The sequence below is a fragment of the Amblyomma maculatum genome, chromosome 2 (assembly GCF_055883805.1).
Source record: "Amblyomma maculatum isolate TAMU_Amacu chromosome 2, ASM5588380v1, whole genome shotgun sequence".
NCBI classification, from domain to species: Eukaryota; Metazoa; Arthropoda; class Arachnida; order Ixodida; family Ixodidae; genus Amblyomma; species Amblyomma maculatum.
In genome coordinates, this window is record NC_139345.1 from 166,525,957 (window position 1) to 166,670,135 (window position 144,179).

Below are 144,179 nucleotides of genomic sequence, written 5' to 3' on the forward strand. Positions count from 1 at the left end.
GAAGAAGCCTAATTTCGGTTCTCCGGGAGGCCAGTTCTGGTTGTGCACCACCTACGTTTGCAAGTCACCGCTGAGTTGCCGATACTCGAATTACGTTAGAGACCAATTTTAGTGATATTTGGCTGAAGACAAATTTGGAGGGTGCAGGGGTGTTATATGTTTGGAAGGCCGGAACAAATCCGCAAGTTTCAACTGAGTTCGGTTAATATGACGAGATTAATACCTCTTTTGGGGACATTGGTACGAAATCAAATTGAGGCCTAGAGAAGCCACATTTCGGTGGTGGCCCAACTAACAATGGAGGTGACCACTGAAATGACCATACTCGAATTATGATAGATATCAATTATTTTTCAATTCTGTCGAAGTCTTCAACATTTGGGGCTCTTGGGGGCCACATTTTAGGTGTGGCCCATCCACACTTCAAGAACAACACTAAATTGTCCATGCTTAAATTAGCTAACACATTGATTTTGTGCGAATTCTGACCAGATATACGTTTGGGGATCCAAAGAGCCGAACTTCGGTGGTGATGTTCACATTTTGAGGCCACCATGCAGTAGGCAATTCCGTAGTTTAATCGGATAGCAAATTTATTATTACTATATGCGTAGAATTTTGTCTACTGAAGCTTGACTGCATGACAAGAGTGCAAGATTAGAAGCCACAAAAATTTATATTGTTCAGATGTGATGCCAGCCACCCACTATAGAGCCCAACGAGGGGACGGGACAGGAATTGGCAAGTAAGCCCCGCCCACGCCGGGCCTACACCGTAACTATAGCCCAATATGGCGCAACTCCGGTTAGTTCGCCAGACAAGATTGATTCTCGCCGCCTGGAAGTAGGAAGAATTGAGGAACGTAGGAGAAGAAAGAGTAGTTGTAAGAAAGGAGATAGGAAACCCAAATATTTAGGGGAGGGCAGAAAAAGGAGACGGCCGATTTCCCCGTGTGGGTCAGCCCGGAGATGCCGTCTATGATAAGCCTAGGCCAAAGTGGTGACTTGCCTCCACCGAGAGGCCTTAAAAGTCGAAACATTTCTCGTCGGCTAAACGACGAGGATCTCTTTTTCCGAGACACGCCGATACCACGCACAGCTAAGCGTGGGTGCTCGGGGTCTGTTATTGCGCACAGTAAATGCAAACATCTGCTTTAACAGCTGGCCCTGCGGTGCTTGAAAAAGGAAGAAAAAGAAAGCCTGGAAGCCCAAACACACTTAAAGACTTACATGGATAAGTAGGCACATTTTTATGATGGTAGCAAAGCAAGAACTGCCAGACTAATTGAGCCATAAATAATGGAAAGTGTGCAATCGAATTCATGGCAGCTATAAAAATGTCACAAATACCAATATCATCGGTTTTGACAGTGTTCAACAAAAACAGAAAATATCATGACATAAATTGATATTGAGAAGATGTTAAAAACACGAAATCTAGAACCTTATATTCAGTAACTCAGAATTAAAGCGATAAGTAAGAAAGATGGGCGTATGAAAAATTCTGCTCATCATGAAAGATCATTGCTGGCAGCCAAGTTTTAAAGGAAAGACAGATCTTTTAACGATTGGCCTCATTAATACCAGGAGAAAAACTAAATTACATGTGACACAGGATTCATGTCGTAATGTGCCCGGAATACAGTAACATGGGGCAGAAAAGCTATCAATGAAGGGCCATGTAGGCGGACATGTCCTGAAAGCGACAATGTAGGCGGTAATCGTATTTGTGCTCTCTGATTGTGCATTCTCAATTGAAGAGTTTCTTTTTGTCCATTACAATTCGCTAAGAGCATTCTGCATTCAAGGAAGATGACTACTCTGCCCATGTCACAGTTGGAACGTTCTCAGACTCTGTACGGCACAAAAGAACAATGAAAACGGTTCGGAGCAGAGTGTCATTTTTTCCGCCCGCCTGTTGCATTTAGCATACAGCCACTTTTTTGACGCTTACCGGTATGACGTACTTTAAGGATGGTATATATAGGACCTGCGTACGTTTTGCAAGATTCTGTCCGTTGTCAAAAAGTCAAGACAGTCCTGGTGGCCCCGTTTTAGCCCTTCGCGTCTTGCCTCCGAAATTCAGTTATTACCCGGGGTCACGATTTTTTTCCCGCTTTTTGCTCAACGTTTGGGGCTCGTTAGATGCGCCGAGTAATATACAGAGCACAAATCTCTGACCACAACAAACGCTCACAGGAACAACTCTGTTGGTTTAGTTAAGTAAAATGTACGGTCTGCTTCCTAGCGAAATAAGTGCACCAAAACAAGTGCAATTTCCTGGCGTTCTTGAATTTCAACGGGCTAGTTATTCAGGACGACAAGCAGCGAGAAGGTAGACGCCGGTTTTGCAACACCAGATGCCTGTGACTATGTTTGCTCTGGCAAGGCTTTTAGGGTTTAATTAAAGACCTGAATAGAGCACTGCTTAGTTTCAAGAGATTTTTGTTATATGTATGGCCGCAGGGGCCGCAATCACTGCTTCGCAGAATGGAGTTTCGTTCACGGCGTACTGGCCGAAGAGGACGCCATTTACGTAAGTGTAATTGAGCACGTGGGCTGAGCGACGTAAACGCTTGTATACGCTAGTCCCTGCAGGAGCTTGAAACGAGGAATCGAATTTCACCAGTTATAAAACTGCGCACCTACACTGCAGAACCCAGGCCAGCGTGGGAAGTCTGCCGGAAAAGATGCAATCGTGGGTGTAGTGAGAGCCTTTGATACCTGATTCCCTATTATCAGGCTAATGCGAGCAGATTGTGTGTCGGCCAATTGCAGTCGTATCGCGCGGCTCCGGGAAAAGCGCCGAGAAGCGGTTCGTATTTCTATAGAGCTGCGTTTTGGCAGCTGATTCGCCTTGATTGAAAATAGGTTTCATTGAAACATGAAACGATGCTGAATGGCTGGTTCTTAAGGCCGACATAGATCAACAAACATGAACGATAAAATAAGACCGAAATGTACGATTGAATAAAACTGCTCAGTACGTCAGCCTGAAAAGCTTATTCAGAGCAACAGAACAAAGAATACAAAATTTCTCTTATTTCTTTACGTTAGAAGCCGATACAAACCTATGAATTTGCGGTTTTTGCACTCACACTAGGTGTCGCCGGCCGTATGATGCTTGTGAATTCTGCCTACGCTTGCAGTCTCCAAAAATATGCCTTCGCAGAGCGGTCCTTCCTACACTGCTATAGCTGCACGTTTTGTAGCATAGTATCTGTTGGAAGTACGATATTATTTAAAGCATCATCAAAAGCCACACTGGCACAAATATATTTTAGAATGCCGATAAGCACCGCTTCGGATTTCACCACGCACGGAAACGGACATCATCATGAATAACGAACCACGCGCGCTGCCGCCCTGTCTCGTACCATCCATGTTTGCCGAGAGTCATATTCGACATTCTCCTTCACACGCAGTGAACGCCATGAGAATGTTGCTAAATGCATTAAGAAAAAAACACATATTTCTAATGTTAATTAAATATTATTGCTAAAATATTATATGGCTCAACGGGAACGAAGTCTGTTGCCCATAAAAAGCAGTGTCGCAAACCCCACGCGGCCCCGAGCCTGCCACGTGACTTCGCACGACAATTTCAGGGTAGGGACGGTGAAGCGTTGGACAAAGGGGTGAAAACATGATATGCAATGCTAATGTAAAGGCTTCTCGCGTATCAAAAGCTTTCAGTTTAATAAATAGATTGATTTTGTTTTCGACTACGAATTTCTTTTCATAGCCGAGGTTCAATTCAGCATACTTGGCTGCAATCTAAAGAAGCTACAGGCTACGCCATGCGAAGCACACACTTGTGGGGCTGCTTGGTAAGAAGCGGTGCTCACATGTATGTGGTGTTGTCCGTGAACCAGCAGCCCAACACACAATGACAGTGTTTTCTTTCCGCATTCGCTCCGCATGACTAGTTGTAATAGCTCTCCGTATCGTGTTTTCTAAACATTCAGCACATTCTTCTGTTTGATTTTCTGTCAGGCATTGCAACGTGACTCTTGCTCGAAGCTCATGTTTAATTGCGGCAGAGTGCATGAAGCTTAAAATTATGTGCAAATATAAGTACAGATCGGAGTCCAAACAAAACGTATAAGACTGGTAGACATGATCAACAGCATAAGCAATGAAAACAGGGCGTTGCATCGCTTATCGTACTCATGCACTTCAAAAGGGCAGGCATAAATTTTAAACTGGGTGCTTTCTTTACCAGCACTAAAAAGGAGTGAAAATGGAACACTAATGTGAGACTCAAAGGCAAGGTTACGTTCATACTCTAATTGCGATTCCGACTGCTCATTAGGATTTTTATTTTATTTTCTTTTTCTCTCTGAGTTGGAAGAAGTTCGCGTTTCACATAGCGATTGGAATCGTAATGGCGTGTTTCAGTTGTCATTTCGCAGCACTCCGCTGGTGGCTGAGCGCGGCTTCTAATGCACCAATGAGAGCTTGATTTCTTTTGATTTCAGTTGCGTAAGGCCGTCATTAAGGCTGTAGTCATACGAAACCTGGATATTTCGGGAGACATCGGCATGGAGTCCTAGGCGGCTTTAGGTCTCGTTTTGCCTGGCGTTATCCTCCGTTGCCGAACTATGTATTCGGTACCTGAACTGGAGATAGGCGTTGTGTTTTTCTGATAAGATATGATAAATATTAGAATTACAGTCATATTCGTTGTGAAGGATATAATGGTAATGGATTATATTAAAATGAAAAGTCTGGCTTCTTAACACAATGTACAAGGGCGAGGAAAGCATGGTGTTGTATCCGTACACGCCGTGCCGCGTTTGTTCGTGGTGCTTTAAACCTAAGTTCGTCGTTTTAGTGTTATTTCTTCTTTTTTTTTGCGGGTTGCCGGCACGCTCGTTAAAAGAATTATAACTGTCGAGATAGCTTTGTCCACTAGAGCTACAGGTTGGAAATTTAAAGCGGCTAATGCTGTGAGAGTGAGGGTCGCCAAACCAAGGCAGGTGTCCCGAATGCATGCAGGTATTGCCAGAAAGGCCAGAGAGGAGAGATTGTATTTGTTGGTAAAAGCTACAGGAAACTATGATTATATTGCTTGCAGTGCCCTGTAGCTGGGTATCACTATAGTACCTCACACCACCATTAGATATCTCCGCCTCGTTCCCGTCCAGGAGGTTCACTGTGCCGATCAGACGTTACACTTTTTAGCATGGTTCGGCTGCAGGATGAAGCGGCCCCTTGCACGATCAGAGTTGTAGTGTTGAGCTCGTCACATAGCTTGTGTACCCTATCGGGCCAATATCTGTATGCAATTTGAGCAATTCCTCAGAGGTGTCCCCGGTGTTCCCCTCGGAGGAAGGGACGTAAGACCTACTGGATGTCCCCTTTTCATTGATTATGCTGAAACAGAGCGTCGCTTTGTTTTTGATGATACCATACAAGCAGCATGTGCGAAATCTGCACTTTACATGACTCGAACATGGAACATTGTTTTAGCGCTGATGCATTTCATGCCAGGCATATTAGAGGTGTACTGTTCTCCGTTATTTACAACTTCCGAATCGACAGAGTTAACTGCATGAATTTCTTTCAGCTTTTCAAGAAACAGTCTCTTGCCCCCTTTCCTCGCTTCGTTTTATCCTTTGGGTGAAGCATCTTGTATGCATTGAGTATTTTACGCCTAATTCTGCAAAACTTCCATCGTTTCTTAATTATCTCCACACTCACAACATAATTGTAGAAAATGTTAGTATGCCAACGTTGAAGACTTTTTTTGGATCATAAGAGAGATGGTACCTTGGTTAAGATTTGCATAATGATGACGATTTCTTTTTTCTTTTTTTTTGTCCACACTGTGTATATGTATTGTGCTCATTACACTGACTGAGCAATTTTTAACATGCAAATGAAGCTTTTTATTTTATTATGTTTGCTTCAGTTCATGCAATGTCTTTGCACATTTATTTTTTTTTCTGTAAAAGGTTGTCCTGCAGACTATGCACTGCTTATCTAAACATTTGCGACCGCTGTATGCTGTATTGTACGACTGCTGTATGCCTTGTACGCAGGGGCTTGAACCTCGTCAAGTGAAGTGTTTTTCACTTTTGTTCGAGCCCTTGCCGCTTTGACGGAAATAAACTGAATTGAAAAAAAAAATGTACATCACGTGTTTTTTTTAATTATTCCCGATCATAGCATTTCGCGCAGCTCGGAATTATTTCTTGCTATTAGTTTACCCTCTTATGTGGCTTCCGTTTACATCTCGTTTTGCATCAATTTGAAGATTTATGGTAGCCTCTATAACAGAGTAACAGATGAAGATAGTTTCCGTCCAACTTGACTACTAAGAAAGTCTTTTTTCAAGTTTTCATACAGCACGTTTTTATTATCTGTACGTGGGTGCACCAAAATGAACAAAGAAAGAAGAGAGTAAAGTAAGACCCGATGAGTTTCACTGCCATTAACTGGCACGCTGCATGACAAAATTTTGTCCCATCTTACCTGATCGTGTTTGCCGCGGTGATGCAAATTTATTGCACGCGTAAGGAAAACAGAAGAGTATACATTGGTATGAAGTGCGAAAATACACTGCTCGTTCAAGCGTGTGATCGAGCGATATATTACGTCACGATATTCTTATGGAATTGGGGAAGTCTACGCGGTTCAGCGAAAATTCCACATGAGGCAAATACCGATGGATTTTCGCCTGTCTTTTAGTTTAGTAACGGTCGTATACTTTCATTACCGAATTGCTATTATGTAGATTAGGCTTATGCATGGCTGAGCTAACCATAGCTGTGGTAGTGTTAGCTGAGACTCCGGCATTACGTTCACACCTAAAAAACGTTTAAAGTGAGAAACGCAGTAAACACAGATGAGTGCATAGCAGTACGCCTCAGTCTTGAAATATGCATAGTTAGAGTCATAGCAGCCTGCAACTGTCTAGTCTTCAGCCCTACCTCGATGCGAAGGGCCCACAATAGTGACAAGCATCGCCGTATTTGGAGGTTCTCACCTGCCCATCAACCTGGGGCTTTGAGGATAATCTTATTTTAAATTTTTATGCGATTTAAGCTCTCATGCACCAAGTGTTATATGTATATGTAGTGCGAGGCATCACCGTAAATTTCGGTCACTTCGGACATTCGCTCCCTAGAGGGAGCGAATATAAGAGAGATGTGTTTGAAATGCGACATTTTGAATTGTATATTGAAATTACTAAAGAAATTCAAATGTGATGGAATGTTCATATCATCGGCGTAAGTATAAGGTACTTAACCTTTCTGCCTTTGCAAACCGATTTCTCACATGAACGCAGAAGAAACGCGGAGGAACGGTTTCTCCACAGAGCGGTGTGAGTATACAACTGATAATTACAATGTAGGATAGGGGTTTATTCAGAAGTACTCCCCGCAAGGGGCATCTGTTAAAGCCGATGTTTGCGTGTACTGTGCGACACCACGGACCCCGAGCACCCACGCTTAGCCGTGCGTGGCATCGCCGTGTCTGGGGAAAAGGGGATCCTGGTGGTTGAGCCGATGCCGAGTGTTTGGACCTTTAAGGCCCCTCGGCGGAGGCAACACACCACTTTGGCCCACGCTTCCCACAGACGGCACCTCCGGGCTGACCCACCCGTGGGAAATCGGCAGTCGCCTTTTCCTGTCCTCCCCTCCATCTTTCACTTTCCTATCCCCTCTCTTACAACTTTCCTGTCTTCTCTTACCTTCTTCGTTTCTTCCTACTTCCAGGCGGCGAGGGTTAACCTTGTGTGGCTAACCACCCTGCGTTATGCCATATTTGGTTATAGTCGGGGTGTACGGCTGGCGTGGGCAGGACTGCTTTGCGAGTTTCTGTCCCGTCCCCTCGTTGGGCTCCATGGTGGGTGGCCGCCACCCCGGCTGAACAAAAACTTACTGTATGGCTTCTTGTTTGCTCTCCAATGATCGTTCCCGAAAAAGGGGACGGACCGATGAAACTGCAAACTTCTTTCTAAAGAATGCAAACAGATTCCCACGCTTCCACGTGGTGCACAGTGAAGACCCTGAAAAAACAGCTATGCAAATATCTCCTTTTGTCGTGACCAAGACATTGACTGAAGCAATAGGCCAAGGATACAATGTCAAAAAACTTCCAAATGGCGACCTTCTCTTGGAAATTATGTACCATCATCAGAATGAAAAACTCCCAACAGTAACCAGCTTTGGGGAATGCCCAGTTAATGTCACCAAACACCGCTCTCTAAACATGGTGAGGGGAGTCATTTCAGATGACGACCTAAAGTACCTAAGTGAAGAAGAACTCCTTGAAGGACTAAGAGAACAAAATGTCATCAATGTGTTCAGAATTAAAATCAGACGGGATAACAAAGAGATACCGACCAGGCACTTAGTCCTTACCTTCGAATCGAGCACACTGCCCGAGGCTGTGGAGGTAGGGTACACGAAGATAAAACTGAAACCATACATACCTAACCCGCGCCGCTGTTTCAAATGCCAAAGGTATGGCCACGGCTCACAGACTTGCCGAGGCCAACTTACATGTGCGAAGTGTGCCTCCCACGAGCATCCCGCTGAGAACTGTGAATCCGAAACGCATCTTTGCATCAACTGTGAGGGCAGCCACGCTGCTTACTCACGAACCTGTCCAACATGGAAACAAGAGAAGGATATCACACTAAAAGTCAAAGAAAACTTCACTTACAGGGAAGCACGTAAGAAACTCACGTCCACTCACACCCCAACTTATTCTGTTGTGACGCAAAAGGGGGCGGCGTCACAGCAGTCCTTGTAACCTGCATAGGTGACACACGGTGCACCTAAGGCAGGGGAGCTCTACGTCCCCGGTGGAAGTAGCTGGGGCTGCTCCACCACCCCCAAAGCAGGCTGCGCGGGTCTCTAGGTCAGCTGGCCCCAAGGTCTCTCCAGTAACGGCAAAATCTACCACAAATGTGTCTGTGCAGTCTGCACAATCGTCCAGCACGTCCGAGGACGCAATGGACACAACAAACGACGACCGTCCGGGGCCGTCAACATCTGACAGGCGACGGAGCTCCTTGGAGCGAACTAGAAAAGAAAAGGCCCGAATCACCAGGCCAGAAAAAACTTAGTCTCTCTACCTTCCTCATATAAAATGGCGTTCTTCGTCCATTGGAACTGCAGAGGACTTTTAAGAAACTACAATGACGTAACAGACCTTTTAAATTCACTGTCCCCTGTGGTCCTATGCCTACAAGAGACCAATCTGGGACCTCAACAAAAAAAAATTAAAAAAAAAAAGCACAAAGTGTTTCGATGTGACAGAGAACAAGCAGGTCGCCTCTCCGGAGGCGTTGCTATTGTTTTGCAGAGCAGCATTGCAACGCGAGAAGTCCATCTCAAAACTAATTTCGAAGCTGTTGCAGTTACTGTTGTTCATTATAAAACAATCACAATATGTTCTGTCTACCTTTAACCTCATGTCATTGTTACCCTTCACGATTTAGAGGAACTTTTACAACAGTTACCTGAACCATATATTTTAGTTGGAGATTTTAATGCACACTCCTCCTTTTGGGGGAGTGAGCCAACAGACAGTAGAGGACGTATTTTAGAAGATTTTTCGCTGTGCAACAACGTCTGCCTCCTGAATACAGGTAAACAAACATATTGCTCCCCAAGCTGAGGAAAAATGAGCTGCTTAGATCTATCATTTTGTTCACCATCAATTTTCACCGATTTTAAATGGGACGTTCTCGACAACCCATATGGAGTGATCATTTACATGTCATAATAAGTCTAACATCCTCACCATCTATCACTCTAACCAAACCACGGCAATGGAAACTTCACTTGGCAGATTGGACACTTTTCCAGTCCAAAGCTGACCTCATAAAAGTATTTTCAGAAAATCTCAGCATAGATGAGCTAAATGAAGAGATTACAGCTTGTATTATTGCTGCAGCACACCTAGCTATTCCACAGTCCTCGGGAACTGTACAACAAAACCATAAAGTGTGGTATACACAAGAGTGCAAAGAGGCAAAAAGAAAACAAAGTAAAGCTTGGGGAATATTCCGGAGATATCCCACACATGAGCACCTTATAACTTTTAAAAAGGCCAGGGCTAAAGCACGGTGCATTCGCCGCGAAGCTGAAAAAGCCTCATGGCAAAATTATGTGCCATCAATAAATAGCTGAACCACATCTAAAAAAATGTGGGAGCAGGTTAATAAACATAGAAGGCAAATACTATCCTTTCACGATTCCACTTTTAACAACTCCTGGTACACAAACGAGTGTAGAAGAACAAGCAAACATATTGGGGAAACATTTCGCTACAATCTCTAGTTCGGCACACTATACACATTCCTTTATAAAGTATAAAACAGCAGCTGAAAAATAAGGACTCCCAATAGCTGGAGGCACAAATGAACCGTTTAACTGTTTAATTACACTTGAAGAAATAACTAGAGTATTAAATGCCGGCAAACAAACTGCACCAGGACCAGATGAAATACATTATGAAATGCTTGCTCATTTGACTCCATTGTCAGTAGATGCATTATTGAAATTTTTTAATAAAATATGGATATCTGGAACAATACCAGAAGCCTGGAAGACAGCCATTATAGTACCTCTCTTAAAGCCTGGGAAGCCCCCGGACTCCCCAGGCAGTTATAGGCCAATATCCCTGACGAGCTACCTTGCAAAAGCTTTTGAAAGCATTGTAAATACAAGGCTCATGTTTGTTCTTGAATCCCGGAAACTTCTTGATACCCATCAGTGCGGCTACAAAAAAACATGTTCAACTATTGATCACCTTGTCCGACTGGAAAATACTATCCGAGAAGCCTTTATCCATAAACAGCATTGCCTTGCCGTATTTTTTGACCTCGAAAAAGCCTATGACACCACGTGGAGGTTTGGGATCCTGCGTGATTTGGGAGAGCTTGGCATTCGCGGCAGGATGCTAAAATGTATAAGCGACTTTCTCTCTCAACGCTCATTTAAAGTACGTCTCGGTTCTACCCTTTCTAAAACCTTCATACAAGAAAATGGTGTGCCTCAAGGATGTATTTTAAGTACTACTCTGTTTATAGTAAAAATTAACAGTATAGCAAAAATAATCCCAAAATCCGCTATGTACCCTGTCTACGTAGACGACCTTGAGATTTCATGTACAGTACTCACGGATTGAAATAGGACACTCGGAGCGCGTGGCCGTCGCTGCATGCAGCGCTGCCCGTGGATGCTCATGGAACCAAGGTGCTGCATTGTGGTATTGCGCGAGGGGGAGAACATCTAAAAAGCAGAACTGCTCCTTCCGGTTGCCAATAAGCTGGCCTGTTGTTTACCACATTGCCTGCGTGGCGCTGCAAGGCTTGCGCGCCTTCATGTGCCGAGCGAAATGGTTCGGCGGTGCGCACTGCCCGTTTTGCGGCGTCGTCTGCTTGCGCATCAGCGCGAGCAGACGACGCTCTCGTTACACGCCTTTTGGCGATGCGGCACGCATGCTGTGCAATTAAGACACACGATTCAGCCACGAGATAGCACCTTATGTGCGTTCGTAGATATGATAAACATCTGCACAAAAGTCTAGCATATTTCGTGCGAACACCTGTGGAGTAGCCGACGAGAAACCGCCTTCTTTGTTTCAGCCTCGAAATGATAACTCCCGGCATTGTTGGTCGTACTGAAGTCAGCAGAAACCGAACCACAGGTAGCTATATATGGCGAACACAAGACGCACCTCCGTTTCAGACACGAGCAGCAATGCCAGGCATACCCATCTCGGAACGGATGCAGATTGTGACTCTGTCTGCAGCAGGTTTACCGCAGCAAAAAATCGCCGATTTGACTGGACGCCCCCGCTCGTCGGTGAGCAGGATTGTGCGGGCTTTCCGGACGGATGCTCGCTTGGAAAATCTGCCCAGAGGACACCGACCGAAGGTGACGACTGACTCTGACGACGAGCGTATAGTTGGAGCAGCGAGACGGAACCCGAAGGTGACGGCGAAAGAAATACGAAACGACCTGGGGCTCGCAGCGAGCACACAAGTAGTACGCGAGCGCCTTCACATGGGTGGCCTTCGTTGTCGTGTGGCGGCGATTAAGCCCTTCATCTCTTCAGAAAACAGGATCAAAAGGCTGCTGTTTGCACAGGAGCATCGGTCCTGGACAGTGGGAGAGTGGCAGAATGTCATTTTTACGGACGAGAGCACGTTTACATCAAAATGGGACCAGCGGCAGCGAGCGTGGAGGACACGAAACACGAGGTAGGTGGACTCCTTCACAAATTCGGGGGTTACACAGCTTGTGCAAAAAAATCTGCCAACGTTTGCATTTCTTTACATTCCCGTAGCGCATGACAGATGGGATAGATGGTATGTGGGGGCTAGGTATGCGTTTTCATCAATAACTGCGTTTTATATTCCGTGCACTCCGCTACAGCGAGGAGAGAGCGCATGGCCCAAAACGTTTCACCAGCGCCTTGTTTCGTGCTTTGAACGCAAGCAGTTCGTACAAATGGTCACTAAAGGCAGTGCATTCTGCCAACATTCAAGAGCAAAACCCCCTATCTTCGCGATTATCAATCGAAACGAAGTAAAATGTTGCATTCTTTCCGCTTTCTTCACCCAGGTTCGACGCGCCCAATCTGCATCGTGTTGCAAGCAGCGGTCGATGTAGCGTCAACGTGTGGGGGTGTATTTCAAAAGACGGCTTGGGTCCGCTTGTACGCCTGGACGGCCGCTTCAATGCCGCAGCATACTTAGACCTCCTCGACACCGTCCTCATGCCGTACGCCCTGGATGGCCCATTCAAGGACGGCTTGTTTTACTTACAGCACGACCGGAGCCCAGTTCACACCGCAGTACCCGTGACTCGCCTGCTGGAAGACAGGTGTGTGATGGGGTTGAACTGGCCTCCGCAAGGTGCGGACATGAATATTATTGAGAATGTATGGGCTGAAATAAAGAAGGCCCTGTCTCGTCGGCCGCTCCACAGGTGTTCTTCGGACAACCTGTGGGCGGCTGTTCAAGAAGAATGGGAGAAGCTAGCGCGTTCTTCCCTGGCCGATAGCCTCTACGAAAGCTTGCCACGCAGAATGGCCGCCGTACTCGCTGCTAGGGGCGAAGCAACAAAATACTGAGACTTCTTTTAAATGTTGCACGAGTACAGACCTGTGACTGCTTCTTTTCTTTTTTTCTCGTTACAAAACGGACGAAATAAAGTTTTTCTTTTGTGCATGTCTACGAAGGCACGTAAGGCGCTATCTCGTGGCTGAATCGTGTGTCTTAATTGCACAGCATGCGTGCCGCATCGCCAAAAGGTGTGTAACGAGAGCGTCGTCTGCTCGCGCTGATGCGCAAGCAGACGACGCCGCAAAACGGGCAGTGCCCACCGCCGAACCATTTCGCTCGGCACACGAAGGCGCGCAAGCCTTGCAGCGCCACGCAGGCAGTGTGGTAAACAACAGGCCGGCTTATTGGCGACCGGAAGGAGTAGTTCTGCTTTTTAGACGTTCTCCCCCTCGCGCTATACCACAATGCAGCACCTTGGTTCCATGAGCATCCACGGGCGGCGCTGCATGCAGCGACGGCCACGCGCTACGAGTGTCCTATTTCAATCCGTGAGTACTGTACATCCTCCAATGTGTCAACATGTGAGAGGCAAATACAGCTCACAGTAAATAGACTGGCAACGTGGGCAAATAGGAATGGCTTCAGGTTTTCTACTCAAAAGTCGGTAGTTGTTTTCTTCTCTCTCAGAAGAGGACTGCACATTGATCCCACCATCCACCTTAATGATGTTAAGCTACCTGTAAAGCACGAACATAAATTTCTAGGGCTAACTTTTGACAGAAAGCTTTCATTCCTTCCCCACATAAACAACCTCAAAAAGAAAGCTTCGAAATCTCTCAATATATTGAAAGTCCTTTCACATAAACACTGGGGATCTGACAGAACATGTCTTTTAAAAATTTTCCGCTCTGTGGTTCGCTCATGTTTAGATTATGGCTGCATAATATATGGATCTGCAAGGCCGTCATATTTAAAACGACTGCACTCCGTACACAATTCAGGCTTGCGTATTTCAACTGGTGCATACAGGACATCCCCCATAAACAACTTATATGTAGAAACCAATGAACCATCTCTTACAAGCCGAAGAAACATGCTCACATGCTCATACATTTTAAAGATCCGTTCACTGCCAAACCATATCTGTTACCCAATAGTTACAAAGTGCCAGTCTCGAACACTATTCATAAACAAACCTCAAAAAATAAAACCACTTCTGCTCCGCTTTGAAGAGAAATGTCAAGTTTTAGACTTAATAGACTCATTACCTAATATTACCCGAAAACCTGATCCACTTCCACCATGGTACTGCCTGCCATCTGTATGTGACTTCACATTAAACCAATTCCAGAAAAACCAAACACCACATGAACACATATTGCAGGAATTTTTAGCCCTAAGTGAAAAGTACAGAGAATATGTGGCATTCTATACAGATGGTTCAAAATCTACACAATACGTCGGAAGCGCAGTGGTCCAAAACAATTGGAATAGAACTGTACGGCTACCACAGTGTGCATCCATTTTCACTGCCGAGTGTTATGAAGTCCTCATGGCCCTAGAAAAAATTAAAATTGAAAACATAGAGAATAGTGTCATTTACACCGATTCTTTGAGCATACTAACAGCATACAATCATAAAAATGCAGGCAAATCGCTTATTGGTAACATCATACACAGCATAAAAACAGCCACAACCCAGGGACATACTGTAAAGCTTTGTTGGGTTCCGAGTCACATAGGAATTGATGGAAATGAAAGCGCTGATATATGCGCTGCACAAGCTCGACATATAGAAATGAAGAAAGTGCACGTTCCCTACAAAGAAGCAGTCAAATTAATGCAGTCTAAGCTAAGAGATAGATGGCAGCCTAATGGAATAATGAAGAAAATAATAAGCTACACCTAGTAAAACCTGTCATATCTGAATGGAAGTCATGCACACACCAAGAACGATTCACTGAAGTCATTTTATGTCGCCTCCGTATTGGACATACACACCTTACACATGGTTATATTCTTAGAAAAGAGGCAATACCAACATGCGATCTTTGCGGAGAAACTATCACAATTAATCACATTTTATATTCCTGTACAAAGCTAGAAGAACTAAGAAAGAAGCATTTTCCAATATTTTATTCAGAATATATTCCTCTTCACCCTAGCTTACTCATAGGAGAAAATGCTCTTGTTAATATATCATGCGTTTTTATGTTCTTAAAAGATGCCAACCTTCTTAACAAATTATGAGTATTAATTACCATATTACCATCTGCTGCATGGACAGCAGATCTCATCATGTGTTTTGGCGCATGATAGCCTTAGATGCTTATGCGCCATAAAACACAACACACAACACACAACAACATCAAAAGTACTGGGATCCAAAGAGCAGCGGCAAACACAGCTCGTAGTAGTCAAGTCGAACACACGCTGCGATAGCAATGCAACTGAAGGGAATGCTCCATGTGTAATTCTCTTCACAATTGTCCACGGTGAGAAAGGCAGCCGTCATAGCAACGTACAGCATGCACAAGATGGCAGGGTCATAACAGGGCCTTAGGGCGCTAGACGTGAACACTATCGCGTCCACACCGGCGGAGACCAAGAGACAGCGTAAGAGGTTCGACAACTAAAATATTAAAAGATGTGCGCTTCAGAGCACGGTGCGGGCCAGATTTGGCAAGAAATGTCGAGGACAGTCCAGGAGCATTTGAGCATATTCAAAGCCACACAGAAGGGCCAGATGAGAAGTCTGGTCTCATGTGATAATTGCCTTGGTGAAACATGTGACGGTGTAGGGTGTTAGTGGTGAGTGCGCGGCCGATTTTTCGACAGTCACCCGCATGCTGGGCGGCTTGAGAAAAAGGAATGTATTCAGGCATGTCAGGTTTGTACTGGAGTATGGTGTCGATTGTAGCAGAAGGATGATGACTGTAAAAGAGAAGAAAGAGGAGAGAAGGCAGTAGTAAATATCGTGGCAGTATTGTAAGCGTAAGTGACATATAGAAGGACGAGAACCCAGTTTTAGTTGTTAGAGGCAACGTGCATACAGATCACGTCACCAAGGGCACTCGGTGAGGCCATTAGTCTAGGGATGGGAGGCGGTGGTAGTTCGATGAATAAGGTTGCACTCCGTGAGCAGTGCTTTCACAACATCACACAACAAAACGCGTACTCCGTCACTGAGAAGCTCGTGAGGTGCGTCGTGGCGAAGCGTGAATCGCTGCAAAATGAAAGAGGCTACTTCTGACGCTGTGGCAGATTGAAGGGCAGCGGTTGGTACATACCTTGTTAGATGACCCACCGCTATGATGACTCAGCGTTTGCCAGTTGCAGTGTAGGGAAGTGGTCTGTAAAAATCTATGCCGACACGGTCTGAAGGGCGTGGTGGGCAGGGTAAATACTGCAAATTTCTAGCCGAACGTTGAGGAGATGATTTGCAATGTTGATGGGCGAGTCATGAGCGAACGTAATAGAGGACGAAGGTGTGTATACCCCGCCAGCAGTAACGCAGTCGAATACGAGTGCATGTCTTGAAGTCGCCTACGTCGCAGGTTAGCATAGAAATAATAACCCATTCGCGGGCGTGGGTGTCGGTGAACAATGAGCATCCACGAACTGCCATCTTCATTGATGTGTCGGTGGTAAGGGGGAGGTTATCACGAATGGCGAAGAACGAAGCATTGAAGTGGAGAGCACGCATTGGAGAAGCAGCCGTATGCGTGATAAGGAAGCTGAGAGAAAAAAGTGGCCCAGGGATATTTCCGCTGCGCTGACGGTATGTCGTTGATGGGAAGCGATGGCGGGGGATCGTCGGAAGATGATCTTCACTCAGCACCTCGACCGGAAGAGGGCAGCGGGAAAGAGCATCAATGGCTTCATGCTTGCGGCCGGAGTGGCAGACAACGCGGAACTCATATTCCTGAGGAAGAATTATTGATATAATCAGTCTACTGGACGGTTATTTCAGTGCGGGAAGCCAGCAAAGCGTGTAGTGGTGCATCACTACTTCGAAAGTGCGGCCATAGAGGTAACTGAGGAATTTGATGCGAGCTCAAATAATGGCTGAGCACTCTTTTTCAGAGAGAGCAATTTGATTCAGCCTTCGTGAGCGTATCACTAGCATAGGCGATCACGTATTCAGCCTAGCGTTTTGTGCTGGGTGAATACGGCTCCGAGACCAACATCACTGGCACCGTGTGGACCTCGATAGATTCTGTTGGGTGGCAGGACAGGCGGTGCCGTGAGGATACGGGGAAAAATAATGAAGGAATCGTCTTATGTCAATGACCACAGTCTGTCGTGAAAACATATTCGTCGTGTAAGAAAAGCAACCCGATGAACAAACAACGCACGTTACTGCTGAGAAAAAGAGCGCTTAGAAACACATTCACTTCCCACAAGGTTCGTTTTGCGACTGGGTCCCTTCGCCTTCGTCATTGGCCTCCCGCTCCCCCCGTTCAGGCTCGCAGACCACTTCCTTCTCGCCAAAGCTCCGGTGTCGAGCGAGGATTTCCAGTAACCTGGAGCGGCTGGCGTGGCCCAAAGGGCGTCCTTCTGGAAAGGGCCAAAAGGTCATGAACTAGACCGAGTGTCCGAAAAAAGAGGGACGATGGTCCAAGCATTTCACTCGCGGGAAATCATTCTTTGCCGAACTACACGTTCACCACACATCCAAGCCTGAACTTTTGCTGGCCATTGATAAACACAATCACTTCATTTGCAGATATAATGCCTTGCTCATGAGTAATTCAGTGTTCCTCTGCCCTCTTCAGCTTCTCCGATGTCAGTGGGGGGGATTCGCGTTTCTGGCTTCTTACATTGGCGACAATTCGCAGCATCCAGGCGTTCATTCAAGTGAAGCGTGGAAAGGAACGGAAACATATTTATTTCAGGACGTCAGTAGTCGGTGTAGCTGCGGCTGCGCGTTGTGTCCTCGCCTCTGTTCTTTGCTCCAGTTCTACCTCGGTAAATGTGGGCGCGAAGTGCATTGAGCCCAGTGGCATTCATCTACGCAGATCAATTGTAGACTCGTTCACCAAAGCCCATTCTTCGATACCTTCTGTGTAAGCAAATCGTAAGGTGATATGCCCGAATTTCGTTCCCGGGACAATGCCTTCACATAAAGCATCCAGTTAGTTTTATTGCGATAGCAATACTGCACCAGGTTTCGAGCCGTCGCGTGATCTCGGCGGAGGCCACGCTTGACCTCGAACAGCCGAGGAGGAAGAGGAGGAGGAGCAGAAGAAGAAGACTGGTAAATTAAGCTCTTGCGTCATACTCTTAAAGGATGCGATTAAGTGTCCTCAATAATGTAGCACCTTACACTGATAGGAAGTGATGAGGAATAATGTAGCAGGCAAAAGAAGCTTCCGCCGTTGCTACCGCAATTCAACTAGGGTCAACCAGAGTTAAGCTCGAACTAATTTTTTGAATATCGACAACGTGGTTTCGTACAAGCTGCTGCCAGTGGTCAGCGTTCCCACGGATCCAGTGTAACGCGATGTTTGAATTCATCCGTTCACAAGGAGACATTTTGAGGAGAGTCATCTAACTAGTCGCGAATGTAACGGTCCAGTCGTGCAACTAACAGCCATGCCATTAGATTCAGTCTGGCTAGAGTAAACTGCTCGATTAGAGCGACTCTCGGTTTGCTTAATTATACCATCACGCTATCATCGTCGCGAGTGTCCAGAGGTAGACAATCTCTCCATTAGCTATCATCATCATCATCATCATCATCATCATCATCAACAGCCTGATTATACACACTGCAGGGCGAAGGCCTCTCCCATATTTCTCCACTTAACCCGGTTCTGTGCTAGCTGCATCCACTTGACCACTGCGAACTTCTTGATCTCATCCGCCCACCTAACTTTCTGCCTCCCCCTGCTACGCTTTCCTTCCCTTGGAATCCAGTTTGTTACCCTAAGCGACCATCGGTTATCCTCTCTTCGCACTACATGTCCTGCCCATGTCCATTTCTTCTTCTTAATTTCCACTAGAATGTCGGTAACTTGAGTTATTTCTCTGACCCACTCTGCACGCTATCTCTTAATGTTACCCCTACCATTTTTCGTTCCATAGCCCTCTGGGTTGTACTCAACTTAAGTAGAACTCTCTTGGTTAGCCTCCACGTTTCAGCCCCATAGGTGCGTACAGGCAAGATGCAACTGCTGTATACTTTCCTCTTGAGCGATACCGGTAAGCTGCTAGTCATAATCTGCGAGTGCTTGCCAAATGCGCTCCATCCCAATCTTATTCTTCTTGATATTTCCTTTTCATGGTCCGGATCTGCGGTTACTATCTGTCCTAAGTAGACATATTCGCCTACTATTTCCAGTATTTCGCTACCTAATGTAAACTGCTGTTCCTTCCCGAGGCTGTTGAACATTACCTTAGTCTTCTGCATATTGATTTTCAAGCCTACCTTTCTACTTTTTCTGTCTAGGTCATCAATCTTTATTTGCAGTTCATCCCCCGAGTTGCTTAGCAAGGCAATGTCATCAGCAAATCGCAGATTACTGAGGTATTCTCCATCTACCCTTATCCCTAACTGCTCCCATTCCAAGTCTCTGAATACTTCCTCTAAGCAAGCTGTGAATAGTACTGGGGAGATTGTGTCTCCTTGCCTAACACCTTTCTTTATGGGAATTTTGTTACTTTCTTTATGCAGAACTATGGTTGCTGTGCAGCCCCTATATATATCTTCCAGCACTTTCACGTACGGCTCGTCTACCCCCCGATTTCGCAATGCCTGCATCACCGCCGAGGTTTCAACTGAGTCAAATGCTTTTTCGTAATCAATGAATGCTATGTATGAGGGCTGGTTATATTCCGAGCATTTTTCTATCACCTGATAGATGGTATGGATATGATCGATAGTAGAGTACCGTTTTCAAAACCCTGCTTGATCCTTTGCTTGATTGCAGTCTAAGGTTGTCCTGATTCTATTAGCGATTACCTTAGTAAATACCTTATACGTAACAGACAGTAAGCTGATTGGTCTGCAATTTTTCAGGTCCTTAGAGTCCCCTTTCTTGTGAATGAGGATAATGTTTGCATTCTTCCATGCTTCCGGTACCGTCGATGACACCAGGCACTGCGTATACAGGGTGGCCAGTTTTTCTAGCACGATATCCCCCCCCGTCCTTCAGCAAATCTGTAGTTATCTGATCCTCTACAGCTGATTTCCCCCTTTTCGTAGTTTCTAGTGCTTTCTTGACCTCGTCCTTCGTTACTGGTGGAACGTCTGGCTGTTTTTCCCTACCGCCAATCTCATTACGGTCCTGACTACTTTGGCTACTGTAGAGATCTGTATAGAACTCCTCGGCTACTTTGACTATCTTGTCCATATTAGTGATGACGTTGCCCGCCTTGTCCCTTATCGCATACAACTGGTTTTTGCCTATGCCCAATTGCTTCTTTACCGCTTTAAGGCTTCTCCCGTTCTTTACAGCATGCTCAATTTTCTCCATGTTATACTTCCTTATATCGGCCACCTTGCGCTTATTGATTAGCTTTGATATCTCGGCCAATTCGATCTGGCCTGTTGGATTGGAAGCTTTCATACTCTGCCGTTTCTTAATCAAATCTTTCGTCTCCTTAGACAGATTACCGGTATCCTCTCTAACTATCCTACCGCCTACTTGTACCGCGCACTCAGTAATGATATCTCTGAAATTATTGTTCATTGCCTCTAGGGTAATGTCGCTATCCTCAGTTAGAGCTGAATACCTATTCTTTAGCGAGATCCTGAACTCTTCTGTCCTCCCCCTCACCGCTAATTCGTTGATGGGTTTCTTTCTTACTAATCTATTGCGTTCCTTCTTCAGATTTAGGCTAATTCGGGACCTCACCATCCTGTGGTCACTACATCGAACTTTCCCGATTACCTCTACATCCTGCAGAATGGCGGGGGTTGAACACATTATGAAGTCGATTTCATTTTTAGTCTCTCCGTTAGGACTTTTCCATGTCCATTTCCGGTTCTTCCGTTTGCTGAAGAAGTTATTCATGATTCGTAAGTTATTGCGCTCTGCAAACTCAACTAGTAACTCCCCCCTGCTATTCCTAGAACCAATGCCATAGTCACCTACTGCCTTGTTTGCTGCCTGTTTTTTCCCTACCTTGGCATTGAAGTCGCCCATTAGTACAGTATACTGCGTCTTTACTTTTCGCATTGCCGATTCTACATCTTCATAGAATCTTTCAACTGCCTGGTCATCATAACTACATGTAGGTGCATAGGCCTGTACAACCTTCAGTTTATACCGCTTATTAAGCCTAATTACGATGCCTGCAACCCTCTCATTAATACTATAGAATTCATCTATATTACCCGCTATATACTTATTGACAAGGAAACCTACTCCTAGTTGTCGCCTCTCTGGTAAGCCTCGATAACACAGTACATGCCCATTCTTCAGTACAGTATATGCCTCATTCGGCCTCCTAGCCTCACTAAGCCCTATGACATCCCATTTCATGCCCTCTAGTTCCTCTAACAACACTGCTAAGCTAGCTTCACTAGCTAGGGTTCTAGCATTAAACGTTGCCAGGGTCAGTTTCCAATGGCGGCCTGTCCAGCGGAGCCAGGCTTTCTTAGCACCCCCTGCTGCGTCACAGGTCTGACCGCCGCCGTGGTCAGTTGTTCCGCAGCCGCTGGTGACTGAGGGCCGGGGTTTTATGGAGCTTATTATAGGAGGTTGTGGCCAATTACTGCACCAGGGTGGCCAACTCCTGTTCTGGTGAGGGAGTGCGTTGCCGGAGGTGTTTACCGGCCTCAGGTCGCACCCCAAACCTGTATATGCAATTCTATCGACACGCGGATTTTTTTTTTTTTTTCATCCGGTGGAGAATTGCGCGGCACCGGGATTTGAACCCCGGTCCTCTTGCATGCGAGGCGGATGTTCTAGCGCTACGCCACCGCTGCACTGCCATTAGCTATAACTGGACTTTAATCAGCAAAAGTGTGCAGACTAACTGCTGCGTCCCTACTTGCTTTTTCTCAGTAGAATTGCAGTACCTTGTGCTTGGGGCAGTAAAACAGTTCTTTAATCCAATTTTATCGCTTCGTTGCGATTACCTGGGACATGGCATTATCCCATTCGATGTTCAGATGCGAAAGTTGCTAGAATAGCACCTTTGCTCACACGATGAAAGGGGATAGACGCCCTAAATAATCGTATATTCCTGCAGTAAACTGCAGGTCTGACCATTTCGGGGGTGGTTCTGTCAGGGTGATTCTTTCGGTTAAAAAGCAGAAAGCTAGCATGTCTGGACTTAGTTTCCAAGGGAGACATAACATGCTCAACGCGACTGATAGGTAACCAAGGTGCTTAGCTCCCTTCGCGTCTTACTCAAATATCTCACACAGCTGTTCACTGTTAGATGCCCACTTGTTAATCTGCGTTGATACCTATCGAAAATTGTGTTGGACATGTTTTACAGGTTCAATACAGCCTGTTTCTTCTCCGCACCGATCGGTATGTCGTCGCCGTAAAGTCTACAGAATGGCTTGTGGGCGAGTAGGTTCAAAACTATTTGAAAACAACGCCAGATCACGCGCAGATAGAAAAAGACAAACGCACATTGCGCTGAACTGACAACTGAATTTGACGCAAGACGCATGTCTTTTTATACACAGCGACTTATAAAAGTCGACAAACGGTCCCTTCAGATGTCCTTATACGCCACCCTCTCCCTTCCAAAAAAGCCATTTCCTTCGCTTGAAGTGTTAGGGAAGTGCTGCCAATGCATGTTTCTTTTCCATCAGCTATGCTTAGCGCCTCAATAATTTCTCTTGCTATTGAGTCTGGATTTCGTCTTATTACTTCCGTCCTTTTGAAGCACAGTTCACACTAAAAGCTTTGTTACATTCGATTTTGAGTGATGGGGAACTGCTCCTCTGCGTTTTTTAGGCGATATTAGAGAGTAACAGAGAGCAAGAACGAGCTGGTGGGTCATTCCAGATGGGAATGTTTTTGCACATCATGTCGCAATTGGCGGAAGTAGGCTACATGGCTCAGGCCTCTTTTAATACTACAAGGAACGCATGATGTCTCCTTTTCCGTCTTCACAGCAATGTGCAGAAACGCCTGCTAGATCTCTGCTACTCAAGATACTTTCTGCCTGTGGAAGTTTAACAACGTGCGCAGAAAATCCACCGCTAAATTTTGTCTACTTTCTAGGGTCATGTTTAGAGATTCCTTACCTACATGGAGCTTCAGAGCGTCGCAGATTAGAGCCCGATACGACATGTGGTATATAGAATTTGCGCCATATTCATTCATTCCGATCAGCTCAGATTAGTATCCCTTCTTTCGATGACCAATGTCCACAGAGCGACAGTTTCACGTAATATGCCTCTTCGTTTATGCCTGAACTCGTTCTTCAATGGTCGAACTCACCGCCGTTTAAACTGCTTTAAATGTCTCGTCGACGTTTGTGGTTTTGCTGATAGTTACCTTTAAAATGTGATCACATCCTATGGGAAGCGCTATATATCTATGCCTCCATCACTGCTGTAATCGGCAGGCTCATAACCGAGCGCTCTCAGCCTGCCCATCAATGACATGGGATTTGGGGATCTCCTTTACTTCTTCGCAGTTGCGATGAAAGCCAGCACTGAGGTTAATACATACGGTTCGTTTTTCTAAATTTTTTCATGTCGCTTTCTTCCCTGAAGCGTTTCGACACTAGCTTTTGTCTTTGTCGTAAATATGTTGGTCGTGGAAGAAAAGTAACCCAATAAACAAAAACAACGAAATTTGCTGCTAAGAAAACCTGCTTAGAAATACATTCACTTCGCACAAGGTTCGTTTTCCGACTGGGTTCCTTCGCCTTCATCGTTGTCTCCCGCTTCCTCCGTTCATGTCGTAGACAACTTTCTTCCCACCACTTGAGGTTCCAGAGTCGAGCGGGGATTGCCAGAAACCTGAAGCCGCTTGCACGGACCACGGGGTTGAGTGGTGTCTCTTTGAAGGGGCCAGAAGGTCCTAAATTAGACCTAATGTCGGACAAGCGGGGTGATGGTTAAAGCAGTCCCCACGCAGAAAACCGTTCTCTTGCGAACTATTTGTTCGCAACAACCACAGCGAAAACTTGCAACTGCCGGAACGAGGTTCTGTCAAGGGAGAAGCAATGGAAGCAAAATTTTCAATAAAGCGACGAAAGAAACAACACAAAGACGAAACTTCATACATCTTGGTGAAAGTAATTTGGAAAAAGGCCGCTAAGCACGAAATTAGGCGGGGTCTGTAGATGCAGCTTTTGGGGAGAAAACGTGGCCTAGAATGGTCCCCGGCTATCCTCAGTGCGACCGATGAGAAAACTGGCCCGCCTCCTGCGAAGGGCTGAACCTCTTCGACAAGTGTGACGACAACACAAAGCTCAACAACTTCATATTTTACCTTACCGGCGTTTCTAACCTGTGGTATCGGGAGCACAAGGGGGATATCCAAACTTCAACTGCCATCAAGACTAATTCCTCAGTGTGTTTGGCTGCATGTAAGTTAAGAATCTCCGTGCTGAACACAGCTTATGTGAATGGTTGCAGAAAATGGGCGAAAGCTTTACAGGCTACATAGAAAAAGTAGTCGACTTATACAAATGGGTAAAGTCCAATATGTCGGAATCTCCCAAGATAAAGCACATCTTGAAATGTATAGACAAAGATGCCTTTCAAATACTGTTAGCCTGTGACTTTCACATTGTTGCCGAAGTCTTTACGCTCTACCAGCGCTTCGAGGAGCTGCGCGAACAAAGGGCTGTGGCTCGCCAGCACTCAGCTGAAGTTGAAACGCTTGCCGGCTTGACTCCTGTGACCGACAGCCCCTCTTTGCTGCAGGCGACAAACTGTTTCGTTCGTGAAAATGTTGGCGCGTCAGCTTTCCCTTCTGCCTAGCCCTCATGATAAGCCGCTATATTTAGTCCCTACCCTCCGCCAAGCAAGACCAGGTTGTTGAGGCAGTCGCGTCTCCAGATCCTCTATCCCCAGTCGCCGCTCCTCTTACTTAAGCCGACGACGCACCATGACTTATCGCCGGTCCACCAATGTACAAAGCAGTCTTCGCAAAACCTGGATCGCCTCAGTACTCTGTGACTTCAGTGCATGTACAAGCGCCAGAATCATCGTATCTTCGACCGGCTCCACAAGCAAGCAACCCCCGGCGTACAAATAACCGTCCTATTTTATATATAGATATGTACACACTCGCCGATTGCCAGACCATATTGTCCGCTATTGCTGTCCTTGTTGCATAATACCACACCATCTCGCCAAGCTTCCAGGCACTGTCCACCATCGCGTGAGCATCCCGTACCTCCACCAAATGTGGGAAGGGGTTTCGTCAAAGATATTGGTACCCGCAGAGCAGCGGCGAACGAAGCCTGCAAACAGTAGGGTCGAGCACGCGGACCGATAACAACTGCACTGACCGGAATGTTCGAAATGAACTTCTTTCTCTTCGCACTATTCATACATGCGACAACGACCAAGAATAAAGCAATTTCTGGTGCAGTCAAAAAATGCAATCAACCTTACTAATATTGTCACGTGGTCGTGACCAGGGTCGATGGCACAAAGGAAGACTCGGTGATTGCACTGAAGAAACTCTTTATTGGGCTGACTTGCGCCCGCAAAAGAACTAAGCAACTCGGCGGCGGCGATAGCAACAAACGTGCTCGTCGATCGTCGAACAAAGAATGCTCGTCAAACTCGTCAACGCTCAATTTAAAGGCTGCACAGAACAATCTAGATAACGTCGCAAACAGCTACCAGCATGGGCTGGAACATTGTGGAAAGACACCCAAGTGGTCGGAACCTTCGAGACAGATCTCGGTGCATCTTTCGCTACAACAAAACTGATAAAGGGGTGACTCGCGACATAGAGCATTAACAAACAAAGATTACGGAACTGATACGCGGTCCAGAATCAGAGTGATAAGCCTGTATGCCGGCGGCTGTTAAAAAACAACAAATACTGTTTTGAAGGTGTCGCGGCAATATACAGACAATAAAAGCTATGCTGGCTTTCACAATGTTTGGTGCATCGGGGTGAAATCTCTATGCTTCCAGCGCATACATTAAGGAAGTGGCCATTGTAATATATTGTGTTGTATCATATTCTAATAAGAAACAGAACTTACCGCTGTAATCTGTAGTGGTTGAGTAAATAGCGCCATTGTGTATAAAACGTGTATCTGTGTCCTTAAGGCGATTCTTGTGTTCGTATTCATTGATGAGAGATATTGTACCGGCTTTCTGTTATAGTGCCGAAGGCTGATTCGTTTTTCAAGCGAACAGAGACTCCATCAGGCAATTATGACTTTTGTATCTGCCACCTAATGAAGGCGCGATTTCCTACAAAGACACGACCGACCGATCGACCGACAATATGACCGGCGTTTCCAATAGCGTGGTAGAGATAACGTAGGTAGGTTAATTTCTGCGAGATTTGCACTGTTGTGCGAGAGAAGGCAGGACGCTATTTATGTACAATATTGCTTATTTCCGGCCCTATTAAGCGTGTTCGCCTAAGCGACGTTGCCTCGGCACTCACTCAGAAGGCAAACGGTAACACTCGAACATAATGGAAAGAAATACTGCATTAAACGGTTTCATGGCTTCCTTTTATTGGATACGAAAACAACTGAGTGCACAAACCGCGGTTGCTTTGTCCATTAAATTAGTTCGGGGCTAGGCAGCAGGCCGTTATGGTGACTTTCTACCTTTACACAACACAAAATTATTTTCTCGTGCAAAGGACCACATGAACAAGAATAAACATTAAAGTGCACAAGTTTGGAAATTAAATGTTAGCGACGCTGAGAGTGCAACGTTTTTAATTACACATTTTCTAAGCGAGCAGCGAGGAAATGGGTCCCTCTTGCTTACCTGTAGGACTGAACGCACTAAATTCGGAAGATGGATATTGTGCCCTTCCACCGCACGTGAGTGTGCGAAGTCGATGTTACTACTTTTCAGTATGTTTTGCTCAATCGCGCCTAAACCTTCATAGACGTGCTGTATACCTTTTACGCGTGATACAGTAAAATATTGGCAAGTGATTTGTTTCCTTGGCTCTAGTTTATTCTTCTCAACACTCGAGAAAAAGGAGACCGGTCTGTAAGAGGTGGTAGACTCCATCATCAGCCATTATGCAAATGTTATTCATAAAATTTAAAGGGTATGCATAGATTCTGCTCACGCCGACAATAGAAGCTTTCTCTGCCGCCAGACTGACTTCACTGAGAAGCTTCTTCCATATGTAGTAATAATTGCCAGCTGGAAGTAAACGATAGCCTGGAAATTTTAGACACGTTATTGTTTTGAAAATTTTGTACAATAAACCCCATGCTCGTCACAACTGGGAAGGCGATATACACAATATTAACTGTGAGCACTCGAAAGGTGCAGGTTGCTCAAATGCCGGAATCGTAATCGTAGACGGTAAAACTCGTTGAAAAAAAGGCTACATACGGAAGGACACTGTGGAACCTGCACATCCTAGTCGGAAAAAACTACAGGAAAGTTTCTGATGCTACGACAGAATTTCTGTGCGGTTTTTGACGGGAAACCTGTTGTGACAACAGAACATTCTGTAGTAACATCAGAAATTTCTGTAGTTACAACAGAAAAGCGCTACAGAACTACAGACAACAGAAATATACTGCAGAAAAACTAGAGAACTGCAGAAAAGTACTACAGAACTACAGAAAGATCTGATAGTTACGACAGAACTACAGGACATCTTGCCGTATTTTTGACACAGTTCTGTAGTTTTTTTCAACTGGGATATGTCTCCGTTTTGTAGTAAGTATAAAATTTATGAGGCTAATTTGCGCCTCGCCAAGGGCTTCAAGCCGAAAGCTGAATGAAGGATAAGGGTTTGTATCAAAGAGCCAGGCATTCCTGATGCACTACCCTGAAGCCGACAATGCTCTCTCCAGCGAGGAAGCCTAGGACTTGTTTGAAACCTCCGTTCTCGAGAAGCCACACTGAAGTGGGGTTTCAAATTATTTTTTTAAGTCGCGAGAGATGCCTGCATCTCCAGCTCCTTATTCTGGCTTAGAGCAATCCCCACCTTGCGCGACTTGTGCAACGGCAAGAACTTTCCAGCAGCTCTCGGAAGGGAATGAAAACCAAAGGGGAATCACCATACGCTGTGCTGACGAGGATTCTCCGACAGCTAACGTGTTCTTTTTAAATACTTTGGAGCCGGTAACGCGCATTTCGAACGTTTTATGTTCTCAGAGTGTACAAATTAGTGCGAAGCCAATCTTTTGACACCTAGTGTTAATGATGCGACATAATGCGAAATAAAGTAGACTCGGGCTACAAAGTGCTTTCGCTTGTGATATGGGTTTGAGCAAGTAAAACGCTGGCTAATATTTTGAAATAAGGAGACACCGTTGTGAAGACAAAGGCTACCAAGCTGTAAATATTAGTTTAGCTGCAAACGGTATACCTTCTAAGCGTTTATGCGGATATAAATTACTAAACGCGAGAGTAATTCATCGCCGCTCTGCGATACAATTTAGACCATTTTTCGTTGGTATTCGCTTCCTAAGTGTCAGTCTTGTCCCTATTCCCTCAAATTCGTATTTACAGCTGCCCAGTTTTATCAAAAGTCCCTCCATGTACACAAACCTGAGCATGGCAGCGTAAACTACAGCTGTTGATGCTAATGGCTGGACTTTTTTTCTTTTTTTTTGTACGCAAACTTGCCATAAGGCATATATTAGTGGCTGGACTTACTTAGTCTTAGTCGGAAGTGCCACTATAGTCATGATTATATGGAAACTCAAACACGTAGTAAATATCGCTTCAAATGGTGCTGGTGGTTGACGACTTAGCCTGTAAGGGAAACATAAGCCGTGTTAATACGCATCCTTTTTGGATTACGTTTTTGGCAATCACAAGAGCTGCCAACGTTTACAAGGAAGCTCAAATTGCCGCTAAGAACTACAGAGAAAGAAATCGTATTTGGGAAAGCCTACATAACGGGTCAGGCGGGAAGCAGCAACAAATTTATCAAATTGTAGCGTAATTAAATCAAATGCAAAGATCGCTCGACTTTCTCGTAGGGAGCCAGCTGCGGTCATGCTTTTTCAGCGCTGTGACAATGACGGCTATCGTGAAATCGCTTGCCTCCCTGCGGCTTCTTACGGCGCTGCGGACAAGTGATTCACGTAGCCCAGAGATCCCTTTAGAAAGAGTCGCACGTGGAGAAGAAAGCATGGCATATGACACACTGGCAAGGTTCTCATCCCTTCTTAATAACAAAAATGCAACGTAAGGCAAACGGCTCATCTGACCAAAAATATTCCTTGCAAGACACCACGACTGTTCACAACTTGCACAATAGTTTTCAGGACTTCAATAGGAAATATTGCATACCCAACGAATTCCAACCATGACGATAAAACATTCAGTAAGAAAGCCCGCGAAATAACTCAAACTTCTGTGAACTGCAAGACGTTGCGGAAGAAATACCTTTCATGAGGGCTTTGGTACGAGTCATTTAGTTTCAAACAGCGCTTTTAAAAGTCAAATCTCGCTTCAAGCTGCATCCCATTCCCCATTTCTCAACCTATGCCTTGTGGGAAATTTTCGAAAAAAAAACACAAAAATGGCATCTTCGAAGGCTTCATTCGTCCTGAGAGCGTGGCTCGCGCAGCGCGGTTTACGTGTTTCTTTCATGTTCATTCCTCTCTAATTCTGGAAAGTAGGGCGCACGCAAAATGTTCGGTCGCGACAGCGAGAGACGGGTGTATAGCCTTCTCTCAACCAAGTGCCGCAATGTATTTAAAGACCCCCTCCCACGTCCCCCCATTCAAAGAGAGAGAAAGGCGTCTGGTGCGCAATAACAGTGTATTTTGAAGCTATTGAATCTAGGCGCGCCCTGCCTTTTATGGCTGGCGTTCTCGACTTACACGTACGCGCATAGATTCGCGAGGTTACAGGCAAAGTAAATTTTCTTTTTCTTAGGCTAATGAGGGCGGCGAAAGTTTGGGCCATGTGTGCCACTATTTGAAACTACTCGCCGGGCAGGTCTTACAGGGAATGTCACAAACAAATTGCGCAATGCTGCGTCTTTATTTATTAATGAATAAAAGACATTGGCCATAGAAGAAAGGGACTAACATCATTGACTTGTAACCTCGGTAGAATTTGATTTGAGGCGATTGCAGCCTTTGGAGTTTTGTTATTATTTAGCATGCTTTTAGGATTCAAAATAGTGTCTGTCAAGCCATCCAAACAGTTTTTATGCAAAATGGACAAGTTTTGAAGGCTTTTAAAGCGTGTGAAAAGCTCAAAATTATTTTCGGTCAAAAAATTGACGGCACAGTATTAGGCAAGCAAGATAGGAGTATGTGATTTATTTCTTGTTTGTTTATATTTCGCCGTCTTTATTACCAAAAATAGCAATCAGTATCGACCACACTAGCGCCCTAACGTATACTACTACATGCTGAAGTGCGGATTAATCATCGCCTGTACAGAGAAAGCTTTTGCGTTTCGGAGATGTTTATTTCGATACCTTCCAATGATACTTTGTTTTGGTCCACTGATACTATCAAGTAGACTAAGCGGCATAGCGGATTTTCTGCCCTTGGAAGAGCAAATTGATAAGTGGTATAAAAATATAGCCAACTAGTCAGCTCATTTTCTACTTTAGAATTCCGGATGCAATAAGAAATTAAAAAAAAATGAAAAGGGTCAAAATTTTAATTCAATTGCGGTTTCAAATTTTTCTTCCGCAAAGTGATATGGTACATCGCTAACTGAAAATGTAAAAATAGAAGCCCATTGACTAAGCTCTGTCCCATTGCATATTGATCATATGCACCGCTACGCCTGTTATTGTCGTCATGCTTGATAGCAAGATCTTGCACGCCGTCACAAACACTGTCTATATTTGGTGCAAAATAAAAAAGTATGCAAAGCTATTTCACTTATCAAATGTCCGAAAGCCAGCTCAGCGAGCTTTAAAACGTTAATGTTTGACATTTCGTATTTCGAGCCGCATTCTCGGTTCAGAAATTATGAAAACTTAGGCAACCTTCGATGTCGACGCCTTCAATTTCGCAGCACCATATTCTCCCTTAAAGAATAAAACAATAGGCGGTAGATTTTTTATCCTATTGCATTTATTCGAGAGACTATTTATTACGAAGAAGATGCCAGCCTCGATGTACAACGCTCGTTTACACACCACACACACGTGCAGGTTTCAAAACACGAACCTATAAACATTAGGCACATTCCATGTACCATGCTTTAAGGCGAAATACTTTCTAGGTTCATGGTGAACTTCTCGCGTCTGCACAATTTTTCCGCGAGATATGTTCGCGACATTCCTCGAGATGTATCAGTGAGGCGTCGCAATAGGTTCTGACAACGAAGACAAACGAAAGAAAGGTATGAAATTATAACGAGTACATAAACACGCAATATACAGGAAGAAGAGAAGAGGTAGGCAGAAGAGAACGAGGAGGAAAGGCTTTCGCCGTATAAGCTCTTAAGCGAAGCTAAGTGCAATGCTGTAATTTTATTCCGGATCCAATTCCAAGAGAAGCATTTTTTTGCGTTCGAAAGATCTAGTTGAAAAATAGTTCGTGGGTGGCGTGGGAGGAGTAGTAGACGTCAAACTTTTGAAACTTCGCAACCTTGCAAAAGCATAAGCATGCCTTTGGCTGGAGGAAAACACCCTAGCTCCTCCCCCCCCCCCTTTCCCCCACCTTCACTTCCACGTCCTCCCCTCCATTCGAAGCAACACAGCCTCAAAATGTGTCGATGTTTTTAACGCGGGAAAACTTAGCATAACGTGAAAAAATACTCTTCTAGCGTAGTATATAGTAATCCTAACGCACAACTAGCCCCACTACGCGACAATCCGTTCGATGTTAAGGTTAGTTAGCGTTCCCAACAGCCCATATTATTGTAAAATGGCGCTGAGTGAGTATGACGTAGAAAAATAGTTCAATAAAAAATTAAACAGCACTGCAGAATGTACATTGGAGTAATGCGAAAGAACGAATGCTGCTGTCGGTTGCTTCTGGTTGCTTCTAGTTGCTTAATTCACTTCTTGTTTACCGATTTCACATTTTGGGGCTTACAAATTGCGTGCCAATACCTTCCTATGCCCTTTGTCGTCTCTACTTCCGATTGCGTGACGTCGCATCTTCTACGTCACATTATTTCACTTCTTGTTTACCTATTTCAGTCTTTGGCACTTTAATTGCGCGGCAATCTTTTGTTATGCCCTTTGTTGGCTCTACTTTCTGTTGTGTAACGTCACGTTAATTGACTGATTTAATTAACTAATTTAGCATTTGATACATTCAAATGTAGCGGCAAGCCTTTGGCTGATGAGACCATTTCGCCTCTACTTTTGCATTTTTGCCTGTAATTATTTACCTAAATTACCTTTTTGGTCTAATTATTTATTGGACACAACATTATGTCACCCTCTGTCGATTGACACCATTCATAAACCTCTACCACTTCTCAATTACACACAACTGCTGCGGACAACCTTTACCTTTTTTTTCCTGTAATTAATTATGTAATTAACTTATTGGCCTGGACTCGGCCTATGGACACTGCCTGCGGACAGAAATCTGTGAACATAGCGAAGTAATGCTTTCGCATTACTAAATTATTCTACACTGTGGTTTCAACACAGGCTCTCAAGCTAACATGCAGCCTGTAGTCCAGGAAGGGCATTTTAGTCAAGCGTGTTACAGGGGCACTGATTGAATGTGTTGTGATACATGTAACATACTAAGGTGTGCTTGGTAGGGTGTAATTTTTGCAGCAATAACTTTCAATGGGCAACCGAGGAGTACGGGGGCTGCCACTAGGAAGTGATTGTTAACGCCAGGTGTGGACACACTAACGAATTTGGCGGAATACGCACATATAAATCACTCGTGCACCTCGACTACGTCTTGCTTTCAGGCTCAACAAACTCAGGAATTCTGAACATAGACGGTATGGCACACAGTAGGCATGCACATAAACACCTTATAAGAAGATTATTGAAGCTAAAAACATTTGCAGCCACATTTCTGCTACGCAATGAATAATGCTTTCGCATTCTCACAAGTAAGCAGTATTAGGTGTCTATCATTATATAGTCACTTTGCCAAATGTTCACGCGAATTCATCATTATAATTATCATCATCAGCCGAACTATACCCACTGCAGAGCGAAGGCCTCATTATTCCTCCAATTAATCCGGTCTTGTGCCAGCTGCATTCACTTGATCCCTGCGAACTTCTTAACCTCATCCGCCCATCTAACTAACTTTCTGCTGCCCCCCCCCCCCCCCCCCCCCCCCCCCTACGCTTTCTTCCCTTGGAATCCAGTTTGTTACCCTAAGCGACCATCACGAGTAAGACTACGGCTTATTTCAGCCTTGACAACTCCTGCGAACGACCAGGCTCCCACCCAATTCAGAACTGAGGGAAGTCGCCCAAATCATCGTGGGAGTGTATTTGGTTATACTACGTGGCTCATACGTCACTGCTCCCATCATACATACGTTTAATGGGAGTAAACACCGATTTCAGTAATGTTAAGAAAGTGACGCCACAAAATGCGGCGATCAATTATTGTCCGCTCATATTACCTGCCAACAAGGCTATATGATAATCCCCCTGTGCTCGAAATCGTCGCCCAGAAGAAATGCTGACGCCCATTGAACATCTCATGGCGTCTGCTATTCAAAGGAAAACTGCCACCGCACAATAAATGATTGAGACACGAGCTAATGTATCTATTGGTTGGTATCCATTAGTTGTTTACAAAGGGACATACTTGGTTGTGTATTGTGCTATAGACAAGTATTGCTTTCTCGTAGAGGGCGTAATAATCTCGTTTACAATTGTAGAAGTTTTCATGGCAGCGTTTAAAATAGAAAAGAAAATTTGCAGGTGGTATTTGAAAATGTCCGCAAGGAAGTTAAACTATTAAGCCTGCCATTCTGGAGCGCCATATACAGTGGAGGCCATAAGCATAATTACGCCAAATCTTTCTGTAGGTATGCCTAAATATCGAATGCCGTGCCAGTGTAGTGAAAATTTCTTCTTTATAGAATTCTTTACATCCCAAAGATATACCCCTTCTCAACAATGTAAGAAGACATGATGTATTGATTCCGGCTGCTTACAGATTAAACTATGTGCTCCCCATGGTGACAAAAAGCCCCTTTCCTTCAAAAACTTCTTTACTAGTACTGTTGCGGCATGTAATTAAAAAAAAATCTTAGCTCCTGGCGGAACTTGCATTTTCGTTACTCGCTTTAATGGTTTGGTTTGGTTTGTGGAGTTTAACGTCCCAAAGCCACTCAGGCTATGAGAGACGCCGTAGTGGAGAACTCCGGAAATTTCGACCACCTCGGTTTTTTTAACGTGCACTGACAACGCACAACACACGGGCGCCTTGCTTTTCGCCTTCACCGAAAAGCGGCAACCGAGGCCGGGATTCGATCCCGCGTCCTAGGGAACAGTAGTCGAGCGCCGTAACCACTGCGCCACCTCGGCTTTTTTTTTTCTTTGTTGCATGAATTGTAACAAATACATGAGTAAAAGATTGTGGTTGCCATGCCCCTTGGCTGACAACCGTGTCTAATGGACTTTACCACAAGTTCGCCCATCAGACCCGAGACCTCCTCCGCAGCGTCTTGCTGCTTCAAAATTTCTTTTAGTTTATACACTTGTTCAACAAAATAATCACATACAGATCGTGCGTCGACATTACAGTGTCTATAAGCCATCATACTCCTCCAAATACTTTGAAGGCCCAATAGCATGATGAGGTCATACTGAAAATAATCATTAACAGTTGTCAAGTACCGAATTCCACGTGGCGTCAATGGAAAGTCTTTTTAAGTGTCCTTTGTAACACATCCCAGTAAAACACCGCATCCCAACAATCCAGGAACACGTGCTCAACTGTTTGAGGTTTCCTACATAGTAGACAGTTTGAGCCCCAAGGTACAAAAAGGCCCTTTTCTTCCATCCATGTTTTGACTGGGAGGGTTCCTGTATGCAATTTAAAAAGGAATGTTTCTACGCCCGGTGCAACAGTCATGTTTTTAACTCGCTTGAGCGCGTCTTTCCCTGGGCCTTCACAGTATAAGGTTCTGTACAATGGAGCTGGGAACAATTGTGAAATAAGATCCTTGTACAGCCGCTTAGGTGGTACCATCGCTAAATACTCTACAGAGTACCGCACGCGCAAAAACCTGAACGACCACACCACTTCTCGCAGGAAGCGTGACGCAGTGTATCCCCGAGCAGAGCATGAAGAGACTATAAATTCTGGAATTGCACTGGATAGCATGATTTGCATAAAGGTTCTCAGGAATGCATCTTTTTGGTCACGTAGGAAACAAAACCTTAAAACCATCTGCCGCACATATAGATGCATTAGAGACAACCCTCCGTCTTTAACTCGCCGAAAGAGATTATCTCTGCTAATTCGTTTCCAGTTGGACGACCAAATGAAGACCGCAAATACACGATGGAACCTTTGTATATTGATTCGAGCACAATACAATACTTGAAGTAAATACATTATTCTTGCCACCAAAAAGGTATTGCATACAGTCGCACGGGCGAAAATAGAGAGGTTACGTCCCGTCCATCCTTTCGTCCTTTCCCGTATTTCTTCCGCTTTTTTATTCCAGTAATTCGTATTTTCCCCGTATTTGCCCAATGGGACTCCCAAATAAACTCCGGGCTCCGTAGCCCATCTTACTCCACAGAAAATTTCCGGTTCCTCTTCCCATTCCCCGTGCCAGACTCCGAGACTTTTTTTAAATTAACAGCACTACCAGTCTGCCTGCAATACCTTTGTGTTACTTTCAAAGCTTCTGAAACGCTTTCGCGGTCTTCACAAAAAAGCGCCACATCATCAGCGTATGCCAATATTTTCACTTCACATACCCCCAGCTTTATACCACGGATGTATTCGTTAGCAGTTACGATTCTACACAATGGTTCCAAATATATAGGAAAGAGGAGAGGAAACAGTGGACATCCCTGCCGCACAGATGCTGTTACATCAATTCTTTCAGATACCACTTGGTTAATCATAAGGCGTGTAGAACAACATGCATAAGCCATTTTAACTCCTTTCAATACAACGGCACCAACACCAATATGTTCCAGCAAACAGTACAATATTTTATGAGACACACGATCAAATTCTTTTTCAAAATCAACTTGAACCATGGCCACTTTCCTGTTTAGAGCATCGCAGCACTCGAACACACTACGCGCTATATGAATATTATTAAATATACTGCTGGTCTTTATTCCACATGTTTGATGAGGTCCAACAATATCTTTTATAATGTATTGCAATCTCTTAGCTAAGACCTTCATCAGAATTTTATAATCAACATTTGTTAACCTGATCGGTCTATAGCTTGTAACTTTTAAAAGCATGCCTGGCTCATCAGTTTTGGGAACCAAGACCGTATGTGCGTTGCTAAACGACGGTGGCAGATAAGCCACATCAAAGCACTCCTTGAAAAGCCTATAGAGCATGATAGATAACTCACTTTTAAGGCTCTTGTAAAAGGCCACCTCGGTGGGGTTATCCGTGCCAGCGTCACCACTGTTTAGAGCCCTGTACAAGAATTCTGAGAAGACAATATTACACTGACCGCGGTACAACTTTTTTCTCTTTACACCAAACACATATTCCTCTGAGAAACGCGCTGAATAAAATCTAACACTCTCGATGGCCTCCCTGTAATATCCATAAATGCTACATGCTAGTTCTTCGGTAGAGACAATTACAAACCTAGGTAGCAAGCGCCGCAGCCTAACTTGGAAGACGATGCGCAAGAATGGGTCGAAACGTTGAGAAAAAAAATCAAAAATCGATCGATCACCTGACGTAAAAATTGATGTCCGAGCCATAAACCCCCATCTTCACCCCGTCGGAACCGATTCGTCTAGCTGCAGCGTTCCCAATCCGAAGCCCAAATTAAAACAGCAAAAATCTTGCGAAGTTTTTGTAAGTTTACCCGTGAAGAATGCAACACTGCAACGCATACCATAGCTTGCTGATGAAAAGAAGTTTACATACTGTAGCTCGGACGAAAATGGATATGTTGGCGCCTTTCCACTTCTCCGCTTTCGCCCGTAGTTCTTGCGTCTTCCCTTTCCAATATTTATTGCTTTGGCGGTACCTATCCAGGTCGATGCCTAAGTACTTGGTAGAGGTCTTTGCCCCCGTCACATTGGTAAAGTAGTCAGGCTTCGATGGCCACTGTCCATGCCACAGCCCAAGACACTTGGCCCAGTTCACGCCACTACCGGGAACATGGGAAACCTCGACACATTTGACATCTCGTGTGTGCTTTCTTGGTCAACCGTACAACAGCAACATCGTCCGCGTACGCAAAGAACTTCACCTCGGCTGCTTGTAACTGAAACACAACAATGATATCGTTTACCCGTCTTCTTCGTTACCTAGAAAAACGTCACCTACTTCCCGACACGATGTTTGGTTTTCGACCACACCTTGCGGGCCCAGACATCATGCTCTTGCTCAAGCATTAGGTGCTGACACACAGCACTTTGGACACCAAAGTCATAGTTGGTCTAGATGTCGCGAAGGCCTTTGACAATGTCCGGCACGAAGCCATTCTGCGGAACCTCCACACCCTAAGGGTGGGACAACGAGCGTATGCATAGATACGCGACTTTCTCACGAACCGCACAGTGAAACTTGACACCGGCTCAGAAGATCCTTCCATCATCTCACCTGGAAGCCGGGGTACACCCCAAGGCTCAGTGCTCTCCTCGCTCCTGTTCAATATTGCGCTGCTTGGCCTGCCCAATCTTTTGGCAGATATCCCCCACTTGCACCACAACCTATACGCCAACGACCGCACTTTGCGGATTACACACGGCAGCGACGGCCAGATCGAGGAGACTCTGCAGACAGCTATCGATCGCGTTGGTGCCTAGCTGGCCACAGTCGGCCTATCCTGCTCGGCCACCAAGTCTGAATACATTATTGTCCCAACCCAGGGTAGATGCCCCAGATCACCTCCGGCATCCTTCAATCTGCAAGTACAGAGCATCTCCATACCCCGTCCCGACCGAATGCGTATCCTAGGCTTTCATCTACAAGATAATGGAGGAAACGCCACTACTCTTCAGCGAATAGATCAATCTGTAATCCAGATCAGCCGCCTGCTCAAGAAAGTCGCCAACAATAATAAGGGCATGCGCGAATACAACCTTTTGCGCCTGGTACAAGCCTTCGTTTGTACGCGCATTGCCCACATTGCCCCTTACGTTCGTCTCACGCGAACAGATCGGGAGCGACTGGATGCATCACTACTTAAGGCATACAACACAGCATTGGGTCTGCCCATGTCCCCTTCCGCCACCAAACTGATGACCCTCGAGATCTCCAACACAGTCGACGAGCTGATTCAAGCGACTCGAACTTCCCAATATGTGCGCCTCTCGCTAACATATGCGGGCCGTTCAGTACTGAACCAGGTAGGAATCACCCTCTGAGGGCGACTCTTATGTACATGGACCTCACGCCTGAGCAGACTCAGTGTTCGTATACCTCCGCTTCCCAAATGTATGCATCCAGAGTATCATACAGAGCGCAGAGCCGACCGAGCCCGGCAACTCCACAAACGTTTTACCAGTCGCCCCGACGTTACATACACAGATGCCTCCCACCAACCCCTTCGCCCCGCTATGGTTGCGGTTGCATTGGCACCACACCGAAACTGGCACAACGCCTGCAGCGTCCTCAACGGCGCAACTTTTACCACCGCGGAAGAGGTTGCCATCGCGTTAGCTCTGACGGAACCCTCCCCCAAAGTAGCCGTTAGCGATTCCCAACAGGCAATTCGTAACTTCGATGCAGGCCGTATATCCCGACAGGCGCACACTATCCTCCGATCTCTCCCCTTACCGTCTATACCTCGTCTTCTCATATGGGTCCAATCCCATTAGGCGCTCAGTGGGAACCCACAGGCGCATGCTCTTACCCGAGAACTCAGCTACCGGGCGGAGCACCCTCCTCAGCCTGTTGTTTCCTCTGACACTCCCCAAGGCACTCATTTACGCCTTGTTACATACACGGACATCCTCCAGCATTATCGGTGTCTATACCCCCTGCACACCGGGAACTATTCCGGCGCGAGGCCGCCCATTGGCGAAAAATACAAACAAGAACCTTTCCAAACTCCATGGCTCTATAGCAAAATTTTCCAAAATCTTATTGCATCTAGTTGCAAACACTGCTCACAGCGGGCCACATTCATTCACATGGTGTGGACATGTACACGACACAACGCAGACAATACAGCTACAGTGGATGCGTGGGAGTCCCTCCTGCGTACCACCGAGCTCGGCCGACAGTGCCAGCTCATTTTGCGCGCATTGGAGGCCGCAGAGTCCCAAGGGATCCCTGCTGACCTTCTCTAAGCAGTGCAACCAGTCTTTCGGCTGGTTCCCCTTGTTTGAGAGTAAATAAAGACCTCATCATCATCATCATCATCATCATCATCATCATCATCATCACTCTCATTTTTTTTGTACAAATGGTCTTAATGTAAATACAAAACAAAAGAGGGCTGAGGGGGCAGCCCTGCCGCATCGAACGCTGCACGCTTATGGGGGCCCCTAGACTTGTTTACGATCAATCTTGTCGTGCCATTTTGGTACGCCAGGGCCACGCCTTTGAAGATAACTGAACCAATGCTCGCACGATCCAAATTGGACTGCAAAATGTTTGAGCAACATAGTCGAATGCTTTCTCCAAGTCGATCTGGAGTATCGTTACGCGAAAATTCCAGTCATCGCAACAGTCAGGAGCACTTCGCGCTTTATGAATATTGAAAAAAATTCGAGCGTCCTTTTATACCACCGATCTCTCCCCTTACCGATCTCTACCATGTCTGGTACGGACCAACTGTGTCCTGGAGGGAGGTGGTGAAGGGTGGCTGTTCCTGGCCCTACGGGGGTGGGACGGTAGGTCAACGCCGTTTGTGAAGGGGCTAGCCAGCCACCGAATTTTTATCTTTTGTAGGCCGTCATTGCACCCGCCACCGCTTATGTGGTGGACGACGGCTTCGCGGCGCGCACCTTTCACTCCGTCTTCTTTTTCGTCCCTCTCTAAATTCTCTCTTTAGTGAACCCGACCTCAGCGGCTGCGTTTCGATGGAGGCGAAACGAAGAGGCGTCCGTGTGCTGTGCGATGTCAGCGCACGGTAAATATCCCCAGGTGGTCGAAATTACTCCGTAGCCCTCCACTACGGCTCCTCTTTTTCTCTTTCTACTTTCACTCCCACCTTCCTCCGTTCCCTTACGGTGCGGTTGAGGTGTCCACAGAGAACAAGTGAGACAGTTATCGCGCCTTTCCCTTCCTGTAAATCAATCAACGTTCTCTCTTCAGTCCGCACGAGGCAGCGGAGGTGGCTCAGCTACAGATCCAGTAGCAGGCCCGTTCATTTTCTTTTCCTTCTTCCTACAGCCACAACAACAACAACGACTATGTCCTTAATGACGGTCCGCAACCTTCCAGCTAATACCGTCATAAAAATTTTGTATTGAGCGTTTGTAAGCGCTATTGATCTGTAGGCTGTAACCAGTCGTAATTTATCTGTCTGATCCGTTTTAGGGATGAGGAACATGTGTAATGACTCATGTGATGAAGGCAGTGAATTAACATTGAAGGTATCGTTAAAATCAAGGTCAAGATAGGGATAACTTCTTGCTTGAAGTGTTTCAGCGCGGGTTTTTACAAACACTTTGGGCGCCATACCCCGGACCGTGGAGCGTTATTTATTTATAATTCTCCTTGTCTACAGTGACCATGATGGCGGGATTCCGCGAGTGACATATACTGCGCCTTCCCTTTCCGGTAGACGAGTATAGAATGCCGGTGAACTTTAATGTGTTCAATTAAACCCTGGTTGTGTTCGACAAGGAGCGCGCGATGTACCATCATGACAAGACGCTTTCCCAGAGCGGCCGCAAGAGAGGCCCACAACGCTGTATCTTCCAGAACGAGAAGAATGCCTAGCGAAAAGACTTCGCCAGGAGGCTCAATGACATGCTATGGCCGCCGCTAAACAACAGCAGCAGCAGCCGGAAGAACGTGAGGAAGAGTACGAGGAGGATGAAGAAAGTGATTCGAAGACTCGTCGGTGCCCTGAACACACGGTAAAACTCAGTGAAAGTGCAAACTCAGCACCAAGCATAACCGTAACTTTACGCTACGTATATCCGGCTTAGCAGAGCTAAGCCACTGCCAATTGATTTCTAAGAATGCTTAAAGGCAAGTAGCTGGTATAGCGTATTTCAGAGATATTAGGATCAGTCTGATAGATTCACTCCGTCAGCCTATACTCTTTTTATGTGGCTGGCACAACTTACTTATAAACGGAAATAAACGTTCTCGGCAGAAATTGCTAGTGATGGCTGAATTGGTTACGGCTGAAAACAATTACAAGATTGCGCCTGAATCTGATGGAGTGGTAATGGCGAAGGCCACTTTAGAGGACTGTTTTCATTAACTGCATCGTCGTTATAATTTATACTGTCCTCCTTTTATTAAAGCAACTGTTTGAAAGCTGTCGTTTGAATCTAGCTACTATTCAGGAAACTAACATGGCTGCGGAGGAGGATACAAAAATTTTTCGCTCCTCGTTTGCTTCGGTCCTGTTTTTTCGCGCTGCCTAGTATGAATTCTCACCAACTAGCCCAATTTTCTCTACATTATAAGATATTTGCTAAGGTTCTTTCTTCTCGTCTACAGTTTGTGGCATTAGATTTTGTTAGGGGCACATCAAGTGTGTGTAAAGGCTGCGGTATCCAAAGCCAGATCCATATCGCACGTTCCGTGATAGAGAAAATGTCAGATGAGGTAGGTCAATCAAGTGTCCTTCAGACTGATTAGACAGAAACGTTTGATAAGGTGCGTCCTGATTGTTTGTTTGCTCTATTGAAGAGCGCAAAAAGTGGTGTTGTATTGCCTAAAGGGAAGCTGCACCGGTTTTAGAATTTGATGCGCTTCTGAGGGTCGATTCTGCAGGGTTTGTATGTTAAGTATACGAAATATTTTGGCTTTAGCTTTGGAAATAGGGACGTAATCATCGATTAAAGTTGCTACCACGTTCAGGCTTCTCCGCAGTGCACAGCGCTGGAGAGGGGATGTCAGTAGCAGACGACAGGAGTACGACAGACGGTAGTGACGTCAAGGACGGCGTCTACCTCTCTTCCGCTTCTATTGCCCGAGCAGGCCGTGCATCGCCTGTCGCTTGCAGGCTACGCAGTGCAACCTTTTTCTTGTCTCGCGCTTGTTTTCTTCTTGCGAACGTTACCGCAAGCTTTTTCAGTGCATCTTGCACCGTTCTTCACGAAAAGAACGACCATGCCGTGGTTCTGCGCAGCCTATGGCTGCACGAACACTGGCGGCTAAGAGGATGTCGCGTTTCATAAATTCCCAAAGGAGCGCAAGCTATCAGCGCAGTGGGTTGCCGCGGTCAAGAGGAAGGATTTCAAGCCTACAAAATCGTCGGTTATCTGCTCAGACCATTTTCGCGACAGTGACTATCACCAAAGCTTCTCGCTGATGCGATCTTTTGGGATACCGATCAAATTTGCGCGATTGAAAACCGGTGCTGTGCCTTCTGTCTTCGCATACAAGAGCACCTCTGCGCCGCCAAGAGCTGCTTTCGCAAAAAGAAGAAAACTCGAGGTAAGAGGTCCAATACATCATATTGCTCTTCTGTTCTGTGGGGCAGATGGGTGGCCGGGCAGATGAAGGCACAGGTGAAAGTAAAACTATTCAGCATTGGCGCCCGCTGACGCGGCTGGAAAACTGTGAGAAGTGATGTCAGAGAGTAGGACTTTTTTTTTTAAGAGCAGGGAGTGGGTAATTAGCGGGATGTGAGGATTGCCATACCTTCTCCACGCGCTCATGCACAGCCAGGAACCCTAACGCCGCACCCAGACCACGAAGTGCGCGCCGTGCTTCGTAACATGAACCGGGAGAACGCAAACGACCGCGCTAGCCGCGCGCGTCGGACTGGGGCGCGTTATATATCTCTCTCAAGGTGATCCTGTATTCTTTTTCTCTCTCTACTCGTCCACGGCACTTAGGGCGTTAGCTGCGTGAGCTCCTTTTTGTTTGTCCAATCGGGGCTTGTAGTGACTCGTATTTCCCGTGCAAGGTCCGCTCCACTGGTTTGCTCGGCCGTCAGTTGAGTGCCACCAGGCTCGCCGGATTTCAGTGCACTAATGTTTTACTTTTCATTTAAAATTGAGTTGGCTGTCACAGGGCTAACTACATGCATCATTTGTTTTTTACCTGCCCCTTCACCTGCCCGACACTCCTTCGCCTCACGGTGCATTTGGTGGCATGCTCGGCGTACAGACGGGAGCGCGCCTATCTATATGCGCTGGAGAGGAATTGACGGTGTGCTCCGGGATGATTAGAATGAAGGCTAGTGCATATACTATATGGGAGACTCGGCGTTCGTGGCTTTTTTGTTTCATATGCAGGCTGCAGCGCTTGAGCGCAAGAATTTGTTGTGAAAACCGTTATGTGCTTCAAATGTCAGTCGCGCGACAGCCAGCCAGCTTGCCTAATTCATGAAAGTGCAGTGCCGGCTGGCACGCTTATGTTCTAATTTATTTAATTATTTATTTATTATACTGCGTTCTTGTTTCCAAGGTCTCGGCAGGGTGGATAGAGACGTAAACAAAAAAAAAAAGCAAAAAGCCGCGGTATATAACCGTAGGTGCATGAGGTCACTCGCTATGGGCAAATGCAAGCATCAGATGAAATGTGACACAACACAAAAGGACAACCATGAGAGAATACAGAAATACAGTAGATGTCACAGTAAAAATATCGGGCAAGAGCTGTTGAAGAGCACAGTGAACTTAATTTCTAAAGGATTGCAGCAGGTGTGCTCAGCCAATGGCCACAATGCTGCAGTGTGTGAGCATATTGGCTAATCATGATTAGGCTATCGGTGCGATGCGGAAAGAGTCATCACACTGCTGAATCGTCGAATGGAAAGGCAGCTCTTATTTGCTCATGAAAAGTTTTGTTCAGGTAAACGAGCAGTTTTGGACCTCTATACGTTTTGCACTTGGTGATCCGATTCTGCTTGCACATGTCAAGCATGACCTTTTTTAAATGGAAGTCAGAAACCTATGTCATAAAGGAGAACGCACATCCTAAACTCGCCTCTCCTTGTTAAATTAAGTTTCTTATGTCATGTTTATATCTTACGGCCATTTTCTTATTTTCAGGTTCTTGGAGAGCTCCTGGGAAATTCGGAATGCCCAGCAGGCTCACAACCTTCATCAGACTTGGCACTGCCGTCTTCAAGTGAGCCGCCTTCAAATGAGCTGCCTTCGAGTGAACCGCCTTCAAGTGAGCCACCTTCAGATATGCCGCCTTCGGATATCGCAAATTCACATATGACTCATTTGCACCTGCCACCTTCAAGCCTGCCGCATCTGGATATGCCACATCCACATATCACAGCAGCTGAGCAAGCATATATCAACTGCTTTGAGTCGGTAGACAAATGCTGTCAAGTGGTGGTGCGTCAAGCAACAACTTGTCAAGGTTCGCAGACTGAAAGGATACAACTATGCTGTCGAAGGGCTTGCAGACAAGACCTCGGATGACTTCTATTGGTATGTTTCTCTCGTTTCGTAACAAGTTATTGTTCACCCCCCCCCCCACACACACGCACATAATTTCGTGCAGAAAATGGATGCAGTCCAAAGTGAAGTGTGGTTTCTAGTAACCCAGATGCACTCACGATTTACAGTAACATGTATCACATAGGTTAAACAGAGAAAGAGTGTAAGTGCATTGTGGCTGTTGTGTATCCAAATGAAAAGGAACCACTTTTTCAGGTTTTGAAGTTGCTCTGAGTGCAAACCACATACAAAATGCTTGTTCCAGGTATCCAGGTTGGGAGCAGCATGTTGGCTACCACTGCACAGGTCAATGTGGCCCCGGTTGATTTTGTGGACAGCTTCAGTGAAAATGAGGTTGATGACCAAGTTGAAGACTACAGTCCTTCAACAGAGTTCAGGTATGTGTTATGACACTATGCTTGCAAAATCATACGTTGACGTTTGTGATATCCGGTGACATTGCACATGACAAGTTAATTTATACAGTGAGTGTTTCATGTCTTTATTTTTCTGTTCATCACAAAATTTGTGCTACTTGTTTCAGCCATGGCGACCGAGCTAATGTTTTAGATGCTCCCACTGAACCCGAAGAAAGCACAGTCTGCTTGGTTGAGGTGAAGAAGCTAAAAGTACTGTTTCACCACTGCCACACTTGCCTTGCAACATGCAGCTGCACTTTAAAATGCACAGGCACATTTCTGGAGGTGTATGCAGAATGCCCAGCAGGCCATACATATTACTGGAACAATCAAGAAGTCATCAAGCAGCAGCCTGTCCTAAATGTGCAGCTTAGTGCAGCTGTTTTATTTGCTGGTAACAACCCCACAGCTACATTGAGAATGCTGGCTTCAATTGGAATACAAGTGATTAGGCCAAGAACATTCTTCAAGCTTCAGCATGATTACCTCTGGCCTGCCATTGACACAGTAAGCTTTCTGAATTTAATTTTTCATTCAGCCATTTATTGCAGATGAGATGCTTAGTGATGTGAAAATTCCTACAGGTTTGGAAAGAAGAGCAAAAACAGCTCTTTGAGGATGCCTCGGGCAGGGAAGTGAAGCTTGCCGGAGGTGGGCGGGCCGATTCACCCGGTTATTGCGCAAAGTTTGGAACATACACTTTGCTCGATTTAGAAAAGGACAAGGTCCTGCATTTCAAACTTGTCCAGGTTTTTTCTAAACATTCTTCATGGTCTAAAAACTTGGTACTACCTACTAATATTTTATGAACAGTTTTAAAGTAGCAAGAACTACTGAGGTTGCACCTTGGATGCTTGCTGCATGGTCTAGTTTTAATTTGAAATTTTGAATTCTAAATCTTGCAGTCCAATGAGGTTGGTGGCAGCTGCCATATGGAGCTGGAGGGGCTGAAACGTGGCCTCACATTTGTGGAGGAGCATGGATTGTCCGTTGAAGTATTGGTGACGGACCGACATATCCCAGTAAAGGCATTTCTGAAAAGGGACAAGCCAAGCATAACCCACGAGTGTGATGTCTGGCATGTGGCAAAAGGTACTGCAAAGCAGGTTTCTTGATCATAGTACCAAATTACATGTTGTATTTTGATGACTGTGTATGCATTCACCTTTATTGTAAAATATGCTTCCAGGTGTGACAAAGAAAATAGCTGCTGCTGTAAAGCAGAGTGGCTGCAATGAGCTTGGGCTTTGGGCTAAAGCATTTGAAAACCACCTGTATTGGGCAACGGCGTCAAGCCATGGGTGCAAGGAGATGATTGTGCCCAAGTGGACATCACTGCTAAATCACTGTCGAGACGTTCATGTCCACGACTGTGCCCTCTTCCCTATATGCCTGCATAGAGAAATTGAACGCCGGCAATGGCTCAAGGAAGGTATGGGGTACTTTAACTGGCAGATATTCGAGTCATTGTTGCCATTGTACTGCACACATAAGCAGTGCAACATCAAATTATTTTTTTTAATTTTTCATCATTTCTTCACATGCACATTGCGCCAACCAACCATTTATAGTAATACATCTCATACATGAGGTGCACGCTGCGGGGTCTTGGTGGTTATGATGTTTGACTGCTGAGCCCAAGGAAGCAGGATCAAATACTGGCTGTTGTGGCCACTTTTCGTTGAAGTTAAAGAGCAAGATGCCTATGTACTGTACGATCTCAGTGCATGTTAAAGAACCCCGTGTAGACGAAATTTCACAAGCCCTTCACTTGTCATCTCTTATAGCCTGAGTCACTTGGGACCAAACCATCATACCTGAGGTTTTAGTGCTAATGCAATTTGGTAGATGAAACGAGAGCGGGCAGTACTTTCAGTATATGCTTTTTATGTCCCAAAAACTTAGTAGCGTAGGCAGTATTTTAATTTTATGAGGCCCCACACACTGACAGAATACAGACTTGTGAAGTGTAATTTTGCTGTACATGAACATAGAATACAATGTCTTTTCACATGTTCTTTGTTATGTTGTCGTTGTCACGCTCATGTTTGCCTCTCAGTCCACGAGTCATATGCCTTGCACAGCTGACGTCCATGGTCCTAGACACACACATATGTGCCGATTCAAAGTAGTATTTACTGGAATAGTGCTGTAAATTGGTAGTTATCTCGAAAAGGCTTCAGTGCATTCAATGAGCAATAAAAAAGGCAATCTAAGGGCTGATGCATCTTTACTGTATTGATTTTTTTCAGGCCTCAATGTTTCATTCCTAAAACGAGTTTGTGGCGATCACAATAAAGGCAACAATAGACGCAGCTGTCTCAGCAAGCAGTGATTCCTAGAGCTCTCATTATGTTTTATGCAGTAGCCAACAGTAGGCAGTGTTTATTGCTGTTGTAATATGCAGTTTACTAATGGGGACACCACTGAAGAGGCTCTGCTCACAGTCATCTAGCATGTCTTGTGGTTTGCACAAGTTAGGAAAAATTTCTGTTGTAATGCTCAGTGAATCAGTGGTGGTTGTTTCAACCAGATTTGTCTGGGTCTTCGCCAGTATAAGCTCAATGTGCTTCCTGAATAGGCATTGTTAAAAGCAAACTTGTTTTTGTTTTTGCATGAGTAATATTGCTCATGCATGATGCAGCACAGTATGACACTTCAATAAAAAAGTTTAACCAGTAATTCACTGTAGAAGCAAAACAGATGGTGTGAACAGTAAATGACATTTGTCACAAAATTTAATATGCTTTTCAGGCATTGTCATGTTTGTCCTGATCAAGCTCAATTTCAGTGAACAGATTTCCTATGGGAAGCCACACTAGCAAAATTTCTTCTAAGGTGCTCTACAATCATTTTCTGCAACTCTTGTTTTTTATGTCTTTGCTATAACTCGTATCTTCCGTTCTTTTAAACACGTTTCTGGACATCCTTTTCAGAATCCAAGGCATTCATAAAACTGAAAGCTATTGCAACCTCCAGATACTTGCTAGCAGACATGCCTAAGCTGTCAACAAGTCACCAGACGTATGGGCTTGAAACGTTTTATGGGCTGCTGCTCCACTTTGCTCCACAGTTCTGCCAGTACTCTTACTTGGGGATGAAGGCAAGGTAAGCATGCTGCTTTCTGTATCCCACACGTAGGAAATTAGGAAACCATTATTAATGCGAATACATTACTTCGCTATGTTCACAAATTTTTGTTCGCAGACCGCGTCCGCAAAATCATGTCCGTCGCAGTTGTGAGTAATTGAGAAGTGGTAGAGTTTAATGAGTGGTGTCAATCGATAGAGGGTGGCGTAATGTTTTGTCTGAAAAATAATTAGGCCAATAAGATAACTAGGTAAATAATTAGAGGAAAAACGTAAAAGTAAAGGAAAAAATGGCCTCATTAGCCAATGGCTTGGCCCCACATTTGAATGTATCAAATACTAAAATAGTTATTAAACTCGGCATCCACTTGAGCAAAGATTTAACCTGGTTGCAACAAGTTCGCCATATAACTAATTCAGCTAACCAAAATTTAGGGTACTTATGCTGTAACCTTGTCTTAGCACCCGGTTCAATCAGTGAAAATGTATGCGTGCTTTATGCCAAATCAAGAAAATGGCATCCACAACTCTTCATCGCACAGGTTCGCTGTAGGATGCAAACGTATACCAATACAAAACCTCAGCTGTGATCAGTTGCTTACTGGTGTGTAACTACAACTGACGGAACGCGTCGCTGCGCTGTACACTCCTTGCGCAGACCGACCCACATGCACTGCCGCACGTCAGTGGGTCCTGTATTTCTGACACCCTCGTCAAAGGCAAAAAAAGAAAGAAATGAAATAATGAAAGATTAAGTCAGTCAATTAAGGTGATGTCAAGATATATCAAATACGAAATCCCTAATTAAACCAGTCAATTAAGGTGACGTCAAGGATATGACGTCACGCAACCTGAAGTCGAGCCAGAAAAGGGCACAGGAAGGGACTGGCGCGCTATTTGAAAGTACCAAAACTAAAATGGGTAAACAAGCAGTGAATTATTATGACGTAGATGATGTGACCTCATGCAACCAGAAGTAGAGCCGAAAAAAGGCATAGGGAGGGATTGGTGCACAATTTGAAAGAACCAAAGACTAAAATGGGTGAACAAGAAGTGAAGTAAGCCACCAGGAGCAACCAACAGCAGCATCTCTGCTTTCGCATTACTCCAATGCAGATTCTGCAGGGCTGTTTAATTTTTTATTTCATTCTATATGTAAAGTAAGGGTGGATGAAATGGCTACACATAGACAACCTCATATCCATTCTATCCTTGTCTCATTCTGCTGCATATGCACAGTGATTAAATACTTGATAACCAAGCAAGCAACCATATCACCATTGCTTTTTTGTGTTTGCATGTGCCAAGTTCATCATTTTTGCTGCCATGGCACCACATGTTTCATGAAGTCTACGGGAAGTGGATGCTAGGCCACAGCCTCTTTTTGCATGCCTTCCTGCTAAGGTGCAACTTCAAACAAAATCAAGAGCTGGACTTGTATTGTTGCAAAGTAAGGGCTGCAGGTTCGGTGAAGAATAAGAATTATTCTTCCTTATGCAGTGGTACATGGCAGCCACTTTGGGAGCCAGTCTGTAACTTTCAATGGCCTGGGGTCTTCTTTACTTCATTTGAGTCACATAATTTAAATAAAAAAAAAACAATTTTAACCTTGACAGAGTCTAGCCATCTCTCGCAACAGCATGATTTCTTAGTTTTACTATGTGACCAGTGCATGCACAAAAAAATCACCTATGCTCCTTTTGGTATCATTGGTTCCCCTCATTTGGTAAGCACTGTTACTTTGCATGCTGTATTTACATTGCTTAGTCTGTAGGATATTATGCTCATTACTAGCTAGTGCTGGTAAATCTACTAATCATGCATTTCTCTAGTCCTACTCATATTGCTGAAAATCCCGTGCGATCATTGGGGAACAAAAGCTTGTCACCGGTTGTCTGCTCATGCAGAATGGCAGTCATTTATCTGCTTGAACTGTGCTTTATGTTTAGGCTCGAAAATGTATTGCTCTTATATTTGGTTCTTTTGTACTGCCCTGCATAGCACAAAATGATTATGACATTGTGTATAACTGTACTGACCATGTGACTTACAGAACCTAGTTAGCAGCACTCCACTACAATGAAAATAGTGGAAGAAGCCAGGCATGTACGCAGGATGGTAGAGAGAGGTGGAGCTTGAGGTATCCAAAGGCCACAGCAGGCAAAGCAACAGCTCGTCCTGTGAAGGAGCAGCCCACCCCTGGTATGATTTAGTGTACTCTATTTGTTACTGAATTATCAATGCCATCTGAAATACGTTCGCAGGATACGTGAGGAGGCTGTTGAGAGTAGTTATGGGCGAGGTGGAGAAGAAGCTACACACAAGGACGGTCCTCTGTGTGAAAGAACCACCACCACTAAGCAGCCAGTACCCTATGGTGTTAAAGGATGAGGCTGTGCGGCAAAAGAAGGCAAGATTCAGTCAGTTGTAATAGTTTGGTCGGCTGTGGATCATCCTGAAAGTTGTGCGAACAAGAGGCGAACATAACATCAACATTTAAATGCTGTTAATTCCAGTCACTGCATAGGATCTGGAATAGCTTTTACATTATGGCTACAAGTGTGTCATGTTTTTTCCAGATGTGAAAGCCGTAGCATGGCCTAGGTTGGTTATGTCAGTAGATTGGTTATAAGGTTCAATGTTCTAAAGCAACTCAGTCTATGAGAAAGGCCATAGTGGTCGGTATGAAAATTTTGACTTCCTAGTGTTTTTTAACATCCACTGACATCGCAGAATACAAAGACGTCTTGAAAGTTGCTGACGTGCCTGAAATTCGGTCCCTCATCCTTGTGTTCAGCAGCTGAGCACCGTAACCACTGAACCACTATGGTGGGGTTGAGGTCAACAAATTTGTTACTTGAATTCTTGAATTTTGTTCAAATGAAAACAGCATACAACAGTACACCGCTTCCCCATTTGATAAAGGGAGTTCCAGCAAACACACTTGCTAATTTTCATGCTGAATTCTGGTAACAAGTGAAATGTGTGGAGTGTCTCAGTCTGGCTGAGTTATGTCGATGACCAACAAGGCTAGCAATTTGTATGACTATATGTCATACGTTTTTGCATTTAGTGAGGAGATCGCCAATGCTCTTAAGTGAGACAACAACTCTCACATGACTTAGGTCTAGCTGCCGTGCGTTGATCCAATTTCTCCCGAGAAGGGCTGGATAGTAGTCTGGAGCTACAAACAGTTGCAGTGTAGCTTTCTTCACCAAAACGGTACTGGCATGGCAACCATGCCCCTAACAGGTGTAAGTCTTCTACAGTAACTCTTCTGTGTTATGTCTGATGAATTTACTGAGCTCAAAAAATCGCTTTTGGAATGCAGTTTTATTCATTTCGAAAATACCCGCCGCCTTATGTCCAGCTTCATTCATAGAGACCCGCTTGAAACTTGTAAACTGCCACAATTATGAAAATGTTTACTCGCTGTTCATTTGCCACAGCTTGCAGACTAGCGGTTTGGTTGCAGAAAGGTTCCCATGGTTCTCAAGACTTTGCACTGGCTCCATTGCCTTTGCTTGTTTTGCCTACTTGACTTGTTCTGCTTTGTGTCTGTAGCTTTATAGAGTGACATACTTCTGCTAAATACCTTATCATAATGCATGTATTGCACCCTGATTGGCATATATGCTGGCATACTGTTGCTTAGTGTGGTTCTCCACAGCAATCACAGCCTTTCTGTTTCATGTGCGCTCATATACAGCGTAAACTGGCCGAGCTGTGGCTATGCCCTGCGTTTTCATCAACATGCCTCAGTCAATCTTCAGTCTCCAGCAAAACAAGGAGTTTGACTGTTAACTTGAACATCAGGTTTGGTTCTTCAAGGAGGTGCCGCTACTTCGGTGCGTCATTATTGCCACATAGAAGTCTATCCCACAGCATGTCAGTAAAAAAAGTGCTGCACTTACAGTTTGGTGATAGCTTTCTCAGTGATTCTGTGTAGTCGTTTGCAGATTCATTTGGTTGGCTATAGCAACTGTTAAACATGAAGCGGCACACCACCACGGAAGATTTCGGAATGAGGTAGCATGACAGCATGGCGAACATGTCATCTATGGAGACTGGACACTTGATCGGGCATCTTGGGTGCTAACAAGCTTCATAGCAAAGAGCGTGTGATGTGTTGGGCCATAGCACGTCAGAAACATCCACCTTTTCTTTTCCTCTGGAATCCAGTTGGCATCAAAAAACAGCTTCACTCGTTCCAGCCCTATTGCAAAAACCAGTGCCACTGGGAGCCAGCGCCCCAGCGCCATACCTGATTATGGTCCCAGTATGACGCTGGACACTGGGCGCACTGGGACGCGGCATACTGGGACGCTCCGCGCTGGCGGCACTGGTCGTCCGAAAAAAAAGGCGTGGAATAAAAATTAAAAAGTAAAAAGTAACGAAACAAGTTAGGTACATAAAAAAACCTAAAAAAAGTAAAAAAAAAAAGAAAAAAAATTAGTGCACCAAGCGTGCCTCGAACTAAGTTCTCTAGGTACATACCACTCACTAACTCAGCACGCTAACCACTCGGCCACGCCGAGAACTGGGTTTTCTATAAACATTTTTGCATTTTATGTCATGACCCGCATTTATAAGGTTGGGACTTCATGTTTCGCAGTCTACAGGCCATTGCTACCGCTCTAACAATTGCAACTTCTTGATCATTTCAGCTTGCTGTCTGCTCTCACGACTTGCAACTAATGTTCTGGGTGCCTATGCGCGCTATTTTGTGCACTGGAATCATTTTAACATGTGGAGTTTGACATCGCTGTCAAATTTACCAACGCCGGCTCTTGGGTGGTGCTCTGCTACCGTGGGCGTAATTTTCGCTGAACACGGAGCTTTAGTAGAAGCCTTCAAGGAAAAACGTGCGACCAAGCTTCAATACCGCCAAGCGCCGCAGCGATGACCCTAATTGCATGTAACTAAACCTTATTTGTATGTAAACATTGCGGGAAGCGTTGCGATGACCGAGGGCTCCGCTGCTTGATACGCAGAGTAAGAAGGAGCGCAAAAGCTTGAGAAACACGCCAAATATTATGTATTACAAGCGCTGTATGTTGTTGCTTTTTCTCTCATGGACCCATCGCTCGGTAAACTACTCTCTTCCTCGTTTTAGTTTTTCTTTCTGCTGTTGATACTGGGCCGTGGTGCAGGCTACGCTCGCCTGCGATTGAGCCCGCATTGAACAATTTGGCAGTAATCATTGTGTTAGAGTGCCCTTAAGATCAGCTGTGAAGTTGGTTATGCTTGGTAGCCCACATTATTCAATTCCAGCTTTAGTAGTGCGTTAATCGTCAGTCTGTCATGAGATCGAGGCGCGGCGATCGTTGTCGCTCTCGAAACGCTCGAAACGACCTATCGAAACATGGAAACTCTAGAAAAAAGATACTGCCTTTGTTTTCTTACAAATGCGCAACGTCTTCGCAGCAAAAAGCGCTTGCTTGAACCATATTTTTCATATGCCCCCCGATGGTCGATTGAAAGTACGCTGTTGCCCTGTTGGCCCCTGAGGGATGCTACTCCGGCTGACGCCGCAGGCCGCACCGGCTATACTGGGGCACTGGGACCAGTGCGGCCAGCGCACATACAGCGCTTCTCCCAGTGTATCGCGGATGCCAGCGACACACCCAGCGTCAAAAGTCTAATCCCAGCGTTCTTCTCCCATCGCACCAGTGCAGCCAGTGTCTTCCCGTTACTGCTCCAGTGAATATCGCAGACCTCCAGCGTGCCCAGCAGATCCAGTGCAAAACCAGCGCGAAAATATTACTGGTTTCGCACTGGAGACGCTGGTTTTTGCAATAGGGAGGTGCTCAGTCCAGGCTGCTGCTTCGCCATAAAACAGCTCCAGTACTTCGTAGGTTGATATAGTAGCAGAGAATGTAATGAATGTAATGCAATGCAAGAAAAAAGACTTTCGCCTTGTCGCCAGAATTGTTATAGGGTTGTAAGGGCTGAGCCTCAGAATGCCTAACCGAGTCACCACCATGCCGAGAGAAGGGCGCGGGATACGTGTTCTATATTGCTCATTTTTCGTTTTGTATTTTCCACTCCTGTTACAGCCCCTTATGGTGGCTGACAGTATTAATAAATGAAATGAAATGAATGAAATGAAAATGGATGACACACATCGCTAGCGGGACTCATACTGGCAGTCTCTGCTCTAAGGCAGAAGAGTATTTATTTCGCTCTTTCTCTTCCTGTTTCTTCCCCATGGATAAGGGTTTGGGTACCGTCAAGAGGACACTTTCGGGGAACCACCTGGAACACCTTGAGAAATCGTCACAGGAAACTATGTTATTAATCTGACAGATTTGGTAGTGTGAACAGCCAGCACTTTGATTTCAGATTCTGCATGTATGTTGAATACATGCGTATCACTGTGCATTGTCCCAGGGTTGTTGGTGTCATTTGGAGAGCTGTACAGATTGACGGATCCTTACTGCCTGGGGCTGGTATTTGCCCACTATGTCAGTATGAAGCATTGAAGACGGAATCCAGAGATGAATTCTTGAGAGCATTGACTGTGCGAATTGCTGCTAGGACCCGCACATATTGCAGAGCGGTGGTTTAACACACTTCCGGTGCTTTTGCTCTTGCACATAGAAGCATGAAATTCACACAAACCACTTTTCTGCTGTCGAGCTAAATGTGTATATTTGAGCTCATTTATCCTTTGGGTGTCTTGTTGCAGTCTTCTTTCCAAGGTTTGAACAAACTACATCACATTTACCACTAGGTTTGCCGGCATAGCACTGTGGAACACGTTGCCTGTCAAAATTAAACCATGTGCTTTACATTCATTCCAGACTCATGTTAAAGAATGCTATATGAATATATTCACCGATGCCTAATGCACTAATCAATGCGCTGTTTATTCACTTTGTCTCCATTGCTTGCTACTGCTAATTCAATATTTATTAATTATTTTGTAATTGTATTGAATTTTAGCAATTTGTAATAAATTGTGTGTTCTTAGTACTACCCCCCCCCCCCCCCCCCCCTTTCTAGCAGTTTTTACCTTGGGGCCTCCTAGTGTCACCACGTAACAAATATACTTGTATGCTTGGTAAGATTTTACACGTATATCCCTTAGTCTGTAGCTGGCTTGGTGAAGCATTACTTTCCTTCATGCTGACTATCTACATGGTATGCGAGAGTTCTCTAGCAACTTGCCCACATGCACCATTGGGCAACAACAAATGTGACATCTTGAAATGAGAAGCTTGAGAATGGTGACAGCATTTATGTGGCAGAATGTGAGCTTTCAGCTAGGTTAGTAGCAGGGGCAACTATGACGCTTTGAGATCAGGTGCTTGCAAGTAGTCTTTTATTAAAGGCAGAGCTTACACAAACAGTTTGAATTGCCACTTATGTGTGTACTAAAATGCTATTGTCAGATACAACTTCACCTTCCAACCAATGGTGATAGCATCATGGCATCACAGTCAACAATTGTGTATCGTTGGCTGAAAAGCCTCGTTTGAGGGGTATTTCTAGCTTAGTGTTCGGCTTGTATTCACTGTAGCAGTATCAAAAAATTGTCATTTGCAATAAATATTTATTCTCCGGTATACATGTCTCCTGTCCTTATCCTCAGTGCATTTTCAGACATGTCTAAAACCTGTGTATAGTACATTTTTTGATGCGTAACGTTTCCTGATTGCACTGACCACACAGCTTGGCAGAATTACTCTTCTGCGTTTGCTCATCCGCTTCCATGTCAGCCACACGAATTGGCGGTATGCTGCATACCTCATTTGCCTGCGGACATAAAAAGTGTATTCGCATTATTCAACATCAAAACTGGTGAAGAACATTTCTGCGGGCTAGTTGGTTCATTGCAGATAAAAGGTAGAACTGCACAAATGAAAAGAAATGAGACGAGAGGAAAGAACAAGTTGAAAGTCTGCGCCCGTGTTGTCGTTTTTTGTTCCTTCCTCTCTTGTCCCATTTCATTCTAGCAGTTTTACCTTTTAGCAAAACTGATATCATATCTTACCGGTTATAAGCTTCCTTGTCAGCTTTTGCAGCTACCTTGGTGCCTCTTTGTGCACGTGCCACTTCCAAAACTGTAGTATTGAGGCACACATCCCTAAATTTTTTTGTTTTTACAATGAACTGTGGGTTCTTCTGTTTTTGGTTATTTGTTGGGCCTCCTGGCAGCACATACATTCTTCTTCAGTATCCATTGGGACGCAGTGCATGCATGAGCACCTGTAAATAAAAGACAGTCTGAGCAATGCACGTGGAGTTTAAATATCCTTTATTGGATTCATAGACTGACTTAATGGGTCTGACACATAGTGGCTAGCGCACAAGAAAGACGCACACAGAAGTCAGTGGAACAACGACACACGCTGGACTTGCAACTGAATTTTACTCCGAAGAGGATGCGTTTATGCATTTTTTATCTTCCTTGGTTAATGCGTATAAACTCGTTCTTTCGGGAGTAAAATTCAGTCGCAAGTCTAGTGTGTGTCCTGTTCCCCTGCCTTCTGTGTTCATCTTTCTTTTCAGCTACCCACTGTCAGACTCATTTCAACAACTATCCCAATTAAGAAAAGGAATCGGGGCAGCATGATGTCTGTGGTCGAAGTCGCGATGTTAAGCGCAGCTAAATGAAGTGCGCTAAACTCGTGACATGGCAGCGCGTGACTGCCGATAGCTGTCCTAGCGTTTCGGTATTTTTACTAGTGTTCTAAATGGGATTACGCGCGCGCAGCAAGTAGTGGCCTGGCTTCTCGTCGATACCGCGCTCCCGCGTTAATTTGCTAAATCCGGCCAGAATAAAATGTATACGTACTCGAGGTTGCGGGAGCTGAGAGCATGACGTTTGCTGCTCTTGCTGACATATAAATGACTAAATTCACGCAACAAAGCTGGTGCGACGGCTCGTCTGGATGAGCTCATTTGTTTACAATCGTCACATCAAGCGCATTGACGTGACACTGCTTCGTCCGAGTCTGGCAGGAGATTTAGGGCACGAGTAACGCAGATATGTTTAGTTGAGAGCTGATCACAGGCGCATGCAGCAGTGCAGCGCAGCGGTGCGTACCAGTGTGAATTTCCCATGCGGGAAAATGTCAGCGCTGTCTCCTCGCTCGTCATGTCGCCGCTGCCGCCAGTGTCACATTGTTCCGAAGTCGCCGCTGGTTCGAACAAGTACGGCTCAATATCATATTAACCTGAACAGCGTTATCGTTGCATGTTCAGCAGCATACATCCACAGAAAAGCACGTGCGTGTATGTAGAGTCGAGCGCGATTTGAACGTCATCGCGCGAGCGTCGACCAGCCTAGCACTCCAGGCACCTGGCGGCCGGGTTTGGAACAGGAAAAATCATGATTTCGCAATCTTCTCTCCCTCGTTTGTTGTTCCATACAACAACCATCACCCCCGCGACAAACTCACCACCCTTTCTCTCTATTCTAAGCTTTCCATTTGTTACGAGAAAGTGTCCAATTTCAGATAATACCGCAGAATACGTCATGCGCACAGCGATCACTGCCTGTTTGCAGAACCAAAAGGAAAAAAAAAAGGAAGTGATGTCCAGCAGGGAGTGACGGCTGCTGAAGGAACAGCAAACAGAGTGAAGGAAGCTGGCTTGATACCTCCCTCGTCTCGGCAGAGAATTCTGGGCCATGGAGATGTTCATGTTTCCGGTCGACGCTCGCGTGATAACCTTCAAATCGTGTTCGACTGTACAATTCCTTGGACCACCGATACCACTGAATGGCACGCCGTCATTGACGTCAGGGCGCGCTTGACCAATCAGAGGCAAGAGCGCCACTTTTAAAACGCTCTACGGCGTTGGTGCAAGTTTTTCTGGTTAAAAAGTAGTTTGCGGTCACTTATGACTAAATTTAACGTCGTATTCGGGTTCAGGGGGTCGTAAACTATATATCTTTATTCCGAACTCTTTTTTTTAACTGATGCAGCTGCCCTTTAAGGCATTGAACTGTGTTATAAAGCGGCTACTACAAGCCTGATTGTTAATCAAAATTTTAACAAATATATTTCGTTTAAATCATCTCTTCGACAGGGCTGTCCGCTATCGCCTTTGTTAGTCGCGTTATATCTTAAGCCCCTATATTGCAGTATCATCAGGAATAAAGCAGGTGTTGCTTCTCAGTACCACAATGTCAAATTATCATTTTAGCTCATGCTGATGACATTGCCCTTTTCTCTCCTGATAAATAGAACGTAATCGAGGTATTGCGCGTAACTGAGCGTTTTTGTGATAATTGGGGGTTATTATCCTTGATAAATCAAAGAAGTTCAGGTTGAGTAAACGGGTTACAAAACCTTAGCTTGTTTTTGGCGGCACCAGGGGGGAGTTCTAAGACTTGCAGTATTTGCGGATTCCCTTGCATCAGTATCGAAATAGTAGGCCTCATTGGGATTCTCAGATCTCATCTGTTAGGCGACAAACCCAAGCTTGGATGGGTAGGGAGCAGTCTCTATTTGCACGAGCATACGTTTGCAGCGTCTTCTTGATTTTGATGCTTGAACAATGTCATTCAGGTGCTACTTTGGGCAAGAAACTAAGTACAGTCCATGCGTAGAAACTTTTCTACTTTTGTGAGGCGCTGTCAGTAGGAGCCTATGCGTCGAGACAATTTGTTTCTTCCTCTGAAGGGTGGAGGAGCTAGTCTTCAGCACTTGCTTGTTCATCAGCTTGTTTTTTTTCTTTTTCGAAACAGCAAGCCATTCCTTGCTCCTAGCTGTATTTATTAGACGATTAAATGCACATTTGCCTGATTTTTTTGTGCCCACTAGCGATAGGGGTGAGGTTGCTTTGTGGGGTTTTCCAAAGAAAATTTCCGACACATTCCATTTCCTCACCGTAATGTTTTCCTCCGAACACCAACAGTCTACCCAGAACACAAATGACAAAAGTTCTGATTGACACGTTATTTCCTGTACCGGTGTCATCATCATCATCAACCTGATTATACCCACTGCAGGGCAAAGGCCTCTCCCATATCTCTCCACTTAACCCGGTTCTGTGCTAGCTGCATCCACTTGACCCCTGCGAACTTCTTAATCTCATCCGCCCACCTAACTTTCTGTCGCCCCCTGCTACGCTTTCCTTCCCTTGGAATCCAGTTTGTTACCCTCAGCGACCATCGGTTATCCTCTCTTCGCCCTACATGTCCTGCCCATGTCCATTTCTTCTTCTTAATTTCCACTAGAATGTCGTTAACTTGAGTTATTTCTCTGACCCACTCTGCACGCTTTCTATCTCTTAATGTTACCCCTACCATTTTTCGTTCCATAGCCCTCTGGGTTGTCCTCAACTTAAGTAGAACTCTCTTGGTTAGCCTCCACGTTTCAGCCCCATAGGTGAGTGCAGGCAAGATGCAACTGTTGTATACTTTCCTCTTGAGCGATACCGGTAAGCTGCTAGTCATAATCTGCGAGTGCTTACCAAATGCGCTCCATCCCAATCTTATTCTTCTTGTTATTTCCTTTTCATGGTCCGGATCTGCGGTTACTACCTGTCCTAAGTAGATATATTCGCCTACTACTTCCAGTATTTCGCTACCTAATGTAAACTCCTGTTCCTTCCCGAGGCTGTTGAACATTACCTTAGTCTTCTGCATATTGATTTTCAAGCCTACCTTTCTACTTTTCCTGTCTAGGTCATCAATCATTATTTGCAGTTCATCTCCCGAGTTGCTTAGCAAGGCAATGTCATCAGCAAATCGCAGATTACTGAGGTATTCTCCATCTAGCCTTATCCCTAACTGCTCCCATTCCAAGTCTCTGAATACTTCCTCTAAACACGCTGTGAATAGTACTGGGGAGATTGTGTCTCCTTGCCTAACACCTTTCTTTATGGGAATTTTGTTACTTTCTTTATGCAGAACTATGGTTGCTGTGCAGCCACTATATATATCTTCCAGCACTTTCACGTACGGCTCGTCTACCCCCTGATTTCGCAATGCGTGCATCACCGCCGAGGTTTCAACTGAGTCAAATGCTTTTTCGTAATCAATGAATGCTATGTATAAGGGCTGGTTATATTCCGCGCATTTTTCTATCACCTGATTGATGGTATGGATATGATCAATAGTAGAGTACCGTTTCCGAAACCCTGCTTGATCCTTTGCTTGATTGCAGTCTAAGGTTGTCCTGATTCTATTAGTGATTACCTTAGTAAATACCTTATACGTAACAGACAGTAAGCTGATTGGTCTGTAATTTTTAAGGTCCTTAGAGTCCCCTTTCTTGTGAATGAGGATAATGTTTGCATTCTTCCATGCTTCCGGTACCGTCGATGACACCAGGCACTGCGTATACAGGGTGGCCAGTTTTTCTAGCACGATATCCCCCCCGTCCTTCAGCAAATCTGTAGTTATCTGATCCTCTCCAGCTGATTTCCCCCTTTTCATAGTTTCTAGTGCTTTCTTGACCTCGTCCTTCGTCACTGGTGGAACGTCTGACTGTTTTTCCCTACCGCCAATCTCATTACGGTCCTGACTACTTTGGCTACTGTAGAGATCTGTATAGAACTCCTCGGCTACTTTGACTATCTTGTCCATATTAGTGATGACGTTGCCCGCCTTGTCCCTTATCGCATACATCTGGTTTTTGCCTATGCCCAATTTCTTCTTTACCGCTTTAAGGCTTCCCCCGTTCTTTACAGCATGCTCAATTTTCTCCATGTTATACTTCCTTATGTCGGCCACCTTGCGCTTATTGATTAGCTTTGATATCTCGGCCAATTCGATCTGGCCTGTTGGATTGGAAGCTTTCATACTCTGCCGTTTCTTAATCAAATCTTTCGTCTCCTTAGACAGCTTACCGGTATCCTCTCTAACTATCCTACCGCCTACTTCTACCGCGCACTCAGTAATGATATCTCTGAAATTATTGTTCCTTGCCTCTAGGGTAATGTCGCCATCCTCAGTTAGAGCTGAATACCTATTCTGTAGCGAGATCCTGAACTCTTCTGCCCCCCCCCCTCACCGCTAATTCGTTGATGGGTTTCTTTCTTACTAATCTATTGCGTTCCTTCTTCAGATTTAGGCTAATTCGGGACCTCACCATCCTGTGGTCACTACATCGAACTTTCCCGATTACCTCTACATCCTGCACAATGGCGGGGGTTGTACCGGTGTATTGGCAGCCTTACCTATCCTTTCTAGACAATAGTGTATTAAAGCAGGTGGAATGAAAATATAAACAATCAACCGTAAAAACATTCTTTTGTAAACGTAACACGTTAAACTTACCGGTCAAAGCGTGGCTCTGTGCAAAAGGGACTTTTGTGGCATTGTCAGCGGACTGTTGCCGGTGTCCGCAGCCGAAAACTATATATCATTGCTTTGTGTAATTGTCTTGATGCAGTGTTTTGTTTTTAGGATATTGATATTACACCCTATACTATAAGATTTTTGCCTACAATGGAAGCTTCTGAGGTTCCATGTGATCTTTTTGTGCTCAAGGGACTGTCTAGCCTGTAGACATTCGCATGATACATCGCCACGCAGAGCGGCCACGTTCATCGAAGTGTCTATCCAGAGAACCGTGTGCTATGGTGCGAGAGGTATGTGCGTCGCAGGAGTGACCTCCTGACTGGTTACCTTTAGTGGATGCATGTATATATCTCCTGAATGTTTATGTGTGGGCAAATCGAGAGCTCGATGCTTTTTTCACTGTGTATGACAGGTTGCGGGATGAGAACTGATTAGATCATGCTTCAAGTACTTCAAGAACTTCAGTACAATAAAACACAAAGTTAGAAATAAATATTTTCTTATTATTTTTATAATTATTTTTTATGAAATGAAACAAACAGTATTTGTTCTGCACAAAAATGTCATTCAATAACAAAAACAAATTAGGATCATTTGAAAAATTACAACCTCGTCGACTGCCGAAGTGTTATATCTTTAATGTCGGTGCTGTCGTTCACCGGATCGTAGTGATCCCGTGAATGCAAATTCACATTCTGTATGGCTGTCATGAGTCCTACATCATGGTCGAGCACGCAATTTGGTGATACTTACTGGCGAAATGCAACATTGCTGCCACAGCATTGTGCCCCGCGCAATCGCGCCAACGTCTGCTTATCGTCCGTTTCCGTTACTGTTCTGACTGTCCGATAACAGGCCAGCATATGTACGCAAAAACATTTGCCTTCAAACTTGTTCTCCCAATATAAAATATATTTTTTTGGCTTTTTGTCAGATACTGAACGAGCATAGTAGATGGCCTTCAAGCGACAAGTCTGGCGTTGCAGTGGCGAGGGCTTCAGAACGAAGCGCCGGTATTGCATCTTTTTTAGTGGAATCGCACTATATTCATCTTTATTAAGTCTGTTTCGCTCTATCATGGCTCTAAAAAAATCGGCACATTTTTGGTAGACAGCGATTTGAAGAACAATTCCAATTTCGCTTGCAGCGCAAGGTTTCTTTAATTTTATAAGTCTCTCATAGAGCTCTCACGACTGCAATATTTCTGAACGCTTCACGCCAAACAATGCTGTAAAGCAGAAAATTCGCAAGTGAACAATAGAGAGCAATTGGGTCAATTAATTGCGTTGTATACAAGAAAAGAGTGCTTAAATAGTTCCCCGCATGAAAAAAAAGGAAGTGCAAACAAAATTTTAGAGCCAAATTCTATATCCAATAATCAACATAAGCGTCTGCCTGGTTGTCAAGGAAATGGCTTCAAAAGCCTTGACTAGAGCACTGTGCTTCATAGTATTTCTCAAAAAAGCCCCCAGATAAGACTGGTTATCACCAAATTGCGTGAATAGATAAATTGTGTTAATCACCCCTATTTTTTTTTCACTTCTTTAAAGTAATTGTAGGGTGAGAGCGAGGATGCTGTTTTTTTTTGTTTTTGCCGAGAAAAGACGTAGGAAGGGCGTCATGGACGTACACGAAGTTGAAGGGCTCATGGTAAGCGTTAACTCACATTCGGCTTTATTTAGCAACACAACATAGCTGCGCAAACAAACGCAGGAAATCACAAATACCTATGCATAAACATACCCAGAAATTTTCAAAATTTGTAAAACATTTTTAATGAAAAGTTCGCGCATATTTTACAACTGCACCATCGCAGTGAATATGCCTGCAGATCTTCCCACGGGATGCTTCTAGCTTTTCGCAAATATCTCGAAGAACACTCTGCATTAGTTTGCTTAACAGTATGACCGATATATTGTGGAATAAGGCCAGGTCGAGACGGCAAGGCAAGGGATGCCGTGTCTGGCGTTTTACTCCGATGACAAAACCCAGGCGCGTGCCGGAGCCGGCGGCGCGGGGCGATGATGATGGTATGTACAAATGAAAGAGGAAGATCATGGCATGTACAAATTAAAGAACGTTCACAGAAGGCTCACACAATCTGCCCGGGGGGTCGCAAACGGCCAGCCTGGCCGCTCCTAACTAACCGATGCATCGCGGCGCACAAATGGTTTCAAGCGGACACATGAACAATTTCAGTTCCACGGTGGCGTCGATCAGCTGGGGAATTAACAGGCGTTACTTTGTAGTTCACTGGGGAAGTTTGGCTTATGACCTCATAGGGTCCTACGTAGCGGTGGTGAAAATTGTCACTAAGGCCAGGGGTGCGCAATGGTGTATAAAGCAGTACTTCGTCACCAGGACGAAAAGAGACCACTCGATGTGTAGAATCATAGCGAGTCTTGCGGTCTTCCTGGCACGCTGCCGTGTTGAGGCGGGCAAGATGACGGCATCTGGCGAAACGAGATAAAAAATGGGCAGGTACTGACGCGTAGTAGTCGGGCGTAGAGAAGAAGGAAGCGTCGAGAATTGTAGTGGGAGGACGGCCATAAACAAGGAAAAATGGAGAGTAACCGGTAGTTCGCTGTACTGCTGTATTATAGGCGAATGTGACGAATGGTAGAACAGTATCCCAATTTCGATGATCTGGTGTTATGTACATGGATATCATGTCCGGCAAGGTGCGATGAAATCGTTCAGTAAGACCGTTAGTCTGGGGGTGGTAGCTTGAGGTTGTCTTATGAAGGGTGGATGACGCGTGATGAACTTCGGCAACGACTCTCGATAAGAAGGCTGTACCGCGGTCACTTAGGAGCACCCGAGGAGCGCCATGATGCAATACAATTGATTGCAAAAAGAAATTTGCTACTTCTTCAGCGGGACCAGTCGGTACAGGTGCTGTCTCAGCGTAGCGTGTGAGGTGGTCGACAGTCGTTATAATCCAATGGTTACCTCCATCGGAGAGAGGTAGGGGACGATATAAGTCGATGCCGACTACGTCGAATGGCGTGGCGGGACAAGGAAGAGGTTGTAGAAGGCCAGCGGGCGAAGAAGTCAGCCGTTTGCGACGTTGGCACAGAGGGCAGGATGCGACGTATTTGGCAATGGTGGAAGATAAGCCAGGCCAAAAGAATCATTTTCTCACGCGATCGTAGGTTTTGTCAAAACCAAGGTGACCTGCAGTAGCGTCATCGTGGAGAGCCGCCAGTATACGTGGGCGAAGCACACGCGGCACGACTGGGATCCAGCGAGTTCCATCAGGGCAATACACATAGCGGAGTAGGATGCCATCTTCGAGCTTGAAATTGCGAAGCTGTCGGCGAAGCCTAGCATTGGGTGGGTCCGAAACGCCGATAAGGCGGTCGATAATAGGACGGCAGTAGGCATCGGCTAATTGCTGTGAGCGGAGAGCGTGCTTGTTCTCAGAGTCGTCAAAACAAACGGTTGAGATATACGTCGGGCAAAGAGACGGTCGGCTCTGGTCAGAGGTGGTAATGCATTGGGAAGAAAAACAGCAAGTTGATTCCGAAAGGGGACAGCGAGAGAGAGCGTCGGCGTCTTGGTGTTGGCGACCAGATTTATAAGTGACGTCGAAATGGTATTCTTGCAGGCGTATCCAGCGGCCAAGTCGGCCTGTCAAATTTTTGAGTGAAGACAACCAGCAAAGAGCATGGTGGTCGGTCACAACTGTGAAATGCCGACCGTATAGGTAAGGGCGAAATTTTTGGACAGCCCAGACGACGGCAAGACACTCCTGCTCGGTAATGGTGTAGTTTTTCTCAGCTGGAGTCAAGGTCCGACTGGCAAAGGCAATCACTTTCTCACGCGATGTTGCATCACGCTGCAGAAGTACAGCGCCAAGACCGTGACCACTGGCATCGGTGTGCACGATAGTTGGAGCGCTGTCACTGAAGTGGCCAAGAACAGGATCTGAAGTAAGGGCCTGCTTTAGGTCATTAAAAACAGTTTCGCACTGTTCAGTCCACACGAAAGGGCTGCGCGCTTTAAGTAGCTCATGAACTGGTGCAGCTATAGTTGCAAAATGCCTTATAAAACGCCGGAAATAAGACGCGAGGCCGAGGAAACTGCGCAAATTTGTAGTCCGTTGTGGACGAGCAAAGTTCAAGACCGCGATGATTTTTTCAGGATCTGGGCGAATCCCATCAAGGCTGACCGGATGTCCCAATATTCTAATTTCCTTCTGTGCAAAGTGGCACTTCTTGGTGTTGAGCTGAAGGCCTGCCGAAGCGAGACAGGTGAGGACTTCATTCAGGCGCGTGAGATGGTCATTAAAGGTTGCCGAAAAGACAACAATGTCGTCCAAGTAACACAAACAGGTTCTCCATTTTAGGCCACGAAGCACAGTATCGATCATTCTTTCAAATGTCGCTGGTGCGTAATTAAATTCGTAAAGGCCATCGGGTGTTGCGAAAGCGGTTTTTTGACTTCAACCTGTTGCAGTTGGTTACTAAACCAACTCGAACCACGCCATATTCATCCAATGTATTAGACCTTGTACTTACTAACGCGCCGGATCTTATCTCTTCTATCTCATATTTATCTGTTCTTAGTGATCACCCCTTGCTTCACTTCGATGTAAAAGTTCATATTCCTAATCGCCGCAGGCATTTCAAGTCTATTAGAGATTATAAACGGACCGACTATGATGCCATTAATCATGAACTAGTTCTTTTTTGAACAATTATTTATCAGAATTTTCATTGCGTTCTCTTGACACTAACTGGCAGTTGTTTAGGGATACTGTTGCACGTCTCACTAATAAATTTGTGCCGCTAAGACTTTTGCGGTGGAATAACCAATCTCCATGGTTTAGCAACACTTTAAAAAGGCTATCCAACAAGAAAAAGCCAAATTATCGACCTCCCAACAACGTTGGAATGCCTACCTTTCTGCATCCGCTTATTACAAACTAGCTCTAAAAAACGCTAAGGACTCCTTCTTTAACACTACCTTGCCTGCTCTACTGATTAATTATCCTAGACAGTTGTGAAAAAATGTCAACAACCAAGATACTTCATCAATACTACTTAGATCTTCTGACGGTGTTGCATTTTCACCTAACGAATGTGCGAGTGTTCTTAATAGTGTTTCTGTTAGCGCTTTTCCTGACAACGTTTCCCCTACCAATCATGCGTGTCGCGTCCTTGATGCTTTTCCCATGGATCCAATTCTTTTTGACACAACTGGTATTCTGAGAATAATTGAAAACCTTAAGATTTCCTCCTCCCGTGGCATCGATAACATTACTTCCAAATCTCTTGTTAATACAAAGATGTACACTTCAATGATCCTTACCACACTATTTGACCAGTCTTTGGAAACAGGTTGCATTCCCGATGACTGGAAGGTCAGCAAGGTAATTCCGCTGCACAAGGCTGGAGATAAACATTGCCCTGATAACTTTCGCCCTGTATCGCTCACCAGCATTCCGTGTAAAATCATGGAACATGCCATCTATTCTCATCTTGTTAACTTTTTAGAATCTATTCGCTTTTTCAGTAATGCCCAGAACGGTTTCAGTAAATCATTTTTACATGCGAAACACAACTCATAGGTTTCACAAATGACTTGCATTGCATTCTAGACCGTGGGTCTCAGGCTGATTGTATATTTATGAATTGTACAAAATCATTTGACAAGGTTTCTCACGAGGTTCTTTTTCTTAAACTTAAATGCCCTAACATCGATTCCACATTACTTGCATGGTTGCATTCTTTCCTTTCTAACCGAAGTCAGTTCGTAATAGCCAATAAAGCTAATTCAGATGCTTCGCCTGTTTCCACTGGTGTGCCCCAGGGTTCCGTCTTTGGGCCCCTCGTTTTTCTCATTTATATAAACGAATTAGCAACTAATATATCGTCTTGCATTTGTCTTTTTGCCGATGACTGTGTTATTTACCGCGAAATAATTGATGATAATGACGTATCTGTTCTTGAGTCAGATATGAACAAGGTACTGGAATGGTGTCGCCTGTGGAATATGAAGATAAACATTACTAAATGCAAGCATTTGCCCATTACTCGTCTCTCTACTACACAGTCTACCTGCCACATTATTGGCATCTCTCTTGAACTTTGTCGTCTTATAAATATCTGGGTGTTCACGTCTCTTCTAACCTTTCTTGAAAAACCCATGTTCACTATATCCTAAATAATGCCAACCGCATGCTTGGATATCTTCGCAGAAATTTTTCATGTGCTCCAGTTCATTAAAATTACTGCTTTACAAAACATTAATCCGCTCTAAGTTAGAGTATGCGGCATCGGTGTGGAACCCCGGGCTCGAATCTCTCATTTCTGACTTAGAATCTGTTCAAAACCGCGGTTGTCGTTTCATACTTTCCAACTACCATCGCACTTGTAGTGGTACTGCCATGAAAGCTAACCTTTCCCTCCCCCTTCTTTCTCATTGCCGGTCAATAGCCTCCTTGTGTACTTTTCACAAGATTTATCATAATCCTTATCTTCAAGACAACTTTTTAAAAAGACCACCATATATTTCAGCACGCATTCATCACCGCCACAAAGTTTGCATCCCTCCTTGTCACACAAGATGTTTTCATGATTCATTCATACCTAGAACTTATGTCAGCTGGAATCACCTTTCCCATAATATTGCTGAACTTAGTGATGCTGTTTCCTTTCGATATGCTGTTATAGATTTTATATAAGCGCGTGCCTGTACTACTTTTATATTATTATCTGCTGCTTTTTTTGTGTCTTTTCGTGTATGCTATACCCACTCCCCGCTGTAACGCCTAACGGCCTTGAGGGTAAAATAAATAAATAAATCGAACTTTTTAAGTGCTCTCCTGGCTGTCTGTGTTTTTAGAAGGTATTTGTGACTGGCAAATATTGCGTTCTGTAAGGTTTACAAGTTACTTCTCCTATTATTTCTAGAATCCTTGCCACAGGGATCCTGCAACGCAGTTTGACAAGCAGGCAATGCCATCTGCCCGCCAAGGCAACAAGCTTGAAATCATTAGTACGCGCTAGCTTCATATCGTGCCGTTTCGTAAAGGGGGATTTTCGGGCTGTTGTCATGCTTGTAATACATCTCAGAGCATTGCTAAACAACAACCAATCAGTCGGGTTTGCATACACTGCGTATTATACTCCGGAAAACGTAGTTCACACAGGTGGCGAACATATCCAGCCATTTCAACGCAGCATATATGTATCTTTTTCAAGGCTTTGCACGCAACCAACGCGGATGAATGGCTCCTATGGATTGGAACATGGGTTAAAGGTAAGTATTTATGTACAAGAACCTTAACTTAATGTCTACATCCGGGGTACTTAAAATATTGGAAAATTTGGTTAAAAAGGGTGTCAACGAAACATTTGCCCATTTTCTTAAAATGCTGCTTGTAGCAGGCTCTTAACCACAATGCCCTTTTCTCTTGAATGTTTTGTTGTAGATTGTAAGACTCTACAGAAGAGCGAAATATAATGTTGACGGCCTATCATTCTTACACAAATCCCCTGTGGTACTCATACCTAGACATCCTTCGTGTGAGGCTCAACACACAAACATTACGCGGCGGAAAAAACAAATCATTTTGTATGATTCGCGATTGAGCTTTTTATCAAGGAGTGTTGCATAATACGCCGCAATTTTCAAGTAAATGTTTTCTTTTATTTGACGGTCGTCCTGCCTTAGAGATATGAAGTTGCTAAATGTCGAATAGTTCGGAAACAGTGTCCAGAAAGAAGCTTACGATTGAGCTAGTTGTAACGTGTTTAAATCCAGACGTTAACCATCGTGTGCTTAGCTTTTTGTGTCGTATTCTTCATGAGTACAACGTGCGCACGCCTTGCAAATGATCCAGGATCGGATATTTCTAGGCTCGTGCCTTGAGGGAAGTTGTCGTTACTCCATCTGAAGTTAAACAGTGTAATTTCAGATCATGCAATATTTTAAATTCGTAAATTAATAATAGAACTTTGTTTACTTGCAGCGTATATTCGTGAGGTGTTATTGAACGTTCGATAAGAGAACAAATGGGCAAAAGTAATGTATATATGTAAACAAATTTAACATACGGCGCTCTTGGAATTAGGAAAAGATAAAATGTTACCCTTGGTTATGTATTTTCGGTGCTCTGCGTTCGCCTCCTTCGTAAGCTGCGTTTTCCTGATCCACGCTGCTCGGCTGTGTCCGAGAGTGTCAGAACAAGACTGCCCTCGTCAGTCCTCCCGTCCCGTCCAGACGGCATGATGACGCTGTGACGACGCAGCGACAAGACATTGTGACACGATTTACCCCATGTGCTTGCGAAGAGGCAGCACTCAGAACACAATGGCATACTGCCCGGTGCGTACACGGGCCTCGGCCATCGTCTCCTGGCAACCTCTGGCCAAGAAGCTATCGGTTCACTCGCCGTGGCTTCAACACCTCTCCTCCTACCAACCATTATGTAGCGCTAATCATCTTGTCCTGAATGTTACCATCAGGCCCCCGCCGCAGTAATGCAGTGGATAGAGCGCTTGAATTCTGTGCCGAAGGATGCGGAATCCAATCCCAGTACCGACGGCTGCTTTACTAAACTGGCGAAAAGCAGGGCGCTCGGGTTCTGTGCTATGTCAGTGCGCGTTAAAGAACCCCAGGTGGCCTAAATTATCGGAGCCCTCCACTGCGGCATCTGTCAGATCGAGTCACTTTGGGGCGTTTGTGACATAATTGGAAGTGTATTATGTGAGTCGTCACTAAAATTATCAAGATGACAAGTGGGCGTAGGTGCTCATCCCTCGTGAAGGGACGCCAAGTCTGAAACTGTACAGCTTCCTGTGAAGCCTATCTAGAAGATACGCAGGCAAAAATAGGTTATGGCAGTGGCAGTTAAATGAACTGCTGTCTGTGAACGGAAATCTCAGAAGCATCTAAAGACGATGATTATTTTTTATTTAGCGTCTATCGCGTAACAAATTTGTTTGTCATAATACGGGATTTTTGGACGGGGCGGCTGCTTAGGTTGCAGTTCACTTCTTGTTGCGTGGTTCACGGTTTGTTGATGAACTTCGAATTAGAACTGGTTTGGTTTCATGTTAGGGGTTTAACGTTCCAAAACGACTGAGGGTATGAGAGGTGCTATAGTGAAGGCTCCGGAAATTTCGACAACCTGGTGTTCTTACGCGTTCAGTGATACAACACCGCACACGGGTGCCTTACTCTTCGCTGTTATTTAACCACCGGTAAACGTTCTCTACAAAAAAAAGGAGAGACATGAAGTTTGGCATTAGATTGCGATGCATCGTTCGTCGTGTGCTGTCGTAAATGATTTTTGAGCGGAACATAGGAACCAGTAGTGGGCTTGTTTGCTGCAAGTCTTAACAAGAGATGTATGCCCACCAGGAGACGTTTTCAATTCCATTGTTCTTCATATTCGCTTGATTCTTCATGTCGTCCCCAATGGCGCGTGGTGGACGCCGGCGGACAAGAACCAGCTTCGCTCCATACGTGTCAGATATGTTTACCGCCGAGTTTGAACTTCGCGCTGTACGTTCGTGCTAATTATAATGAATTGCTCTAAGTACATGTTCGGCTGTGCATTCATTAAAAACGAAACATTTTTGCTGCACTTCAGCAAGGGAGATAAAATGCGCATGACATGTGTGTGTAATGCCTTGATGTGTCACGCAACTGTGGCGCAGTGCTTAAAGCCCTCGGATGCTGTCCAGGGAGAGCTGGGTTTTATCCCTTCTAGAGCAGCCAAACTTCAATAGAGGCTAGAGGCAAGGCGCAAGAGTAGTGCCTGATGTCATGCAAGGTGAACAACTCAAAGCGGTCGGATATTTTCCGATCTTTTATTGCATACGGCATCCCTCGTAGTCTGATGCCTTAGGACGTGATGCCTTTGGATTCCCGCAGAATCTTCACTGGCCTGAGCGTTGCTGTGTTGTCCGTGTGATGTGTCAGTGGGATTCCGCTAGTGACAGATACTGCGCCTTTCCTCTCTTGCAAACCAATGATGATGCGTTTTTTCATACATTCAACAAAACACTTTTTGTTCGGCCCCGCCGGGGTGGTGCAGTGGTAAGACGCCCGACTACTGTGCCGGAGTTCCCGGGTTCGAACCCGACCGCGGCGGCTGCGTTTCGATGGAGGCGAAACGAAGAGGCGTCGTGTGCTGTGCGATGTCAGCGCACGTTAAAGATCCCCAGGTGGTCGAAATTACTCCGTAGCCCTCCACTACGGCTCCTCTTTCTCTCTTTCCACTTTCATTCCCACCCTCCTCCCTTCCCTTACGGCGCGGTTCGGGTGTCCACAGAGCAAGTGTGACAGTTACTGTGCCTTTCCCTTCCTGTGAACCAATTTAATTTAACTTTATTTTGTTCGGCAAGGCACGAAATATACCGAGTGCCTCTTCACGTCCACAGAGACACGTGACCGTAAGCTGAGAACGGAACTGAAAATAAATTGCCTGGCGGCCATACTGGCTCCCAATTACACTTTTAATTAGCTCTATTTAATTACATAATTATCCCACGTCAAATATTTTATCACTTGCGCACCTTTCCTTGATGATCTATGTGATGGTACAATTAGGTTTCCGATATATCAAATAGTTACCTTTTTTTACAGCTCCGACAAAGTCACGCGCATGTGAAACCCGCCTACATAACCACGCAATAATTAGGCAATAATATCTCGAACCAAAGGGCAATTATTGTATGTAGACCAGCACTTTTTATGTGCGCCATATTTATACCCTCTTGTTGTCTTGTTGCGCCTGTCGAAGCAGAGGGCCAGTAATTTTGTTTTATAAGGCGGGTGATTGCCGGAGAGTAAGAGGAGAGAAAAAAATCAGATTAGGGGAGGGGGGCGGGAGGATTACTCGTGTCATACTCATTTCGGGTTCGGGACCCCTCCGGCTAACACCTAATTGGAAATTAGGAGTGTTCTAAACTTTTCACGAATGGCGAAGAGAGCAAGTCTCCGAACAGCCCAAATTATGTACAGGTGGATATGAGGAAAGCGAACAACGCCGCGTCTACCGGCTTCACTGTTTGAATTCCTTCTCACGGTGCTTGTGCCTCGCCGGTACTAAAATTACTCGAGCTGTCCATGATACAGGAAGGAACGACTTGTGTCAGTTGTTATTTTCGCCCAGCAGAAACGCAACGGTAATGGATACGAGCAGCGATATACGTAGGTGCTATTTCGGTCCCGTTTGTTTTATCGCGATAATATTTACAGTTAGAGAATCTAAAAGATACATTTTCGGTTAACGCAAGCATTGCCATTTGCGGTGCACTGATGATCATTAATACTTATCGCAACCATCTGCAAGGTTGAATTTCAATCTCTGCCCTGCTTCATACATACCTTTGTGCTGAAGCTTGCCTGCCTTCCTGCTTTGTACATATCTTGATAGTGAACTCGCCCCTCAGCAATATTTATTTATTTTTTTAAAATACCCTCAGGGTATATATGTACGTTACAAAAGGGAGGGGCGCATACAGGGTGTATATATATATATATATATATATATATATATATATATATATATATATATCAGAAGGTTAACACAATAAGCGTACAAATATCTGCAAAGCACATAAAAAGAACAACGAGGTACGTATGCAATTTCGGAAGACGGCATAGGTGTAAAATATAACAAAATATAATAAGCAACACAGTATACAATGGAGATAAGCAAATAACAATACAATAAGTTTTAATACTAGGCAAGAAAAAGTTTGCAGCGTGGATTTAAAATTTTCTTCGTCAGTTATACGTGTTAGGGACGCAGACAGGTTATTCCAATAATTACAGGTGCGGGGAACAAACGAGTTAGAATATGCAACTGTGTTTGAGTGCAGAATGTTTACCTTTTGACTGTGGTTACGGCGAAATGAAATGCAGGATGGGGGTTGATCCCTTAAGGGGCGCAATGTTGACTTATGGTAGTATATTTTTTGAAAATGTGAGAGGCGGGATAGTTTTCTTCGAGTCGATAACAGCGGGATATATAAGTATGCTTTCATATTAGTAACGCTGGCTGTCCTTTAATAGCTATTTAGGATGAACCGGGCTAAGCGATTTTGTACTGCCTCAACAGAGTGTATGAGGGTTGCTTGACCGCGGTCCCGAACAGATGAGGCGTATTCGAGTTGTGGACGAATGTATATTGTATACATGATTAATTTTAATGACGATGGTGCAAGGGAGAAAGTACGACGAATGTATCTGAGCGTACGATTGGCTTTAGCGATGATGGAGTTAACATGCGATTTCCAGATTAGATCACTAGTAACGATTACACCAAGGTGACGGTATGACTTTACAGATTCTAATGGGACGTTAGTAATCACATACATAGGACTTGTTTCATTAGTTCGAGATACCTTCATTGATTTGCATTTGTTAATGTTTAATTGCATGCGTCATTTTCTGCACCATTCGCTAATAATATTAAGGTCACTCTGGATTAATAGGACATCGGAATTATCAGCAAGAGTACGGTACAAAACCCATGCAGTCATCAGCAAAAAGGCAAATTTTCGGAGAAACACAGGAAGGCAAGTCATTTATGTAAATCAAAAATAAGAGCGGTCCCAGAATCGACCCTTGCGGAACGCCGGACCGGACTGGGACAGAACATGAGTTGAATTTATTAGCATTTACAAATTGTACGCGTGACGTGAGGAAAGCACGGATCCAATTAATTACAGCAGGGTCGATGTTTAGAAAGCTTAGTTTATGAAGGAGTATTGCGTGGCTGGTGCAGCGGTGGCGTAGCGGTAGAACATCCGCCTCGCATGCAAGAGGACCGGGGTTCAAATCCCGGTGCCGCGCAATTCTCCACCGGATGAAAAAAAAAAAATCCGCGTGTCGATGGAATTGCATAAACAGGTTTGGGGTGCGACCTGATGCCGGTGAACACCTCCGGCAACGCACTCCCTCACCAGAACAGGAGTTGGCCACCCTGGTGCAGTAATTGGCCGCAACCTCCTATGATAAGCTCCACAAAACCCCGGCCCTCAGTCACCAGCGGCTGCGGAACAACTGACCACGGCGGCGGTCAGACCTGTGACGCAGCAGGGGGTGCTAAGAAAGCCTGGCTCCGCTGGACAGGCCGCCATTGGAAACTGACCCTGGCAACGTTTAATGCTAGAACCCTAGCTAGTGAAGCTAGCTTAGCAGTGCTGTTAGAGGAACTAGAGGGCATGAAATGGGATGTCATAGGGCTTAGTGAGGCTAGGAGGCCGAATGAGGCATATACTGTACTGAAGAATGGGCATGTACTGTGTTATCGAGGCTTACCAGAGAGGCGACAACTAGGAGTAGGTTTCCTTGTCAATAAGTATATAGCGGGTAATATAGATGAATTCGATAGTATTAATGAGAGGGTTGCAGGCATCGTAATTAGGCTTAATAAGCGGTATAAACTGAAGGTTGTACAGGCCTATGCACCTACATGTAGTTATGATGACCAGGCAGTTGAAAGCTTCTATGAAGATGTAGAATCGGCAATGCGAAAAGTAAAGACGCAGTATACTGTACTAATGGACGATTTCAATGCCAAGGTAGGGAAAAAACAGGCAGGAGACAAGGCAGTAGGTGACTATGGCATTGGCTCTAGGAATAGCAGGGGGGAGTTACTAGTTGAGTTTGCAGAGCGCAATAACTTACGAATCATGAATACCTTCTTCAGCAAACGGAAGAACCGGAAATGGACATGGAAAAGTCCTAACGGAGAGACTAAAAATGAAATCGACTTCATAATGTGTTCAACCCCCGCCATTATGCAAGATGTAGAGGTAATCGGGAAAGTGCGATGCAGTGACCACAGGATGGTGAGGTCCCGAATTAGCCTAAATCTGAAGAAGGAACGCAACAGATTAGTAAGAAAGAAACCCATCAACGAATTAGCGGTGAGGGGGAGGGCAGAAGAGTTCAGAATCTCGCTACAGAATAGGTTTTCAGCTCTAACTGAGGATGGCGACATTACCATAGAGGGAAGGAACAATAATTTCAGAGATATCATTACTGAGTGCGCGGTAGAAGTAGGCGGTAGGATAGTTAGAGAGGATACCGGCAAGCTGTCTAAGGAGACGAAAGATTTGATTAAGAAACGCCAGAGTATGAAAGCTTCCAATCCAACAGACCAGATCGAATTGGCCGAGATATCAAAGCTAATCAATAAGCGCAAGGCGGCCGATGTAAGGAAGTATATCATGGAGAAAATTGAGCATGCTGTAAAGAACGGGGGAAGCCTTAAAGCGGTAAAGAAGAAATTGCGCATAGGCAAAAACCAGATGTATGCGATAAGGGACAAGGCGGGCAACGTCATCACTAATATGGAAAAGATAGTCAAAGTAGCCGAGGAGTTCTATACAGATCTCTACAGTAGTCAGGACCGTAATGAGATTGGCGGTAGGGAAAAACAGTCAGACGTTCTACCAGTGACGAAGGACGAGGTCAGGAAAGCACTAGAAACTATGAAAAGGGGGAAATCAGCTGGAGAGGATCAGATAACTACAGATTTGCTGAAGGACGGGGGGGATATCGTGCTAGAAAAACTGGCTACTCTGTATACGCAGTGCCTGGTGTCATCGACGGTACCGGAACCATGGAAGAATGCAAACATTATCCTCATTCACAAGAAAGGGGACTCTAAGGACCTTAAAAATTACAGACCAATCAGCTTACTGTCTGTTACGTATAAGGTATTTACTAAGGTAATCGCTAATAGAATCAGGACAACCTTAGACTGCAATCAAGCAAAGGATCAAGCAGGGTTTCGGAAACGGTACTCTACTATCGATCATATCCATACCATCTATCAGGTGATAGAAAAATGCTCGGAATATAACCAGCCCTTATACATAGCATTCATTGATTACGAAAAAGCATTTGACTCAGTTGAAACCTCGGCGGTGATGCAGGCATTGCGAAATCAGGGGGTAGACGAGCCGTACGTGAAAGTGCTGGAAGATATATATAGGGGCTGCACAGCAACCATAGTTCTGCATAAAGAAAGTAACAAAATTCCCATAAAGAAAGGTGTTAGGCAAGGAGACACAATCTCCCCAGTACTATTCACAGCTTGCTTAGAGGAAGTATTCAGAGACTTGGAATGGGAGCAGTTAGGGATAAGGGTAGATGGAGAATACCTCAGTAATCTGCGATTTGCTGATGACATTGCCTTGCTAAGCAACTCGGGGGATGAACTGCAAATAATGATTGATGACCTAGACAGGAAAAGTAGAAAGGTAGGCCTGAAAATCAATATGCAGAAGACTAAGGTAATGTTCAACAGCCTCGGGAAGGAGCAGCAGTTTACATTAGGTAGCGAAATACTGGAAGTAGTAGGCGAATATGTCTACTTAGGACAGCTAGTAACCGCAGATCCGGACCACGAAAAGGAAATAACAAGAAGAATACGATTAGGATGGAGCGCATTTGGCAAGCACTCGCAGATTATGACTAGCAGCTTACCGGTATCGCTCAAGAGGAAAGTATACAACAGTTGCATCTTGCCTGTACTCACCTATGGGGCTGAAACGTGGAGGCTAACCAAGAGAGTTCTACTTAAGTTGAGGACAACCCAGAGGGCTATGGAGCGAAAAATGGTAGGGGTAACATTAAGAGATAGAAAGCGTGCAGAGTGGGTCAGAGAAATAACTCAAGTTACCGACATTCTAGTAGAAATTAAGAAGAAGAAATGGACATGGGCAGGACATGTAGTGCGAAGAGAGGATAACCGATGGTCGCTGAGGGTAACAAACTGGATTCCAAGGGAAGGAAAGCGTAGCAGAGGGCGGCAGAAAGTTAGGTGGGCGGATGAGATTAAGAAGTTCGCAGGGGTCAAGTGGATGCAGCTAGCACAAAACCGGGTTAAGTGGAGAAATATGGGAGAGGCTTTCGCCCTGCAGTGGGTATAATCAGGCTGATGATGATGATGATTGCGTGGCTTACCTTATCAAAAGCTTTGGAGATATCAAGAATTATACAGTCAGTTGAAAAGCCAGAATCTAAATAGGCATGCAAATCATTACTGAAGCAGACAAGCTGAATTTCACAAGAGATTAGTGAACGGAATCCATGCTGCTCAGTTGAAAAAGAGTTCTTATTTTTGAGAAAGTTATCAAGATGTGTGTATGTAATGTGCTCCATAATTTTACAAGGTACGATGATAGGCAAATAGGCCTGTCATTGAAGGGATCGTGTGCTGGACCTGATTTGTGGATGGGGATTACTTTAGCAGATTTCCAGTCATGAGGTAAAATGCCAAGATTACTTGATTCCGAAAAAATGCACTGTAGTAATATAGAACAGTTTTCTACCGTGTTTTGCAAAAATTTAATATTTATCTTGACAGTTCCACAAGATAATTTGGGTTTTAATTTATTTATTAAAGCTTTGATACCTGTTGATTCAAATATCATGGGGTCCATGAGATGATAATTAATAGCATTCACAACTGGAATGTGAGTGGTGGGTACAGGGGACGAAAATGACTGAATGAATGTGTCGTTAAGTAGTTTTGAACATAGGTGAGGCGGCAGTGAGTCCCCTGAATTAGTGAGTATTAATAAGGTGTTGTTATTAGTGTTCCCTCGTATGACATCCCAAAATCGCTTTGGATTAGCCTTTAGTAACTGTGGAAGAGTAGTGCGTAAAAAAAAAAAAACTTAGCTGATCTTAAAGACGTGATGTAACATTTTGATGCAACATTGTTGCGAAGAGGAAGATCGGAGGTGGCGCGAGAGGAGCCCTCGCGCTAGGCCGCGCATTAAATCATCCTTCATAATGTCATCATGTTGTACCCTCCTATTGCTTGTCGCCAGGTAACAATATGTACTGTGTTTTTACCTTACTCCCTGCTGATTCAACTCCTGCTAAGAAACTTACAACTCGTACGGCGCATTCGTCCTTGCGCCCGGCCCCCGCCCTCATCTCGCGGCGACATTGGCGAGGCGACGAGCGCGGATCGATTTGGAGAAATTTGAGTGGACCCTGGGAGCGATTTTTTGCCTTGCGCGAGTTCCAGTGGCAGCCCTCTCCCTCACTGCCATAACAGCAGATCTGGAAACTTCTCGCGCGGTTGCGCAAGAGCGCATAGTTTTTAGACATTCGATTCTTGATTAGGATTTGTGCGAGGAAGCAAGTAGACAAATGACGGATCTTGAGAAGCCGTGATTCGACCGTGATCCGTGATCAGTAGGAGCAAGTGGTATGCATCGTATGCTCTCGTGTATCTGAGCGCTTGGTGTTCTGTCAGCTTTGGCAGCTGAAAGTCGAGCTTCTGTTGGCTCCCTGTATATGCATTGCTATTTGTGTTTGGATAACGTGAGTTACTCTGCTTCTTTATCTGTCCTGGTCCGCTGCCTTTATGTACGCAATACATCATCCGCCAAATCGACGTGTACCTAGAGTTACTGAGCTGGAGAAGAACATGAACTTTACTACAACCTTTGAATGTTCGATAGGTTTTCGAACAGCACTGATATACTAACCTAGTTACATAATGTTCTGTCGGTAAACATTGCCGGGTTCAGATTCCAATGACAGCCCTTCTGGAGCCAAACTACACCCACTATAGGGCGATGAACTATCCCATACTCCTCGGATTAACCCGGCCCTGCGCTAGTTGTATCCACTTGAGGACTGCACATTTCTTAACCTCATCCACAAACCTAATTTTCCGCCGCCTTCGTCAACGCTTTGATTCCCTTAGAATCTCATTTTATACCCTTAATGACTATCTGTTATCCTCTCTTTGCATTACATGTCCCTTCCATGTCAATTTCTTCTTGATTTCGACTATAATATCATTAAATCGAGTTATTTCTCTGACTCTATGCACGTTTCTAGATCTTGAAATTGCACCTACAATTGTTCGTTCAGATACCATTATGGGCAGAGCATAAGCGTCATCCAAATTTTCACTCGCAGTCTGCTTGTCTTTGCATTTTACATAGCTCCGAGTCTCCCTCCGACAAAGTAAGCTTAGCGCTGCTCGGCTCGTATCCAAAATCACACAATGCGATCAGTACAGTACAAAGTGTCCGTTCCTCGTACGCATACTCTGAATTCGCGGGCACAATGGCAGACATATAATTCTATGACATATATTTACATATCAGAAAACCTACGGCTTTATCCTCAGCCAGAAGGTCCGTTCCTGTCCCACGTTCACGAATGCATTGGTTTCATTCTTGCAGGCGCATGTTCGAGCTCGTCTTTGAATCTTCGTTTGGGCGAGTAGCAGATTTGAATCATTGACAAGTTCTCTCTCTATTGTGCTTCAGGGGATCCGTGTACGCGTAACTTCTGGAATTTACAAATCACGGCTTCTGTACAAAATGCTTCCTCGAACGGGTCGGCGGTCCTGTGGAAGAACAGTGAACGTGGGTTACGATTACTAAACGGGAGCCCCTTGAAATTGTTACATCAGCAATCCACTGTGGCTGTGAACCAAAAACCTTTAAAACACCGTTGTCTTCCATATTACATTTTGTTTTATTTCTCAAGCTATGCCTTCCGGCCGACTTTTCCAATAGAAACAAGACCACAGATGCAGCATTACCCTCTTGTACCACCACTTCTCGAGTCTATATTACTTAGTAGGAGACGTCAGTGCACGAGATATGATAGAGATTCTGTCATATTAGAAAGACTAGTATATCGGATGGTAGGACCCCTGCGGAGCACTTCGAACAAGGAAAATTTCTAGCGTGACGTGTACCTGTGACAATCTCGTTTAACAAGCTACATCTGTTGGAAATTGTGTGTGACAGTTATAGTCTGTAATCATTTTATATTATTCATCTATTTGGGCTTTTGCATTGTATGGCTTTTTATTATATTGCTTTGTGTCGCTATTAACGATTGATCACTGTTCTGGAACGAGTGCTTAACCCTATTGTTGCTAGATTCCTTCACGTTCTTGTTTGTGATCAGTAATATATTACGGTCTTAAGCGGCTTTTTCAATATCTCTTTAAACATAGCTTGCGTACGTCGTGTGCTATTTCGTTTTAGCGTTTTTGTTTTGCCATCCATTCAAGTTTGGCATATAACAGCGCTTAATGGTTGGGTTCCTGGCTTGCGACGATGAGAGGCATGATCCTGCTTCGAAGGTTTTTAAATATACAATTTGATCGTTCGAGATGACCGCGAGTAGTGCCTTCAGCCTAGTATTTGATGCGATTGCGAATACTTTGTTTGAAGCCATGAGTAAACATGGTCTCTTCCTAATTAAACCATAGCTTACGAGCCTTTGTATATTTGAGCAACATTGTCTTTTTTTTTTTTTGCCGTAACGAGGCATGTGGACTGGTTACGTTTTAATAATATGTGTATCCAATAAAGCCATGTCCCGCTCCTTATAACAGTGAACGGCTCTTTAATTCATGGTACTAAAGTCTCATTCTCGTGAGCCTACGTCTTCGTGGGCTCCGATCCCTTGAGAACACTGTGCCACAAAGAAAACATGACACACCCACCGCATAAATGTGCTTCGGGATTTTAAGGCCGAAGCTACTGTGGAAAATATAGGAGAGAGGAAACTTATATCCGTATGTCGGCTGCGCGCAAACATAGTCTGAGCACGTAGAACCATCTCGGGATAATCCGGATTGCCCGTGCGTAACGCGTCCCGCACAAAATCATTGCAAGGACTTGGCGTAAGACACGCCCCACGATCACAAAATCCGGCTCAGTCTGCCGAGTTCAACGCCCAGCGCGCTAGTCTGGGGAAAAAAGAGAACTTTTATCAGCTCAGTTCAGTTCAGTCGTTCAGTCGTGTCCGACTCTTCGTGACCCTATTGACCATGTCACACCACGCTTTCCGGTCTCTCACTATCTTCCTAACATCACATAACTTCATCTGCAGCTCACTTTGCTATAAAACGTGATGCGAAAATTTAAACATAACATGGAAAAAGGAAAGCGAAAGCAGAACTCTAAAAACATGTGTGATAAAATTTCGAGACGGATACGCCAGATTTCGCTGTTACAGCTGCCTTTCATTTCTTATGACATCAAACATATTCCGCGGAGGTACTTGCACGACACCTATCAGGCCGGCAGATACATATACTCTTATGCTCAAGCCACTTTGATTTCAGTAGGAAATTGCCTGAGAGCGGAAGCTGTCTCGTTGGTTCCTTTTGTTTTTCACATTCCACGACCACTCCACAGAAGGCGCTGCTTAAAGTGCTCTAGTCTAATCGCCTCAGGGTTTCCAAAATTCGAATTTCAGAAAAGGGACATTTAGGTAACTTTCGTATTCTGAGGCGGACACGCAAGCGGAATGCCGGATTTGCAGCTCGGAGTTCCCAGCCCCTGTTTAAATAATAGGAAGCATAGGCCCGAGGAACGAAATATTCGTTGCTATGCGGCGTGGAATCTTAATTCGGTGAGCACTGCTACGGAACGCGTTTTTGAACAAAACAGCACGGTGGCGTTACAGCTTCCCTTGTTTCCCCACCGCGAGCCATGATGACTACAGCGGCAAGCCAGATCATTCAGCTTCCCGTGAGTGCCCAGCCGCTGATCTGCCATACTCCGCGTATGCGCACGCCTTTCCATGGCGACAAGTTTGAAAACGTTGAGGACTGGTTTAGCAGCTACGACCGGGTCGCTGTGTTTAATGCGTGGAATGAGGAGCGGAAGTTGCGGAATGTTTATTTCGCACTAAAGGATGCCGCCAAGATGTGGTTCGAAAACCATGAGGCTACCATTACCACCTGGCAGGATTTCCGGCGGCAGCTGCTCGGAACATTTGGCAATGATGCTAGAAAAGAGATGGTGGAACTCGCTCTACAGTCCCGATCATAACGGCCTAATGAGAGCGTCGCAATTTTCGTCGAAGAAATGACTCGGCTTTTCAACCGGGCGGATCCGGCCATGTCGGAGGCAAAGAAAGTGCGCCATCTTATGCGAGGCTTCAAGGAACAGCTGTTTGCTGGCCTTGTGCGTGACCCTCCTTGTACCGTAGCTGATTTCACGAAGGAAGCGACAAGCATTGAGCGTGCTCTGAATCAGCGATTTGTGCACTTTGTTCGTTCTGCGAACATCACTGCTATGGGCTTCCACTTGCCGATGGCCGGAAACGACAGTGAAGCCCTTCATGAACTCGTCCGAAGCATTGTGCTCGAAGAGCTGCAAAAGCTGCCCTCTCTTGAGCAACACCCACGTGTTGGGGGCATCTCTAACGTTATGCGCGAAGACTCCGCCAAACAATGCTATCAGTTACATCACCCCAGCCACGTGCGCCGTACATCATGACGTACAGCGACGTGTTGCAAACCCCTGCGCCAAAACCACCAACCCCCTGCAACCCTTCTCCTTCCGCTCGCCTTGCGCCCCGATATCCAGTTTCAACTGGTGTGCCTGACTCTCGACCACCCGTTCGCAAAGCACATGCGTTGCGCACGCCGGACGATCAACCTTCGTGCTTTCACTGTGGCGAAGCCGGTCACGTACTGCGCCACTGCCCGTACCGTCAGATGGGATTGCGCGTATTTTCACCGGATTCCCCTCGGCCGCGTTATGGCGAGCGACCTCGGGACATTGATCAATACCTCAGCCATAACACCCCACTTGCGTCCCTCTAGCTACGCCAGTCCAGGTCACCATCGCCGCGACAGTTTTCCCCCAGCTGCCGTTCTTCCTTCAGGCTGTCCCCAAGTCCACGCCGGGAAAACTGAAAGACGGCGACCCTTGGGGATAGGGCCGCCGTCGATGAACACTACGACCAACATCCTCCGCTCACCGATTTGATCACACAGACCGACCTCCGAATCTTCGCTCCGACCAACAGTCCGACCACTTTTCGACGATCGCTAAAGCTTTACTCCGACGGCCCCAATCAACGCACCGCACGACCAACGAGTCCGACGACCTCCCTACGATCACAGAAGCTTACCTTCGACGTCGCAATCTGATGCAACGACCGACCCTTCAGCCCGACGACACCTGACACGCCGCACTTTGTCGGCGGTGAGCTACCTGCCGCCGAGATACCGATCGTCGTTGATAAAAACCACACGACTGCCCTTGTAGATACCGGCGCTGATTTTTGCGTTATGAGTGATGGCCTTGCTACCATCCTGCGAAAAGTCCTGACTCCTTGGCACGAAGCCCCCATAAGGACAGCCGGAGTACATGTGGTAACACCGCTCGGAGTGTGCGCTTCTCGCGTCGAGATTCGCCACGTAACGTTCTCGTGTTGCGTCGTTGTGCTAGCAGAGTGCTCCAAGGACCTGATTCTCGGCCTTGATTTTCTTAGAGAAAACGACGCAATCACCGACCTCCGTGACTCACCGCGCAATTTCCGACGACTACACACAGCACAGCGATGACTACGCGGGCAGGCCAGTTTTCCCGAGTCTGCGACGACCATGTCACTCTACCTCCACGCACCACCTTGTTTGTTACAGTGCAGTGCTACAACCCTCTCGCCCTTCAAGGCCTCGCGGAAACGAACATGAATTTATTGTTGAGCCTACAAGTCTGCGTCGCTCGAAGGGTCTTTGCCGTGCGTAATAAACAAACTGAACTGCTTTTAACGAACTTTAGTGCCGAATACCGCCATTTACCGCAAGGTACAACCATCAGTTATTTTGACGAAGCCAGTGCGCCCTCCGCCCACTGCGCCCTTTCGCTGGCCAACGAGAACCCTCCCGAGAGCACTAGACATAGTGTTCAAACTGGCTGAATCCTGCTTTGTCTCTTACCCAGAAACGCCGCCTTCAAGCAATTCCGGAGACTTAGTGTGACTACTTTGCCATCACTTCCAAAGTGAAACAGACGTCAGTAGCCAAAAATCGAATTATAGTTGATCCTACCGAGCGCCCTATCCGCCAACACCACTACCGAGTATCGGCGAAAGAACGAGAGGCTATTCGGGCGCAGGTTGATGAAATGCTCCGCGATAATGTGGTCCAGCCGTCCACAAGCCCATGGGCCTCACCAGTTGTGCTGGTCGCTAAAAAAGACGGACCGCTCAGATTCTGAGGCGACTCTAGAAGGCTTAACAAAATTACGAAAAAGGACGCCTACGCATTGCCTCGAATTGACTACTCATTCGGCCAACTTCGCCACGCTCGATACTTTTCATCGCTTGATCTACGCAGTGGGCAGATCGAAGCCTATGAACGTGATCGAGAGAAGACCGCGTTCAGTACTCCTGATGAACTGTACGAATTTAGGGTGCTTCCCTTCGGTTTGTGTTCCGCTCCAGCAACCTTTCAAAGAAATATGGACACTGTGTTAGCCGGCCTGAAATGGCAGACGTGCCTAGTCTACCTTGACGACGTTGTCATTTTTTCTGCGACCTACGAGGAGCCCCTCAAACGATTGACGGCCGTGTTGAATGTCATTCGCGGGGCCGGGCTCTCACTAAAACCAGAAAAATGCCCCTTTGCATTTCAACAGCTCATGATTCTGGGTCACGTCTTGAGCGCTGAGGGAATTAGCCCTGACCCAGAGATGACGGCTGCCGTAACTGTTTTACCGACCTCCACTGATAAAAGTTTGGTGCATCGGTTTTTGGGCCTCTCTGTATATTACAGGAGATTTGTGCACGACTTCTCCCGGATAGCGGAACCATTGACTCGTCTAACAAAGGACGACCAGCCTTTCATCTGAGCCGACGAGAAGCAAAGAGCCTACGAGGAGCTTCGCAAGCGCCTCCAAACAATGCCCGTACTTGGCCACTTCGACGAGGAGGCCGACACAGAACTGCACACCGACGCCAGTAACATTGGCCTTGGTGCAGTTCTCGTTCAGTGGCAAGATGGCGTTGAGCGGTTGAATGCTTACGCCAGCCGCGCCCTGTCTCGTTCCGAAGTGAATTATTCTACTACCGAAAAAGAGTGCCTTGCAGTTGTGTGAGCGGAAAGAAAATTTCGGCCGTATTTGTATGATCGGCCGTTTAGAGTGGTCAGCAACCGCCACTTACTCCGTTGGTTAGCGAACCTTTCCTTCAGGCCGGTTAGCCCGCTGGAGTCTCCGCTTACAGGAGTTCGACGTCACTATTGTGTACAAGTCCGACAAGGAACACAGTGACGCTGAATGTCAACCCCGAGACCCTATCCTGTGTTCTTCAATTGAAACAGATGTCTCCGTTTTTCTCGGTGCTCTCACAACGCCAGATCTCGCTCAACATACTTCGGACCTCCTTCTGTAATACTGATAATCCATGCACATATACCTCTCAGTGAAAATAAAGATAAAAGATGAAAAGATGAAACAGCAGCGAGACGACACCGAACTGTGGCCCCTCATCGATTACCTCGAGGGAATCGCCTTATCGTTGCCTCGCCTTTTCACGCGTGGCCTGTCGTCGTTCTGCTTGCGTGACGGCGTCCTGTACAAGAAAAACTACACTTCCACAGATATTCAGTATCTGCTTATGGTCCCAACGCCGCTCCGTACCGACGTTTCTCACGCATGCAACGACGAGCTTTCTGCCGGACATCTCGGTTTTTCTCGCCCTTGGCACGAGTACGACAAAAGTACTACTGGCCCAAGCTTGCCGCTATTGTTCAGCGCTGTGTTAGGACGTGCCTAGATCGCCAACGTCGGAAGATACCACCTGTCATGCCGGCCGGTCTGCAGCAGCCTATTGTTCCTCTGCGAGTACCTTTTCACCAAGTCGGTATAGTGCCTAGAATATACTGGCTAGTGTGCCGAGGGCGCGCGCTGGCGTGTCCGCCGCGGTGATGCCTTCCCGCTACCACCGCGGGGCGGCGCTACCAATAGCTAAGGTGCTATCGCTCCGCGTTCGCGGCCTCGGAAGCATAGGCGGCATATAGGTCCGGATAGCGCGCTGCGCTTTTCACTATGAAACCTGTCTCTCGACCGTTTAAGCGCACTTTGTGTCTAAAAACAGTCTTGGTGGAAGACATTCATACCGTCCTAGTACTGTGCGGAGAAAATTATACGCTCAAATAGCGCTCGAGGAAGCGTTTAACAAATACTGTCTGGTCCATGTCTGCTATATATCTGTTTTATTTATTCAGCTGAACCGGATAAGGTCTTAAGCAGAACACATATTGACTTCCTGATATCCAGCGAGAGAAGAAATTTGAGAAAACCACCTAAAGTTGACACGTTGGTTGCAATAGTTTGTTAGTCTTTGATTAAACGATCGAGTCCGGGCCGGATTCAATATATTGCTATGAAATATTCCGATGACGATTTTATTTGATCTAGAGCCACTCGATTGCGATCCACGCATCGCGATCGCGGATGTTGCGTATCGTATCTATCTTCCTTCTGAGTGAGCGCTCAGTCAGCTCATATCCAGGTGGTTGTCCCGAATTCATCATCATCATCAGCAGCCTGATTATACCCACTGCAGGGCGAAGGCCTCTCCCATATTTCTCCACTTAACCCGGTTCTGTGCTAGCTGCATCCACTTGACCCCTGCGAACTTCTTAATCTCATCCGCCCACCTAACTTTCTGCCTCCCCCTGCTACGCTTTCCTTCCCTTGGAATCCAGTTTGTTACCCTCAGCGACCATCGGTTATCCTCTCTTCGCACTACATGTCCTGCCCATGTCCATTTCTTCTTCTTAATTTCCACTAGAATGTCATTAACTTGAGTTATTTCTCTGACCCACTCTGCACGCTTTCTATCTCTTAATGTTACCCCTACCATTTTTCGTTCCATAGCCCTCTGGGTTGTCCTCAACTTAAGTAGAACTCTCTTGGTTAGCCTCCACGTTTCAGCCCCATAGGTGAGTACAGGCAAGATGCAACTGTTGTATACTTTCCTCTTGAGCGATACCGGTAAGCTGCTAGTCATAATCTGCGAGTGCTTGCCAAATGCGCTCCATCCCAATCTTATTCTTCTTGATATTTCCTTTTCATGGTCCGGATCTGCGGTTACTACCTGTCCTAAGTACACATATTCGCCTACTATTTCCAGTATTTCGCTACCTAATGTAAACTGCTGTTCCTTCCCGAGGCTGTTGAACATTACCTTAGTCTTCTGCATATTGATTTTCAAGCCTACCATTCTACTTTTTCTGTCTAGGTCATCAATCATTATTTGCAGTTCATCCCCCGAGTTGCTTAGCAAGGCAATGTCATCAGCAAATCGCAGATTACTGAGGTATTCTCCATCTACCCTTATCCCTAACTGCTCCCATTCCAAGTCTCTGAATACTTCCTCTAAACAAGCTGTGAATAGTACTGGGGAGATTGTGTCTCCTTGCCTAACACCTTTCTTTATAGGAATTTTGTTGCTTTCTTTATGTAGAACTATGGTTGCTGTGCAGCCACTATATATACCTTCCAGCACTTTCACGTACGGCTCGTCTACCCCCTGATTTCGCAATGCCTGCATCACCGCCGAGGTTTCAACTGAGTCAAATGCTTTTTCGTAATCAATGAATGCTATGTATAAGGGCTGGTTATATTCCGAGTATTTTTCTATCACCTGTCCCGAATTATGGCAACTATATTCTCAATCGCGATCTAACCCGGAACGGATCGACGACGACTGTTATTGTCCGTGTGACACAGGTATCAGAAAATGCCCTTAATATTTTACACTGTTCATTAATCCAACTTTGAATTTTATTTACTCTTCGGTCTTTTCTTATGGTCCATGGTATATCGCGATGCCGCAGTCAAGTGCTACGAACGTCAATACGGGCCTCATGCTTTCGGATAGTTTACGTCGACGTTTCTGCAATTCAGTCATGCTTATTGCTAAGGTGATATAGGTGATAGGTTAGTGACGTTTTATAGCGTCACATATATGCTACAGAAAAGAAGGGCGCTTTTTATGTTTTCAAAGATCGCATTCGACAATAAACACAAGCAGTCTGAATCTGTTCTTACTCTTTATTCATTTGTTTTATTAGGAAGTCAGTTAATTGTTGCTTCATACATAAATGATTATTATGCGGTGCGCTTTTTTTTGTAACAGAAGGAAAGACAAGAAACAAAAGTGGTGATTGTATCACTGATTCTTTTTTTTTTTTTACAAAGTCTACAATATAGTAAAATTTGAGCAAAAAGTCGCAGCAACAATAAACAAGTAAAAATATAGAAATGAACCGCTAAAGGTTTTGGAGAAAGGCCGCACATATGACACCGCAATAATTTTAAAGTAGTCTGATACCAATTTTTGGTGGTATTTTTTTTTTCACTTGCTAATGATGCGCTAGATATTCCTGTAATTCTCCACGTGGTTTCTCGCTTACCACCGCTAAGTAATTTATAATTTATTTTACTTTCTTCACCAGTTTCGGCTTCGCGGTTTCAGCAGCCGAGCGGTTGTTGTACGGTCACAATTGTCTAGGTCACGCGCGGGATTTAAAAAAAAAAAAAAAAAAAAAAAGCTTTAACCACAGACTCACTTATTAGCTCCTCATTTTGCGCTTTCAATACAGCCACTTGTTCTGCGCTCCATGCCAGTTTTCTCTTAGCGCTTCTCAGAGCGCGAGAAATGTTGCAGCATTTATTTGGCTAGTTGCATGCTTTTTCCTTCTTTCTGCGCATCTTGTGTAAGCCTCCGCTGGTATTTGCATTAAGCGCAGCTAACCCCTTCAGAGTTGACGGTCAAGCGACACTTTTTCTGCAAAATATATTTCCATGAATGATATGTGCTTCCTGAATCAGCTGGTTGCAGGCCACATTCGGAACAAAGACCCTCCAGTGCACTCTGCCTATATAGCTCTATCTTCAGCTTTAGATATTGTTGTATTGTACGCGCTTGTTTTTTTCTTTTCCGAGAGTATACACTGTAGTGTCCACAGAACTGCGTTCAGGCTTCCAAAAGTTATCACTTTTTCTATGTACAAAGTGACAAAGTTCTTTCTTTTTCTTTTTTTTTTTAAGGCTCGATAACGCGCGTAGGCTACAGATCCAGCAGGTGCTTCGGTTAATTTGGTCCAAGTTGCAGGTATGTAAACTGAGTCAAACGGATCCCGATGCTCAAAGCTGCACGTCTGCTGCTGCGGGCATGAGTTCTCGCTCGGCTCTTCTAGCTGCTGCCAGCTCCTTGGAAGCATTGTCAAACATCCTTGACGGTGCGTGCATGGCTGTCGTCTGCACCACTGGCATTACGGCACTGCGTTTTTTGTCGTTTAGCGGCCGGTTGGTCACAGAGGTTCCTCAACTTTCTTTTAGATGTCTTCTTAGGCAGAAGATAGTTCGGATAATGGTCGAATAGCATTGGCACGGTTTCAGGATTAATTCGTGGTCTATCTCTATAGCGAGCTCGTTGACGATGCCGTTTACTGTCACTTTGAACGTTCTCTTGATGTAGCTCTCCTCAAAATATTTTTCGCAGACAACACACGTTGAAGTCAACTTGCGGTCCTGTCTTTTAATCAGCCGCTTCCACTACGCAAGCTGCGCAGGGTCCGATGGCACACCGAACATAGAAACCTAGTCCTGATTCGAGCGGTAGCCACTCCGACAAAGCGACACGAGACATGTCTTTTCCCTGCCCTGATGCTTTATTTTTAGCATCATTAGTCGTTGCAAATTTAATTATCTCATATGAATGCAAGAAACAGAACGACTAAAACAAAAGAACAGCGTAGACGCGTCCAAAGCGCTCGAACCCACTGATGGCTCGGCCAGCGCAGCTGCGGCAAATCAAGGGCGCGCCGGCGGCCGACGGCGTCGACGGCACCTTTACGATGAGCAGCGCCCCTGGCGGCCAAAGTTGGAAGGCATCGCCGGCGCGGACACCTCCTCCCATTGAGAGAGCCCTCCGCACGGCACACTAGCCAGTATATTCTAGGCACTATAAAGTCGGTATGGACTTGCCGGGCCATTTCCTACGTCATCATTGGGCAACCGGTATATTATAGTCGCCACTGATTATCTTAGCCGCTATTGTGAGACGAAAGCTCTTCCCAGCGGCACGTCTACGGATATTGCGAACTTTTTCATGTTTAGTCTAGTCCTTCGTCACGGTGCCCTTGCGATCGTTTTAACTGACAGGCACGATATTTACTTCAGCTCTAACCCAGGAAGTGATGCGGCTCAGTAGCACTTGTCATCGCAGAACAACAGCTTATCACCCTCAGACGAATGGCCTTACTGAGCGACTCAATGAGACCATCGCCGATATGCTTTCTATGTGCGTCGACGAAGATCATACCAACTTGGACCAAATACTAACATTTGCGTATAACACCGCAGTCCAGGAAACGACCCGCTTCACACCGCTTCGTTTGGTGTACGGTCGCGAAGCTGTCACCATGCTGGAAGCAATGCTACTGCCAGATGTTGCCCACCCATCGATTGCCGGTGCTGACCAATTCGTGCAGCATGCCGAGACCGCTCGCCAGCTGGCAGGACTGAGTCCGGACACAGCAAGTTAAAGATGCTCGACGTTATAACCTTCGTCACAGGGAGGTAATTTACAACCCTGGCGATCAGGTTTATGTGTGATACACCTGTTTTCCAGCGGGGTCGCTCCGAGAAGCTTCTGCGCCGCTACTTCGGCCCGTACGAAGTACACCACCAAGTGAGCGACTTCACCTACGAAGTGATCCCGCAAGGAACTCTTCGCTCAACCCGACGGCAAGCACAATCAGAATTCGAACATGTCGCCAAGATGAAGCCCTTCTACTCCCGCTAGGTTAAGCTACATGTGTCTTTTTTTTGCTTCCTTTAACTGTTTTGTGTAAACGCGGCATCCTCGTCGACTACGGTTATCCTCGACCTCGCCACTTGGCATCGGGACGATGCCTTTTCAACCGGGATGAGCAATATGCCACAATGTTATCTTACTGGCGCCGCCATGTGGCGAGCTCGGGAGACTTGCACGCACTCGTCTTCGCTCTCGGTGCTCGCCCGCTAGTTGGTTCCGTGCCTTCGTTTGCCGGTGCCTTTGCGTAGGTGAAAGTAAACCAGCATATCCAGTTTTTCCGGCTTCTGTGACTATATTACTAATAGAAAGGTAAGGAGCACTTTCAGACGTGCAGGGCGGAATATTGAATTTTCCGTACCAATGAAGCAATTCTTGTGAGAGCTGCTCCATGTTACTGGGATCACTGTTGTTTGGCTAGCACTCGGCGAGTAAACAGTAAAAACGCCATGACCATGTTTCAAAGCACACGTAAAGAGAAATACTTTCAGTCCTTGGTGCCCTCAGCTGACAGTGTCGAAAACAAAGATATGTAATCAAAAAGCTTGACTGTACATCCTACAATTGCTGTCAAAATAGCCGATCTGTTTCGAAATCAGTGAGCTAATGCTTCACAATGAGCGCTGTCAACGCAGTCGACAGCCCTAGTCCTTCGCTCAGGTAACTAAACCTGCCTAAACCCGCGTCATCGTTCCCTTATAGTAGCCTGAGAAGGGATAAATGGTAGCTCGTTAGCATTGGTAGAGAAACCTTCGTTTAGCATTACCATATTTTTTCTGCCGCAGCTGCAGTCTTCATGCCTCCGACTGACGCCTGGTAGGACATTATGGAAAGATTAAGATGGTAGTAATACACTAGTGCTTTTGACAGCTTCACTGGTTCCACACCATGATTTTCCAAGGACGCACGTGCTAGCCGCATCTATGGTGGCTGTGATCGAAACTTTTCTCTGGAATTATAAGTCAGCGTTTATCAATTTTCAACGAATGCGTGGAGGAACCCGAAGGGAAAAAAATGCCGGTAAAATGAAAATTCAAATCCTAATTCAACATGCTAAGGTGTGGCGTAAAATAGACCCGTTCTTTTTTCCCCAGTCAGTGCGCTCTTCGGTGGTGACATACTCTTAGCGGTATATGGCAAGTTCGGCTGTAAAATGAGTTGCGTAGCTTCGGTCAAGAGAAAAAGTTGGCGAAAGGCACCAGCTGTTACATGCAAGATTCGCGTAACGGTCCTAGACCTTTTGAACGAAATAATGGGTCACTTACGGCGGGTATACGTCTAGAAGGCGAAGGCAAGGAGAGCGTTGAAGAACAGCAGCAGTACAAAGTAATGGATAGCCATCTATAGTGAGTAAAGATGGTTTAAAAACAGAAATGCCTGAACACACTACCACTTGCCGGACCACTCAAAGTCTCTGTTTCCGGCGGTCGTTTTTGTTGACATGGCAGAAAAATGCGCCTGTGTTTCACTGATGTGTTTATTTCTTCCGTCCATCATCCCGCAGTGCATTATGGCTGCGGAGTAACGTAACTTGCCACTTAAAGTGAGACAAATCTGTCATTCAGAGTACGAAAGGAGTATACCTGGAAAAGCCACGAAGGCTTTGATGGCAAAGCGTTTCAACAACTTGCCAGTTTAAAAAACAAGATAAAAACTCACCCCTAGAACAAATTCATCAAGGACGGAAAGCTGGTTGAATCGGTTTCAATGTTTTTAATAAAGGTTCTTGACATTGAAAGGGTTTGTGCGCTCTCGATGTGTGACTTGTAGATTAAATGAAAAATATTTACATCATAGATGCCACTTTCAGAGTGGCAAACGGTAAGGTCTTTGGCCGAAGACTTTTGTCGCTGCTGACTTCTCGCGGTTTAAGTTCAGTTCATTTCTTTTATTTTTGTATTGGTCGTACTTAGCGTTCCGCTGTGATTTTCAAGCGTAAATAAATTTTACGATCAAAAATTTTCTGTAACCCTTAAGCTGCTATACATTACGTGCCCCTGGAATTATACATAATAAGGTACAGTATTATGCTTCTTGCAAAACAATGTAAGTAACAATGTTTACTGCTCACTTGTGTAAGATAGCGCTTACTATATGCGTATACAGACCAAAAGAACTTTATGCGTGAGGGAAATGGCATTTGCATTGTAGGGATTAAGAAATGAAATGGTATCACAAGGGCTCAGCTTCAAGTCTGAGAAGCAAACCACGAGTTATGGGTGATAAACGAACCTGAATTTTATATTATTTCACATATAACTGAATATTCACCGCAACAAAAGACTCAGTTAGGTAGCTTATTGCTAGTACAGTTTCGCTTTTTTTTTTTTGTTTTTCAATCCGGCGAATGATAAAAATGACTAAGTATTTAAACATCCAGCGTGTATATGACGGAATATGTCCAGAGGGTATCTAGACGGCCGGCTTCACCACAAGCGATTGCAGTGCAGCCTTTCCCACAAGCTCCTGAAGTTGCAGCTTCTATTGACTATCCTCCTATGCATTTGGGCCAACCGGAAGGCGTCGATGCCTGACGCTCCAAGGTGAGACGCCGCCTCAAGTGCACATAGATCTTCCATTCGATCTACCAGGATTCCTGAGAAGTATGAGCATTCAGCCAGACCTACGACGCGCCCAGCGGTTCCCTGCTCTTCCACAAAAGCATTTTCTACCTTCCCCGCCGGTATGCTACCGCTGGGGCGTCGAAGGTCACATCGTCAGATACTGCCGTAGTAGGTTCCCACCTCGCTACAACCGTCCGGCGCTTCCAACAGTACCCAACAATCGGCAATACAGTCCCGTTTTTCAACAATCAAATACTCAGCGTGGGTATTACCGCAACATCCATAACCAGAATCTACGCGACCACTCCCCTGCATCTGATAGAAGTGTTACTCCACCACCCGCCTTCCGTGCGCGTCGTTCTCCATCACCGCCACGGCGCTCCATGTCGCCTCAGCAGGAAAACTAACCAGCGCGACCAATGGAGGTGAAGCCGCTGGAAATGTGCTATGTGCCAACATCCCTCCAACTATAATGCTCAAAAACAAAATTCGTGTGTTCATTGATGGTGTGTATTCATTAGCTTTGGTAGATACGGGTGCGACTGTGTCTGTGATGAGTAATCAGTTTAGGCGCTTGTTGGAACGCAAAGTGATGTTAGAATAGGACCGTGCTTCAACGTTTTGTGGTGTGAGTGGAGAGGCGTTGCGGCCACTGTGTGTGTGTAGTGCGCAAATGCCTGTGAGTGGTGCAATTTTTCAAGCCGAATTCGTAGTCTTACCCAACTCTACGCATGTCATCATTTTAGGAATGGACTTCTTGGAGTTTTGTGGCGCTACCGTGGACTGCCGAAGTCAAGAGGTCCATTTTGACGGCTCGCATCTGCCGACTCTTTTTGAAAGTGGCCGCAAAGAAACAGTTTTTAGTATTACCGAAGACATAGTAGTTCCACCTTTGTCTGCCATGTTCGTCCCGTGTCCTCTCCACTTCTTGACCAGGTTTCATTTCAGGCCGTGGTGCACCCTGTTCACTCAGCATGCCTGAAGAAAAATGTTATTATCCCTCACTGTATGATCTCCGTGCATCATGGTAGTGCTTCATTATGGACAATCAATCCATCGTCCGAGCCCGTAGTTTTACCAACGGGATTGAAGCTTGCCTCCAGTGGACCCGATGCGCCCCACATCGTTGCTTTGGTCACAGATGCTACGAGTGCCACCGTACCTCTGCCTGCTAATGAAACTTCGATCTTCCGCATGATCAGCGCCGATCTCAGCTCACCTCAACGCCGTACTCTTGTGGATATTCTTCTACCCTTTTCGCCTACGTTTTACTTTTCTCAAACAGATGGACCGACCTCTCGCCCTGCACATCGGACCCATCATACTATCGACACTGGTTCGGCTCGTCCCATTCGTCAAAAACCATATCTCGTGTCCCCATCTGAGCGCAAAGTCATTCATGAGCAAGTGGAGGACATGCTACGGAAGAAGGTAGTACAGGAGTCATCTAGCCCCTGGGCTGCCCCTGTTATTCTTGTACGCAAGAAAGACGGTTCGTGGCGATTCTGCGTCGATTATGGGAGTGTAAATTCTGTTACGAAAAAGGACGTCTATCCTCTTCCTCGAATAGACGATGCCCTCGACTGCCTCTCTGGTGCGTCCTATTTTTCTTGTCTTGATCTCAGATCTGGCTACTGGCAAATTCCAATGTACCCTGCGGATAAGACAAAAACAGCCTTTGTAACGCCAGATGGCCTTTATGAGTTTAATGTTATGCCATTCGGGCTGTGTAATGCGCCAGCCACATTTGAACGCTTTATGGATGCAGTTTTGTGCGGCTAAAAATGGGACATTTGTCTTTGCTATCTGGACGATGTCGTCATATTTGGGAAATCCTCCCAAGAACACAATGACCGTCTAGTACGCGTCTTGAATTGTCTGCACAACGCCGCCCTAATTCTAAACTCGAAAAAGTGCCGCTTTGGAGAGCGCCAAGTGCTGGTGCTAGGACACCTTGTCACTGCTGATGGTGTAATGCCGGATCCCCAGAAAACTGCCGCTGTTGAGTCTTTTAAAACCCCACAGACAGTGAAGGAGTTGGGCAGTTTTCTATGGTTGTGTTCGTATTTTAGACGCTTTATACATTGCTTCGCTGACGTTGCTTACCCATTGACGTGCCTTCTCAACAAAAACTCCACTTTTGACTGAACACCAGACTGCGACGCGTCATTTCTTCAAATGAAGTTTCTTTTAATATCGAAACCCATCCTACGTCACTTTGATCCTGCTGCAGTGACAAACGTTCCCATGGACGCTAGTGAATCGGTCTCGGGGCAGTCCTTGTCCAACGGCACGATGAACGAGAGCATGTTATCGCGTACGCAAGTCGTACTCTGAGCAAGCCGGAGCGAAACTACACAGTCACCGAACAGGAATGCCTGGCTGTAGTTTTCGCTGTGCAGAATTTCCGTTCATATTTGTACGGACGGTCGTTTACTATCGGAACTGACCATCATTCACTCTGTTGGCTGCGGAACCTTCGAGACCCATGTGGTCGCCTCGCACGCTGGGCCCACCGGTTACAGGAATATGACTTTGCCGTGGTGCACAAAAGCGGGAGGCGTCATGCAGACACAGATTGTCTGTCTAGGATGCCAATGGCCACGACTGGACCTGACAGTGACGATTTCGACAATTATATATCGACCCTCGAGCCAGCGTTCCCCGACACGAATGTTTTCAAAACGGAACAGCAAAATGATAGCAGTCTGCAGCCTCTCTCTGCCGCCGCCAAAGTCAGTGCACCTACAAGCCGTTTTTGTGTGCGTGATGGCCTCCTATGGAAAAAGAGATTCGCCTGTCGGTCAGCGATACCTACTCGTAGTTCCCAAGACGCTGTGCACGGACGTATTGCGTGTTATGCATGATGATTCAATTTCTGGGCATTTGGGATCAGTTCGAATACTCCACCGTGCTCAAGAAAGATTTTACTGGCTCAGAATGCGCTCGACGATTGAACAATACGTTGCCAGTTGCAAGCAATGTCAACGCCACAAACGTCCAACTGCAACTCCGTCTGGCTTGCTGCCCCCTGTGAAGACCCCGACAACTGCGTTTGATCAAGTAGGCATTGACGTCGTAGGTCCGTTTCCGAAGTCCGTGGATGGAAATCGCTGGATTGTAATCTGCGTGGACTATCTCCCACTCAATCAATATGCGCCAAAATAGAAAACGCCAATGTAGAAAAAGAATCAGATATGGTAGCGGAATCTCTGTGAATAATGCAGTCGACGACAAACAGGCTGCGTGAGGATTGTATAGCATTCAAATTATCAGTGTTACATAACTAAATATCGTTAATTAATCAGTCCTGTGAAACAAAACAAAAGTTCTTCGATCCCCGAGCTTTGGCGCATCTTGGCTTGACTGGCGCCTAGTGTCAACAATAGAGACATGTATCCCTCGAGATACGGAACCTTTTGTGCAATTCCCCTTCCACCGCTGTTACAAGGATTGCCTCGGCATTGAGATACCTATGGTCATCCAAGGCAGTTCTGAACACCAATGATTCTCGGTCGGTAGCAGTGGTATGAGCAATATGAGTACAAGAGAATGATCGTACTTTTCGTGCAAAATGGTAGAGGGCAGGATTTAGTCAACTAAGAGGGCAATTTGTGGGTAGCTGGTCGGTTAAACGAATTGCATAACTGCAAGATGTGAGTGTTTATCCAAAGTTAGCAGATGTAATGCAGAGCGAATAATGTGTCAAAGTTACATTGTGGCATTGCTTTTTATTACGGTGGTAACTTAGCCTGAAAACCATGCCACAACAAACAAATGGACAGGGAAAGCGCTAGCTCCTCCAGTGCTTTCTCTGTCTACTCGCTTGCCCTTCTAAGGATGTTGCAATAACGAACCGATTGCTCTGTTTTAGTTTAAATTTAGTCCCTCGTTGCAAAAATAACTTTTTTGAAACGCTCAGCATCCCGATATCCCCAGCTTAAACTTGAAGGCAGACAAATGACATAATCTAGCGCATCCCCAGGTAACGGTGACATGGACACCATCAACCCACCTACAAGTCTGAGTGACAAAAAACAATTAAGCAAGCAGGTATAGCAGCTGGCTTGCTACCACTTCGTCGGCACGTGGCTTTCGTTGATTCGCTATTTCCAGGGCTGTTCTGCTTCGGTTTCAGTGCACCTCATGTTTCTTCTATTCTCTTTTCGTCTGACATTTATCGTCTATAAAAAGTCACTTTCCTGTAAAGACAACTTATGTTGCAGCCACGTGTCTTCATGCTCTTTCTTTCGGTGCCTTTCTTGTCGGAGTATAGCAAAATTTTATGTCCCACATAATAAACTTGCACAAGTTTGGCTCATGAAAACCCGCAATTCTGTATAAAATACCGACCTCTTGCTGTCGATCGTATGTTAATAAAAGACGCTGCTGCATAAGAGACTGAATAAACGTAGCGGCGTGCAACAGCACACGGTTTGGTTTGTATAGGATCGGGTTATTCAGTTTAAGAATAACACTAATGCCCTCGAACGGCAGATATTTAAGACATGCGCTTCTTTGAAAACTTCTCCAAGATATGCGGATGAATAATAAAGACGCAAGCTCTTCTGAGTGAGAAGGGCAAGTTAATGTATTCCCTGTCTTTCTTGGTAAACAAACTTTCACCTAGAGCTTTAAATTCATGAAACGCATAAGGATGATCAGCAAATGTGATGATGTCTTTGCGCGCTGCGCTGATGACCTTCTGTGATGACCTTCTAAGCCTTACAGGGAACCGTACTTGGCGCCCACGTGTTCCCTGAAAGTGCAGTGGTATCAATAATTTATTTATCAGCTTGCTTGTCTGCCATCTACCCCTAGAGCTGCACTTATAGGTTGAAATGAGCCTCAGGCAAAAACAAAGGAATGGAAAATATGGCAACACTTTAACGGCAAGTTTTTTGTTACAGAGCAGCAAAAATGCCGAAGCGTCGCATATATTTTAGGCTAGCATTGATCTCGACTAGAATACTGATCATGTACACAGTGTACGAATGCTGGCGCCTAGCGGAGGGAAATTCTTTAGTGGGTATTTACATGTGCGCCAAAACGCAACATGGTAAAGCAGCGACCGTTGAAGTTGAGCAATTTCCTCTAACCTTCGCTCATAATTTCTTGGTTTCGTCTGAAGTTGGGGTGTTTTTAAAGGAGCTTCACCTTTGTCATATTTCGCTTTATTCAGCAAGGACGCGAGGCGAAAGTGGAGAGAACATGAAACAACGCGATTACGAAGCAGCGTTAAAAACAGGAGACATCCTGCGTCAAGGCAATTCCAACCGAATGGTTCTTCCACCGGTCACAGCTTTGCCAAGGTGGTCACCTCGTTGTAGGAAGATATGAATAATTATGGGATTGAATGGCAACAAGGCAGGGGAAGGTGTCTCAATTTATAGATCTGTGCTGCCAAATATGCGGGGTCTTTCAGCGAACGCTTTCAAATATTCCTGGCGACAATGAGCTCTAAATAGCAAGACTGTATTTGCTGGAACAAACTCTCTGCGTTGGCCGACACAATTTGATCCGGAATTCTTAATTACACATTCAATTACTAAACCCACTGTCTTTTTTGGTGATTAATATATTACAAGCCTTTCAAGGCCCACTTGCGGCGTTAAGGAAGGGAGTGGAACAAAATCATTCACAACGCAGCAAACAAGAAACAAAATGTAATACAACAAAGACACAAAAGACTAAGCTTACACAGAATGCAAGATCAAATCAGATAACAATGTATATTAGCCAGTCACATGGGTTTCAATGGAAGTGTTACATAAACACGTGTTAGAAATAGGGCAACCAAGAAGGGAAGCTGATACCAGTCACTGTCTGTCCTCGGTGTAAATTATTTGAAATTAATGAGGGAATGCAATTAAGGAAACATTAGTAATAATTGATTTAATAATGAGTTGAAATATGCATTTGTAAGACAGTATGTATGCTTACTTCATGGCGATGAGATATGAATGGCGACGAAGTGATATGAATGATGGCTGTGAAAGAAGGCATCGTTTTAACTGTTAATTGTGGTAGTAAACCTTGAAGAAAAATTAGCACTCGCGAGAGGCTTGTAGGAAAACATGCAGGCGCCAACTCTCAGGCCTGGCGTACAAACCTTTCTTGCGAAACATTATTAATAGAACTATATGAATAAAAGGTCACTACTTTTCATTTTAATTGTCGCAGTTGGGTAGTTGGACCCAAGGGGGAGATCAAAGCTGCGAACAAGACGGCAGCATATAAATCTTTAAAACGAAGGAAAACTCGCGTTCTATACCTATGCAAAGCTAACAAACTTGACGATTTTCCGGTAAGAAAACGGGCCTGAGCGTAGGAAGCTTGGTACAGAGGCGACGTCCGGTGATCGCGTGTGCAATGGCTACGGAACTCAGTTCGCTCTCGAAGCAGCATTGCACCAATGTCGTGTGCATTCTTTAGCTTCGCAACTTTGTGCAAGAGAAAGGCCAGTCATTTCTAGCCCGTAACTTACTGTTCAGATGCCCGGGGTGAAACAAAGTGTGTGATGCGTCACATTAGAGTAGGCCGTTCGAAAGGTCGCAGTAACTCCGACACGCTATCAGTGGCCGTCGCGTCTGCACTAATGTTACTGCGCGTCTCTAGCACTAAATTTAGCTCTCGTATGGGAACAAAAATACACTCGAATTTCTCGCTGTCCTGCGGTTTACAAAAATTATTCTTTCTTATTTTCAAAACCTGATATCGCGTCGTCCTGCTTACGGCCCTGAATTTGCTAATGGTTTTAACCCCCCAAGTGCGATAGTTAAAGCGTTATATAGTCTCTCTCTCTCTTTCCCTCTTGTCAAGTCATGTTAGGCATGTTGTTGTCATGGTGTTAGTTCCTGCAACCATTTTTTGTTCTACGAAACCTACTATTTTTGATGTACTTTTTATGTTTTATCATAAGGAGCGGCTGTTTTATGCGGTGGATATCCTCCCTTGAAAACCTGAATAAAACCAAAATATCGTTTATCGGGTTATTCTTTGCTCTACGTGCAAAAACCAGGCAAGGCGGCACATGTTGCGTGAACAGATCTTCATGCGACCATTCTTACTCTGCTACACAATACTAGAGGGTTGTAAGGGGGCGAAGCTGACTATCAGTAAAATCAATTTTGGCCGCCCTCAAAACAAAAAACAATTTTGGCCGCCCGCCCGCTCGCCCGCCCGCCCGCCCGCCCGTCCGTTTGTCCGTCCGTCCGTCCGTCCGTCCGTCCGTCCGTCCGTCCGTCCGTCCGTCCGTCCGTCCGTCCGTCCATCCATCCATCCATCCATCCATCCATCCATCCATCCATCCATCCATCCATCCATCCATCCATCCATCCATCCATCCATCCATCTGTCCGTCCGTCCGTCCGTCCGTCCGTCCGTCCGTCCGTCCGTCCGTCCGTCCGTCCGTCCATCCGTCCGTCCGTCCGTCCGTCTAACCTCATACCTACTCACTCACCACGCACTTACCACCCACCCATACTCACTCACTCACTCACTCACTCACTCACTCACTCACTCACTCACTCACTCACTCACTCACTCACTCACTCACTCACTCACTCACTCACTCACTCACTCACTCACTCACCTAACCACCCACACAAAGTTGAAAAGCTAGAATAAACTTAACCAGTCCGTGAAAAAGCTTTATTGAATTTGAAGCATCAATAAGCTATAAACGCACAACAAGCAGTGCATGCAATATCGCCTGAAAGCCCAAGGACCCAATAGCGCGTAAAGCTTTTTTTTTCTGCCTCTTCTGAGCGCACAAGCGATACTTGGTCGCACGGGTTCATAAAAGAATGATTTTGCCGGATCCCAGGTCGATAGCTTTCACATTTTAGAGAAAAAGCACCATATCATTGCCCGCTGTCTGGCGGTTTCAGGGGCACACGTGCTGCGAAAGAGGCGAGCTGCGCGATCTATCCTGGATGCTACTGGAATCCCGCAAACCGTGGCGTCTCGAACAATGAAAGATGAGAGTAGGCGCTTGGTGTGGAAACAGAACTCCGGAGATGACCCATATAGCAACAAAGCGATGTGTAGTCGAATGCAGGGGAAGAGTGTGGAAGGAGAATTGAGAACGCAGTAACTTCGTGCAAGCAATGAAGTATGGGTTGCAACGCTTCGATTCGGCCTTTGGAACACATTTCGACAAAAGCGCAGAAGAAAACTTGCGGACGGCTACGGAGAAAGTGATAAAGGGTACCCCGTGAGCGAAGCGAACGTTCCAGCAGTAAATAACTATTAGGCAGAGCGGAATCGATATGAGATATAAATCATGGGTACCTTTACCCAAATTACAGTTTGGGCTACCATTTCGTTTCTAGGAAGAATACGTCGTAATATTTTGCTGCATTTGAAATCGCTTTCTGTACAAGCGCTGGCGGAGTAGCCGAGGTGTTTGTGAACCTAAGACGGTACCTTGCAGTCGCATGTGGTGCCTTCCCAGCAGTGCAGATTCCTACACGATGCCATAAAAGTGGATCTCCCCATGGGACATGATGGCTATTGTGAAAATCGATTTTGAATTGGTTTAATTGTCTATGCTTCTCAATTTCTGTATAACATAGTGCGTCGCGTCTCCATCATATAAAGCCTATTTGTTAAATATGCCATATGTATCAATATGTATCAGGGACACTTTCCCTCCGCCCTTCAGTGAACGATAACATAGTGTTAACGGTTCCCGTCTGCGCTCCCTATAGGGACCCTCTTTTGCTAACCCGTATTATGTAATTCGTTTAGAAAAATCTGTGGCCCGTATTGTGGCACACTTATTAGCATGAAGTCGCGAGCTACCCCATTATCTGTAACTGCCCTTGAGATAAACACAAAAACCACCTTTGGCGCCTTACCATTGTGCTTTTTTGGTTTCGCGAAAGCGCGGCTGAATCGATTTTCAACAATCCCGAATAACTCATTCCCGTTCCGCCCTCCCATCTAAGGGATGACGCCAGCTCATCTCAACTCGGACATGTGAAGGGGTCCCGTAATGTCACGGAAACCATCGAACATCTGGCTCCTGGCAGTTTCGCCTGACAACTATCTCCTGCTAGAAGCATGCTCCCTATCTCAAGCTCACAGCTGGGATGTCGACGTTGGAGTTTGTAATGAACTAGGCCTTCAACTGCACCGAGCTGAATATTGTAGCGAAAGCTACACTGTGGTAGGTTTTCAAGACCTCAGGTGGCCGCAGCTACGTCTTGGATTCTCCAAGACGTTTATCCTAACAAAACCCAGCCTGCTATGACATTTGAATTTACGTTACCCCATGCTACGGGCAGGAGCTGCCAACTCGGGTCGCTCCGTTCATCGTTCCGGATATCAAAATCAGCCTGCCATAACCGTTTGCATTCTCGTTTCCCCTACGACACAGAGGCACGTCCATACGGCTTGGTTAAAGCGTGACTTTATATGTGGGCTGGTAGCATTCGCTCTCGCGTCCTGCACCTAAAGGATGAGCTTAAATGTTCCTAATAATGTAGCACCTTATCGGGCGTCAAAGGGATTAATGTAGGAGATAAAAGAAGCTTCCGCCGTTGTTTTCGCTATTCAGCTATGGGTTTAACCAGAGCTAAACCACAACTAATGTTTTAGCTAGCACGTTGTTGATAACGTTGCATATACTACAGAAAATGGGAATAGAAGGCAATTCTACTAAGTGTTCCGTATTTAAAGCGAGAGGACGAAAATGCTCATACGGCAGCTCAACGTCGACTGTTTGGTGCACGGGCCTGAGATTAGTGAGAGAAGTGCGTGATGGCGGTATTACACGGTCAATAAAAAAGAAATAAGAACGGATAGGGATATAACAATGAAGGGGTTTTGTGCAGTGTGTTCCATGGATTCCTTATTAGCGGTTTGGTGCCCGTCTGGGCTATGGGAGGTGCCTGGTCCGCGACCGACTGCTGGATACCACATGGTATAAGAACTACAAGGATAATCGAGCTTAGCGAAAGCTTATGACTCGATGCGCGTTTCCATGACGCCTCCCTAAGTTGGATGTGCACTTTCGTAAGCGAGCCGACAATTTAACACCTCAGCGTGTAGAGGTAGATCTTCCTACTTCGGGTCCGAGATCGTGCGCTCTACCCAACGTGTTCTAGCAGGTATATACATTTCAATTACACCGTAATGGACCCTTCCAGAGACTTACGAGGAGCTAGCCCAAGAATGAATACTCAAGCGCGTGGCCGCGCTCTCGAAGCTCAAGTGCGCTTGAAAGGGCCCCCAATATTTACGAAGTGTCGCTAGCGAAGATCGCCCCAAGCTGATGCTTGCTACTGTGTGCATTTTTGCATCGTTATTTTACCATGATGGACTAAAAAACACTCCGAAGAACGGTGAACCCAAACTCGAGTGTGTGCCCTAAAACTAGATGACCCAAGACACTTCAGCGCATCGTGTAGTCTTTGGCGAGTCCCGGCCCTGCTGCCGACAGTATGACTAAGAGATGTAACGAATATATACGGCGTGAAATGTGACCGCGTCGCGTATCTTCTCAGGAGCTCGAAGTCCTCTTAGAACTAATGCAGTGAAACTTTTGTGGTAATCGATATAGACCAATTTTCTACCCAGATTACTCATTTCTTTCGATAAACATGAGATTTTATCCACCATTGAAAACGTGCTGTTTTCGATCAATGGGAAATTTGCATTGAGCTTTGTTTTGCAAGCGAACCAAGACCTGCAACGATAATCAAGACTGACAGTCAACGTCGCGGTTCAGTATTTATTAAAAAACAAACGCTTCAGAAGACACACCAGTAAATTGCGAAAATATTCTTTTTTTTTTTTCACTTTTGGACAAAGCTTAGACGTTGGCTGGGGTTTATCCTTTCGCTTAGAGCTCTCTCAAATGAGAACGCAATTCGCGTGATCTAGGGCTCTTGAAGTGGCCTCATCCATTTACAACATAACTTTGGACAAATATTTGGTCGCCCGTGTTATTCTTTCTTGCGGTCAGAACTGAACCAATTGCTGGGTGATGCTTTTTGCGACAATATTTCTTGTGAATATCTTACGAAGAATGCTCCATGCGGGCGGGGAATAAAGAGAGAGGGGGGAGCCAATTTTAAGCTATATTCTATAGCTGACATTATCGACGTACCCTACTCCACTTTTTGTTTGTTTTATGGCTAAACATAACGCAACTACTAACGCGATTCTCAGTGCAAATTTGACTCTCTTGTTCATTACCCATGCTAGAATCAAAATGGTCCCAGTAGAAATAACAGTGATGTACCATAGAGTGAATTCTTGGAAACACCAGCCGGCTTTGGGAAGGGTGGAGGGAAGGGCGGTAGTATAAAGCAGGTACACATCACCTTTTTGAAAAAGTGATGACCAGTCGAAACAGCTTCTAAACTCTCGCTGCGAGTTATTTTGCAGCTGTAATAAACCGTGCAGATGAACGAAAATATCCGTGTAAATTTTAATACAATGATGGCAGACGCTGCTGAACTTGGGAAGCGTCGCTCGGCTGAGTGTAACTCTAACGTGTGGGTCTAAGACATACCATAGTAGCTAGTGTATAAAATGTGTTAGTTCAACAAAAATACAACAAGCTACTGCTGTGTCAAGATTCCTTCACACCTGTGCCTTTGTAATACCTCTGCATTAGGCCCAATAACCCCACCAATAAGCAAGGCTTCGTGTGTGCAGCAGAAGGAATCATTTAGTCTAGATATATGTTCTCATTTTGTCGCATTACGCATTGCTTTGGTGAGCAAGCCACTAAGGAACCGTTTAATTCTTGTGTGGGAGCTTCTACGGCGGCCAGCACTGTTCCATTGCTTAAACTTGCTATCTAGGGTGTTCCTAGCCACTTCAAAATGTCGGCTCGTTTATCGCCTGTCTATATGTAGCGTCGCCTGAAAGGGCTTTGTCTACGGATTTCCAGCTTGTCGCTTTCTGAAATTGATTATAGACGAATTCGGTTATGGTGCTTGTGACTATGCTTTTGCAAGTGGCTAGGTGGATAGATGTGTCTGTTTTCTCAAAGCGTGTACAATTCTTGACTTAGTACAGCCCTTTATGAATATTTCCGTACTTGGCACAAATAAGTAACGGATGGAACTCCCCGAATCGCCGACAAATATCTGTCGGAGGTCACCTATGCGGGTATTACGGTATCCAACCGATGATTCCGATTGGTATGACTGTCGCTAAAAGAGCAGTGGTATCACATGAAACGGGGCTCTTTCTGAGGTACGGACAGGTGCATTGACTCCAGATTGTATTAAGGTATGAAGCTTGAAATGGTTTAAGCTCCAGTTTTCGCTGCCCGTGCGATCACGTCGAGCTAAAACTGAGAGCAAAACTCCAGGAACCGATTTGCCTTAATCTGGGAGCCGAAGCGTGATTATCCGGACGCCTAACGAGATTTAACGTGACGAGTTCTCCGACACTTCAGGGTGAAAAGGGCGCTATGTGGTACGACGGTGTCCACACCGTACCCCAAGAATGGCGTCACGGTCCCATACACTCAGTCTTTCACTGTTCTGCATAGTCAGCTTATGGTAACCGGGTGTATACACGCTTGTCAGACCTGCGTCGCGTCGTGGCCGAATACGCTTCAACATTGCTGTGCTTTTCAGTGCCGTCAGCGACACAACTGCTTAATCAAAGCAATGGACACTGACGAAAGAAGAGGTATATAGATGTCTTTCGAAAAGCGATCGCTTTGCGCGGTATACGCCAAAGCAGACGACTGCTCGCCCCTACCGACAAAGGGCTAAGCCCCTAACGCTTAAACCTACTCCCGATTATGGGAGAGGCCGTAATGTTTTCATCTTTATAATTCTCATCATCATGATAAGGACTACAACCACAGCATGGCAAATGCCCGTCCCATATCTCTCCAGTAACTCGGACCTGTGGGAGCTACATCCATATGATCCCCGAAAAATCAATATCCTCCAACGGCCCGCTTTCTGTCGCCCCTATAATGCTCTTTTCTTTGGAATCCAGTTTGATGCTATTAGCGACCATTCTATAGAGGTTCATCATATGGGCGCTGGCATATTGTCGCTCGGCTGCCATGGTAGCAACTGAGAAGAGGAAAGGTGACGTCCTTGCTTTCCTCCTTACCTGTAAAAACGGTAAATAGACAACTTTGTAAGCGATAGTTATACAGCTCATTCGCTCGAAAAGCCGCCAACGTCGTAATAGTAATAGTAAGAATAGTAGTAGCAGTATTAGTAGCTGCCAACACCGCGTGTGAGAAATAATCGGGGGCTGATGAAGCAAATTGTACCATGGTAATTTGTGGTTCAAGTGATAAATTAATGTGTCAGATGCGATAACAACGTAATGAAATCAGTGTACTTGAAGAAATTTGAAAAAAAGATTAATTTAAAAAACTGGTAGAAACGTTCTAAGGTGTCGCAATCCTCAGAATAGGAAGCAATGCATGATTATGCTCATTAGGGAAACTTACCCCCGAATTCAGAGATGTAACTTGAAACGTGCTCGGACTTGACTTCGGCAAAACGACATGGAGCACCAAGCCGACTTCAAAACGCCCAAGTCGGCAGGCGCGTTTCATAGACGTTCACGCCGACGTGCTCCATCACGTCAAGTACGCGCTCAAATGCCATGACACAGAGATCGCTGTGATCGAGATTAACAAACATTTCATTACAATAACGCGCACTATACAGCAATAAAACTATTTATCTTACTTAGCACACATAAATGCATAAATGCTAAAAGTGCTGCAACGGGCGTTGCAAATAGCATTTCCAGCTTCTTTTGGGTGAAATATGTTTGTGGGTGGCAACACTGTATATGACAACTGCTGAGCTTGAATGCTGGTTGAATGAAAGCAAACGTGGAAAAAGAAAAGCGGAAACGCCACAAGACCGGTAAGTGCACGTTGAAATTTTGCTAGACTGCAAAATTGTTTGCTCCTCTGCATATTCTGTGTTCTCTACATGAGTTCGCGACAACTGGGTGTGCAATAAGCGTAAACTGGTAGTAAATACCAAGTGCTGCAGTGCATGTTTATGTGAATAGTAGAGCAAGTATGCGCTGAATAACGCTTGCGCGACGTATGCTATCTTGTTTCTTCACTATTACGAGCATGCAGTCGGATCGAAACGTGCGAACAACATATATTTATCTTGTGTTCAACATACAGAACTGCCTTGAACTGAGTGGAACTATTGGCAGTCCCAGCCACGCATTTGAACGCTCGAGTCGTTTGAGGGCGATGGTACGCATTCGTTTTATGTTGCAAAGTAAATAAGTGAACATTCGCGTCCACATCTCATCTTGATCTGACTGCACATGCAGGCTGCATTATTTGTGCAAACAGTTCTCGAGCAGTGTCGAGTGCAGGGAACAACCAGCCTTTACTGGCCGATGCTGCTAATTTCATATATGTACTAGAAGCAGAGTTATGAAGCAGCAGTAGCACGGGGTACTGTGTTGCATGGGACTGGTTCGGGAAAACAAGTTTGTACTCAGTGTAAAAAAGTGGTAGCGGCGTAGCGCGGTGTATGTTTCATTTCATGCTAAAAACACTTCATTACTGTTTATGAGGAGGATCAGCATCCGCCACCGGGACACCCCCCCCCCCCCCCCCCTAGTCTCCTAGTGGGAGTGATCGCTGGTCACATGGCGACCACAATAGATAATGAATTCGACAGTGATGCCAGAGAAATGCAGCCCCACGTCGAAAGCCTGTCTGTCGTGAAGCTAATGCAACCAATGATCGATGGGCCTAATGACACGGATTTCGACTATGCTGGTCAGGTGCTTTGAATCTGTAATGTGCTTGGTCAATAAGGAAGCATTTCCTTTAATATGGACTTCTCATATTGCTGACAGCATGCAGTTTACCAATGAACTGCATTTTCTCATGTCTGTTTGCAATGCCAAACCTTTCACCATGTACTCACCGGTATAACTACTATTAAAGGTGTATGCAAAGGTCGTCAAGAGCAGTCACTTTTCCGTGCTTTTCAAATTTTGGTGCTCCTTTATGGCCTCGGTCTTTTGGGCCAGCTGCTTTGCACACCTTACATCAGTAGAAACGTTTCCAGTTTTCGAGTGTGCACCACTGGCGGACATACAGGATAGCTGCTCAATAACAATGTGAGCCCAAAAAAGACAATAGTGAGGACAGGTAAATGATAGCTTTGTCGATGACTTTATTGCAGCCTTCACGTTGTTGCAGTGTAGCCATTCCACCATTCTTGCTGGGGTTGCATGCTTTATTTGTTTACAGCATATTTTTCATGAAATGACAGGTTCCGAAGACAATTGCATGCACAGTGCGGCAATTATTTATTGCTCTGTTGTGCAGAACTGCCATGTGAAACATAAAAAAATTCAAATATTGCAGCCATATGCAAAAAAGTAGTGCTAGCTTGAGTTTATCTTATTGCACACATGTTGTCTTTTGTACATGACAGCTAACGACTGGGAACCTGCCAGCACTGCTGATGAGTTGCAGCCACCAGCTCCCACTGCTAGTGAAATTGGGTAACCTGGAGCAGCTTCAGAAGCGAATAAGATCACTTATGATGCTGTGCAGCAAGATTGAATATCAAACACAGTTGCGACAGGCTGCACCAACACTCCACTTGATTCTGGAGCTGCTGCTGGCTGTACCTTTGCTGCATCAGTAGCCAATGGTGACAATGCCACACCTGCAAGGGAGGGAATGGTCCTTCTGAAGAAAAGTCTCAGACGAAAATGAAGTCAAAACTGAAATTCTGAGTGACCAGCATGCCATCTGAATACTGCGCCTCCAGGAACACTACAAGACGCAACGAGGCCGGGCAGCAAAGCAAATGTTTGAGAAGCTTGAGCTCGAGAAGTTAAATATCGAGGTTGAAAAGCAAAAAGTGGAGCTAGAGAAGCAAAGGAAGCAGCTGGAAGAGCAATACGTCCAGCTAAAGGAACGTAAAAGGGAACTTGGAATCCTCAAGATGAAGAAACAAATAAAAGAACTGCAGCTGCACACACTGCAGTGTGCTGCAACACCATAAGAATGAACAAAATGTACTTGTGAACAAAAATGTTGTGTAATCAGCCCATCCAAGTGCATGCTTGTAGTCATGCATTTTTCTGTAGTTCATGGCCGGCTGCTGGACAATGCCACTCTAAAAAAAATACTTTTTGTGCCTTACCAACTTTCAAGCTTGCACGCCTGATCACTGACAAGCCGAGTGATAGCATACTATGAGCAACAGTGCCTCAACAAACTGTATGTGCGCTTTTCAAGGACGAGTAGTGAATGTGCCTCTAAGGATAAGGTACCATTCACCCAGTCCAACTGGTTTGACCTACTGATAATGTGGCAAAAGGGGTTGCTCCAGCTTTTGAACCAATTGAAAGCCCTCAATTACCAGCAAATTCATTGGTTGCCAAATGTTCTTGATTAATTCAAAAGCACCAGTGACAAAAAGTAGTCCACATGTGGAAACAGACTTTCATCACATTAACTCTTCACAATTTTTGACAGCATAGCAAATACTGATCCTACCGTGCACAAATGTAGATGTGGCAAACAAAATGCCAGCCAAACAAAGGGTATTTCAACCGAGCAGCCTTTACTGTAATCAAGAACGAGACATTCACCTTTTTAATCAGGACGGTAACTTTTAATATTTCACTTCTTGTTGGTCTTAGACCAGCTATTTAACTGTTCCAGCAAACCAACGACAGCTTTTTACCAGCACAGTAACTGCTCAGCCCTATTTCAGTAGCATCCTTGGGCCATCCGAAAGGACGGCAAGACATGTAAGCAACCTTGGGAAGTGATGAACGTCCGTCCAGCTAACATTCAAAGGCTGTGACTAGGAGTAACTCCCGCTGCACTTGCATAGCATACACTGGGTACCAATTTTCATCTGATGGAATTGCTCTGGACCCAGTAAAAATGAAAGCCATTGTATCCATGGCACTGCAATTAGAAAACAACAATAACAAAAAACAAATATTTTGAGATTATTATCTTTTCCGAGAAATTCATTCCCATATTTTCAGAAATCACAAGCCCCCTTTGCGAAGATTTAAATGACCGCAGGCACTGAGCACAACACACTGAAACAGTCAAGGTCATCATGACGCAGTTGGTCAAGCTGGTGATGGGTTTGAGCCGTCAAAGCCCGTACCAATATCAGCAATGCTAGTTCTTGTGTGATGAGATCAGTATAACCTCAGATCCATTACACATGCTACAGCAGCAATGATAGAAATGACGCGAAATAGAATTGAACTACTAACCTAAACGTTTCTGCCCAAAACATTTCACTATTACACCTGCAGACATAATTTGACCACGCATTCTGCAGAGAAATATATGCACAGTGTGGCAATTACTTAATGCTCTGTTGTGCAGGCCTGCTATGTGAAGTAGTAACTCCAACAATGCAGCTTCTCTACGCCCTCTAGAGACCAATATAAGATGGGTATACTGATTCTGAAAGCGGGGGGGGGGGATATGTAGTGGAAGCAGACTGGACTGCTGGGGGCACAGTGACCTAAACCACGGCTGCACACCTTCGCTTTCTCAGCCGAAATGCAGCATTGTTCGCAGATATTGCAGCACCGACAAAGAGCCTCGAACGCAAAAAGTTGTATACTGTTACACCGAGGAAAGCAACACGCTCCTTGAGGGGAACCTATTAATACCACTTGACCGTAACAGGCATGTTTCTTAAACTGTAAGGTATATGGCCCAGGGGAGGGGCGGAGCTGATAAAGCTTATGCAGCCACAGCAACAGCGAAATGAGGAAGACTGCTTGCAAATGTCAAGTCGACAACAGAAGGCAGAAGTATTCTGTATTCCGTCCTGTACGGCAAGACAGTCTTTTTTATTTCTTTGATTTTGTCAAGTAATCACGAACCCATAGTTGAAAGTCATGCCAGAGTTTAGGTCACAAAGCAAAAACATGTTGCTGGGATATAAATCACTATGCCTGGAGCTTGAGTCTGTTTACAGCACAACACTAATTACCTTGCAGAATAAAGTGTCGAGTTGCTTCGAAGGGTTACTACTTCATGACTATAACACTGCTACTTGCGGTTGTTCCAAGGTGCTCTCAACATGTTTCATATGCAAAAGACACATCAAGAAATATAGCTCTCCAAAACAAACAGCATCGTCTCACCTAACTTAGAGTACCATAGCTAGCACAATCAGAGTAACAAGATAAACACCTCGACCTTACTGATTGCCAATGGAGGCAAAAATAAGCAAGGCATCCATCTACTGTGTGATATCACTTCATGATAAAAAAAAAACAAGGTGGTGTAAATTTTTGCAATTCTTAACCAAGGCATCCCCCATAGCCAGAGTTTCTTTGGAACTATAATACCTATAAACCATACCAAACAAAATCATCAGCCCGAAATAAACGCTTGCTTTATTATGTAGAACAGGCACCAGTGGTGTCCTCAACAGAGAAGGCTGCTCTTGAAAAGCTCTGCCTCTGAGGTACATAGTCGTGTTCGCGTCCTGTAAGATCAACACAGTCCACGTGAAGAATAGCATTAGAAAAAAAAATTTGCTGGACACTCAGGCTATCTTTAACACCACCTTTTCCTTCCGCAAATTTTGTAAATACTTTTGTCAGTAAGTAGATTTGTGATGAAAGGAAAGCACAGTATCTGTCTCATTTCTTGGAGGACAAAAACTTAATTTTCGTAATGGTTTATAGAGAAGTAAAATAATGGTATCGTTACACTGCTTCATGTATGAGGCCAAATACACAGGCTTTTTACAAAACCAAAGAAGACGGCGACGGCTAAAAGGATTACGTGGACAAATGATGGATTAAGAAGATGAAGAAGTAGGCTGTGACATGGCAAGCGCTGATTGGTGAATAGAAGACGATGAAGGCGATGATAAGGCTGACGTGTATCAACGCGGAGGTTATACAAAGGCGCGATAAGGAGAGGCAAGGGGGTGGAAGCCAGAGAAGCGGAGGCTCCGGGAGGTGAGGAACGTCTTGGCTGGGAGTGAGCAACGCCGGCTGCTGGACCGTGCACTCATGTTCTACGGCACTGCACCGTAGGCTCCCTGCTGTTCTCAAACCGATTCCGGGGATTGAGCGACTACTCAGCCACCTGCTACGTCCAGGGGGCACCTCTAAAGCTCGTACCACCGTCCACGTGCATCGCCCAGGAGGTTCACCTGAACGCCGCCACGAACGCCAACGTTGCTTCAGCCGACGCGTCAACGGCAGGTCGCCCGTTGCGGCCAACAAGACCAGCTACTTGCAAGCCGAACACTACCTCGACGCCGACGCCATTGCCTGGACCCACGAAACGCGTCACCAGCTTCTAACTGTAAGCTCGAAAACGGAACGCTGTCTCTTAGTGTGAAGCATCGCGTCTATCATTAGCCTTTGTAGGTTGCGTTACTTCTTGTTAATTTTGTTTGCGAGTTAGCGTCTGTTTGTGTGCGTTAAATGTGTGTTCCTGTGGGTACGGGTTGCGTCTAGTTCATGCTTTCGGCCTGAGCGTTCTCCGGTGATCCGTGACACACAGTTCTCAGTGGACAGAGGGCCCGTATTCCGAGTCTGCGTCGTTATCCAAGTGTCGCTATCTCAAGTGACCTCGAGTCATCTGATTGGCCAAAACGCGGCAACCGGGTGTTGCCACTACGGAACCGGAAAAGGTGTCAACATCATGTTTCGGCGTTTCCACCAATCAGCTGACTCGAGGTCGGGGAGATAGCGACACTTTCGATAACGACGCAAACTCGGAATACGGGCCCAGAACAACGTAAGGAAACGGACAGCATTTAAAGTATAGGCCTTCGTTTTTCCTACTACATTCTAGACACTTCCAGCAAACCCCGATCTGAAGGGGGAATATGGCGATGGCTTTTTGACCAAGCTAGCTGTATACACTCTCACGTAGAATGGACACTGTGAACAAATGCTCGAGTTTAAACTTGAAGAGGTGGTTAAAGGAATGACGCTTTGTAACTGGTAACCTGCTTTGGGGCACCTGTGTGCATAAAGAAAAATTACATGAGGCCATAAAAATAAGCCAGCAGTCGGCGATACCAAGGAAAGGGTAAGCGATTTTTTTTTTATTTTTACTTTTTGCTACTGGCTTGAATTACTACTGTATCTTAATCACAGTACACAGATTACAGTAATAATTCAGGCTAGTCAGTAAGTTCAGTCGTTTAGTCGTGTCCCACTCTTCGTGACCCTATGGACCATGTCACGCCACGCTTTCCGGTCTCACTATCTTCTTAACATCACATAACGTCAACTGCAGCGCCTCGAGGATGCCACCTAACCATCGCATTCGCTGCCTACCCCTTCTCCTTCGACCCTCAACCTTTTCCAACATCAAATCTTTCTCCAGCGACTCCTCTCTTCTCATCAGATGACAAAAGTAACTGAGCTTTAACTTTTGAATTTGACCCTCCAATGAGCAGTCGGGGTTTATGGTCGACAATATCGACTGATTTGATATTCTGGTAATCCAAGGAACTCTCAAGATTCTCCGCCAGTCACAATTCAAAATCGTCAATTCTTCGGCGGACAGCCATCTTCACAGTCCAACTGTCGCATCCATACATCACAACTGGAAAGACCATAGCACGAGTTATAGGGATCTTGGTTGGCAGACTAACGTCTCCGCTCTTTACTAGGCGGTCTAGGCTAACCATGGCTGTCTTTCCCAGAAGCAGGTGTCTCCTAACTTCATGGCTGCAGGCTCCTTCCGGGGTAATCTTGGAGCCCAAGAAGAGAAAAGCTGTCACAGCTTCCACTTCTTGTCCCTTGATGCTCCAGGACTTCATAGGGCAAGACGCCATGATCTTTGTCTTTTAATTGTTCAGTTTAAGCCCAAACTTTTCACTCTCTTCTTGCACGCCCATCAGAAGTCTTTTGAGTTCCACTTCACTTTCTGCCATTAAAGTGGTATCATCCGTATATCTAAGATTGTTGATACGTTTCCAGCAATCTTCACTCCAGCTGAAGACTCGTCCAGATCGGCCTTTCTCATGATGCACTCTGCATATAGGTTAAATAGGCAGGGCGACAGTACGCAGCATTGCCTCACTCCTTTCTCAATCGGAAGCCAATCAGTAAGACCATGCCCAGTTCGGACTGCTGCCTCTTGCCCTTCATACAGGTTCCTGAGGAGACAGATGAGGTGAATTGGAACTCCCATCTCTTGGAGAGCTTGCCACAATCTGCTGTGATCTACGCAGTCAAACGCTTTCGCATAATCAATAAAGCAGAAAAAGATGAGTATCTGGAACTCTCTTGCTTTTTCCATGATCCAGCGAAGGTTGGCAATTTGGTCTCTAGTTCCTCTGCCATTGCGAAACTCAGCTTGCATGTCCGGAAGCTCCCGATCCATATACTGCTGCAGCCTACCTTGGAGCATTTTCAATATCACCTTTCTAGCATGCGAAATTAGCGCGATCGTGCGGTAGTTGGAACAATCTTTGGCACTGCCTTTTTTTGGAACGGGGATGTAAACTGACCTCCTCCACTCCTGTGGCCACTACAGGGTTGTCAAAATCTTCTGACATAATGTATGCAGAATGTTAAAAGCATCATGGTTGAGGTTTTGAAGCAACTCAGCTGGAATGTCATCAATTCCGCTAGCTTTCCTCTTAGCAAGGCTGGCCAAGGCCCATTCAACTTCATTCTTCAGGATGCCCGACTCGAGATCAGTAATCACAACCGTTTTATGTTGGGTTTGCACATCTGGGTCCTTCTTGTACAGTTATTCTGTGTATTCCTGCCCCCTCTTCTTTATCACTGAGGCTTCACTGAGGTCCTTGCCTCGTTTGTCCTTTATCAAGTCCAGCTTAACACAGAAGCTTCCTTTTGATATCTTTGATTGTCTTATACAGTGCTCTTGTGTTCCTTAATTGGCTGTTGTCCTCAACTGCTTGATACTGTATGTTCAGGAAGGCATTCTTATCTCTCCTGGCTATTTTCTGAAAATCCGCATTGAGAACCTTGTATCTTTCTCTTTCCCTCATAACTTTTGCCATCCTCCTTTCGTCAGCTATTTGCAAAGCCTCTTCAGATAACCAGTTTGCTTTCTTGCATTTCTTTTGCGTTGGAACTACCTTAGTAGTAACTTCTTGTATTATATCGCGAACATCAGTCCACATCTCTTCAGGCTCTCTGTCTTCTAGATCTAATTCTTGAAATCGACTCCTCACTTCCATAGCTTATTCTGATGGAATTTGATCCAGATCATACCTGAAAGGCCTTGTAGTTTTCTGCGTTTTCCTCAACGAAGCTTAATTTTGGTAACAAGACGCTGATGATCGGAGCCACAATCGGCCCCAGGTCTTGTTTTTACTGCTTGTATAGCGTTTCTGCATCTATGCTGGCAAATAATATATTTGATCTGATTCCTGTACAGACCGTCCGGTGAAGTCCATGTGTACAGGCGCCTCTTGTGCTGTTGAAAATGAGTATTCGCTATGGTCAGATTGTTTTCTTGACAAAACTTTACTAGCCTCTGCCCAGCGTCATTTGGCTTACCAAGACCGAACTTGCCTGTAATTTCGAATATTTCTTAACTCCCGACCTTAGCATTCCAGTCTCCTATGAGAAAAACGACATCTGATGATGTAGTGCGGTCTAAAAGGCATTGCAGGTCCGCATAAAATCTCTCAACGTCAGCTTCTTCAGCAGCAGTGGTTGGTGCATAGACATGGATAACTGTTATGTTGAAAGGGTGACCTTGGAGCTGAAGTGAAATCATTCGGTCGTTTTTGGTGTTGCACCCTAGCACTGCTTTGCCCATTCTTCTGTTTACTATGAAAGCGACCCCTTTCCTTCTCTCGGATTCGTGCCCACAATAAAAGACATAATGGACGCCGGAGTTAAATTCTCCCATTCCGGTCCAGTTGAGCTCGCTGATACCCAAGATATTATTGTTCAATCTGTCCATTTCTCGCTTGACGAAGCAAAAAGTAAAAATTAAAAAAAAAAATCGCCCTACGCTTTCCTTGGCCTCGCTGACTGACTGTCGGCTTTCCTTCGTCTATCCTTGCGAGCCCCTAATTTCTCCTTCATTCTCCGCTTAATATGCTCCATATATGTTATTATTTGATGTCACATTAGAAATGCATGAACAAAGTTTGCATCACGCAATGTCATTGCTATTATATCAAATTACATTCCTTGCGGTGTGTTTGGTGTGCCAGGGTGTGACAGTGGCGTCATCCCGAATGGTTGGCATGCATATCCAGCATCCAAGAACAGCACTCCAGGAACACCCTCAAATGAGTTATCAGATTCAGCGGTCGTGGACCACGCCTGGCCAGCTGGTGACGATATCAAAACATTTGCTGCTGCGCTCCGGTGACAGCCTGTATCAAACCAGCAGTACACCAGTCAGCAAATTGGGGGCGGCGTAAGGCTTTACATTTTCTGGATTGGGACCAGCTACCCATTTATTAAGGATGCTGCTTTTGCACTCAGTCACTGCTGACAAGACAGTCCGTCGTTGAGGAGACTCAGTTCGTTTAACATCCGCGAAACTCGCGCTCAGTCGCTTATCAATCACGTAAATAGCGCGGCGCTACATTAATGAGTAACGAAGCTGTATTCCAGAGTGACCACTTTTTCCAAAGCAAAAAACTGAATATCGAGCGCGTCAATTGACTTATTTCGCTCTACTTCATGCACTAGCGCTCGAGACAAACAAGTTAACAGTTGCCCTTTCGTACACCGCGCAAAAATATTAATTGCTTACCTGAACGTTGATGGAAACTTCAGCGTTTGGACCGCCATGGATTTGCATTCTCACGTGAGCACAGCCTATGCATGCAGCCTGTCAGTATAAGGAAGTCGTCTATTTCGCAACCCTCCCGCATCAGTGATGAAAAACACGCATCGGGAAAGTGCATCAGCATCGGGCACAGGCGCTCTGCTATGAGCACGAAGACGTTCCCGATTGCGCGGCCTGCCGTTCATTGCGGAGTCCTCAAGAGGTCTCTGTTGCCGTTTAGAAGGCGCCAGCGACATAAATGCAATGCCATAAACAAGCTCTAGCGTGGGAGGCACCGCAGAGGCAACATCGAGTGCAGCTTTCGCACTGTGTGCTTGAAGATCTGGTAGCGGGGCGAGAAACTGCTCTTCATCGTACATCCCCATTGGATTTCCCTGATGACGAAGAACTCATCGAGGAATTTTTGGCATGGCATGGAATGCGCTTCTGAAGAAACCATATCCATTTCGTGGCAAGCAAATTCAAAAGACGCAATCACGCAAGCGCCGTCGCTCTGGTGGGCAGCCATGTTGAAAACAAGAACGATGTCGCCGTCAAGACAGCCCAATAGCTGACTCGAAAATTGACCTGAATTCGAGCGAGTCAAGGCGAGCGCAAGCTGCCTTTTAAGTCAAGTACTATTTATGAAACGCGTTGCGGCCGACTTGAGACCGCCAGAGGTCAAGTACGTGTCAAGTTACAACTCTGAATTCGGGGGTTAGAGTGGTTAATGAATCCTCAAATAGGTATTGAAGTATTTGAAAATAAAAGTTTGGAAAGAGGGGGATTCAAAGGGGTAAGAATGAAAGGTTAATGCTAGAAGGGGATAATTAAGCGAATTTAGTGTATAATGAAGCAGCTGAATATTTGAAATAACTGAAAATCTTCAACAACCATGTATGGAGCGTAGTTGTGGCCCAAACTGAACCAGGAAATAAATAAAAACCAAAGTGCTGACACCACCCTTCGCAGCGAGGGTGTGAGCAGGTTGAGGATTTGATGGTGGAGGACCAAAGTACAATGCAGCACTCTTCGAAAGCCCTATATGGAGCTACCTGCGGCTCGAATTAAACAAGAATTTAAAAAATAAGAGTGTGTTTTAGATGTCTCCAAAATCGACTCTGAAATGCCTAAAATGAGGTAAAGCAAATCGGTCAAGATATAGGTGCTCCCTCACAAGTCAGTTCGTCGCAACAATGTTTCAGCCAGCTTCATTAACACCGGAGATATCGGCTATTAAAAGCGCGCTCCTCCTCTCTCCCCTCAATTCAGCATTTCGAGACACAAGAACAAAAACATTAAGAGAACAGCTCGGGAACTCCGCCCCGCCTATGAAACTTTATCGGGTTACGCTCGGTTTGCAGACTTCCGGTTGGCGCGTCCGTCTTCCCAAGCGTCGCCTACGCACTCATCGATCTCCGCCTTTCCCTTCCCATCTGCACTTGCATAGGTTTCAACCTTGTCTTGTGTCTTCCTCGACCGTCGCTTGTGCAGTTTCTGGACCTCTCGGAATTGTGTGTTGTAGCAGCCCAAACGATCCAGGTCGTTCGCGAGCGCATGCCTGCAGGTTAGTAGGCTGCTGTCCACACTCCACACCGGCAGCCGCCGCGGAGAAGCACTTCCCTTCTTATCCTTGTCCCATGAGTGCAAATTATCGTGCCCTCGTACAGAATACAGCTTTCTGCAAGACCCCTTTCTTCTTTCGCACTGCCGGTTAGGCTACCGTGTCTCTAGATTTGGTACCATCTTCTGCGATTGACAGCGCCCGGTCTCCTTGCGGATTTAACGTTATAACATCGGCTCTGCATAGATGCTCGCAGGCGAACGTGCAAGCTGCAAGAGTGCAAACATGCCGTCGTCGTTTTTAGCCAGAACGAGCGCTTTCATGATGGTCAGCGAGAGGCATCTCTTGTGGTGCATAACGAATGGAATGTACACGTATCATTGGCGTGAGCACGGACGCACGGACTGATCCTTTCAAGAGATCGCTGCAAAGTTTGCATATCGGTTTACTCGTCTGAGAATCTTACGAATTGAAATTAACAAAAAGGTAACGTAGTGTTGTTCTATATTTCTTTGGGGGGGGGGGGGGTCCTTTCGCACATCGTGTTGGACTGCCAATGCGTAACGCGCATGCGTGTTTTCTCTTATCTGTACACATCGTCCGGGTCAGAATCGACGGCGCAAAACAACAGCAAAGCAGCTCGGCACATGCATTTCGGCAGCGCAGGTTGTCACAGATTTCAGCAGCTACACGCAAATATCCCGCATAGAAGCGCGCGAGCGGCTAAGCTAGAGGCACAGCGAAGCAGCCGATTCCATAACGCCGTCCGCCGTGGTTTCTATGCGAAACAAACAAGGCCTAGCGACGACCAGGGGTCAACACAAGGCCGGAGTGCCGTCGGCCGCAGCGCTTGCGGGCGGCGTCTCAGCGGTAAGCTGGTGGCATCCGGTGCTGCACTTAAGCGGATCGAAGTCGTGTAGTGTCACGATGTAGCAAAGGGTAGACCTGTTTTGACGCACGTTGAATTTAATTATCAATTCGCCGCACAAATCATCCAAGCTGCAAAAATCAGCTGAACGCAGTAAGGTTTTGCTCTTAGTATCTGCCTAAATTGCAGCAGCAAAAAAAAAAAGACAAACCACAATTTCATTGCCTTCTATGAAACTGGCCCAAACAGCCATCCACAGCGGTGGCTCCGTTGTTAGGGCAATGGACTGCTGAGCCTGAGAATCCGGGTTCTTTACAGGGGAGTGGTAGAGCCGGCCTAATTTCGATGGAGGTCCGGCGGAAGGAGCCTGTGTAGAGCGCAATGTCTGCGCTCTTTAATTAACTACAGGAGGTAGAAATTGCCGTAATCCAGAATGTGATCCGAATGTGAGCCTATGTGGATTCGGGACACTAAACGTACTATTTTAAGCGCAGTGCGTGACCTTTCACCTCTTTCATCTGTATAGATTCATCACCATCATCAACGCTGACTGCTGCTCGAAGCGTCGCGCGCTGTGTGCCAGCTGGTTCTAGAAAAGAACAGACGCTCGTGCAAGTGCTGCCTTACAAGCGGCGGAGGTGCGATTAGTATTCCCCACCCCTCGCTTTAGACCCACCTACCGTTCTCCCTAGAGCTCCGTTCAGACCTTCGCTTGCGTCAACGGCCCTGTGCTATGGATGAGGGCAACGGTGCTCGCTCACCCTCGGCGTCTCCTGCTCCTACGGCGGCTGCCCCTGCCTAGACAGTCACCTGCCGCCAGCGCGATCCCCAGGTCTTTGCCGGCCTTCGCGGTGAAGGTGTCGATGATGACTCGACAACTACAACAGAGTCAGTACATTTAACCGCTGGGATGACGCTAACAAACTGCTCAACGTTGTCTTTTACTTGGCCGACGTCGCCAAAACCTGGTTCCTCAATCATGACGATGACATCGCTGACTGGCCTACATTCACGGACCAGCTAAAGAACATTTTCGGCCCTCCGGCTGGTCGCTCAGAGCAGGCAAAGAAAAAACTCGAAGCTCGTCTCCAGCAGCCCGGTGAGTCCTATACGTCGTATATCGAGGGCGTTCTTGCCCTTTGTCGCCGTGTCAACGCTGCTATACCTGAACCTGAGCGTGTTCGCCACTTGATTAAGGGCATCAACACTGCTGCGTTCAATGCCTTCGTGGTTTAAAATCCGTCGTCTGTGTCTGACATCACATCTACCTGTCAACGCCTGGATCAGCTATAGTCGTGCCGCCTCATGCAAGACCCCAATGATGGCGGCTCCCTCATAAATGAAAATTTGCGGTCCCCAATACGCACCATGATCCGAGAGGAGCTCTACGGCCTCACCAACCGCACTGCTGTATCTCCAACTCTTCCGCCAGCAACCGTAAATTTGTGCAGCATCATCAAAGATGAACTGACGAATTTCAACTGCACTGTGGCACCTGCTCCACCTCCCATTGCCTTCCAACCTCCCTCGCCACCCCCCATCGCCTCCCAACCTCCCGTGCCAACCTATGCCGAGATTACTTCACGCCAACCCGCCCCGCCTTCCCCGACTTGTTCGGCAGCCGTGTGCGGTCACGTCGCTGCCATGGCACCATATCCTACAGTGCCTCGTCCTGTTCCAGCCTGGCGCCCCTCCCGCCCTGTGTGCTACTATTGTGGGATACGTGGCCACATTGCCCGTGTCTGTCGCCGCCGCCAGAAAGACGAGCAAAGGGGTTATTGTCCCTTTGAACGTGCCCGCGTGCGCCAGCCGGATGATTCTACACGGCCCTACTCAGACTTTTACCGCCGTTCTTCCTCTCCACCGGATTCCACCGATGTTTCACGGCCCTCGCGTCCTTCCCGACGCCGATCCCCTTCACCTATTCGCCGCACGTCACCGCCTCGTCCTGCCTCGCAACCCTTCGAACCTAGATTGGAAAACTAATCGAAGCAGTTTTTGGAGGGAAAGCTGCTTGCAGTTCGAAATCTACGATTCCTCCTGGGCGACCGTTGAATATGCTAGCAGTGATTGTTGAAGGACTGTACGTTGAGGCCTTCATCGACACCGGCGCCGCTTATTCCGTCATGCATTTCTCTCTCTGTTCTCATCTGCGCAAAGTTCTAACGCCGTACATCGCTCCGCCACTTCGTTGAGCTAATGGAACTTTTATGAAACCCACCGGCCAATGCACAGTACGTGTCCTCATCGTTACCCAGCGGCTTCATATAGAATTTATTGTGCTCCCCACCTGCGTTCATCTCATGATCTTGGGGTGGGATTTCTTATTGTCGGCGTCTGCCCTCAATTCTTGCCGTGAGCGCCTTATTCATCTTGCGGATCCCGATATATTGCCGAATTCTGATTGTTCACCACCACACGTGTTCGCAGCAATTGATTTCGTTCTGCCCCCAGGAAGAAAGCAGCTGATCTTCGTGGCATTGGACTACCCTCTCGATGGCGAGGCCTTCGTTATGCCCGTTCCTCGGTGGACCTCCGACGGCCTAGCTCTTGCCTCGTGCCTCACCTCCTTCACCCGCGGTTGCGCGGTGGTTGCGGCCCTGGATACAACTCTCCAGCCGTTTGTACTGCCCAGAGGCGCTACAGTTGGGTTTATGTTTGACGGCGATCCCGTTCCCTTCAACACACTTTCCTGTGCACCACCGCCTGCTGCCAAGCCTACATTTCCGACATCATCTGCGCTCGTAGCCGCCATCAGCCCTGACCTCGCATCCGAGCAGTCCACAGCTCTGCTAGACGCCCTCTTGCGGCACCGAGAATCGTTTGATGTGTGCGCCTCAGCGTTAGGGAGGACCTCCGTCACCTCTAATCGCATAGAGACGGACGGCACTGCTTAATGTTCGACGACGGCCGTATCGCGTTTCGGCAGCAGACCGCAAAGCCATTGAGGAGCAAGTTGCTGACATGCTTGCTCGAAATGTCATCCGGCCATCCACGAGCTCTTGGTCCTCATTTGTGGTTCTCGTTCGAAAAAAAGATGGCACAGTCCGTTTCTGATGCGTGGATTACCGGGAACTTAATAAGATCACGCGCAAGGATGTTTACCCTTTGCCTCGTATTGATGATGCATTAAACTGTCTCCAAGGCGCTGAGTATTTTTCCAGTCTCGACCCTCGCTCGGGATACTGGCAAATTCCCATGCACGATGCAGACAAGGACAAGACTGCCTTTTCTACCTTTGATGGTCTCTACGAATTTAACGTGATGCCATTTGGACTCTGCAATGCGCCAGCCACCTTTGAACGCATGATTGATATTGTGCTTCGCGGCATCAAATGGAAAACATATCTATTTCATCTCGACGACATCATCGTTTTCTCGTCGAACTTCTCTCACATAGTCTCACTGAAGTCCTCACGTCCCTTGCCCAGGCGGGGCTTCAACTGAATACCAAGAAATGCCACTTCGCCAGTAAGACCATCAAAGTATACTCGGTCATGTCGTCAGTAAGGCAGTAATTCAGCCTGATCTCGAACGAATTGCGGTTGTCGTTAATTTTCCTCGGCTCCAACGTCAGAAAGATCGCAGCTTCTTTGGCCTAGCCTCCTACTTCTGCCGTTTTATTCGGAACTTTGCAACAATTGCGGCCCCGTTGCACAAGCTCGTGTCTTTCCATACGCTTTACACCTGGTCCACTGAATGTGAAGGTGCCTTCAAAGTTCTCAAGCCGGCACTCACGTCCGCTCCTGTGCTTCGCCAATTTGATGCTGACACGCCCACCATACTTCACTAAGACGCCAGTGGCCACGGTATTGGCGCGGGTCTCTTGCAACGCAACGCAGTGTCTGAAGAGCAAGTCGTCGCATACGCCAGCAGTACGCTTACTGCAGCTGAGCGTAACTGTACAGTTACCGAGGAAGAGTGCCTCGCTGTTGTCTGGTCGATTAAAAAATTTCGACCTTGTTTGTATTGCCGCCACTTCACCATTGTCACAGACCATCACGCACTCTGTTGGCGGTCATCGCTGACGAACTTATCGGGTCGACTGGGTCGCTGGGTACTACGTCTTCAAGAGTGCACCTTCACCATCAGTTATAAATCTGGACGAAAACACCTCGACGCTGACGTCCTCTCTCGCTGCCCATTGATTCCTACTGACACGGCTCTACCTACGGCCTCCTCTCCCTCCTGCCATCCGAGTCAGCTTTCTGCTGTCCACCTGAATGTTGCACCCATCGCTATAGGTCCATTCGAGATCGACGCTGATTTCTCGTCCCTGCAGCTGACTGACCCTTACTGCCGCACAATCATCGCTCGCCTCCGTGGAGAATGAGTTGTCCCAAATAGTCGCTTGCGCCGTCAGCTTCGTCGGTTCCGATTTCACCATGAAACACTTTACCGCGACGTTTATCATCCTACGGGTCAACGCTGGGTACCCGTTGTACCTCGCTCCCTTCATTTTAAAATTATGAAGGCCTACCACGACAACCCCACAGCTGGACATTTAGGCTCCTTTGAAACTTACGATCCTATCAGAGCCGATACTTCTGGCCTGGGCTTTCTACCAGCGTCGCCAAGTACATTTCATTATGTCCGTCCTGCCAGCATCGCAAGCGTTCAACATCCCCTCCTGCTGGCCTAATGCAACCTCTACCTTGCTCATCTGCGCCTTTTGTCACGGTCGCCATTGATTTGTTTGGTCCTCTCCTTTTGACGTCAGACGGCAACCATTTTGTTGTCATTGCCATCGACCATCTAACGCGGTATGCTGAAACCGCACCTCTTCGCTCCGGTGCTGCCTCTGAAGTCGCCAATTTCTTCCTGCGTGCGATGGTTCTGCTTCAAGGAGCACCCCGTATTCTTATTAGTGACCGTGGAAAGACATTTCTTTCTCACGTCCTTGAGGAAGTACTGCGCGCTGCCAACACCATCCATAAGACTTCTTCTAGCTACCACCCTCAGACCAACGGACTCATCGAGCGGTTTCATCGCACTTTGTCCGACATGATATCCATGTATATCGCTCCTGATCACGAGAACTGGGACAACGTTTTACCTTTCGTCCCCTACACCTACAATTCCGCCTTTCAGCACACTACTGGTTATAGCCCTTTCTTTTTAGTTTATAGCCATCAACCACCAACAGTATTCGACACTACTTTCTTCTCTGCTCCCTCCTCTACGGCTGAATCTTGGGCGAAGAGTTTGCCACTCATATGGCCCAGTGTCACCAACTTACCCGTTTGAACACTGAAGATGCCCAACAAGAACGCAAAGTCCTGTATGATCAACGCCATTGAACTCCCTCTTTATACTCCGGTGATGAAATTTTCCTGTGGATACCAGTGCGCATTCTTGGCCTGTGTGAGAAGTTCCTCCAACGTTACATTGGTCTTTATACAGTACTCCAACAAACATCTCCGGCGAACTATCGCGTTATTCCCTCGTACACCGTCGCAGATCGACGTCGTCGCGCCGAAGAGATCGTCCACGTCTCGCGCATGAGGCCTTATGCCCGTCGTCCCTCATCCCTGTAATCTGCGACCAGAGTGGCCGCTCTCTTGTCCGGGGGATTTGTGTGAGCGCAGTGCGTGTACTTTCACCTCTTTCATCTGTATAGATCCATCATCATCATCGATGACTGCTGTTCGGAGCGTCGCGCGCTATGTGCCAGCTGGTTCTAGAAAAGAACAGACGTTAGTGCAAGTGCTACCTTACAATATACAATAAAAAAACTTGCTTTATATGCCCGAGCTATAGCATCCGTTTGGTGGTGTTCGTTTTGGCGTTGGCAATGATCTCTGTGCACGACTTAAAAGAATGTATCGTGCTTCGACATGAAGGCGCGACACTTTGATAGGCACTAAAGATTTTAGCTTAGTTGACGTCAGTGGTGCACTACTATGCAGGCGGCTACTCGTGCTTATTTGTGCCATTCTCTATCGCTGTCAGCAGTGATAAAATGTGCTTTGAAATTTGAATCTTATGTAAGCCGCACACAGGAGCATTGTTCTGGTTTGTGGAGTTTAATGTCCCAAGGCTACTCAGAATATATGAGGCGCCGTAGTGGAAGGGTCCAGAAATTTCAGCCACCTGGGGTTCTTAAAACTGAACTGACATCGCACAGCACCCGGGCGCCTTGCTTTTCGCCTCCATCACACTACATAGAAGTAAGGCTTATATACTGTTAAAAAAATTTCTCGGCTTTAGGGTGCGAAACAAGGCACTAGTGCGTGCTGAACGGCAACAGAGGAAGCGTGAATGTCAATGTTTTTTTTTATTTGATACTGTGAATCCTATCAGGGATTGTAACTGGAAGGGCTGTGAGCATATGTACACTAAAGCATAAAAGCATACATAATAATACATAGTGCAGAGTGTTACATGCAACTTACAACAATCGAAGAAAATAGGGCATATCACATATACAAGAAAAAATTCGGTCGCAGTGTCAGAGAGGGGGTCTGTATTAATTCCAATTAACAGTCAAGGCACAATCAAGGTTTAAAATTGTAAAAAAGGAGAAAAATCGCCTATAATGAATTTGCAGCTTGAATCATGCACAAGCAGGCAAGTAAAAATAACAAGAGAACAAGGAAGCATACAAATAAGGAATACAATTGTTATTGCAAAGGTTATAATTCATCTCCAACAAGGGAACTAAACTCAGCTAAGGACGTGCTGTTAGTAATGCGCGTGTGTAGGTTGTTCCATTCTCATGTTGCCCTTGAAAAAAAATGAGTATTTAAAAATATCAGTATTCATGCGTAAGGTTATAACGGATTAATCTGTTCGAGGACGTCGGCATGTACTTTGTAATGGGCAATTTTAGGCGATTATGTATTACTTGGTATATGATTTTAAGTCTTACAAGATAGGCTCTGTTTTCCAAGGCAGAAGTTCTGCACGTGTGAATAATTTTGTTGGTGAGTCTGCAATGGAGTGTTTGTTATATATAAATCTTAGTGCCCTTCTTTGTACTGCCTCCAGTTTTTTAATTAGCTGTTTAGTAAACGGGAACCAAGCGGTATTAGCGTACTCTAGTATCGGTCTGACAAGTGTATTATATGGAAGTAACTTTGTTTCCGGTGGCGCTTATTTAATACGCCTGTTATTAAAGAACAGCCGTTTTAGGGCGGTTGACGTGATGTTGTTAACGTGACAGTTCCACCGGAAGTCACAAGTTAGTGCCACACCAGGATACTTATCCTCATGAACAGATCCAAGGGGAATGTTGTTAAGTGTGTACTGAAATGCTGATGTATGCTTTTTCCTTGTTATAGATAAAAGAACAGACTTATTTAAATTGATATTCATCTGCCAGTCCTGGCACCACTGATATACTGCTGTTATGGCATTGTTTAAAGTTAGATGATCATCAATTGAGTGAATTTCCTGATAAAGAACGCAATCATCAGCCAGAAGTTTAATATTATGTGAAGCGTAAGCTGGTAAGTCATTTATAAATATTAAGAATAATACTGGGGCTAGGACACTTCCTTGGGGTACTCCTGACGAAACATTAGTTAAAGCGGATTTCTCGTTGTTAATTTCAACACACTGTGTGCGAATGCTAAGATAATTTTTAATCCAATCTAGAACAGCACAAGTTTCCAAAGTTAGCTCAAGTTTTACCAGAAGTTTTGTGTGTGATACACGGTCAAATGCTTTAAAAACGTGTAGAAATATGAGGTCTATCTTTTTCTGGTTATCAGTGCTCAAGCATATATCATATGTTAATTCAATTAACTGAGTAATGGTGGAAAGGCCCTTCCGAAAGCCGTGTTGACAGGGAGGTCAAATATTGGTTACTTCTAGGAAGGCAGTAATGTGTTTTAAGATAATTAAGATAATATGCTCTAGTAGCTTGCATACTGTGCTGGTTAATGATATTGGTCTGAAATTGGAGGGATCAGATGTATTTTCCGATTTGTGTACTTGGGTTATTTTTGTTAATTGTCATTTCCTGGAAAGGGTGCAAGTCGATAATGATTTGTTAAACAGTAGAACAAGAAATGTAGCCACCCACTCAGCATGTCGATGAAAGAATATGTTAGGAATGTTATCTGGCCCAGGTCCTTTCTTGGTGTCTAAATTTAGTAAAAGATTTAATACTTCAGTTTCTGTTATAATTATAGGCTCCATCTTCATACCTGCGCTAAAGTTCATTATGGGCAGTTTTCCATTATCACTCATAAAAATTGAGCAAAAGCAGTTTTTCAGAGTAATCGCAGTATGTTTGTTATCTTCGGTAGATGTTTGTCTTTCATCTCGTGTTTTAGGGTTTAAATAACGCTAGAATTTTTGAGGAGCATTCTCCAGGAAATTGAGAAGTGTTTTTGTAAAGTAGTATGGGGGGGGGGGGCGGGGGGGGGGGGGGGGGGCATTTGGCTCTCTTAATCTTTGATTTCAAGTCGTCAATGGCGGAAGGTAATTTTTGTACTGTGCGTGGCGACGTGTGGCTCTTGTGGTTTTTTTGAGCCGGCGAACGTTTCTTTTTGCGTGGATAACGGTTCGAGTAATCCAGGGGCTATGTTTGTGCGTTTTCTGAGTCTTCAAGGGGACGTCGTTAGCGATGCAATATGATACGATTGATTTGAGCCGCTGCTATAACATTTCTATGTCTGTCTTCACATCATGTGAGAGTTCATGAATGACGACAGTTCAAGATACAGCGTGTCAATGATGCTTCTATCATCAGCTCTTCTGTAGTCTTTGTATGTTTTTGTTGATTGTGAAAGTAGCGAATCGTGATATGGTACCGCACATAATACTAGTTTGTGGTCTGACAGGCCGGATAACACTTCGATATTAGCGTTACGACTGGGAAAATTATAACTTAGAAATACTAGATCTAAAATGTTACAGCTGGACCCTTGTACGCGAGTGGGTTCAGTTACTATCTCGGTTAGAATAAAAAAGAGCATGATGTCAAACAAAATATCTGCGCAAGGTGAGCGGTGGCTTAGTGTGTCCCAGTTGATATCGGGTAGATTGGAATCGCTAAATAGTATCACCTTGTTTCCCTTCGCATACTGCTACATATACACATGTAATGATTGTAGCACATTCAAATCAAAAGAAGGACTACGGTAAGTGCATCCCACAATGAAGGTGCTATTAGTAAGGAAAAGTTTGCAAAACACGGCTTACACACCCTCGACCTCAGGCAGTGTAATGAAAGGGATTTCTTTTTTTACCAGTAAAGCAACGCCTCCGCCTCGAGTTGATCGATATTTGCGAACAATGACGTAGTTTGGGGGAGTAATTTCAATATCTTTGATGGCTTTGTTTAGCCAGGCTTCTGTAATGCCTCTAAATGCCGGTTCGTAAGCTATCAATATCGATTTGAGGGGACCGAGTTTACCAATGAAACTTCGAGCATTAATATTAGCGAAACGTAATTTAGACGTTGTGTACGGCGTGGAAGGAGGGTCCGTGCACCGATGTCCTGTTTTTTTTTTTGTGCTGTTTGAATTTAACGTTACGGGGGACACGTAATTTTTTTTTTCCTCATCCCAAATATAAAGACAACTAATAATATTTAGTTTGTCGTACATCAATTGCACCTTATCACCGAAATCCTTCCTTGGTTTTCATATTCCGACAACTTTTTCTTAATGCTTCAAAGACGCGGTGAAAAGTCCTCGCTGATGGTGCAGGCACTGTCTTTAAGTTTGCGACAGTTGGGCAAAATTTTAGTTTTTTTTCTCTGACGTCTAGCAGCTTAAAGATTCCTGGCCTAGTTTTGTTTGCCATTGGTTTTCCTAGCCTATGTATACATTCAATAGACACTTCCTCTAGTTGCAAGGTATGCTTAACTACCTTTTTATTCACTGCGCGTTCCAGAGATTCGTAATTTACTTCCTCGTCTTCCAGTATGCCGTACACAATGAGGTTCGATCTTCTGGACCGATTCTCTAGATCGTGTAGTTCTAAGGAAGTTACAATTTTTTGCAGGCTAGCGACTTGTTCAGTGTAGGCTGAAACGTTCTCTTCAAGGCATGCTAAGCGTTCTAGTTTTTTATCGATAGATGTCAGTCGTTCTTCCTTTGTTGTCTTTATGTCTGCTGTGATTTGACTAAGTTGCTCGGCAATGTCTGATAAGTCGGGCCCGGGATTGGTCTCTACATCTCCGGCAAGTAATAGTAAATTTGCAAGATACACTATTTCACACAGAGAACCGAGAAGTACCGTCCCGTTTAATCCCGTGACTAAAGTGTCGATGTTAATTCTTGAACAATGCAAACAAACATGAAAGAAAAAAACCGGACTGAAATTATTTTAGCAATATTTTTCAGTGCACGAATGCTAGCAAATTCTGGTTACTTTACAGATGCAGCTGCAAAGATACCGCATGGCTGCTGTCCCCAGGAGACGGACGCACGGCCATTTCCTGCCGACTGGAGAGTCGGCAGGAAATGGCCCGCGCGAGAACGCCTGAAGCATCTCGTATATAGAGGGAATTAAATGCGGAAGTCTTCCTAGTAGCATCCGCCAGAATGAAGCAGATATTCGTGTCTTTTTCTGAAAATTAATGTTGAAAGAAGAGTTGACACTATTCGAACAAGGTAGCTCCGGCTTCCGGCGTGTCCCTCGAGCAGGTTTAATGGTATGAGGATAAATACAAAAGACAGCTTTTTTGACGGTGCATGATGCAACACTCTCCACACTGCCGCACGCGCCTCTAAAAAGGATTGATGCACACAATCGAGGCTCTTTCGGCGATAAAGATTCCTGAATCAATGTATGCCTCTTTATTTTATACTAGCATGAGACATGGCGGCTGAAGTTCAGAAAGCTTGCCTAAATTGGTGTGATCTAAGCATCCAGAGCCATTGCAGCTGTGCTGCATTATACATGTTTAAGGAAGAAGTGTAGTTTTTAACGGTCATGCAAACTAGGCTCCACAGGACGTAAGATGCCAAGAAAGGCATTATTATTGCCAATGAAATTGATTCAGAAGTTAGCACCAAAATCTCCTTCACCGAAGGTGCGATTACTGAAGGCTATCGGGCAGTGCGGCGGACGTTTGAAGAGTACAATGATGATGAACGAACAAGGGATATTAATGCATTGTTTTCAAGTTTCGCAGAGAGAGTGAAGGATTACCATTTGAATAACTTCGGCAGTTAAACAAGCAGGCGAAGCATTGTTGTTCTAGCACAGGAAAGAAATCAGTGGTAGAGAATAAAATCGTGTTTGTTACAAAAACAAAACAAAAATAAAAAATAAGCCGAGGAAAAATTACAATGGACCTTAATGAAGCGCAGAAAGTGTGATAAGAAGCCTATGGCTTAGCGCGATTGAATGCTGCTTGTAGACAAGATCCAAAGTGATGAACGTACAACGAAACAGTATAACAAGACACATGCGCAAGGGAATCATCCAGTGAATAATAAATATAGATAGGTTAAGCTCACAAGGACTAGAATATACTTGCGATGGGGTTCAAATGTGAGAGGAAGGCAATAGCGCGAAATCACATGAAAGTAGGGCGTTCAGATACACAGGCTCTAGACAACTGAATTTGGTCACATATAAACACCCATTTATGTCAGTAAATACGATGTGCTTTTAGTATCGAATGTATGAATGCACCCTCCATATCCAGAAGTTAATTTTCTTAGTAAAACTATATTTGGCTTACTTACCTACGATGATCTTTCCAAATGTATCAAAAATGCTTCGAGTGTCTACCAACAAAAAGTGGCGGCTTGTTAATTGGAGTACAGCAAACCTGGTCTTTTTTTGCATCGTTTTCAATGAATCGCCGAGTGACCATACCATAATAGTTCCTCTACATCTGTCTTATGACAAATTAGTCGAACGTTGATTCAGTAGCCACTTATCGCGAAATAACATTTTCCTCACGATATGGAATTTTGTACGCTAAATTAGCCGTGTAGGCGTTTTTCATTGAGCAGGAGCGTTTCTTGGCTGTATCATCACCTTTGCAGAGTTTGTCGACTTTGTTCAGTGCAGTAAGCACGAATGTGACGTTGCCTTTCTCCTCACTCTCTTTAGGGCAAGTGGGGCATACTGCATACCATGGTAAATTCCCTCCAAACCAGCTTCCAAAAGTTCGTGTCCTGCGCCAGGCTAGTCATCTTAGCAGCCTAGCCTCAACATTTGTATACTACGCCTGTACCTTTACTTTAAGGAAAACGCATCTTTCTTCATGGAATCACACGTCAAACTGATTGAAAAAACGTACATTAACCTAAATAAGGACAGACTAACATGTAGAATAAAGCTATAATTTCGATAGCAGATTGCATTGGTTGGGATAAAAATTAAAGCTGTCCGACTCCTTATTCTCTTTTAACATGAAGGCAGTAACTATATGGATTCTGTATGTTATCGCGATCAAAAATAGATGCAAGGAGAAGGCAGCCCCCAGAGGTGGGCTACGCACCGTCCATAGAGTGGGTCTGCCACTCAAACCTGACACACGAATACGAAGTAGCGATTTACTTGAATCCGAACTCTGGCCTAAAAAGCTAGACTCTCTTCCGCCCATCTAATCACCATCTGTCTTGCAGATGCTGTTGATCCTCTGAGGCAATGCCGGCTGAGTTCTTTCTGTTGATCCATATGCGCGAGGCAGCAAAGCCTCGCTTCGCCTTGCCTCGGGTACGCATAAGCTTATGCCGGCATTCGGGGTGGCCCATACATAGGGACCTGCTTGAGGCACGATAAAGAAAGCAGTGACAAAATGATATCGCTCCTTCAAAGGAGACGGCTTACTTTGCCAGGGTAACGACCTCTGCGCTTGTTAGGAGTGGGACTAAGCTGATTATTATTTTGAAAACGCTGGACAGGAAAGAAAATAAAAGCAATGATAAAGGCTGAGGGCATTGACCCTGCTCTGCTGGGTAGAGTAGGGAGTACATAATGCAAGGGACCTCTCAAAAGCCTTCTTTCGCAGAGCACATCTGGAAAAGTAGGACTTTTGAAGCCGTTTTGCTCCTTGGGAGTCTCACTTTGCTCGGGGAAAAAAAAGGGGGAAGGGGGACTGAAATATTTTAGCAGCTGCTTGTTTAGATTTCTTCTCCAATGTGCAATTAAATGCCTATTACATTCTCGTGACAAATAGACATAAGTTCAGATTCTGAAGCGAGATTCCATGCGCAATGTTTAAAAAGCTGAATGTTGTGGCATTTGATCGATAGGGACACACTTACTTTCCAAGAGTCTGTGCGTAGTATAATGAGAGTAGCGGTTGTATTGATGTGGTGCAGGGCAGCCATTGGTCGAAGGAATACTTGTAGTCACGCACGACGCAATGGACGTTCCTAATAGTATTAAACGCGTTACTGACAAAAAGATGCTGCTTTTAAATACAAATTATTAAGAAAGAAATTTTGTTTCTTCCTTTTTTCAACAAAAGGCCTGCTTAAGTCCAAGAAGCATGTTCTAAGGTCATTTGGCATGAGACCGGTACCATGACGCATATACGTTTCTATGCTGTCTCAGCTCCGTCAAATACATGCCGTCTATTGAGGTAAAAAAAAAAAAGTCACTGAGGAAAAAGACAGAATAAAAAAAAGAATTTTTCGTTCTTCTTTCTTGCACGGCGACCTGATAACAGGGCAAGGGGAAAAACTTTCGCATCGCAGCTGCAAGCTGTGGGTGCAGTTGCCCTAGAATATTAAGTTGGTTCAGAGCATAAGGTTTTTATTTACTATAATGCAACACACATATACTAGTGCATCCTTATTCAAAACATACTCCTCTTGAACCCCATTCCTGAATCCAGGCTGAAGCGCCTATTCTTTTTTTTTATTACACTTGAAAACCTGCAGGGTGCTGCTTTGTCCCCAGTAAAACTTTTCGAGCTCCTGTTTACACATTTTGTCAGCATAATTTTCTTCAGATAACATCGTGATTCTTGTAAATTGGTCAACATAGCAGTTATCCGTATCCGAAATTACACTTTTTCATATCGTTGTTGTTTCCAACGCCACATAATGACGCAAGCCCGCAAAGGGGATTGACAAATACCAGTTGGTGGATACCCTTCTTATCTTTCGTTACGTCTGCCCTTCGTCGTCTCCTTTTAGACATGTCATCGTAAAGCATTTCCAGATGGTGGCCGCAACACTTCTCCTTCCGTTATTACTTGCCTATGGTTGTTCAGGCTTTGTTTCGTAATAATGAGTTCAGCGCGCAAAAAAAATGTTTTCCCACACTTCCTTGCTTTCATCACAGCAGTCATCATTTTTTTCTGCGTGTTATTAGTTTGATTTCTGCTGGAGCAATCATTGCAGTTATCATGTCCGTGCTACATTTGAGTGTGCGTGCGGAAAACCGGCGTAGAAATGGATACTGAGTCAGTGCGAGCTAATGGAGGTCTAGGGGTGAATACAAACAGAGGTGATCAACAGCGTTTCATTTTCAGTCACATTATTTTATTGGTCAGGAATAAAAGCCTTGACAGGTAAGAACGTCATTTCAGTTTGGCTTGGAGATGGTGACAACTACGAAGAGGGACGGCCGAACTGCATTAGCTTTGCTGCTTCGCGAGTGATGCAAGTCTGAAAGAAAAGTGTGAAAATAAAATGTTAAATCTGCAGAGAACTGAGTAAAGGCAGGTTACGATTTAATTTCAAGCTTCTATATTCCGCTCCATTGCTCGGTCTCTATGAGATTGCGAAGTCAAGGCGCACTTACGAGGAATGTCGGGAACTTGTTGCGGATTCCTTGGACAATGGTGCTGTTGCTGATGTGGCGGTCCTGAGAGAAAGCAAGATGACAAATAATTCTGGCGCCAGGAAAAGACTCCTAGCTGCAGTATACGCGGTTTCGTGCTCGACACATTTTTCATGCGGCGAGAATTCATACTAAAAGCGTTTTAGGTTTCACAGGGAGTCTATGCCTGCTGTAACTTTCATTGTGGAAATCGAACTTAACATTAACTTCCTATGGTGTATCCGGCAACGCTGCAGTATAAGATTGAAAATTGTGCGAGGCAAGTTTTGTTATTTTCGCCGAGAGGCACATTAAGTGAGGCGTAGACAGTAAGCTTGCGTGAGCATAGCTCAGTGCATTACACGCGTTGTGAATGGCTCAAAGCACGACAACATTTGCTGGACGCATCGTAGACTGTTAAATAGGATGGATGGATGGATGGATGGATGGAATATAGGCGCGTCCCCTTTGAAACGGGGTGGTAGCAGTAGCTATCATGCTCATTTTTCTCCATATATCTTAATTATTTATTTAGAATTGTTAACTAAACCATCATTCTATTTATTAAATTTTGCTCCTACATTACTAACATTATGTCACTTCTCTGCTTTTAAGCCACCAATCTTCCAGCCGTTTTTTGCTAGTTTCCACCGCCGGTTTATTCACCCGGCCACTGTTATCTCTAAACCCCAGAGCTTCAGGAACAGTGATTGCGCCTGCATCAACTTCCGGATGGATAACATTGCAAATATTGTCAACACAGTGGCGCCATCTAGTGACAAGAAGTGAAAGCAGTTGAGAGCAGGATCAAAACTAAATTTTAACATTATTTACGGCAGAGCCCTTTAGCCCAGTAGCACCCCATATTCTATGCACTATACATTCTTCTGTGCAGTCCCAATATTGGTGCAGCAGCGATGCTGATGTCTGTGCAGGACGTTTCTGTGACGCCACCAGATCACACGGTGTGACCGAAGCATCAAGAGCTGCCGCCTTGAACAGCGCTTTTATAGGAAAGACGAACCCTACTATGGAAAACATTTTAAGAAACTTCGCCGCCATCGGGTCTCGCACCGAGTACGATCAAAAGAGATCTGATTTGCTGGTCATAGAGTTAGCCCACTGCGGCACTTTGGTAGCTTAATTCTTGGCGTAATAGCTATATCTGAGTCTTTCATGCTACGCTCTGGATGTCGTCATACTTATCTCCTGTGGCAAAGTTGTACTAAAGACCGACGCCTGCGTTATTCATTTTGAATGAGGGTCTCTACTTTAATAGCTGGCCTCTAGTGGCGCATGAAGAATACGACGTTGGTGTCTCGCGCCCGTTTGCTCCGCGTTTCCCACGCCGTGCCTAAAGCGTAGGCACATAAGGATATGCGTCGTGCGTACGCACGCTGTGCTCTCCAAGATACGTAGCCCTCTGCACGTGTGCATTCATTAGCCACATAGTTACTACGTGCACAGTCCCAGTGCATATGCTGAACTAAATGCGTCTAAATGGCGCTACAGGTAGTCCAGTGTAATCAAACACTGCAATGCGTCTTCCGCCACAACACCTGCGTAGCCTTAGAAAGAAGAATTTCTTTCCCAGAAAACTACTGCTGGTCGTTACAGATATACAAGACAAAATAAATGGCACATGAATAGGTTATCTAGAAAATGCGCGTTCTAGAAGCTGCGAGGCGGTTTGCGTTTTTGTCGCTACCGGCTTTCCGCAGTTGATATCGACGCCTACTTTCCTAAAAACTCTAATCATTCTCATACCCACTTGGTTTCCGCGAGAGGGCCAGGAATTGAGGCAATTACCCAGGCATGCCTTGTCACGAGGTGTGAGAGGAGCAACAAAAATAGAGCCAAAAATTATGGTAAGGCGCGCATGGTTACAAAACAAGTTTGCATTATGCCGCTATGGCCATCCTTCCGCTTGAGAAGTAGATGCAGACAAGGCGGGTGTGGTTAGTGGCTGTGAAGCCGATTGTTTCATTATGATGAGGTGAACAGCGCAGCTGGGGGCATCAAGTGCTAATATAACGTGGGTCTGATTGAACTGAATTTCTCAGATGCACAGGGTACAGTAGCGGTAACAATAGAAGAGTGCATCTGCCATAGGCTGTGAAGGAGAGTGCTCTGGCCAAATATTCATCGCGAACAAGACGTAATGCGAGAAGAATTGACAATTCACACGGTATACTAACATTTGCAGACGCAAAAAGCTGTAAAAGTTGCTCACGATAACGATTTTTCCCGAAATATTAGCTGTTTCGGACACCTAATGGTCTAAGTGAAACTCGTCAAAGTGTGAAAGGCTTCAAGCATCAGAAAAGCCATTTTGTTCGATACTACATATTGTTTCAAACATTTTGCGCTCGCCGCCACGGGAGGGGGAAAACTTCCCCACAATATGCCTTACTTTAATGCCATTGAGCATAGATTGGTGCCCTTCTGCAGAAGCTGATTTAGTGCAGCACACCAGCGTAATGTATTCAAAATCGAAGAGTGTAGAAAGATAGCATGGAAAAATTACTCTTCGCATTACCACAAGACTCTTTTTCGGAAGTTGAGACGGCTGATAAAATATTTCGGGTAAGAACAATTTGTGCCTACTCCAGAAAGAATATGCTTCTAGATGTTCTCATTTAAGTATACCGACAAGATATTTTGAAAAATGCTGGCTGCCTACCTTTTTCGTTTTATTCAACAGAAAGCAATTATTTGTGTAAAGTGCTGTGGATACAGTCGTCGTAATGTATATGAAAAACTACTTACAAGATGCTCCAGGAATTCACCTCCCGGGTGCTGAAATATAAAGCAATATCATGTGTCAGAGCGGACAGAACATGAAATAACCTTCTGTAAATTACTAGCACCCTGTGGTAGCCGTCAAACCATCTGTCCTATCAGCATTGTTGGGTACGCAGTACTTAGAAAACGGCAGCCTTCAGCTCACCCATTGCGCTCGACCAGCTAGCCAAGATGCTATTAGAAATAATTTTCGTACAGGTACTCGATCGGGATAGCCAAATCCTCTGCTTCTCCGGCTGTGAAATCGCTGCGGCATGGGGTCTGAACTGGTAATAGAATTGCATTATGTATACTCCAGTCAGGGTTTAAACCTTTTAGAGATAAAACAAAATATACAAGGAGGCATTTATAAGTCATAAATTTAGAGTATTGAACCCACAGAATTATCTCCGAAGTCAAATTACAACTCGTTACATATATTTCTTGTGCGCAATACGTTTCCAGGATTAAAATCGCATGCAGCGTGATTTGTGCACTTTATTCAAAGAACGTGTGCCCCGCCCCCCTCCTCTACCATCTCCTGATATCATAAGCACTACATGTTTTTCCAAGCATGTTTGCTACTTTTTTCACTTCCTAATTTGCTTCTTTCTTGAATCATTTTCTTTTAAAAATGGGCGGCTTGGCAGGTGTAGCTTATTCAGATTTAGTGCTTTTAAACTCTTTTTTTATTTTTTCCCCTCATTTTTTATTTAACATACGTAGCCTATGCTGGCATTTAACCACTTCTGAGAAGCTCTTCCCAGGTATTCATCTGCAGCCACATTGCTTCTCAGGTCCCTTTGTGAATGCCTGTTCTCCTCTGAGAAACACCGGCCACCATCGAACCTACTTCGAATGCTGACTCATCACATACCTCGCATTGTAATTGTCCTTGCCGCATTTTTATTTTATTTTCCAGTTGACCCACCCACATGTTCCAGGTTCATAAAACTTCATGTCCAAGAAAACGTTCTTTCATTCCGTGTCATGCTCCTCCTCCCCTCACCCTTCCTTCCCTGGCTTCCCTGCCTTGCTCTTCTCCTCAAGAAAAAGCGTAAATAAACCCAGCTAGAGCTGATCATGCTGCCCAGACGAAGAGGAGTCCCTTTGTGGAAACCTTGTCTTGGCTTGAGAATTAAGGTTTCTTCTCAACATTCTCATAGTTCATCTTCCTCTCGCTTCACCATAGCCATGTCAAGGTGATATGCAGCACGTTTCAAAATGCCGTGGAACTTCGCGTGCCTTAGCATTCACCGCATACATCGGAGATGTACTACACATATAATGTGCGATCGGGCTTCTATTACGCATGCGAAATGCTAGGCATATGTCCTTTCCTCCCAGTCGCTGCGCGTATGCCGCAGACAGCGGTGGATGTCAGAGCAATATACAACCTCCTAAAACGGCATAATGGTTTGCTAATGCGGACCACCACTATCACGTTGCCACATCCGTTACCATTCGTTTCCACAAAGTTCAGGGTCTTCGCATGCATTGTCGTCACTCGTCTTCGGTTACTTATTGGACATGGCAATCAGGGCTGTGTCTTTTCTTCCGCCACTGAATAAAAATAATGTGCAATATGCACTGCCAAACCTTTTGTTGTATTTTGAAGACATCCTTAAAACTTCGCTGTTACTTTATAGAATGAACTCACGTTCACCTCCGCTTCTGATCCCGCACCACAAGCTGCCCTTTGGAGCAAACAGCGTCAAAATCACGGAACAAGAAGTTCATTTTCATGGAAGCGCCTCTTTGCTAGGACGTAAGCCAGCTATAATCCTCCTCCTACATTTTCAAATTAACATAAAAGAGGGAGTTGCCTGCTCACTTTCAAAGCGCCATCTGGCCGAGCTTCGGAGAAATACAAGAAAAATGAACTGTATGTTAATGACGTTTGGCGTTGAGGTTGACCATGCCGATGCTTCACCACGTCTATGTTCGCGAAGCAGAAAGTCAACTATTACTATACGAATCCAATGATATCATTGTCTTTCTTCACTCCTGTTTTCAGTAGTCTCTCAATATTACATTCCCACCCGACGTTCAGGGGTAACTGGACATAATATTAAGGAAAAAAAAATCAGACCTGAAAGATTAAAAAAAAAAAAAATACCACCCGTCGAAACGAAAATCGCTTTGATGCTTTGCCAAGAAGCGAGACATATTTCAATGACGATAGTTTCTTTTTTTTTTTCGGGAGCATTTTCTTGGAGATGAGACCATATACAGATAATACTGCCGCCCTCGATGAGACTGCCACGCGTGAAGTGTTCAAGTATGGGACATAACAGAATATTTATTTTAGCGCTATACACGCAAATGCGCTTATGCCAATGAACTGAAAACTCGAGTTGCCCTATAGTTTCACTGTGCCAACATTCAAAGCAAATTACGCGTAGCTCCTGTTGAAATAAAGGAATCCCCGTGTCCACCATGCTGAACATGGTTTTCAGGTGAAAAACTCTGTAGAAGGTCGTCACAATTTTTTCAAATTCTCTGTGACACGTTTTTAATCACACCAAACCACCAAAATGTTTGTTCCAGACAACGTAGAATTCGGGATGGAAAGTGTTACGAACGAACGTATTTGTACTCCACCTGGAGCTTGTGCCACGCTTGCCAGTAGTAATGCACGTTTTTGGTAGAAGTAATTGTATTTAATCAAATTGGCCGTGTTTTTCTGTCGCGTGTTTCGGCACATATGTAAAAGTTCAATTTCAGCTGGTTACTTTCAACCGCACTTGCATAATTACAGCAGGCGTTTGATTATATGAAATTATTCTGCTCCTTATAATTACTAGCCGCAACACCCAGTGTCACGGCTTTTAGCTAACCGTCAACCTCAGAATCCGGCCTGCGAATTTGGAACAGGTAAACGTTTTTCATTTTGTAGAATACTTAGTACATCATTTAACCAGGTTTTATTTTTATCTTTAGGTAGCAATGTTTCGTCGCACAATTTCCTTGAATGCAGGTATATTTGGTGTATACCTTAACTGGCATCATCCGGGCTTGGCGTTTATCATATAAAAAACGAAATGTCCATTAAAAAAGTTCCGCCTGGGCACCCACTTTAATATCCTAATATATGTCGGAAAAAGGAATAAAAAAATTATTTGCAGCTTGTCAGAACAAGCCTGGAGCCAGGAAATGAAAGGTCAGCTCTGCTCCTCCAGTCAGAATCCATACAAGGCTGCCCTAAGTACAACGCCGCGCTTGGAGGTCGCGAATAGATATCAAATGTTTTTAGCATACCTCATCTAGTCATGTCGGAGGCCGCTTTGCGATACGGATTTGAACCGATAAGATAAGTATCTCAAATTTTATTACCAATCCCCTCAACACACACCTGAATCTGCTTCGAAGCCAGTGGGGAATTCGAACCCATGTTGGCGAAATGAGTTCACATGGCACTAATCATGCTTGTGTATGACGGCCAGGAGTTTTTTCAACATACACCGTGACTACATGCTGCGGCCGCCATCAGAGAATTATGAGTGGAGAGGGCGCTTCATAGGAAATAAAAGAGTACACTGATGATTGCGTTGTAGATTACGAGGTGCCATGTCAAGTGCCAAAGGTTGGAGCAGAAGGAACGAGCCTCGTGGCATTCTCTCTGTTATATCGGGCGGGCACAGGTGATTATAGGACCTGGCTGTGTGTGAGCCCTAATGGAAACACCGCCATAAGGTTTAAAGTGGACCTGGTATATGGATTTGTTGCACAGGTAACGTGATCATGAAACCCGGAGGGAGAGGGACCATCCGGATTGCACTGTATCGGTTATTGGCCCTGGTTTATAGGAAAAAAAGAAACAATGCGCTCGAAAAAAGTCCTGACTTATACAATAACGCTCCTAAATTGTTTAAAAAGGAGAGATTAAAAAAAAGGAGTATATTAAATCTACGCCACAATTCAAACCACCTTCCTTCTGTGCCGCAGCTGAGCATGCTATAGCCACTACTCCAAGCTATTGTTTAAACACGGCATTCATTAAACTGGCGATATGTTATAATTAAATGAACTATTTACAGAGGTTTTAGGGAATCCCACGAAAGACATCTCAAGACGGCAGAGTAACAGAGCACTAGGCAGGAGATAAGGCACAATACTTCGCCAAGAGCGATGACATACCGGTTAAATGTAGGCATGTTAATAAACTTCTCTCATTTCAACATACATATGGCTGAAATGAGATTTCTTCGAAGCAACTGATTGACAATGATGGATGATCCTTCTATAGCTTTTCATAAACTGTATAGCCCTAACAAAAAAAAAGTAATAGCAAGAGATGTGTCAACAAACTGTCTTGCGCTCAAGTATCAAATCGTCTAGGAAGTCAAATAAATTCGCTGTTTCAAGGTTCTTTGCAAGATATCTGAGAACAGTATTGGGTCCTTACACTGATGTAGCGATGTTCAATGCTTTTAGGAATATCGCCGAGGTGGCGGTTCGGAAACGACGCAAAAATTGCATCTTTTTTAAGGCACGTCTTCACGCGTAACATTTCTATACACAACTGCGGAAGAAAGTCTTAGTGCAGGAAGAAAATACCACTTTTCGTTCCCGCGCAAGGACGTCCTGTCATGACAATACAAATTACATCGAATCGGTAATAGAAGCAAAAGGTAAGCATTGAAATGAAATAATTATAAAAGTGTTTATTGCGATACTGAAAATGAAAGCTGTCGAAAAACGTACTGCCAGAAAACGTAAACAAAATATACCTCATACACAAACTCCCATAAAAAAGGACGGTCACCAATGTTAAGGGGCACATTTAAGGCGGGATTTAGCGGAAAACGCTCAGAGTATTGCTTAGCATTCGTCATGAAAACGATGAAGCGGTCAACAATCTACCGTACACAAAGATGGCGTCGTAAATCTAGCCCACTGGCGCTGACAGGCCGCAAAAGGTAATCAAGTTCAATCTCAAAATAACAGAATCTCAAAATAACAGATGACCGTGTAGACTCCGGTCTACGCGGCCATGGGAACGTCCTTGAACACAAGCAGGACGTCGTCCTGAGAGCCCAGTATCGAGTAGGCCCACACTTGTGGCCATGGCAGAGAGCACCGTTAACTTCTTTCTTTTTCTTTGACCCAGAGCGATCATAAGGATTATACACGCAGTTAATGTCGCCCGTAAAAACAACGAGGGGCTCATGTTGAAGGGGAGCGCCTAGGTTTTACAAAAACCTACTCAATCAGCCTGAACACAGAATGCACCAGCCGTACATTCGAAAATTCCAACATATGAAACGCCCCTCCATGTCTACTCGGTATCAAGGTCAGAATACGATAGGTTCTTTTTTCAAAAACAGGAAGCAACGCAGCGAAAGACCCACAGACTGTGATAAGCAAGCGTCGTAATATATGCTATAAAAGGCTGGAGGGCTGTTTCAACACTCCCCGCATATTCACTCTCTATCCACTATCAGAAACAAATGCGACGCAGTTGTACCGGTTTCTGCCCTGTACGAAATATACTGATGTGACTTGCGATAGTGCATTGCTGAGCGGTTGCCAGGGATATTACGTATCCATGATGTCAGGCAAAGAGTGAGATGGCAAGAGCTCTCTTGTGGCAGCACTTCTCTTTGAACGCGAGCAACGCAATGGTCAGATGTTTGACGCTATGAGCCAGGGCACTAAGGACCATGTCCGTCTCCTCGGAAGATCCAGATGTTGACGATGCACATCGCTTCGAAGCAAGATTTTCACACTATAGGCTGTGCATTTAGGAATTCTCTAGGAAGCTGAACACGTCAATAGATTTCAGGCTTTTCCGTAGTGCACCCAGTGACGCCATATGGTTCCACTCAAAAACAGAGACTAGGCGATGTCACATCAGGCCAAGTTGCTCTAGTACTCGGGGCATAAGCCGCCATTTTAGCCATGATGCAAGCAACAGAAGCTTCGGCTATCGGAGAACCAGCGGAAAACTCGACGACCGGATGTAACTGACCTTCTGGAGATGGCTGAGATGCAACATGGTAAACTGCAGCCTCATCATCATCATCATCATCATCATCATCATCATCATCATCATCATCATCATCATCATCATCATCATCATCATCAGCCTGATTATACTCACTCCAGGGCGAAGGCCTCTCCAATATTTCTCCACTTAACCCGGTTCTGTGCTAGCTGCATCCACTTGACCCCTGCGAACTTCTTAATCTCATCCGCCCACCTAGCACTGCAGCCTACGCGGCTCTAAAAGCCTAGTCTTCATCTTTTGATAAGAAATGATTAACCGCTCTGATAGGGACTGTTGCTGATTGCACCAGTTGCAGCCAGTACTGATAGCGTCTATGAAATACTCCAGCAGGACTTTATCCGCACTTTCGGGACCACCGTGCAACTTGTCAGCATAGGAAAAGATGCGCTCTTCAGATGAGCGACCAACACACCAGAAGTCATCACAGCACGAAGTACGGCAGTAAAAATGAAGATGGCTTAGTTAGTGGCACCGTAATCACAATTAAGGTCTTCAGGGGATTAAATCAAGACACAAAATTCAACAGGATGTAAAAAGATAGGGAATATCAGCCAGCTTCACAATATCTGAATGCGGTGTCCACATCTGCATTTCTGGTGCGCTCCAGCTTTAAACCGTATTTTGGTGCCACTCTACCACAAGAACGTAGGGTGTCCCAAATGAACACATCCTCTTGGTGTTCTGGAAGCGCGAGGAGTTTCATGTTGACAAGCCTTGGGTCGGAATCGCTTATAATGCACCGACGGTTTACTATCTGCAGTGCCCCTCTGGTAACGAGTTTTGCTTACGTGAAA

The 144,179-nt window shown here is 45.3% G+C and overlaps 1 protein-coding gene and 2 pseudogenes across 1 annotated transcript in view; 2 read left to right on the plus strand and 1 right to left on the minus strand.

The window, feature by feature from the left end:
* Nucleotides 1-37,516: 37,516 nt before the first annotated feature.
* On the plus strand, nt 37,517-39,535 carry LOC146200370 (uncharacterized; annotated as a pseudogene).
* Nucleotides 39,536-41,170: 1,635 nt separating this feature from the next.
* Nucleotides 41,171-113,038, plus strand: LOC146200371 (uncharacterized; annotated as a pseudogene).
* A 21,257-nt stretch (nt 113,039-134,295) lies between these two features.
* LOC146200372 (uncharacterized) overlaps nt 134,296-144,179 on the minus strand; it is a 15,712-nt gene continuing 5,828 nt past the window's right edge. Inside the window, exons 4-6 of the mRNA XM_084592933.1 lie at nt 137,358-137,387; nt 134,571-134,633; nt 134,296-134,434 (exon numbers count right to left, since the gene is read on the minus strand). Coding sequence (XP_084449059.1) covers nt 134,378-134,434; nt 134,571-134,633; nt 137,358-137,387 — 150 coding nt within the window. The 3' untranslated portion in view covers nt 134,296-134,377. The remainder of the gene's footprint in view (nt 134,435-134,570; nt 134,634-137,357; nt 137,388-144,179) is intronic.